The sequence below is a fragment of the Pogoniulus pusillus genome, chromosome 3 (assembly GCF_015220805.1).
Source record: "Pogoniulus pusillus isolate bPogPus1 chromosome 3, bPogPus1.pri, whole genome shotgun sequence".
Lineage (NCBI taxonomy): Eukaryota > Metazoa > Chordata > Aves > Piciformes > Lybiidae > Pogoniulus > Pogoniulus pusillus.
In genome coordinates this window covers 4,896,063-5,017,958 of record NC_087266.1, presented here as the reverse complement: position 1 = coordinate 5,017,958, position 121,896 = coordinate 4,896,063, and the positions used below count along the sequence as shown (strand labels likewise).

The 121,896-nt window shown below is 40.7% G+C and overlaps 1 protein-coding gene across 6 annotated transcripts; it reads right to left on the bottom strand.

The window, feature by feature from the left end:
• Positions 1-4,457: 4,457 nt before the first annotated feature.
• PICALM (phosphatidylinositol binding clathrin assembly protein) lies at positions 4,458-81,681 on the bottom strand. 6 transcript variants are annotated; one of them, XM_064169066.1, is made up of 23 exons: positions 81,375-81,681; positions 48,846-48,988; positions 46,160-46,235; positions 44,846-44,948; positions 42,684-42,777; positions 42,050-42,161; positions 40,590-40,696; positions 39,289-39,330; positions 38,494-38,579; positions 37,209-37,332; positions 36,731-36,867; positions 33,773-33,873; positions 28,843-28,992; positions 26,992-27,072; positions 24,373-24,480; positions 22,179-22,310; positions 22,060-22,090; positions 20,887-20,986; positions 19,313-19,336; positions 17,284-17,343; positions 15,345-15,449; positions 6,900-7,002; positions 4,458-5,960 (listed from the first exon to the last, which is right to left on the bottom strand). In XM_064169066.1, exons 1-22 carry the CDS (start codon positions 81,502-81,504, stop codon positions 6,910-6,912), a joined length of 2,139 nt encoding a protein of 712 aa, XP_064025136.1. In that variant the 5' UTR covers positions 81,505-81,681; the 3' UTR covers positions 4,458-5,960; positions 6,900-6,909. The 6 variants fall into 6 exon arrangements, with proteins under 6 accessions (XP_064025136.1, XP_064025144.1, XP_064025153.1 ...); XM_064169074.1 differs by having other exon boundaries at positions 26,992-27,051; XM_064169083.1 differs by lacking the exon at positions 19,313-19,336.
• Between the last annotated feature and the right edge of the window lie 40,215 nt (positions 81,682-121,896).

Here is a 121,896-nt window from a genome sequence, read left to right as displayed (position 1 = left end):
GGAGACTTGCTCTGCAGCATTTGTTCTTGTTTAGCTGCTTTCTGAGAGAGAAGTTGTTGAACATTCTGCTTCTGTGGGCTAAAAGGAGTTTGCCAGAATAAGGTCAAGGCAGAAACCAATGGACTGAAAAGCTACACTAGAGTGACAAGCAAGGCACAAAGAATCTAATGGTGTTAATGTCTTAAGCCACTGACCGTTTGCAGCAGGGTGTTCCTCTGAAAAAGGCTTCCCTTGGACTTTGTGTCCACTGTAGAAGTAAAGATGTTCCTCTGTAATGCTGCACTTCAGAGTTCATGTTCCAGAGATCGCAACAAACATGGTGTTGTTTTAGGACATGACAGGGTAGCAAAATGCCAACAACTGTTCTCATATGTGGCCCATCAAACATCTCTACTAAGCCATGGAAAATTGGGATTTGACATGATGCTGGAGCTTTTCCTCACTTCTAGCAAATGAAGTGCAGCAAGAGGCTGAAATCCCATCAGCTAAGGGTTTGCTAGAAAAGCACTACCGGGGCAACTGCTGCAGCTAGCATGGAAACGTTGAGCAGTTACCAGAAGGAACTAAGTGGAGATCCATGCTATGAAAATAAACCTGAGATGTCAGCTCTCCTGAGACAGCACAGCTGCCAGACTACCAGAGCAGTAAGCTTGCACCAAATGTGATTTTGGCACATACATTATCAACTCACCCCACTGAACTGCTAAGGAGGATGGCTGTTAAGTTTCCAAGGCTTTTTGATCTTTGCCTCAAGAGATTTCAGCAGCAGAAGCAAGAATAAACCCATACACACAATTTACAAACTGCTTTGTTATCCAGGGCAGCCCATCTCCCAAAGGCGGGGTGGATACAGTATTTACCCAACCTTCAGTGACAAAAAAGTGCCAAGTCGGTAGCAGCAATGTTTCAGCTTGAGGGCAACCTGTTCCAGGTTTGCTCCTCACTCGTTGTCCTGCTGAAGCCAGGACAGAGTGTTCTGATCAGCCAAGTCCCTCCAGTTTGAACATAGAAAACAGCAGTAACTCACAGATTGCTCTGCTTGGGCAAAGTCAGCAGAAGCTGTCAAGTCCATTTCTGCTCTCTCCACAACAGTGCAAGCAAGCTGCAAAGGTCAAGTCAGAAGACTGTCAACAGGCCAAGGAGAAAGCACTTACGCAGCTTACATATGCTCCCATTAATGCTGCTTTTTCTTCTGTATCCAGCACATTTCTTCACTACCCCTCACATTATCTTGTCAATCTTCTGCTCCCAGCAGCACTTCCTATCTTTCCAAGCACTTTTGGCACCCAATCCACTTTTTTCTTGCCACAATCTTTATCTCAAATTATGTCATGGCCTTCAAGTCGCAATTCATTGAGAGCACTACAAAATTGATAGTAGGCTCTGAAAACAGGCACTTTTTGTCTAATAAAAGATGCGAGGTTTCACCCTGTCCATTCTTCTTGCTGAAAGGCTCTTTGGCAGCAGGGAGAACCTGTGACACATTCCAGCAGCTGGTTGAATGGACCCTCTGATGTCATGTGTAGTCATGCAAAGGGTTTTCAAGCGTTTCCTGAGGTGCTGTCAGTGTCAATTTACTGCACAGCACAGTTTGGTTTAGTTTGTAACTCTGAAACAAAGAAGAGAATCACAAAATCATAGAATCAAGTAGGTTGGAAGAGACTTCCAAGCTTATCCAGTCCAACCTAGCACCCAGCCCTAGCCAATCAACCAGACCATGGCACTAAGTGCCTCAGCCAGGCTTTGCTTGAACACCTCCAGGGATGGTGACTCCAACACCTCCCTGGGCAGCCCATTCCAATGCCAATCACTCTCTCTGGGAAGAACTGCCTCCTGACATCCAGCCTAGACCTCCCACGGCACAACTTGAGACTGTGTCCCCTTGTTCTGTTGCTGGTTGCCTGGCAGAAGAGAGCAACCCCCACCTCGCTACAACCTCCCTTCAGGTAGCTGTAGACAGCAATGAGGTCATCCCTGAGTCTCCTCCAGGCTGCACATAGACAGCTCCCCTGCCTCTCCTGACATCTCTCTTGAATTGAGGAGCCCAGAACTGGACACAGTACTTAAGAAGTGGGTTTCCACAACCCACACTCTTGCAGGTGGTCAGTAATTGAAAAGATATGTGTCTATCAGCAACGCTTTTGAAACTGAGCTACAACTGATTGTAATTCCAGCCAAACTGCAGGCAAATGTACTTCTTAAGAACAAAAAGGCACAATAACCCTCAGGGAAATTCTCAAGCCAGTTTATCTCTAAAAGTAAAAAACAAAAGCAAGGTGTATTAGCAAGGCCTCCATCAAGAAAGCTTCACCTGCACAGCAGCTGTGTTGCAGAACGCAGAGCAGCCATGCATGAGCAGTGAGGGACAGCAGCTGAATTCATCATCCCTGCAGAAGAGGTGCTTTTGTCTGTTGTGCTAGTTTGAGCCTAGCTGGGATATTTTGGTGAGAGGGATTAGATTATAGGCTATGAAAAGGAAACAATAGTGATATCTACTTCACTCAAAAGCTTGCTGAGATATATGAAAACAAGACAAACATAGATAACGCAGTTGCTCTGTGGCTTCGGCTGCCTCCCTTCTCTCCCTAACTTGCTGTGTAACTAAACTGTCTGCTTCCTAACCCCCCCGAATGAAAGAATAGATTCATTCTTTAATTTCCAGCCACTGAATCTAGTCTGGTGATTTTCTTAAGTGTAGGGTGGGGTGGGTGACACCCAAATCATCACATCTGTTCAGGGATTTTGTCACCTGCATTGTGACCCCAAGTCCACAGGCCGACAAAGAGGGTCTAAGGGATGAAAAAGATCTAAGAAAGCAGGTCCATCCTCAGGCAATATCCTCAAAAACTGAACTCCCTGTGCAGAGCATCACAGACCTAGAAAGATGGCAAAGGTTATGACTGATTTTATCATAACCCAGCATACTGGGCTGTTGAGGAGGAGGAAGAAGGTGGTCTTACCTTAATCTTTCACACAAGCCCTGGACTGTGCTTCACAAGAATTTGTACCCTGATGGTCACCAGTTTGTGCAGAAGCACACAAAAGCACATCTTTTTTCCAGCTGAGCCCTGTTACAGACAATTCACATTTTTTATATTCTGAGTGCAAGCAAAACACTAAAAAGCATTTGTTCCCTGCTGGCAACAGGCCCACACTGAAAGCCTCATTTGTAGCAAGGTGAAGACTGAAGGAAACTCTGCACTAAACTCCTCAAATGTGGGTAAGTGCACTATATACACTAAAGGTAGCAGCATCAGGGTTGGGATGTTTGTTTGTTTTTATGGATACTTGTAGGAAGAAATTTTGAGTCTCCTGCTCTGTACTGATCATTTTATGATCCTCCATTTTAGTGATTTCAGTGCTGGGTCATAGGTTAGCCTGGATGATCTCTGAGGTCCCTTCCAACTGGATGCTTTCTGTGATCCCTTATGATCCTTCTGGACAAGCCTTAGGCTGTTGAGAAGAGGAAAGTTCCATGTCTGTCATAAAATCATACAGCTGCATAGGTTAGAAAAGACCTTTAAGATCTCCATGTGATGAAAAATAGTGTCTACCTGCAGATATGATGATCTCAAACTCTTCAAAGCTTCTCTGGCATGACCTTCTGTTGGAAGAACAGAAAAGACACCTAAATAGTTTTTGGGGGGGCATATTTATATACCTTGTTCAGTTATGAACAGCACAAGTTTGTTGCCATGAACATTATGAAAAACCAGCTTGTGAAAAGCCAGTGCCATTATGGGGTGTAGTAGAAGGGCTGTGGTTAGTAGGTCAAGAAAGGTTCTCCTCCCCCTCTACCCTGCTGAGGTTGCATTTGGAATATTGTGTCCAGTTCCGGGGCCTCAGTTAAGGAAGGACCTCAAGGAACTGCTTGAGAGAGTCCAGCACAGACTGTCATCATGAAAATGATGGAGTGGAACATCTTCCTTGCAAGGAGAGCCCGAGGGAGCTGGGGCTCTTTAGCATGGAGAGGAGGAGACTGAGGAGTGACCTTATTCATGTTTACAAATATGTAAAGGGTGCCAGGAGGATGGAGCCAGGCTGTGCTCAGTGATGCTCAATGACAGGACAAGGGGCAACGGGTGCACGTTCCATGTAAACATGAGAAAGTTTTTTACCTGTGAGGGTGACAGAACACTGGAACAGGCTGCCTACAGAGGTTGTGGAGTCTCCCTCTCTGGAGGTATTCAAGAACCTGCCTGGATGCATTCCTGTGTGACCTGGTATAGGTGTTCCTGTTCTGCCAGGGGGGGTTGGACTGGACGATCTTTCAAGGTCTCTTCCAGCCCCTAACCTCCTGTGACTCTGTGTGAAATATCTTAAGTAAGGAATCATCCAGCTGCTGTTGGTGAGACAACTCATGATGGTGGGACTAAGGCCGCCTACTACAGCACAGGTCAGGTCATTCAGAGATTGATGGTGCTGCACTCCCTGCAATACACTATGCACATAGGAAATACATTTGGTATTTTATTAAGGAAACAAAGCAATTAATCAGTGCACATTTTAAGCAGAAAAAAAAAAAACAAACCCAACAAAAAAGAAAAGAAGCACCTCAGACGTTCATACCGTAACAAAAGTTCTGTGGAAGCTGCATTTTATTTGAAAATCCACCCATTTTTGCTAACATACATTTTCATATTTTCAACAAAAATAGAATCTGCAGAGACAATGCAGCAAGTATGCTTAATTCATGTACAGAATTGCTTTCATATCACGGACTATCCTTCTGAAGGCCCCACTGCACCCAGAAGTTGTGATGTATTTACACAAAGCACCGATCAACAGTGCTGCTTTAGTTCTCCGATAACTAAACACCCACTAGACACGTGTGAGGAAGCTACTTCCCCTTCTTTTAACAGGTACATGATCGCAAACGTGGCGCTAGCCAAATGAAAAGGCTTTCCCCCCCCAGCACACAACACCTCCTTGGATTTTTTTTGTCTTTTTGTTTGTTTTGTCTTTTATAGAAAAGAAGGAAAGTCTTAAAGTGAAAGCAATTCCTCACATTCATTTTGGAAAGGCCTTATAATGTCAAATGTAAAAATAATGACATGCCAAGCACAAAGCAGTAAAGTTCCTTCCCAATGCACTAATGCTGAATTAAAAATGTAGTGCTTCTTCTAGTCAGTTAACTGTTCCCTTGCAAAACCCTAGGCACAGAATTGACTATAAGGATTAATGCATTTTACAGCTCTTCCCTAATTCCCATATATACTGAGAATTCATTAGATTCAGACCTTTTAAAATATTTAGTGCTCTGTATGTCAGCTGAAAAGCTTTCTGAATCAGATTCATTCTTTGTGGATAAAAATCAGACATACTGTATACACCCAGACTCATTTTTCATAAGGAGGTTTGCCTTTTTTTGATACAATATTAATGTTAAGTTGATAATCATAAATAAATACAAACAATAATACATAAGGAATGTCTACTGCAAACTGAATATATCATTTAAAAAAAAAAGTTAATTTCCATTACTGCTGTGTCTACATTTGTGAGGACTGAAGAAAAGGTAACTGCAGAATTAAGAGTTAGGATTTGACCCTCCCCTGCCCAAAGTCTTGTTTTGAGTTACAGTAAAGGACACATCTCCACTCCAGACAGCACTTCCAAACACCAATCTCAATTCCCACAAAAAAAGGCTTCTTTCTGTTTGCTACCAATTATGGACATTTTCAGAAGCTGAAAGTATTGATGTGTTAGTCACCTGGACAAGAAATAGATCTGTCTCAATTCATGGTAATTCTTGGCTTTGTCTCGTACAGTGACGGTTTCTTACGGAGCTGTCCCGGCTTCCTTCATCGGTCTTCATCATTTCATGGCCTCACTTAATGGAAGAGGAGAGGTTGAGAGACTGAAGTTCATTTTCTCCTGGAAATGGGGGTTCACTTGTGAGCACATCTTTTTGGAAACCTTCCTTTCTCTTCCATTTAATGCAGTTACATAAACTGAATCTGGAAAGATGAGAAAGCCTCATGTTAATGTCCCACAGAAGCAGGGCTTCACTAGAAAGCTGTTTTCTTCAAAAAACTCCCGTTCTTCAAGTGCCTGAGCTACCCCAAGATACGGAGTTTTGAACAGGAATAAAGGTTTGACAAAAATCAGGGCCAGAAAACAATCAAAAGGTCATCAAGATGTTCTTCCTGCTACACCAGCCTCTGGAACAACTCTCTGCATTAAGCTGACTTGTCCAACAATAAGAAAATCCCCAACTCATCTGTGCAACGTTGTCACCAGCGGCAGCACAACACACACCAACATCAAAATGAAGAGAACTCAAGTCATTTTTCATGCTGAACCAGAGGGAGGGCACAAAGAAAAGCAGACACAGTGTGCAGTAAAGCCTACTCCTTACACTCCTTCCTTACAACGTACTCTTGATTTTTTCCATGTTTTCCCTCATTTTAGTATTTAATTCTCACCTGCCCTGACTGGAAAGAAGAGAAGAGCTCCAGTGCACGTGTACCAGAACTAAGCCTTTGCATGCATGAAACCAGTACCTCCTCCTGCATAAAGTGAACTCCTCAGTGCTGTGCTCGTGCAGACTGACAGCAGCAGCCAGGGGTTTGCTGCTGACCACAATCCCTAAACATCTTCCTGCCCAAATGGCAAACACCAGGAAGTACCAGCTCCTTCTCCCTAACTGCAGCAAGCACCACCGGTGCCGATGCTGGCAGGTCAGAAGGCAACTATCAGATGTCACTTCCAGTGACTTGGGCAGGCCTTTAAACCGCAGCAGTTACATATATTGAGTTTCCAACTCACTTCCACAATGCTTCCAACTCAACATGACTTGTTCCTATTTTCTTCATAAGGGTTACTACAACTTGAATTAGAACTTCAATTTTGTGTATCACAACAAAACAGCATCTCCCCAGAGTAACAGACAATACCTAAGTTGTTCTATAAGAAATCCTGGAGAGAGAGCTCTGCAAAGGGATCCTTTCCTGAGGCTCTGTGAGGACTCTGACTGGAAGGGCTGGATGCTGCAGACAGCTAGTAGAAAAGACGACAGAGAAAGGGAAAGAAAAAGAAAAAAAGGTCTCAGAATGACAGAATATGAAAGCTGAACGTGTAATGAAAGGACAAAGAGGCAAACCTGGCAGAAATCAACTATTAGAACAAGGTGTTTGGTCATGTGGAAAACAGAAAGCCTTGTCAATGGTTGGTGTAATGCAGAAACAAGCTGGACATGACTCTCCAAAAAGGAAAGTTCAGCTGGTGTTTGCCCAATCAGCAGATAACTGCATCTTCACTGCAGCTTTCTTCAAAAGAAGATACAAACATTAAGCCTGAGTTCTGTGAAACAGGTTAGCACTCTCCCTGCATTACTGGCAGCCCTATGTACTGGCACACACAAATGAGGGCAGGATCTGGCCAGAGCATGGCAGCTTTCCAGACCTTCTCCAGAAATAACAGCTCTCAGCATCTTTTCCACTCAAAGTAAGATCTGTATAAAATGAGGCTGGAGAGCAGGCAATGGATAGTTGTGAAATTGGGGCCTAAAAGGAGAACAGAATATATTTTGGGGGTAGAAGATTAAAAATAGATGAGTTTGTCAGCTGCTGCCATTTTAGGTGAGAACTGAAGCCTGAGACCACAAGTCTATACTCTCTGTATTAAAAACAATAATCACATCCTGTAGCCAGGTACTTAAAGCACCACAAGACAAATTAATCCACATAAAGCACATCATTTACAAGTAGATAACATTGCTGTTTCAGCTGCTGCTACTGGAAGGGACCAATAACCTGCAGGCTGTAACTGAAGGAGTATTTGCTATTTGTTGATTTTTTTAAAGCCCTTTTCCTTTTTTGTTAGTGCTTTCCCAGTTATAAAAGGTGCTTTATTTACTTCTGTTTGCCTTCCTCCCTCATAGGGCTTGCCGGGTTTTGCTGTTACAATTAACACAACCAGATTTCTCCATTTTGGGTTCCAACACTCCTAAGTTTACTCATAATTGAGTTAATCACCATTGCATCCCTGCACTTCATGCCCATGCCATTTGCATGCCCATTAAGTTTGGAAAGCCTGAATGCCTGCTGACCTCGGCATGACAGAGAACACGCTAATGGGAAATGCTGGCAGATGTGCCTAGAGTATTGCCATTGCACATTCACAGCTTCCAGGTTAATGTCTATCTCAGAAACCATGTGAGGAGATAGATTTTTTTCAGGGTAAATATTCTCTATCTGGGTTGAAATCTTTATCCCCAAGGGACGTTTGGATCCAGTCTCTATAAGCAGATTGTAGAAGAGTCATGAGACAGGATGGGAAGTGCTTGAAAAGCAGTTTCAGGCTGTCAGAAGTTCCCCTTTTAAGTTTGGTTCTTCCCTTTGGAAAGCTGTAGCTGACACCCACCCACATTCTCCAGGATTTGAGCCAGACTAATGATAAAGTACAACAGTCTGAACTTCAGCAAGGCACACCTGCAACTTGGTGCCATGAGACATTCCTCATCTTCATGGTCAAATGGCTGGAAGTCACATATGAAAAGTCCTGTTAAACTGAGTTGGCCAATGTCCAACTGATACCAAGTACAACATAATATCCCAGTTTGAAAGCAGTGTGGAAGCCTGGTAGAGCTCTGCCATTTATGCAGCATCAGCAGGTAACCGTAAATAGAGGTGAATTTGTAGGAAGCCTATTCAGAGTAAATACTGGGAGAAAACCCAATCTGACAATGCTACTTCCTAGACATCACAGCCAAAGAGACCAGACATAGTATCTTACAATAAATACATATTTTAATCAGATGCCTCCAACTAAAAAAAGAGGTCTAAAAGAAAAAAAAAACAACTCTAAGTACACTTTGACAGTTTCCTACTTAGCATCTCTATAGAATACTGGTTATAAATAGATCTGAAAACCTCAACCTACTGCAGCAGTTTCCCAGAAGCAGCATTTGAAACAGCAGCACTGACCACCACTTTCTCTAGTGCTAATATATCTAGAACTGTGATATAGCCTCCTTACTGCCCAGCACTTGTGTGACCCAAAATGCAACATGACCTTATTGCTGTCTACAACTACCTGAAGGGTGGTTGTGGCCAGGAGGAGGTTGCTCTCTTCTCTCAGGTGGCCAGCACCAGAACAAGAGGACACAGCCTCAGGCTGCGCCAGGGGAAATTTAGGCTGGAGGTGAGGAGAAAGTTCTTCACTGAGAGAGTCATTGGACACTGGAATGGGCTGCCCGGGGAGGTGGTGGAGTCACTGTCCCTGGGGCTGTTCAAGGCAGGATTGGACGTGGCACTTGGTGCCATGGCCTAGCCTTGAGCTCTGTGTTAAAGGGTTGGACTTGATGATCTGTGAGGTCTCTTCCAACCCTGATGATACTGTGATCCTGTGCTGGATCAGACACAAGGCTTGTCTGACCTCCAGCAGCACTCATCAGCTCTTGCTGCTTCCAAAGACAAAAGCTCCCCAGTCACAGCAGCACACAAGTCCATCTCCAAGTAAGTGTTGGGCTGATGCTCATCTCTTTCTTATTGAGCAAGTCTGTCAAGCTTCTATAGCATGTATTTTAGGACTGATGTGCCAAAAGGAGTGCACGTAAAGTCTACTTTCTGGCCCAAGTCTGTGCTGACCTCTCTACCCTGTTTGTCCAGTTTGAAAAAAAACCACCAAAACAACTAAGCAAGAAAAAAGCTCAACAAAACTCAACCAAAAAAACAACAACAAAAGCCCACCCAACCCCACAGAACCACCAGGCTTATTTACACATGTATTTATCACCACCAGGCAATCACTCAAAGCACCCTCTGTCCAGTTCAGTGACGTTAGTGACTGCAGGGTTACAATTCACACATATGTGAGCAGTAGGCCATCTGATTTCTTCTTTAATCATAACATTTTCCCTACCCAGTTGCTTCCCCTCCTGAGGCTACCTCGTTTTGGGGGTAAAATCAGATCACAACACTTAAATCCACATTAGTGATTCGCCAGTAGTGTATCATTTTATGTTAGCCAAGATCATAGAATCAACCACAGACTGGTTTGGGCTCAGAAGATTCCAAAAGATCATTTATTTCCAATGCCCCCTGCCATGGGCAGGGACACCCTCCACTACACCAGGTTAATTCAAGGCCTCATTCAAAGATCATCAATTTCCAATGCCCTCTGCCATGGACAGGGACACCTTAGAATGGTTTAGGTTGGAAGAGACCCCAAGGATCATCCAGTTCCAACCCCCTGCCATAGGCAGGGACACCTCCCACTAGAACAGGTTGCTCAAGGCCTCATCCAACCTGGCCTTGAACACCTCTAGGGAGGGAGTAGCCACAACCTTCTTGGGCAACCTGTGCCAGTGTCTCACTACCCTCACTGCACAGAACTTCTAACATCTAGTTTAAATCTGCCCTCTGCCTGTTTAAACTCATTATCCCACATCCTGTCATTACAAGACCTTGTAAATAGTCCCTCCCCAGCCTTCCTGTAGGCCCCCTTCAGATACTGGAAGGTCACTATAAGGTCTTCTCAAAGCTTTCTCTTCTCCAGGCTGAAGAGTCCCAGCCTGTCCTCATAGCAGAGCTGCTGCAGTCCTCTAAGCATCTTCACAGCCCTCCTCTGGACTCACTCTAACAGTTCCATGTCCTCCTTGTACTGGGGGCTTCAGAACTGCACTCAGCATTCCAGGTGGGGCCTGATGAGAGCAGAGTAAAGAGGCAGAATCACCTCTCTTGCCCTGCTGGCTGCTTTCCTCTAGACCAGGTTAATCCAAAGCCTCATCCAATCTAGCCTTGAACACTGTCAGGGAGAGGGCATCCACAACCTTCCTGCCCAGCCTGTTCCTCTGTCTCACCACCCTCACTGTAAAGTATTTCTTTCTAATATCCAATCTAAATGCATTATCTTCGAACCCAGCTTAATTAAGATGTTTCTTTCTGAACTATGACTAGCATCTTCACAAGGATTTTCAAAGCAACTCTTTTATAGTCATTCTCAATTGTTTCAAATTAAGTTGCCAAGAGTACCCAAAGTACTCTTGCTTTTGATAGCAACAATGAGAAATCAAGTTGCACACCTGTAAACACTTGAAAGAGAAACAAAATAGTATGGCTAGAGGCAGGGAAAAATACTAAGACTAACCTTTAAAGAGTATCAAGTCAAGAATACCAGTTCAAATTGCAGAGAAACTGGACAACACTGGGATGTCTATTCTGTTTAACCAGGCTGCACACAAAGCAGGAGGAATTTCCAACATGCTACAATTTGGCAATATAATTTTCTGGCAACAACTTAATATCTGTCATTATGCCTTTAAGTACCTTCAAGTTATTTATTCCAGACAGAAATTAAAATCTATCCACAGACAGAGGTTAAGTGATACAATCTGGTGCTTTAAACATAAGTATTAAAACCTATTTGCTTTTAGTCACCAGGATACCATAGACAAAACATGTATTAGAGTCCCAGCGATTCTAATCCATGTGATCCATGTTGGCCATATGCCTTCCAGAAAACTATTCCTGAGTGAGCTACCCTAGGTGATCCTGCCTTGGCAGGGAGGTTGGACTTGATCTTTGGAGGTTCCTTCCAACCTCTAAAAGTTCTCTAATTCATAGAATCAACCAGGTTGAAAGAGACCTCCAAGATCAGCCAGTCCAACCTAGCACTCAGCCCTAGCCAGTCAACCAGACCATGGCACTAAGTGCCTCAGCCAGGCTTTTCTTCAGCACCTCCAGAGGTACCGATTCCACCACCTCCCTGGGCAGCCCATTCCAATGTCAATCACTGTCTCTGTGAAGAACTTCCTCCTAACATCCAGCCTATACTTTCCCCAGCACAACTTGAGACTGTGTCCCCTTGTTCTGTTGCTAGTTACCTGGGAGAAGAGATCGAACCCCACCTGGCTACAGTCTCCCTTCAGGTAGTTGTAGACAGCAATGAGGGCACCCCTGAGCCTCCTCCAGGCTAAACACCCCCAGCTCCCTCAGCCTCTCCTCACAAGGCTGTGCTCCAGGCCCCTCACCAGCTTCGTCTTCCCTCGATGGACACATTCCAGTATCTCAACATTTCTATTGAATTGAGGAGCCCAGAACTGGACACAGCACTCAAGGTGTGGCCTGACCAGTGCTGAGGACAGGGACAGAATAACCTCCCTTGTCCTACTGGCCACACTGTTCCTGATACAGGCCAGGATGCCATTGGCACTCTTGGCCACCTGGGCACACTGCTGGCTCATCTTCAGCTACTATCTATCAGTAGCCCCAGGTCCCTCTGTGCCTGGCTGCTCTCCAGTCACTCTGTCCCCAGCCTGTAGCACTGCTTGGGGTTGTTGTGGCCAAAGTGTAGAACCCTGCACTTGGCCTTGTTAAATCTCATCTCATTGGCCACTGTCCACCCATCCAGATTGTCAGGGTCCATCTGCAGGGCTCTCCTACCCTCCAACAGATCGAATCTGTGATTCCTTAAGCTTTGTTGGTACTCCAGGAACATACACTTGTTACAGCTTTATTTTCTGCTTCCTGCCACAGCATAAGCATGCACTAGCAAACAGACAGACATGCTCTCAGAACCTCCTCAGGACTAAGCATTAAGTGAAATCAGTGTAACAATACTGTAGTACCCTTCTAAGGCTACACATCAGTAAATGCCACCTCTGCAGATAGGGGGAGAGCATTTCTCACAAGCAGCCTTTGTTTCAGTTTGGTTGCTATACTGGGGTCAGACTTCTGAGACCTCAACACCTGCAAGCAACAGAGACTCTGTCTCAGGGAAAACCCTTCCAATGATGCAATGATCCTTAATGATCCGAAAGGTGTGCTTTCTACCAAATCAATTCTCACAGGAGCCAAATGCCTTGTCAGATAAGCACAATAAATACAGCTCTGCACACCTCACTTGTGACTAATTCCCTCCTTTTCCTGTTATGACAGCCAGCTGGGATTCAACCCAGACCAAGCCCTGCAATGTCAAATGAAGCAGAAAGGCTCAGTCAGCTGTTCACACCTACCTACCTGGCGGGTAGGTAAATTAGGCAGGCAGGCTGTTTTTTTCCACGGGGCCATTTTCAAATGGAAATAGCAGACAACAACTCCTATTCCTGAGGATTCTTTCACTTTCTCTCTATTTAAGAGCTGTCATAAACTTATTTTCCCCTTGAAGTACTATAAAACCCATGTGAAGGATACTGAATCACTTGTCTGATGGGCCTGTGACTGTGCAAAGCAGCTCTCAGAAGTCCAAGAAAAAGTCAGCAGAAAACTCCATTCCTAGCTCAGGTAATCTATCAGCATCCCTTTCAAATAAAGCCTTTCAAAATAATAACAAAAAAATAATCTGCCCACAAGTCTGTGTTTTAAGGAGGACAAGAGACATGCTGTATGCTTACTGGCAGCACACAGCACAGTCACTTGCTAAAGCATCAGCAGTCGGGCACTGGAGATAAGTTTGAGGCTCTTTCCCCTGCAATCTACTGCTGAGTTTTTCTCCCTCCACACATACACCAAAGTGCAGTCACACATGCATGCTTTTCAGCAGTCAGCTACAGAAACAGAGCTCTTCACATAAGATCAACATCAGTCCTGACATACTGCATTTTTCTATCAAGTCGTGATGTACTGTGTGAAGTCTGACAAAAACATGTGACTGCTGAGTAAAGGCACACTTAACACTGGAGTCTCCATCTGCCAGCTAAACTGGGTTCTGTCTCCAGCCACAGTTCAAACACAAAGTCTTCATGACCTCAGTATATTCTGAAAATAGAATCAAGGTGTTCAAGGCTGTCCATCCTTCCTCACCCCTACTTATTTTTCCTACTGCAAAAAAAAAAAAAACATCTTCAGATGGCTGTAGGGTGAGAAAAGTGAATTCAGTGACAGAATTCTGCAAAACAATAAAAAGGTAGGTATTTAAGTCCAGTATTAGTCAAGTCAGTTCTCAATGCTCAGAGCAACCCTTCAACACACTTGCATTCCTGTATGCTAGGTGATGAATCAACACCCAACAGAAGCAGCAGAAGAGCAGGCAATTTAAGGAATGCTCCCTGTAACATCACACTTGTACTTAACAGGGAAAAGTCAGACAGGTTGGAAGAGCTGTTGCCTTCACTATGCTGCAAATCATGTCTTCTGCGAAACAGGGAGGAATGCAGACAAAGTAAGGGTTAAAACTAGATGCATGCAATGACTCCTACAGGGCAGTCAGTTCTAACAGCCAGGTGCTGGGTGGAAGTTCCACCAGGTTTTGATACAATGTACTTTTCCAACCGATCTACAGTATTCATTAATTAAAAGGTTACATACAACCTGTGTGTCCTCTGCAAAACCGTAGAGTGGTTTGGGTTGGAAGGGACCTCTGAAGGTCAACTAGTCCAACCCCACCTGCAGTGAACAGGGAACATCTTTACATCTGGCTGCTTACAGTCCTGTCCAACCTCACACTGAATGCTTCCAGGGCATCTACCACGTCTCTGGGAATCCTGTTCCAGTCTTTCACCACTCTCACAGTAAAAATGTCTTGTTCCCATCTACTTTAAATTTACCCTTGTTTAGTTAAAAACTATTATTCCTTGTTGTGTCAAAACAGGTCCTGCTGAAAAACATGTCCCCATCTTTCTTACAGGCCCCCTTTAAGTTCTGAAAGGGGACAGTGAGGTCTCCCCAGACCCTTTTCTTTTTCAGGCTGAAACACCTCAGCTCTCTCACACCGTCTTCACAGCAAAGGTACTCCAGTCCTCTGACCATTTTCTTAGTCCTTCTCTGGACCTGTTCTAACATGTCCCATCCTTCTTACACTGAGGACCTCAGAGCTGGGCACAGTACTACAGGTGGCATTTCATCACAGCAAAGGAGCAGGAATCACCTCCCTTGACCTGCTGGTCACTCTTTTCTGGTGCAGCACAGAGGTATGCTGGGCTGTAAGAGCTATCACTTATGCTGTCATATAAACACACAGCTTACAATTAGAAGCTTACAACTACAGGCAGACTCTGTTACTTGATAAACTAAGTGTAACAGGTCAAAAACCAGTGCCACATGCACTTAGCAAAAAGCTATGATGGCACAGTCTCACAAAGCCACACTTAGAGGAAAAGCAGCCCAGAACATGAATTTCAAGGAAGAAGCTTGTCTTCATCAAACAGAACTGGTATGAACTATTCCTGTCCTTTCAGCACAGACACAGTGCAAGAAAAACAATGCCTTCAAAATGCTATCCTCTTGCTTCCCTGAAACAAACAATGCTGCCAACATTAGAAGCTACAAAAAGCAATCCTTATATGAACCACTGGGCTTGTGCAACACATTTGCCCAATGCAAGAAAATACCAAAATACTCTTGAAGAAACTGACCCACCTGTAACTGGTCCCCAACACTAAGGATTTTATATGTACCCACCTGTGCTCCCGGTACAGGACCAAAAGGATTTGGTGGTCTCATAACTGGCTGACTGTATATTAAAGTTGGCTGTGTCATTACTGGTATTCCTCCCATCTGTGATGGCTGAAAAAATCCAGACAACATTAAATCACACATAGCACTAACACACTGCAAGTATTTAAGAAGAGAAAAGATGATGGCAAAGAGGTAAAAACTCTTGGTCGTAACTGATAAGAGGCAGTTCTAGAAATTGTTTCCAAAACACTCGGCAAATAAAGGTTAAGAGAAAGGGACATTGGAGCCTTCTCAAGGAATACTCTCTGTAACAACTGAGCCTGTTCAATCTCTTGCTGCAAAGATGTGAGGCACTGAAGTAATGAAGCACAAGCATTTATGCTGGTCATTTTTGTCCCAAAACTGAGGTCTGGCAGCATGTCTGTGCCTGCCTTCAAAAGCATAGGAATGGTTTTTCACAGTCGACAGAGCTCAAGGAAATTTGGAAACTGAGAACTGTATGTAAAGTCATGCTGCAATCTGAATTGTTACTGACACTCCAGCTGAGCCAAACCAAGAATTTAATATCTGTAATAGTCTTACGAGTCAGGTTTTGAGAGTCTGGGGTTTTGGGTTTGTTTTTTTTTACAAGACACCTTTATCTGGGGCTGCTTTTGGCATGTCCCTCAGGCATTAGTTGATGCCCAGCAGTAATCCTAAGTAAAACAATCCCCATTCCAAGCAGTTTTCCCTTGACTAATCCTGATACTCCTCCTGTCATGCCAACCAGCTGTTTGGGCAATCAGATGGTCAACTCGTTTGAAAAAAAGTGACACTGATGAAAGCATCCTACAAAAAAATGTGAATTAAAAGTGACTGCTGGCACAGTAACCTTCAGCCAGGGAATGTAAAGTAGTAACACAACTGCCTGTCTCAGTATGCCCTCACAAAGGGACACAGGTCTGCTACTGGACTGCCACTTTGAAATGGTCACCCTCAGAACTATGGAACCTACAAATTAAATGCATGGGTCAGTGTTTCAGAGACTCCTAGGAGTAAGCATCCTGAGTAATGGGTGAATGAGCCGGGTCAGTGTTCAGGATGTGTGATAAAGACTACTACTGAATCAAAATAACTAAGAAAATGCTTCCAGTACCATCAGTGCAAAGGTGTGCAGATCAAGTCCAAATTAACACTAAAGACAGATCAGCCACAATGATTCTACACAGAATATACTACAGGACTTCATGGATGGGTACCGGGAGCCATGATACTCTCCCAAAAGCCCCTCAAGAACACAGCTGTCCAGTTCTGCAATTCACTTACTAATTGTATGCAGATTACAGATCATTAATGTAATCTGACTGTGATGGGACATTTGTTACATTAGTCAGAGCCAGTAACTGATTTATTGTTCTCTCCCTTTTTGTTCACTACATCAAAACTAGGAGTTAACGCGTATCATTTCAGAAATATTTGATGTAAGAATAAAAATGTTAACAACTTCTCAGAGCAACAAGCAGGAACATCAAGTTTGTGTCAAAAGCCTTCTCATACTGGTGTTCAATTCTCAGCCAACACCACAACATGCCACAGTGCCACAAACTTGCAGGTTGTTGCAGGTACCTTATGCTCAATTTAGGAGCAAATATTTAAGGAACTTTTCACTCCACTGTTGTGAAGGTAGCTGTGCTAACACAATACAATTATTTCTATGATACACCTATTTGTACACCAGTGAAGAGTCCATTAATAATAGACACTGTCTTAATTTTTATAAGTTTAATAAAAATTGAGGTAAGAAAGGGCAATTTCAGACAAATCCCACTTAGTTCAGAATAAACCAACAGGAGCTGAAATTCAACCATCAGTAAAATAGTTCAGAAAATAGGACTGTTACCAAGCTACAGGCAACCAAATAACACAGAGAGTCTGAGTACTGAGTTGCAGGAGTTCCACTCACCATCCCGTAGCCCATCATTCCTGTTGGCGTTGTGGCAGGATATGCCATGACAGGTGGTGCCTGGTGTAAAAAACAGTGGTGAACTTAAGAGGAGAAGAGATCAGCTGCATACTGGTAATACATTGTCTTCTAAGCTTAGGTCAAGTGCAGCACTCAGCTCATTATGAACATAAAGAATAAACAGCATTGGAAGTCTCATGTGTTTCCAAATTATTGCAGGTGGAACGCAACACCTCAGCTAATCTTGGCAAATCTGCAGTTCTGTTTTGAGTTTCAACCTCTCAGGACTCTGGCTGAACAGACTAAACTGCAAGCTGCCATTCTCTCTGCAACCTGTTTAAAGGACACACTATGAGACAGAAGTTTGAGAGAAAATATTCAAGAAGCAGAAGCATTTTTTTTTTTAATTATGTCAAGAATAAACTTCTTTTTCAATATCAGAAGTAATGATGCTCAAGGAGTCTCCAGAGGGACTTTTACAGACTGAAAGAGCAAATTACCATTACTTCTGCTGACATTACAGGATGTGCACGCTATGGAGATTTTCCTACCATGCTTCAGTACAAATTCAACTCTAACACAAACATCTAACCTGTACTCCCTCTCACTCACCCACTTAGTACAGTGAATTTAATCCGGTGAAGTCCTCTTAGTACTCTGCAGCTCTGTTTATATTATCTTTAATCTAAGTTACCTTTCCTCAAGTTACAATAAGATTGCTGTGAACAGATTAAAACCTGGGGTGAAACTACATTTAGTGAACAGTTTGGCAACATATACAGAGAAAACCAGCTGATAACTCTTAGAAAGAGAAGTGTATTTATGACAGCTCTTTATATCCTAACCATATTATTAGTTCTACAGTTCCATTATCCATTCTTAGTATTAAATCTTAGAAGGATAAGAACTTCTTTTTTCAGACTATAAATTGGTGCTTACAAATATTCATACAGATTGCTGTCTGTTCATTCCACCTCCTGCTGGTCACTCTCTCTTTTCATTCAAAAAACAGCCTAATTTTCAGGTTATTACTGTGGAGATTATAATTCATGACAAGACAAAAATCACACAGATCTTAACACAGATTATTGATAGAGGAAAGAGGGAAGTGACGAAGTATTTGTTATTGGATTAAAGCAAATCAATTGTAACATTAATAGGATATCAGTAAAGCTGCTTCTGAATTAATTTCTAAGGTATCAGCTGCCTTTTCATAAGTAATAGCCAGTGTCACTGGCATTTCAGTTGCCAGCAGAACAGATTTCTCCCATTATCTAAGTTGTCCTGCTCATTTTCAGACAAAGCTATCCTGAAAATTACTGTTTTCTTTATGTATACTCACACCCTACACATATATAAATATGCTGACTACATTTAGTTTTGAGTGCTCTAGTATGGATCTACCATCCTTTAGAATTACCCTGCAATAACAACAGAACACAGGGAAAGACCAATATCACTGTTGACATAAGGAAAATAAATCCTTTGAAATGAAAGGCTGCATTCCTCAGACAGCAAGCACAGGTTGTTGCTTGCCCTTTGTAAACTCTCAGCATGAATTCTCTCTTTTTATATGAGCATTAATGACATATTGGTCTCTCCCCACTAGGGAAAAAAAAATTAGAAACAAATAAGATCTACCATAAATGTGAATAAAGTGCCAAGTGTCACAGAAGCCCATGAGGTTTCATGCAGTTATTCAAACACAGACATTTTTTATCTTCATTCAAAATTCACCAAGTGCATTGAAGACAGCACAGACACGCAACCCAGCTCTCTGGCAGCAAATGGTACAGTTTAAAGCAAGGAAAAAACAATCTTGGTATTTCCCATGCCATCATTCGAGTCAAGAGGCTGCAGACCACCTATGAAGTTTGTGTATGCTAAGGAAAGCTCAATTTTTGGCACATCAAAGATTTTTAAAATGAGAAATGTGTAAATAGCAAGAAGGTTATGAGGTTCTGCAAGAGCAGTGGTTAATATCAGCATGCCAGTCGATTGCAAAAAGGCTGTGGGTTGTTTCACTTACGTATGGTGGAAAATGCATGCCATTCTGTATTTCCCAGGGAGAACAATTACATAATGCAATAACACTGGATTAGAAGCAAATACTTACACAACGGAATATACACAGATAGAATTTTAGTTCACAAAAAACATTGCCTGTTTACCCCAACACATTCTTGTAATTCAAGTCATTCACTGAGACAGACACCTGTGATACTGTCATCGTCATTAGGTTTGCAATTGTTTTGCCTGGTCCATTTATTTGGTATATGCCTTTTTTCCAAGGACGAGAAAGCCGTATTTTCAAAAGCATATTTATTTAGCAAGCAGCAGCAACTCCACAATAAATAGACCAGCAGAGGAAGACAAACTATTTCCACCCCCCCTCAATCATTCCTTTAGAGATTTTTTTTTTATGCTAATAGAACAGTTTCACAAGAAGTGTCTCAACAGTACAGTGATAAAAGCTGTTAGATGTAATGACTTATCACAAGAAGATGCATATATACAAGACATGAGTTATTAAACAAATTCAAGCACAAGTAAACCACCAGTCATTAAAGCAGGTGAGTAGTTACAGTTTCTTCAACACAAACACATCCTCTAATAATGTCCACAAACATTTCTCCCTACATACATGTAGTGAGTTGATAAGGGACACCCAGTGGGGAAGAGGTAGTGGATCCAGAGAGACAAGCTTTTTCTTTCCAAATCCACAACACTATTATTCAGCACTCTGGATTCAACCTCCTCACTCAGTTGCAGAGTTAGATGCAGTAAACCCTTGGGAGTGGTTTGTTATCTATTCTGTTCATGTACAGTTTCTCCAGGTACTGGTGAAAGACTGTGTAGGATTCCTGTGCAAAACTCTTACCATTGTGAATGTTACTCATGTAAACTTTTTTGTTGTGCTCTGGAGGTTTGTTTTTGGGTTTGGTTTTGTTTTTTGTTTTTTTTTGGGGGGGGGGGGGGAGTGGCAGCATGCGATTAAGAGCCCTGACTACTACCCCAAAGCCCTTGCCAATTCTACCTGCTACCACAGACACTATGAAATTGATCATTACAACTGACTGACATGTGTTAAAACAATTGCACACACTGGAGCAGGAAAGCAGTAATTAAGTATATTTAGAAAGCTAAAGCTCACACTACTGCACAGACATCTCTGTGGGTGTCAAGAGGTTTAATCTTTCATCCTCTTCTCATCCTCAGAGCAAGCTGAGCTGTCATGTTACACACAGCTGACAAATCAGCCCGAAGAGCTTGTCACGCTTCTGTTTTTCTAGACTGCAAAGAAGACCCCCAATACCATCACTGGCAATATAATTACAGGCTGCTAATTTGCTGTAAGAAAGGCTGGTCAAAAACTAAACTAGTTACCAGAATATTGAAACTACTGAATAAATTGTTCATGTGAACTATTTACTAGAACCACACAGCTAAGAAAAACAAATCCAAGCAGTACACCTCTCAAATTGACCATTTCAACTACCCCTTTCACTGCAACTAAGGCTTAATTCCAGGCCTCTCAGTCACACATTGGCCCATGTATTATTTAAGTTGCAGAGAATTCACTATTTTAAAGTATTTGCTTACCAATGTTGGAGCATTCCATGCAGTTGTAGGTGCAATCTTGGGTTGCCAGTTGGAACCTCCTGTTAGTTTCTTTTCACCTGGCTGAGTCCAGTTTACATCACTTCAAATAAATATTTTAAAGAGTTGTTAGAAAATACTGGATTTTCTTACAAAACTCCATCAGGTAAACACAGTTTCCTCTCAGAAATATTTATTTTCTTAGTGAAGGAATGCATTTAGCAAAGAAGTTGATCAAAGAGCAAAACTAGAAGTGGGTAGATTCAGATTGGATGTTAGGAAGAAGTTCTTCACTATGCGGATGGTGAGACACTGCAACAGGCTGTACAGGGAGATGGGGAAGTTCCATCCTTTGAAGTTTTTAAGGCCAGGCTGGATGTGGCTCTGAGCAACCTGATCTAGTGTGAGGCGTCCCTGCCCATGCAAGGGGAGTTGGAGCTAGGTAAACCTTAAGGTGCCTTCCAGCCCTGACAATTCTATCATCTCAGGAAAGCTCATTTTAGTGAGGAAAAAAGTGAGATAAGATGCTCAACATGAACCACCTCAGCTTTATCTCATCTCAGGTGAGTTCCCCAGTACAGATAAGTCAGTCCAGCTGCCCTTCCTTATGACGGTTTGGTCAGGAACAATCATGTTGATTTCTGAATGGTTTCAGAGTTAGCACAGATGGTCTCAAAAAGCCTAAAATTTGCTAATCATTCCCATCTTTTCTGCTAGAGCAGATGTTCCCTGTTCCAGAACATGTCCTGCTTCAAAATTCACTTGTCTAAAGGTCAGCTACAAGTCAGAGGCTGTAGTTTCACAATCAGCTCAGCCTCACGACATTGAGTCTGTCATGCATGGCAATGCACACCCTCAGATCACACAGAGCATTTAGGAGGCGTGCTGAGATTACCCACAGTGACAAAAACATTTTGGTGAACTCATTCCCAAAATATATACACAAAGACTGAGATGAATCAGACAGGAGGACATCTTGCCTGCTGTTACTACCACTCAGTCTGCTGTCACCTTCCAACAGCTCTCAACAATTCATTATAGCTTGCAGGACAAACAAGTGCATTCCCAAATGTGCTCTGAGGGTTAACATTATGTTGCCACACCTAGGTTTGAACCTGTGCTTCCCTAAAAATTTACTATCAAGAAAATGCTCAACTTTTGATACAGCATACTCACTTTTTAGTAGTTCCATTGCCAATGCCCAAATCTGTCACAAAGTAGAAAAAGATACTATTGAAATTCCGTGGGTTTAAAAGAATTAAACTAAGCATTTACGTTAGTAGTTCAATACTTACTGCCTACGAGATTGGCTAAAGATGAATCCAGATCATCTGACACTAATTTGTTAGGTGGAACTTTGGCAACTGGAAGACTCTGGTTTTGAGAGGCCACTGTTGGTTTTAGGAGACCACCTAGTTCATCAAAGCCTTAGAATGATAAACAAAACGTTATTTGAATCACAGGCCTCCCACAAATGCCATGACAGCCACTATTATTTAACAGACAGCAAGCTCAACACACGGGCTTTAGTACAAAATCTAACTCAGCGATGCTACGCTGCTGAAGGGTAAAACACATCTGACAGAGGATATTTACTACAGAGATTGCATTTTAGTAGTTGAACCTTTATGACATTAGTTTTACAAGGAATGGATTCACAAGGATTGCAATCAAAATGTAAAACAAAATAAAGAATAAACATGTACACTTTGGCTTTTAGTGAGTTTGCCCCAGAGGAATCCAATGTCAAAAGATCAGGAAGTTTGTACTTTTCAGAAGCTCAGGCAGAAAAAGTGCTAACTACGACTACTGCTTGTCCTGGTAGGTCATAAATCCTGCCAGGCCGCTTTAGCCTTTGCTCTCCTCCTGTTGCAGGTCAGGAAGTTGAGTCAGATGAGCAAAGCCTTGAGGGCTAAGGGCTTACCACGATGTGTCAGGTGTCTTGTGCTGCCCCTTAAGGTGCCTGCATGGATCAAAGGAGGCACAAAGCTTTGAATTCATTGCCCAGAACAATGGTGCTAGTGCCTACTGGCCAGCTTGATTTTCAAGTGAAGTATTTAAAGGGGGGTGATTTAGAAACTGCCCTTCTGCATTCAGGCTTTCTACACTAAGCCTCTCTGCCCTTCCTCATTCATGGCTGGTTAACCAGGAATCAAGGCAGCCACGTGTATACAGCTAGCACTGGCAGCTCAGCAGCATCTCCTTCCCTCTTCCTGGAATGTTTTGTATTTTAACCTGGGATCATTATTGCAAGTGTGGAAGTGTCTTTGGTACAGAAAACTTACTCAGGGAGCAAAAGCATCGTGAGTACATATGCTGGAGTGAATGCCAAGACTCCGTAAGTATAGCTTGAATTTTACCTGTTTTCACATGTGCTAGTTTGAGCCTAGCTGGGATATTTTAGTGAGAGGAATTAGATTATAGGCTGTGAAAAGGAAACAATGGTGATGTCTGCTTCACTCATAGGCTTGCTGAGATGTATAAAAACAAGGATACAAACATAGATAAAAGAATTGCTCTCTGGCTGCCTCCCTCTCTCTCTAACCTGATGTATAACCCCCCTGGCCAATTCTCCACACTCACCTTGAATGTAAGGCAAAGTCTGGGATAAGGTAGAGGGCAGGTGGAAGGGTGGTTGGGAGCACCTCCTGGGGACTCTGGTTTCTGAGAGGGCTGTTTTGTTTCTGCAGTACTTTTTAACTTGTATATTTCTGTCTATAGCTGTACACATTGTAAATATCTGCTTGTATATTGTGCTAAGCTGTAAGTATAAAGCTTCATTCTTTGATTTCCAACCAATGAGTCTAGTTCTGGGTGATTTTCTTAAGGGGGGAGGGGGGCAGGTAACACCCAAACCATCACATCACATTACTATTTTCCAAGTTCTGATTGTTTAAACTGTTTAATTCTGTGTAACTACTTCCTGTCGACTGAAAATCCAAAGAATCTCAAGGAATTTTCCCGATATTTAATAGTAATAATTATTATTAATACAGGAATTAATATTCATCATTCATAACTGATTATTAATTTCCAATACACTATCCAACTGAACTGTGGATGCTTTGACAATTTTCTAAAGCCATCTTACCAAAAAAGTAATGTATAGGCAAAGAAGTGCCAAAAATGTGTGGCACACATCTAACGTTGAAATGCAGCCTTACCTCTTCCAACTACACTCTACAAATACAGACTTAATTTCAGCTGACAGCATGGAAAAGGAAAGGCTGTTCACAGCATGGAGTTTTCATGTGCAAAATATTTAAGTGAAGGAAATCAGAGTAAACATTTCAGCAGGGTGCACACAGAAACAATGTGTAAGGAAAAAAAACTGGATGAGGAATGCTGCTACTGACCTCATAAAGTCAGCTTTTCTTCAGCTGGAATGCTGTCACAGCAGTGTACATAAATACAGATTAAGGAGATTTATACCTCAAGAATAAAAAACAGTTAAAGGACATATGTCATCTATTTCAGTAAGTGTCTTACCACCAGAATCTAGGACAACATTAGAAGATTTGTTTCCAAACACAGACTCGAAGTCAACATTAAGGCCAGTTGATGGCTGTGGTTGAGCAACAGGAGACGGAGTGAACCCTGTGGGAGAAGAAGAAAGAATTTGAATGTTTTTATACAGCATTTCCCATGAATCCACCCTCTTTATGCAAGACAAATTAAATAAATATGGAGATTATTTACATACTGCAGAAAGACTAGGAATACATCAAAGGTCCTGATTGTACTCTGACACCGAGAAGCACATAAGAGAAAGAGCTGGAAGCAGTTCATTTGGAGTGACTCCTCCAAAGAAAGGTTTTGTCTCAAAACCTGGACAGACAAGCCATAGAAGATACTTCTCTTACCCCCAGCTGCTAAGTCTCTGGACTAACTATTCACATCTTCCTTATTCTTTTACCAAACACAGTAAAATTGAGGAAACAATCACCATGCTTTAGCAGGAAAAGAGGGTGGCTGGATACAGAATCTGTTCCAAGATTATCTGTCTTGAAGATTGTTCTCACCATGCTTTACATTTGTTTGAACAGTTCTCAGATGCAACGGGAGTAAGATCCGAACCATCCCCATATACCTAGCTAGTAATCTCTTGGCTTAGATGCTTCTCATAGTAACGATTTTTATAGCACCTACTTATGGACACATACTTTGCCTGTTGATCATGCTCTGCAGTAAGTTTCTAGTAACTCAGTCAATGTACAGGGAGTTAAAGCCAAGTTTCATCTCTTCCTCCTATCTGAACTCAGTTCATTTGTCTCCTACGTATCTATACAGGATTGTTCTCCAAATACACCTATTTTTTAACACTGTGAAATTTAATTGCAGCACAAAGCATTGCATATGATGCTCAGCAATATGGAAGTGCTAGGCTGTGTTTCTAAAACTGCATTTTTAAGTGTTATAAATGATCACACACAAGCATGCATCTGCATCACCTTGATATTCTGGCAATCACAGCTAATTATTACTTTCTATGAAAAGCACCAAAACCATGCAATGCCATCTTGAAAACTAGTTCTTCTGGGTTCTAACAGAAACTTTAATGATGCAAAGGAAAAAGAGTAAGTTATCACCAATCCTTCAGTGGCAGAACATCACAATGAGCTGAAATAACTGACCAAGAATACTGCACCACACTTCAATCCTACTGTTTTCCTTAAGTCAGTCATGTTTCAACTAATAACTGTAGGATGTACCCCTTGAACAACAAATACCTGTGAGCTTTGATTACCTGCTCCTTCCTATTTGTCTTAAAGGAAGATGTAACTCGTAACTCAAAATCACTCATCTCGAAGAATTTAAAGCATGTACTTTTCAGTCAAAAGAAATCAAAGAAAACAGCATACAGCAAAACATGGGAAGCAGCAATGTGGGAAAAGCCAGGGAGTAAATAAACAGCAAACCAAAATGAGTATCTTGATGACGTGTGTACTGTCGAGTTGTAACACGCCATTTCAAACACTGTGGACAGGAATTCCTTTGCTGGGATGTCCTACAACTCTTAAAACAGTGCCTGTACTAACAGAAAACTTGACTTAGGATAGCTCCTGTTTTTCTTCAGAAAATAGCCTTAGCTGAAACAAGCTGAGTTTTCTGCTCTCACCTTTTCAGAAGATGCAAGCTGTATGAAGCTAACAAAATGAGACAAGCCAGAAGACAACACAACTCCTTTGATCTAGCCTCTGAAAAAGACTAAATCCTACTTCTGGTATCAACCACTGGCCCAGGGCATTTTGTCTAACATGGATGTTTTGAAAGGTCAGTATTTTTAATGGAGTTCCTTCAGGGAATAAACAGAAAAGACTTGAGAGAAACTCATCATCCCCTTTTTGGATAGGAAACAAAGGAACGGAGTCATACATACTATGTAACCTTTGGTTAAATTACTCTGATTTCTGTTCCAAGACACCAAAGTGTAACTCTACGGTGCTTTTAAGAACTAACTCTTCCACAAACCATTGACTGAAGGTATTCTGACAACCTCCACACTAGCAATGTTAGCACTCCCTGTTCAATCTGGTTTAGACAGTTTATCATCTGTCACAGTCCAGAGCCTGTTGAGTGACTGTCAGGATGGTATTCCAGAGCCAGGATCAGTACTGGGTTTCTATACAGACATCACACACCTGCACAAACAATTGCCCAGTTACTTAACATCGCAGATACCCGTCTCATGTTCCATTGCAATGCTTCGTACTAGTTTAGTGCACTGTTTAAGAGTAATATATCAACAAAAATGCCATAAGCAGCAAGAACATCCCAATGCCTTTATCTTAAAAGCAATGAGGCAGAGTTCAGATGAGAAGGCAGTTATAACATGCAAATCTTGTGTGCTATGTAGTGACACATAAAATAAAAGAGGTCCTGAAGTGGAGAGATACTCATTTCATGGTTAGATTAAATAAGCCTTAGTTTAGCACAAGCTGAAAGAATATGTACCAGTTGTGACAGCATATTTAGCACAAGCACGTGAATACAAGTTGGAGTTGCTGTAACACCACACCTCTGTAGCCAACAACATACCTAGTAGTTCTAGGCACACAACACATTCAGTTTGCTGTGTCTGTGGTATGGCTGTACCCCATTACCTACCTCCAAATAGACCAGCTACAGAAGAAGGCTCATTGCGGAAATGAGAAGCGTTAGGGTAAGCTTGAGGACCACAAAAAGAGTCTGATAAGGCATATGACACAAGAGAGAAAGCCAGAAAAGGAGAAGAGGCAGAGTTACACAGAAAGAGAACCAAAAGACACTGTTCATCTGCTACTCCAAAATTAATTTCAGGTCAGTGGCTAAATCCACACATATAGTCTAACAACATTGAACCAGTGGAAATGAAATCAATACACACTAGACACACAGTAAGAAACAAGTTTACATTATCTATAACACAGAAGGGGAAGGCACAGTTTCAAAGTTACAGCTACACTAGTCTAAGCATTATTTTTATTTCAAGCAAATGCCATGTTTTACACCCTTGGAAGAAATGAGTGTAAAAGTTTCAAGGCATTTTTCTTATACCTGAAGTATAAGGATACAGCCCAATAGCAGATTCATATTTGGTTGCCACAAAGGGATTTAGTGCAGTAAATGGATTGTAATGATCTAAAGAATCAGAAAGAGTTATTTTAAATCCACAGCCACGTTGTTTGTTGTACAGCTAAAATTGCATCTAAGATTTCATGTATCAGTCTGTCAGGAAATCACCCTTTGGTTCTAGGTGCATCTACAGAGCAGGAGACATTGGAAGGGAATGTAATGGACCAATGCCACCCTTCTCCAGCAGCTTTGGGACTGTGATCACAGATCAGCATCTGCCACAAAATTCCACCTGGCTCCTCGGTAACAGCCCTGCACTGGCACAGCGTTTTGTATGACTGCAGAACAAAGTGGAATGAGGAGAGTGATTTGACTGAATTGCAGCCCTACAAAACAACTCTGCATTTCAAATGAGCAGTCTACATTCATATGAACCACATCAATTTCATTTGAAGTGTGGAAAGAGTGATTTAAGGCATAGGCCATGTTATTGCAGAGTTCTCTTCCTGGGACTGTGCAGTTCACAGCGGGAGCTCTTGTGCTTGATCTTGCCTTCTTTCTCTCTCCACTAACCAAAGACAAGCCAAGAAACTACTTAGATAAGGTGACAAAGCATAGGTGAAGTATCTCTGAAGAGATCCCTTCGTTTCATCTCCACAAACCTTCAGAGATACTAAAGACCTCTTTGTTCTGAAAGTCTGGATTCTTCTGGGATCAACTCTAGTGGAGTTCAATGTGCAAAAAGAAAACCCTGGTGGAGCAGCAGAAATTGTCTTTAAGCTCAGCTTTATTTCAGAACAGAACTGACATGCAATTAATTGATTTTTAGTTTATGAAGGCTGAATTCTTCATATTGAAAAGTAATCAAATTACTGTGTAGCTGCACTACCAAAAATATTAGAAATCCTTCTAATGTGACAGTCATGCTTCATCACTTCCAAGATTTCAACAGTTTTAAAAAGCTGAGTCAGTTTACTGCCTAATAGGCAAATAGGTTGAGTAGATCATGAACCAGAATATGCACGGCTTTACCAGTTTTGGTAGTACAAATGGGAAAAAAAGGTATCAACTACAAAAAAATAGTTTAAAAAGAACCAAGGAACCAAGTAGCAGCATTTTGTTTCCATTCTCAGAGGTATCTAATATTTTACCTTATAATTCTCAAGCATAAGAGACTGTGTAAAACTCAGATGCTTCAACTGACTTCTTTTATACCAGGTAGAATCACATCTATGTAGCTAAGCAAGGATTTCAATGCTATCATGATGGCACAATTACTAAATCAAGTTCTACCAGCACAAAATTAGCTCCAAAACAGCAGGTTAAGTTCCTGAAAGGCCCCATAAATAGAAACGGAAATGTTAATTTTAGGAAATAGGAAATTAGTTGAAAATGGTACTTTACCAACAAACATTTCATGTGTGGGTGTCCTACTGGTGAAAGTAGACACATCAGAAGACACAGACAGATGAGCAGCATCGTTAGTTTTTGTAAGGAAAGGATTTAGGTTTGGAATGGCATCATCAACACTATCAACAGTAGCAGAAAAAGGATCTGTCCAATTCCAGGGAGCAAGAGAAAGAAGAAAAGGGAGATGGATTTAGTTACATGCTACTTCCTAGATACAGAAGAGTAAGACTTAAGAAGAGACCAGGAAGTATATTTTTTTCCAGCCATCTCTAAACATGGGATGACCTAACTAACCATTCAATTTTCAAATTGTCCAGGTTTACCTGTTCTCTGCTCAGGAGAAATACTACAGATAATACCTACACAATTGTTTATATACTTATTTATTTAATACTAACTTGGTTTCATAAATTGTGTTACTTCTTGAGTGTGCTTTGCACTGAAAATTAGTATGTTATTCCTCTAACCACAAGCACTTGTTGCTTCACTCATGTCCTGACACTTGGAACAGCACACCAGCAGCTAAGTGAGGATTTAATGCAAGCATCCTGAGGGTTGCTTTAAAAACTGAAAGAACAAAGTTGCACTTCTTCAGCTTGTGCTTATGGATTGTTGCTACTAAGCCTCGTGAAATTTTCAAGAGCTACAAATACACCAAGGAAACATACAAAACTACAGCCTTCTCCTTACAAGCTTGCTGCCATTATCTGCAAGCACGCAAAAATCTGTTCTGCTTTGAGGGACACCTGCCCCTGAGCAATGACAAGGAAAATGTTCCTCATTAAAGTTGCTGGACTGTACTGAGAAATGAAAGAAATACTGATCCATGCAAGTAACTTCTTGAAGCGTATAGGAGTTTCAAGGCTTGAGGTTGGATACAATTCCTTTGCTAAAATACTCCTGTAACTCCTGGATCTAATAGGTACACATGATAGGAAAGGCAGCTACAATGCTTGCTGACAGAAGTAGCTATGGCTTAGCTGTCTGGCTTCAAAGCACATGAATCCTGGGTGGCACATGCAAGAATGGCCAGCTCACCATGAGTTGCATTTAGCGCTACTTGCTTTATCACAGTGCCTAGAACTGCAGGTTACACTTCTAGGCAAAAAGCACTACAGAGAGATAATCTGAATAATAAGAAATCTCTCCCAAGTACTTCAATTTCTGAGATTTTTTTTCTTTCCTCTTCAATCTGGTTAGAGTACAGATTTAGCCACAACTTCTGTAAATGCTACTGTGATGTGAGCAGCAGCTTCAAAGCGTAAGTAATTTTCTCTCCCTGAACCTGACCTCCCTATTCTTAGCTGGACAGCCTCCCACACAGTTGATAACATACAGATTTTGGCCACATGCAAGTCCTGAAGAAAATTAAGACTGTAACTGAATTATTTTTTGCAGGTTTAGTAAATGTTTTGATTTCCTGCAAGCTCAAGGTATCTTATTCAGTAAGATCTGACTTCTCTCCCAGATTGCTTGGCTGTGTTACAAGAATGAGTGAGATACCATAAAAAAAGCCTTTTACTAAATCATTGAATCGATAAAATGACAGTGTCAGGCACTGCATAAGGGATAAGTAGAATAAACTAACACTGTATCTGTAATATGTAACAGCAATATCAAACTGTGGATTGTTTTAGGCACATTTTAGATAGTAACATTGGCATGTCCACAGAAGCGTTAGTAATCAGCCAGTCTGATAAAACCAAGTCCTTGCTTTCAGGTACTGCTTCAAACTGTTGCCTGCTTTGAATGCTATTCAAAAAAGCTGCAGAACAAACAGATCTGACAATAAACTAGGTCAGATTATCCTTTAATCAGCTCCTGCTTCCTTTTTAACCTTGCCACTTCACATTCTTCTGATTCTATTGGTTCTCCTTGTAAGTGGAAAAAAACATCCAAACAGGTCAAACTGATTATTTCCACACTGATACATTTGTTTTTCTTCTGAAGTTTAAGTACAAATTGATAGCTGGCAAACACACCAGACACTGCTAGCAAGGTCTCCAAACAATCCCAATAAACAGCTCAGATAAGAGAGTATGAAAACAGCTGAAAAACATAAAAAGCTTTTAATCGTATTTGCTTGAAACTGCTGTCCACTGGAACTATTTTACATGTTCACACATGTAATCAACAGCAAATTTACTACATACTACTTTCTGGTCCAAAACCACAAGGTTCTGTGTGGTGTTTCATGTGTTTTGACTAGTAAGACAATGCAGTACAGTCTAGCTTGAGCTTTTATGAGAAATGCAATCTGTTCTCAGATTTTCTGCTCACCTCCCTCACACTGATTCTAGCCAGCATGTTCAATCTTGTCCAAGTCTCAAACCTGCCAATGTTGGTGACAAAGGTAACTGAAAATTAATTGGGTTTGGGTCATTTATAGCCTAACATAGTCAGATTTCAAGAACTGCTACCTCTCCTGACAGCAACAACTCAATGTTTCTAACACCCAATTTCATCCCTGAATACACATAGCATCTGTTTGTGTCAATGGAATTACTCTGCACCTTCAAGCTATCACTAGGCATTAATGACTCACGTGCATTTAGAAGATCATTTGAATTTTGCAAACTTCTAGTTGGGTAATTTAGAAGTAGAAGTATTTTACTTGAGAGAACAAAGGGTTTTCAGTGCCATCACTTACAGTTTCAAAAGAAGTAAACTGTAAACATAAAACTACAGAAGCAATTCCCCAGGGGTTTTTAACGTTGTTTGCTTACCATTTTTTGAATAACAAAAGGCAGTAATCTAAATATAATAGGTTTGTAACAAATTATCTTTTTATTACACACTTAAGAGCTGCTGCACAAAATCTGTAACTATAACTGAATTTAGTCCATTGCAACTTTTCTCTGGATGGGTACTCAATGTCACCATATACACCAAATACAAACATCATCGTGTCAAAAAATTACCTAATGGAAGGATGCTGTGCAGTGGTTAGAGTACAGGACTGGAAATAGTTCAGGTTCCATTCTTGGCTCTGTCACTGACTTGCTGTATGATTTCAGACAAGTCAGGGAATTGCTCACATTCCCCCATCTGTAAAATGTGGAAAGCACTTCTTATCTACCTCACCTACGTGAAGTGAGTGTTCACGTCTGTAAAGCCAAAAAGATGTTTGGTTTGGTTTATTTTGGATTAGTTGTTTTTTTCCATGAAAGGTAACAAGAAATGGTGACCTCAGAATTTTAGCCTAAAACTTTAGCAGCCAATCTGAAATCTTCATGGTTAATTAAATCTCAGAAATACATCAACAGTAAGCAGACATACCAATAACTTACTGGAGACTTTCAGCAGGACTAACAAAACACTGAACAAACACAGGCTTTCAGGCTCAATTTCCAGGTTAATAAAGAAATCCTAGATCATGATGTGACCTTGGAGAGGAAAGTAATTTCCTCTTTCATTTCTCACCCATGGAACAAATATGACAAGCTGAAACAGAATACATTTTCCAGTAACTGGAGAAGATGAGCTACAACATTTTCCTCCATTTCCAAACTGTAAGCCTATTAAACACTGAAATCTGTGCATACCTCTGTATGCTCCTCACTGCATCTCTCTCAAAAGATGCTCTGCTCAGCAAAACTAAAGGACAAGTGAACTACTTATTTTTGAAGCTACCACATATATTAGTATTGCACCTATCACTCAAAATTGTGTGTTATTTCCCTGCCAATGAGAAGGCACACAATATGCAAAGTACACATCAGAAGGTAAATAGGAAAGTAGAATATTATACTGCTGATTATGATGATATCCAGGTAACTGGAAAGATGTTTAGGTAAAGCTACAGATCATAAAAAGATACAGTGGAGTAACATTTCACCACAGAATTATTTCAACACCTGCAAACTCCCTGGAGCTGTGAGACTCCCAGTTCTTTACATCATAAAAGCATCTTTGCAATCTCCTTACTGATCAATAAAAAAAAGTAATCAGGAAATAGCCACGTAGTTCAGGAGTTTAATATTCTATGAAGTGTCATTAATGTAGAAAATTAAAAAGAAACATCTTTACAAGAGATTTTTAATCCTTCACCACTATAACCAACAGTGCAAGCAGGCAGCATGTTACATGCATCAGAAGTCATCTGCACCACTCCAAAGCAGCAAAAAGGGAAAACAGCTTTGAGTAAATGACTAAATGCTCTAACACTCACACTCATCTTCCAGTAACATTCATGACTTTCTAAAATGCTCTTACTTGCCTTCTTGGTTTAAGGGCTTGGCTGTATCAATAAGATAATCTAACGTCTCATTTGGTACATCCCAGGAACTGGGCAGGATGACAATTTAAGTGTTCTGAAGTAAATCTCAGAGGGAAGAGTTCCTTATAAATTTTGTCTCTTCATTTAAAGGGACCCTAATGCAACTTTTCGCTCATTTCCCTTTGTAGCTGAGAATATTGTAAGAGCTTCCTTCTGTTTTCAATATTTGACTGACTTCTCCTCCTTTCAGGCCTGATCCAAGTTCTGCTCTATTATCACCTGTAAATTTGATTTAACATTAGACAAAACAAAAACGTCCATTAAAAACACTCTGTATTCAATATCCTGTGTGTGCAGCATGGGCTATCTGGCAGATATCTTCACACAACTTACTTCTCACAGATAAGTTTCTAGAACTTGCTATGTGCCAGTTGAAGACAGCAGTTACAAGGCTGACAGAAGTGGTCAACAACTCAAGTAACTGTTACTAAGAACTCTCAACGCAAAACTCTGTGTAATCACCACGTGCTGCCACATTATTTTAATCCATACCCAGACTTGGTGTTTCCTGTTCCCTTCATCCACTTGTAACCTCTCCTTTCAAGATCTCTCTCTTTAAGGAAGAAACAGTCCACAGTCTAGAGGGTACGTTTACAGGATCACAGCCATAGCAATTTGAATCTTAATCTGATTCAGAATTCTTACCTCCCCAGGTACTTCCTACTTGTGGAGCAGCAGATATAGGATGTACAGACGGATGAAAAGTTGGCTGCAAATCAAGCAGATCATTTGGCAGCTTTGAAGTGCTATAAAGACAAATTAATACAACTGTTTGAACTATGTCACAGTTTTCAATACAAGGCAAGTGCTAGCAACTGTCAACAGTGAAGGCAGGCTTTGTTACAAATATATTCATTGTTACAAAATGGCTGGAACTAAGCCGAAAAATCAGGAAGTTTGGTGAACTTCTCATTTTCAGATCTGCAGAAAAGTGTTAGTTTAGCAAGCTACATTCTGTATCATGCCAAATGACTTTTGTCAAAGCTGTCTAAGCCAGAAAGACAACCAGTCTTCTCATTTTCCTCACAGTTCAACACCAGGGCTAGAGCATGATGTTCAGCCACCTTCACCAACTTCCAGAATAATCTCATGAAAGCCCTACAGTGACAAAAGCAGACTGACAGGATGAACTCTAATGGACTGTACCATCAAAATGTTACAGCTATATTCCATAACTTCTATCTTTCCACTATGACCCACTGCTGAGAAAGTGGCTTATATCTATGAGCTACTAAAGAACTTGGGGGAAAGCAAAATACAAGAAGCCTTGAAAAACTTGATCACAGATCAGGTGTATGGACAAAAACTCAGTTAAGTGCACATTTTAGACTATTTGAAACCAAACTGAGACTCAAGATGGAAATGAGGAGTCTAAAATACAACAGCTGCAATGAATTTCCAGAGCCAAATAGGAACTGTAAAATGCATCCTCTTGCAGAGAGTTCACTTCACACTTGAATTTAGTCATCAAATGATAAAAAAAAAAAATGGTATTCAGTCAGACCTCTGACACAAAAAATGAACAAAAAATTGCATATATGGCTGTTAATATGGAGAGAATCTCAGTCCCTGTGGCATCCAAGCATCCTTCAAAATGAGACTGGTAAAAGAATTCAAAGGCTAGTAACATCTGAGGCCTCTGTATATTCTCTGGCTGAGCCAATAATTTGTATCACTCAGTTTCCACCATTTCATTTCAACAGTGAACTTCAATCACATTTTACCACTACAGCTCCTATTAAAAAGCAGCAGTCTAGCATAGCCCTAAAATCTCAGCAGCAGAACCAAGATAATTATCAAGGTAAAGCTTGTTTGATAGTTTGCTTGGCCATATTGCATCTAATAGCAACCAACTGAACTTATGACCCAACATATCCCCTTTATGGCAGCTCCTGCTGTAAAAATCTGTTCTTTGCTCATAACAGTCATGCTGCCAGCAACTCAATTTAAACGTGAAGACAAACCAGCTTTTTAAGTTTTAGAAGAAAATGTTCATGCTGTCACTCTCTAAGCAGCATTTCTGGCTGTCTGAACAAGCTTTCTCAGATGTTTCTGTGGTCAGAAGCTAGATGAGACATTCAAATTTTAAGTAAAAAGTATACACCAATGTCCAATTTTGACCTCCAAAAAGAAATTAAAAGAAAGAATATTCAAGGAAGTCTTTCAGTTACTAACACTGACAGACTCAAGCTCTTCATGTGTGATTCAGCAATTTTTCACATATTTGATGTCAAGTAATTTCTACAACAGCTTTCTGACAAGCAAAGAAGGCTGTCAAAATGCTGACCACTTTAAAAGAACACTAAATTCTAATGTGCTCTAACAGAACTACCAAGCAATCCTTTAGGTTTAAGATCAGGCTCAAAGCAAACATGCTTTCAGAGAGCTCCTGCCTTCCATACTGATTGTGGTAGTTTGAGCCTAGCTGGGATATTTTAGTGAGAGGAATTAGATTATAGGCTGTGAAAAGGAAACAGTGGTGATGTCTACTTCACTCATAGGCCTGCTGAGATGGATAAAAACAAGGACACAAACACATAAGAGAGATACTCTCTGGCTGCCTCCCTTCTCTCTCTAATCGGCTGTCTAACTAACCGTCTGCTTCCTAACCCTCCATGCCAATTCTCCAAACTCACCTTGAATGTAAGGCAAAGTCTGGGATAAGGTAGAGGGCAGGAGAGGAGGTGGAAGGGTGGTTGGGAGCCCCTCCTGGGGACTCAGGTTTCTGAGAGGGCTGCTGTGTTTCTGCATTATTTTTTAACTTGTGTATTTCTGTCTATAGCTGTATAGATTGTAAATATCTGTTTGCATATTGTGCTAAGCTGTAAATATAAAGCTTTATTCTAATTTCCAGCTCAACTGAGTCTAGTCTGGGTGATTTTCACAAGTGTGTGCGTGTCGGGAGGTGGTGGGGGAGGCGGGTAACGCCCAAACCATCAGACTGATAAAAGCTTCTGCTGATGCTTGATTTGAGAAGTATTTTACAGAACTCACCCCAACAGTTCCTGCTATTAGAAAATCGCATCAGGAGTAGTGTGCAGTGAGTACTCCTGCACTATCTTTACAAGCCCTTGCAGACAGAGATGTTCCAGATAGAACTCGACTGCAAAACCTGCCTCTCTTCTTTCCAGCTCTTTCAGGCTTTCCTTTCTCCTGAACATCTACCAAGAACATTTGTTACCACTCTACTTTTAAAGATCTAAAAATGCAACATGATGTGCAGTATTCATCTTTATGACCTCCCACAGTGAATTCTATTTAGCTTTTTTCAAATTAACTTCTAAGGTTCTTTGGGGACAAAGCACGTGTGTTTTACAACTCCAACCATCTGGCTGACTGACCAAGAACAGCTACAAGGGCTCTCAGCAGTTGGTTTGTATCAGAAACCATTCTGCAAATGGACAATAAAACACACACTTTTTTATGCCATTTACAGCAATGGGCTATTTTCTCATCAACTTCTACTCAAAACACTATTTCTTATCACATTACTAATGCACTCTACACCCACCCAATTATGTGCAATATACATTCTGCAGTGTAATTTTAGAGGAAACCCTAACTGCATTGCACCTCACAGGGAAGCAACACTATTAAGCATACCTGTTTGAAGAGCTAGGGGTAGAAAAAATATCAATGGCTGGTGTAGTCATTACGCTTCCTGCTGCGGTCGACACAGGAGAAGCTGCAGTTGTTAAAGAGGTATGAGGTTTCTTTGCAAGTTCTTTTAGACGTTGCTCCTGTTGGGAAAGTGAGCTGGCATAAGAAATCCAGGAACATCATTTGTGTGTATGACTTGGGCGGTAAGTAAAGCAGAACTTAAGAGCCCTTTTTGTTTACTCCACACAGTAGTGTCAGCCGCTTACAGTTACAGCAGTCAGTAGTGGTACAAATCCTCCAGAAACTATTTTAACAAACCCTCCACAAGTTATACACATATGTGAGATTTTACTGGCAGTGCCCTACCAACAGGGCACATTCAGTATAATCTGGTTTTACCTTTTGCTCCTTTAAGAATTCTAATAAGCTATCCAGAAGAACACAGCAAAAGTGTTTTCAAATACAAATACTGTATGCCTACCTTTAAAGCTTTCAAGCGAGCCTGTTCTTCCTCTAACGCAGCCTGTTTTTCCCTTTCATCAACTTTTGTGAGGGACAGGCCAGTGCTTGCAAGGGAAGAGACTGCATTGGAAAGGGTGGTAGCCCTAAAGTAATTGGACAGGAGAAAAGCCGGCTATTAATAGCTGACACGTGATAGGAACATCTAAAGAACACTTTGCTGGTATCCACCCAGTCTCCTTTTAACATGGTGTTGTACAGTCTAAGATATAATCCAAATTCAAGTAAGATTTGGCACACAAACTGCAAAATTAACACACCTAGAAATTGTGCTACCTACTCTTATACGCTGGATTTTGGATCTTCCTCCTTATGTGTTTCCACTTCAAAATGCATCACAGAAATGCTTGAAGCCTTTGCTCTTTTCCTGACTGCCCAGGAAGGCATTATTTGTAGATAATCCAGGCTCCAAACTGTTGCTAATTTAACAATTTTAATCAAGAAATTATCAATGCAACTAGCACATCCATGGGGAAAGTTTGCAATTTATCATCATGCTTAAGAGTGTGCCAAAAAGATTTAAAACAAATGCTTTGAAAACAAACTAAAGGAGTCTTTTGAAAGAAAACAAATCCAAAATGTAGCTAACAAAATGGTGCTAAACACTAATATTGTCACTACCATAAACAAGAACATATGAAACATAACTGCCTTATTTCTTGAACATGCAATAAAGAAATGTTATTTAATGTTGCAAGTATTTTCCCAATATTATGATAATGAAGTTAGCTTCTTAGAGGATTTCTCTGGACTGTTCTCTGTTTTAACAAGGACTCAAACCCACTGAATGCTTTGTACCATATACATTATGGCTTTAATCCTCAATTAGTTTAACAATCCATTCTTAAGCATCCATTCTGGAAGCATTTCCTTGCTTTTGACAAAAAAAGGAAGTGATTGAGTACTTCAAGGACATTAAAAAATAACTATTGAAGGCCTCACATAAGTCTAATGATTAAACAGAACATTTGCAGGCAGTAAATGAAAAAAAACTTTTCAGAAGTTCAAGATTAGATATTAAAAGTAACTACTACACAAGGAATTCTACAGCAAGTGCCTGCAGCTCCCTAGATTCTAGTTCTGTTGACCTGGAAGAAGTTGAAGTACTCGGCAAAAGTTGATAATTTGCTGTTCTATCACTGCTAATACAGTATCTTCAAGGTAGCCTACACAAGATTTAGTTTATAATGAAATAGAAACTAACATTCAATTTAACAACTGTTTAGAAGGATAAGGGGCATAAGCACCTGCTTGCAGCTGTGGAATCTTTGATTTTCTTCCCTTCTAGAGAAGCTAAATGTTGTTCCAAAGCGTCAAGAAGGCTACTTGGTGCCTGCAAAAAGACATTCAGGAACAGATTTGAAGAATCTAAGGCAAAGCAAATCAGCAGTCAGAAAGACTTTCAGAGAATGCAACGGTAGGGCAACTGGTACAACAGCTCAGAATACTTATACTGCATCTTGTCACCCCATACATATTTCATTACTTGAAATACCAGGTGATATACTCTCCTCACTAAATTTTTCTGTCATAATGACTCGCCAGTGAGTACTGAAATATGTCAAGAGATGTTAAGATTAACAGCTAGGAAACAGCAAGCAGACAATCAAAAGCCGTCAAGAGTATCTTAAGAGAGACTACAATGTAAATTGTAGCTAAAGTCATTTTTATGTGTATGTCTGCAAGCCTTCACTATGACTTCCATAGGCATATGGCCAAAACCAAGCTTGCTAAGAACTGCAGCTTCATTATGTGAACTCACTGATAGAAATTTTGTCAACTATGATAGAAATCAGTGGCCTTAAAACTCAATTAAAATATGACAGAAATGATCTGTAATACTTTACAATAGGATCTGTAATACTTTACAATGCATACACAAGCCAGGCTCTGACAGAGGTTGGATTTAATCACAAACTTGGAAACAACATGGTGACAGTGTATGCAAGAAAGCCTAAGTGAATGCCATAATGCCAGGTTTTTCTGATTAAGCAACCCTCAAACAGACAAGTACTGGCAAACACATAATAGGTTTAATCTACCTGTGAGAGATCTGGTATGTCTCCTCTGTCAATTCCAACTTGCTGTAATAAAACAAATGAGCTTTAGAACCTGTTTGCTTTTGTTAAAGGCAGAGATGATAAAACATTAAGATGAAGTCATGTAAAAAGCACAAACCTCTCCATATACATTTCATATCTCCATAATTCTTCTGTTAAATGTATACACATTTGAAGAAGATGTGTTACAGAAATATTTTAATAGATGCAATGTTAGAAAAAAACACAGTAAGAATCACATTTCAGAATGTTAAGGAGGCTGGAGAGTTTTGCTTATTCCACAGTTTATGGGATAAAATCTCAGACCTACTGGCACAACACATACATTTGCTAAAACAAAACACCTGATAGGGCGATAGGTTGGACTGGATAATCTTCGGAGGTCTCTTCCAACCTGGTTGATTCTATGATTCCATGGAAAAAAAAAAATCGATCACATGTTCATCTACTTGTCTCCATTTCCTCTTTGTGAAGCTGCTGTTTAGCACAGTCTGGGCTTCCCAGCATCAAGAGGGACAGGGATCTCCTTGAGAAAGTCCAACAAAGGGACTGGAGCATTGCCCTGTGAGGAAAGGCTGAGAGAACTGGGGCTTTTTAGTCTGAAGAAGAGAAGACTGAGAGGGGATCTAATAAAGTTATATAAGTATATGAGGGCTGGGTGTCAAGAGGGAAAGGACAGCATCTTCTCACTTACACCCCATGATACAAGAAGGGGCAATGGATGTAAACTACAGCACAGAATGTTCCACCTCAACATGAGGAATTGGTTCTTTACTTTCAGGGTCACAGAGCACTGGAATAGGCTCCCCAGAGAGGTTGTGGAGTCTCCTTATCTGGATGCAGAGAAAGATAAATTCTTTCAAAACCTATCTGGATGCATTCCTGTGCAACTTCCACTAGATCACTACCGTGATCCAAAACTTACAGCAGAATTCTTTGTTTCAAACTAGAACACAGGCAGAATCACAGAAGGTAACAGATCCTCATGAAGTTACTTTGGTAAAGTAGAGCTCTTCAAAAGAAAGCTCAGCATTACCAGGTAACCAGGGAATTATTAACATTCATATTTACATACTCTTCTCCTTAAGTAAAAGATAAACCATTAAACATTCTGTTTGGATGTTTCAACACAGTCCTTAAATGAGCTAATCACCAGGGAAAAGACTAGCAAGATGACCACTGATGGAACTGAATCAGGCTGGAAGAAATATCTCCCTTATGAGAAAATCACCACTTTATAAGCTTGTCAAATAAAGGGCAAAGTTTGAATGACTAAGGTTTACCTCTGCAACTTTAAGGAACTCTGAGATCCGTGTCATTCTTGTGAGGAACTTCTTATATATATCAAGGCCTTCTTTGCATTGGTTCTTTTTCATATCAAAGTATTTTTCTGCAAGCAGTAAGAATATTTGCATTAAATAAGAAAATCAAACATTTGGCAAAGGATATGCAAAATAACAGAATGTAAAACAAGACAAACAGAAAATGCCTGCAGATCTGTTTTATTGTGTTAACTGCAATAATAGCTACACCTCCTAAAGCTCCACTGAACATGAGCTACTGCGTGTGCAATTGCACCTTACCTTGCAGGTACTAGACCTCACAAAAACAAAACTACCCTGAAGAGGACATTCAACTGTAAGGATAACAAAAAAAAGAAAATCATCCTCTCTGGTGCTGGGAAGAGAAGAGATAAGAAAAAAAGGACCATTTTATAATCTGGCAGTACATCTACTCTACTGGCCACAATTCAGGCCAGATTTGGATCTTCTCTGCCAAACTGATGCCTCTTGTTATGGTGTGGTCTACAATGAGATGCAATTGATTACAAAATACCAGTGATGAAAGCAAGAGGGTCCCACCCTCCATCTTGCAATAGTCATTTCAAGGCCTATTTCTACATTAAGTTTCACTCAAAACACAGGTGAAAGCAACTGGAAGCTATTTTTTTGAGGGAAATTAAACGGAGGCCTCCCAATGGGAAACATGACTGTTCTTTGTTGACAAATTCTTGGGGTTTCTCTCCAGTTTGCAAACATGAGGTAATAACAGCACTCAGGCAGCACCATCGTAAAGCAGAACACAACCAAATCAATCAAATCAGATTATCTTCATTTTCCAAATTTAGACTCCCCTGCATCCCCTGTGCTGTGCAATTGAAAGGGCCTAAACATTGAGTTTGTAATTCCAGTTAAAATATGAGACAGTCCAGAAGCAAGTCAACCAACTCAAAATCAAGCAGCATTAAAGTTCCAATACCCAAGCAATCACAGATGCTGTGGACTGTAAGTTTGCAACTGGAATCTTATCCCACTTAAAATGAAACATTATTTGATCTTTTTCATTGGAGAAAAAAAAAAAATCATGGGTTTGCTATACAGATGAATGAAACAGACACACAAACAAACAAGAACAAAGACCCCAAAACAAAAAACACCCCACCACAACCCAAAAAACCAACCACCCCAAAAAATTCCAAAAGCAGGGCAAGAAGAAAATTAAGTGAAAAAAACAAAGTCTTGAACAGGCTTCACTTTCAGAAGTTCACCCACCCCTGTACACAATGGAAAAGTCAGTTGGGTAGGAAAAACCCTGGAAACAAACCTAAATTCAAAGTAACAGTAATATTCTGACTTTCACAGTACAGCTGTATTTTCAAAAAAAATCCCAAAACCACAGTTCTTTGTAATTGTAAACTGGGGAAGGAGCTCAGCAGAAGATTGCACAAAGCAGTTGTATTTACCCAAGAGGTTAATAATCCCTTCGTTATATGCTGCAAACAGTCTAATGGCATCTTTGAAGAGAAGCATGAAGGCAGCATTAATTACACCATTTGTAAGTTCATTGCTATTGACCTAGGAAGATCAGAAACAAAGTTAAATTAAATGAATTGATCTTTTATTGGAGGGCTTCTAGTTGAACTCCAGTGCTCTATCCCAAGGCAAGCTTTCCAGTCATCTCACTGCCCATTAGTGGAAAGTAGCAGCACAGCAAACCAACACACGATCTCTCAGCACAGAACTAAATCAAATCATTTTGGCAGACATTTTTGTTAGCTAATGTTAATTTTAACTAACAGAACTAGAGCACAGACAGCAGAAATAATCAACTCTTACATGAACAAACAACTCTTACACAACGTACACAGTAAACAACACCAATTTAGCACAAAGCATTCTCTCCAGGAAGCTGCATGGCTGGGTTTTCTTCTGTTTTCCTAGGTGTGTATCAATGAGCAAAACTATTTAAGGCTGTTTAAATTTTGCAAATAACATGGATCCAAGCTCAAGACCTTTGATCTTGACCTATTTTACAAGCTTGTGCAGGTTTGAACAAAGTCAATAGTATGCTAGACATGTACATGCTGCTACACTTACATTGAAGTCAAGAAGTGCATCCATTTGATTTTGTATAATTGGTACAGTTTTTAGGAGTTTTTCTGTGTTCATTGTTCTCATAACTCCATCAGCCCTGCACAAAACAAAAGAACATTCTTCACCCAAATTCTGAAGGTGTTAGTAAGAAACATAAACATAGAAAATAAAAGAGGTCAGAGAAAATGTTGAAATTATGGCCATTTGAAGCAGGCATTTTGGTGTTTAGGAATGCTATCTTGCCAATAAAAGCCTAACAACTGTAGTGTAAAAAAGCCACAACCTTTGTTTGGCCAAACTAAAAATCCAAGATGAGTTTTTATTCAGAGGACATGAAACTGATAGTGCTCAGAAATACAACAGTGTTATAATGCACCAAGCAACAAAAAAAATGCTTCTAAGGATATTTCTGTAGCCAATTTTTACCTACTCTTCTTCCAGTCACCTGTTTATTTCATGTCAGTTTGGATTGTCTTTTCAACTAAAATTAGTAGGTAAAGAATAAACAAATATGGCAATGTTTTTTTCAAGCCTTTTCAGAAATTTAGAGACTTCCTCTCAATGGCTGACTACTAATAGTTGGTTGTTTATTAACTGTCCATATTAAAGAGACAAAGATCAAAAATATCCAGGAAAAGCAACAACTGAGGAAGAGATTAGATCACCTCTGTGACAAGAAACAGCTGCTTTCCCTAAGACAAATCAGACAGCCTTGTTGTTCATCAGCATGCACACAGCAAACCAACTGTTTCCTGCAAGTGCAAATCTCACAGTGCATTTGCACAGAACAGGCAGTGGCTGTTCTCCAGGCTGGAAGGCAACAGGGAGCACACTGATGCCAGCTTTCTACTCTTTCTACTTGTGCTGTAAACTCCCTCCTAACAGCAAACAGCAGCCATAGTAAACCTAATGTGACAGAGCCCCTGAAAAAAATATGAAGTATGAAAAAATGTTGATTGTTGCCACCAGAAGTTGCTGCTGCTGGCTCACAGAAGGCGCTGCAGGCACATGCTTTTGGCTAAATAATTCTCCTTGTGAAGTCTAAAATACATGATAGCACAATTGTCTATCTCTGTGTTTCTGCAGTCACCTTGCCACACACTACCTATATGTGCTGTTGGGACTGCAGTCACCTCTAACCAGCAGAAAAGCTCAAGTGTTCCCCTTTACCATCACATTTCAAATCCAAATGTATAGTGTTAGCAAGGAAGCACAAGGGATCTGGACAGTGTTTCCAGGCCAGTTTCAAGTGGAGATGGGAGATATTATCGGACAGCCCACTACTGGAGTCAGCTCATCTAAGAGTTTGAAGTCGATACTTTTGTGGATTAAGAATTTAGTTTTCAGCATCAAGATAAATTACCCTGTATGTGAATGACAAAGGATGCACAAGTGAACAACTAAAACCATTGCTTTAACCTTTAAAAAACACTGCATACAGATGATAGACAAAGATGGAAAGATTTTCAGCCATGACCAGTACAATTTTCTCCAGCCTTCCCAATGGGGAAGATCTCCAGATTAACTCTATTGTTAATTACAACATGGAATTCACCCAACTACTGGTGCTCTGCACTGTTATTTTACATGTAAGCAGGTACCTTGTCTCAAATGACCAATTTCTCTTAAAGGTGCTCACATCCCAGGGAACTTTTTAATTCCTCAAGCATCTACTCCAATGTTTTGTTAAGAGCATGAATTGCACCACTGAAAAGGCAGTAAACTTCATCCAGACATTCTGACACAAAACCAGAGAAACACCAGGAATGACAGCAAGGTGTTTCATAGAACACATGCCATTTAAACATTCCAGAGATTAAGCATCAGTAAATCAGAGTCTCCTACACTACATGCAAGACCACATAACTTCATGATGTATCATGAAAGACTTGTCCAAACATCTGCTTTTTTTGATATATACTTTGATGCATAGCATTATTCACTGCTATTAAACTGTTAATATTTAAAGTAGTAACATTACAACAGCTGAAGTAATGTTTGCAGTGTACATAACCAGGTAGTTGAACCTTTGCAATGGGAGCTACTCGCCTAAGAAAAGCAGATGCTACTCTCGGTAGCTGGAGCCTATGTTGTTACTTTCCCACTTGAATTACAGGACATAAGAAAAAAAACTCACAACAAGCAAACCAAAACAGCATCCTTACCCTCTTTTTACTTTTGTGAAGTCAAAAGCCACTTGTCTATAGGAAACTGCCTTTTCATTCAGATATCTACTATACCGTCTGATAAACGTTGACATGTCATAACCTAAAAAACAAGTTTCAGAACTTTATTACCTAGTCAGTTAAAGATCATGTCTCCAAATCAAGTGTAAGGTGTTAAATACAAGACTGACTCATTATTATTTTTGCCTGATTTTGTACAACTGCTGTTATGAAGAACTATATACATCATTGTATTTACCATGTAAATCAGACAGCAGTCTAAATATCTAGAAGACCTGAACGACATAAAACTTAGTATTTCATTTCCCAAGGAAATGACTTCCAAAAGCAAAGCATTTTTATGAAAGTTCTCTCATACTGTGATAGGAATTACTACCAAAAAAAGTCCATTATGCAATCACCAAGATGTTCACATCAACTTCATACTACATTCTCTCTGTTACAAAATGCATAGGGGAAAAAGGCATTGAGGATAACATTAAGACATGGCAAAAGTTTTCCTATGTTAAGACAGTGGAAATTGGAAACATTTTTATAACTGTCAGTCTAAGGACAGAGACCAACAAAAAGACCTCTTACAATCTGAGATCATGCAAGTTAAGACTCAATAAAATAAGGCAATTTAGTAGACCCATGTTTAACCCCAAGGTTTCTGTGCCAAGGCAGTTACTCAGTGTGTTTGTTTTTATACACTTGTGATAAAAATTATCAGTTACAGAGCAAATAATGCAAAAAGTAAGAAACCATCTAAGGGGGTTAGAAAGCAACCCAAATATGAGAGCTACATGGATGATCAAAACTTCACTGAACTGAAGTCTACTATTTCAGAAGGGTATTTCAGCTGAGAAAATCCAAACCAGAAACAAATTTGCCCATAGAATGAGTTTCCAAAGATGAATGGAATGGTCTTCAGACAATTTACCCATAAATTAATTTTTTTTTAGTCAGTCCTGCCTCTCTGACATACTGCATCTAGATAAACATACGATGCATATTTTTAAATTTAACTTACTAATCAGACCATACCTCTCCAAAAGGACAAATCTTTTCACAAGCAGGGGGAATACAAAGTCAGAAGCATTTATAAGCGAGCCTTTCCTAAAACATCCAACAAATTTTCTCTAATAGACTGTTTCTGCTATACCACAACAGCATTTCAAATTAATTAATGCAGTCTGGGGTAAAACAGACAGAAAATTTATTTCTTAAATGATACAGTCCATTAGAGCAACCAAGATGTATTTACTGTCCCCCCCAGCACACTACTAACTGTTAATGAAAAAGATGCCTTACCTTGCAATCCACTTTTGTCTAGGAAATTGCTCAAATTAAACAATGTGTTTCTGGACGCCAGATACTGGATGAAACGCTAAATGGAAGGAGAAATTGGAATACCATTACTATGTATCAGTGTGCTGGAACTAAGGTACCAAAAGCCTTATCCACTTCATGAAATTCATGTTGTAAGATGATTTCAAATCCAGAAACTCTTATGTACACTTAGATAGCTTCAATTAACAATTTAGCTGCTGTTTTTAAAAGTAAAAATCTGCAAACAAAAGGAAGTCATGAAGATGTTGCATGAAGACCTGACTGAAAGGCCTTTTCATTTTAAGCCAAAATATGGAAGCAGAAACTTCTCAAACAATCACCCCTCAAGTACATTCTCATTTTAGAAGCTCACAATTGTTTTCACTGACTTAAATTTTACATACTCGTTAGATAAGGCACCTTTGCTTAAGCTTAAATATGAAAATAAGATGGTATAAAGTTTAGTTTGCTTCTAAATCAAACATTAAATAGATAAGAATCCATATAAAGCACTGACACAGTATCACACTTGTATGTGTCATTCATTAGTTACACATTCTGAATTACATTACACAAAAGTGAGTGATGCTATTTTCAAGTCATGAAGACACATTTTAGATACTGGCATCTTATCTTCTTCAGTAGGAAATATAATTTTATCTTATGAACCACTATGTAGAGAGCTGCTACAAAAATAAACCAATCATTCACTTGTAATAACATTTTGACAGAGGGAAAAAGAGTTCTGTTTAAGTGTCACATGCACCATTGCATCATTTTCATTAGCATAAATTAGATGGAAAAAAGACTGAAGAAGAGTAAAAGTACTCAGTATATAAATGAATTAAGCTACATTCAGCTATTTATAGCTCAATTCAGCTATAAATGAAGCAAGTCAAAGCTGGAGGACCTAACACTTTTCAGTTTTGTTGCTTTTTTGGGGGGGAGGTTTGGTAGGTTTTTCTGTGGGTTTATTTTTGGGGTGTGGGTTTGTTTTTTAGGGTCTTTCTTTTAGGGTGGTTATTGTTGGGGAGAATCAGTGCTTTTTATGGTTTGTTTTTGTTTTGTTTGTTTTTTTTACAAAGTTACAGATTCTCTATAAGCTTCTGGACATTTTCCTTAGCACTGTATTTCCACATTCATTGTTCAAGTACTACTATCATCTGTGAAAAGCTTCGTCCTGAGTAACAATCTTACCCTCATTCATTACTTCTGCTACACACTTGGTAGTTTCATTCTTAAACAAAAAGTATTTCAGACAGCGGGACCATGAAATAACTTTACTCTGAATTGTATTGGTATCAGTTTAAAATATCTATGACTCCAAGTGCAAGCACAGCAAAAGTATAGACTATTTTGGAAAGCATCAACTGTCCCTGCGACAACGTTTAAAGTCAGCATGAGAAGTTTGCCCTCTTGTGGTTTACTTAGTTTTGAAGTACAGGTTTTCACCAAGATCAGAAACACTGCAGCTGACTTGTAAGAGAAACCATTACGTATGTGTATATTTAAAAACTCTTCACAAGATAATCAGTCAGCCAGAGGAAGCAATTACATACTTTGTGGTTGTTTAGCCTGGAGAAAAGCAGACCTTTACTGCTCTCTACAACTACCTGAAGGGAGGTTGTAACCAGGTGGAGATTGGTCACTTGTCCCCAGAAATCAGTAACAGAACAAGAGGACAAGTCTCAAGCTGTGCCAGGGCAGGTTTAGCTTGAACATTAGGAAGATCACCTTCACAGAAAGAGTGATTGGCCATTGGCATCGGCTGCCCAGGGAGATGGAGTCACCATCCCTAGAGATGTTTAAAAGGAGACTGGATGAGGCACTTAGTGCCATGGCTTTGTTAATGAGAAGGTATTTGGTGATAGGTTGGACTTGATGATCTCAAAGGTCTTTTCCAACATGGTTAATTTTGTGATTCTGTGACCTATAAAGAGCTCTGAATGCAAGCCAAAGTTTTGGTCCTCTTTACAAAAACATGCTCGCAATTTTCTAAAGCTATCCCTCTTAATTGCAGAATTGTTGTATTCTTATGTTATCCTGACAGCTGGCAGTGAAACACAATGTGTACAAACACTTTATAATAAAGTGTAGTTTGGGGGGTTCAAATAAAGGAAACTGAAACTACTGCTATGCTTGGCACTTCAAAAAATAAGCTCCCATAGGAATTCAAGTTGTGAAACAAAAGAAACTTAATACTTTTTGAGTAAACTAAAGTTTTACTTAATCGTTCTACAGTATTTGTTGTCATTGAGTTGTTTACACTCAAACCCAGCTCACAAGCACACATTTGGCTTCACTGTAGAAGGTTAGAGAGTAACAGTGGAAATCAATTCAAAATTGAGTTATGTGGAGACCATCTGCACCAGCTAGACCATGAACCTAAAAAAGCTTCAGGTTTCAGCTTTCAGACCTTTTTTTTAAACTCTTTGTTTTATTATTAGAATAACACTGCAAGAGAAAGTACCTCTAGCATTCAGTATACTTTATTCCAGAATTACAATCTTTCAGGTAGAAACAAATTAAGTAGGCAAACGTCTGTTTATGGAAAGTTAGACACAACAAAGTAAAAACCCTACTTTCTTACAAAAATAATTATTGGAAGAATTTAGCTTATGTTTACAAAGTGCTGTAACTGTTGAAGACACAAAAAATGACATATTACCTCATTGCCATACACCATTAAATGGTGGGTTGTGATAAGGGATTTGAAGACCACTACCCAGCTACTGTTGGTAGTTCTTTCAAACAAACTGTCAGCCAGTTGTGGGATGTTCACATTCATCTCATTTGTGCATTGGATTAAATCTGCAACACAAAAGTTTGTTATTATTAGTTCTGTGAAGGAAGATCAGTAATACAGAAACCCAAAGAAAATCAGTGCCCTCATGTCATATAGTACTATTTTCTTAGAAAACTGAGGGGCTTTCAAATAAAACAAATGGTTTCTTGAAAAACACCATGGCCCTGGTCTACCAAAGCCTTGTAATACAAACTCCACTCTGCTGACTGCCAAGATTTCAGGTCTTCAATTATTTTTGCAGTTGCCTTAGAAGGTCCTGGAATATAAGTACCACAATGACTTCCATGCTCTTTGACTAACAATTCCCAGCTTTCAAACATCTAAAGCAATAAATAGCTAAATAATTCTTACATGCTACCACTTAAATTTTACTGGAAGATTATTAATACAATTAACTGCAGCCTCAGATTTCTGGTCTCTTAAAGGACCAGAAAACTGCTTCTAGACATTGGTTCTATGCGAGTAATACAGGATTCAAATATTGCTTAGTCTTGATACAATGCAATCAACACCCTCAAAAGCATAGAGGAAATGTTAAGTGAGAAAAGGAGCCCCTAGCAACAATGCCTGAAGCTAGCAGATTAATTTAGTTTAAAAAAATAGCTTGATTAACTGAAGAGATGGTTCAAAGCACAGCAAAACCCAAGACTAGGCTAGCTAAAAACTCTGGATGTCCAGTGGACAAGATCTAGCTGCTTAAAAAGTTACTCTGTCTTCTAGATTTGTTCCTGTCACAACTGTATAGCCACAAGGAGCTGTACTTACAATACAACCAACATATGTAAGAATACAGACATTGTCAAGTGCCAATGAAGCAATAACTTTTAATTTGTCACTCTAGCATAGTAAAACAACTTTATTAACATCCAAGTGTGATACAACAATTTGCTAACATTTAAGATGCAGCTTAAACTGAATGCAACACAGTACTGATCATATTTTACTGCTACTGTCAGCAAAAAGTAAGACGGTAACTGTGACTCAAACTTTTCAGTCCTGCCAAAGCCATAGGTCAATAAGGATCAAGACTTGAATAAGCTCTATGCCTGCCTGTGGGATACTGAAACTAACTGCAATCTGAAGGGAAACATTTAACCGTTGAAGACAATTCTGTATCTGGCTATGAACAATCATTCGTCATAAATGACCCCTGAAAGATAGCACCCTTCTTCAGACAGAGGCAGGTAAACTCAGAACTACTATAGTCAGAACTGAAAATGCTCCTATTTACAAGCTTAAATATACAAGGAAGCAACCAGGAAATGATTTCCACATTCAAAATGTAATGAGATGGAAAGATTAGCCATTCCTTTATCTACAAGTAAAACTGTGATGACTACAAGCATTCATGACCTCATTTTTAAATCACGGCTATCTATTATTGGACAGTGATTTGGAGCTGTTAAAACAATGCTAGGATATTACTCAGCAAGAGACATGCTCTGAACTGGATCATTAAAACCAAGCCCTGCAGCTTCTTGATCTTCAGGTCTTCCCACCTCAGTAATAACACAAGCAGTTTTGTGCAAGGCTATCTAGCAGGAAACACACATTAAACCCTAAGGTATATGCACCACAGGATGTCAAGCCATACATTTTGGCACAAAAGGTGCAAATACATGATAGAAAGCAAGAATTTCTATTCTTAAATGCAACATTTGCCAACTAGTCAACAGTAACAAAGAATAAGGTGCTGCTTGAAAATCTACTCTCTAAAACTACTCAAAATAATTATATCCATTCTGAATGATATTTTGTGCTACAGAAACATTTTCTAAAAGGCCACTGAAGTAATGTTTTGGTATCTGTTGCAGCATGTAAAAGAAAACAGGTTCTCTAACTCAGCAGAAAATTATCCCTCCCAGAACTGATGAGGGGGAGCAGGGGAAGAGAAAGAAGACACATTACAAAGGACAACTAGTAGCCAGCTGAGAGAGAACACAGGCAAGAGCAGAAGTACACAGGCAAAACTAGCCTTCGATGCAAGTAAATTCACAAATACAAACAAGGGAAGGAGTCACTCTGACACTCATTACTGCAAATCAGATCAGTAAAACTTCAAGTTTCTTCATAAAATACAGGCTGCACAATGCAGAATCTTAATCATCATAGAATGTTAGGGTTTGGAAGGGACCTCTAGAGATCATTTAGTCTAAATCCCCCTGCCAAAGCAGGATCACCCAGGGCACATGAAAGCATCCAGGTGGGTTTTGAAAGTCTGCAGAGAAGGAAACTCCACAATCTCTCTGGGCAAAGTATTCCAGTGTTTGGCCAACCTCACCATAAGGACATTTTTCGTCATACTAAGTTGGAACCTCCTATGTTCCAACTTGTATCCATTATTCCTTGTCCTGTCACTGGGTACCACCAAAAAGAAACCTTCATCTTGATGTCCACTCCCTCAAATATTTACAGACATTACTCTTGAGAAGGCTGAGGGAGGACCTTTTAAAAGGTCCCAGTTCTCTCAGTCTTTCTTAACAGGAGAGATACTTAAGGCCCCAGATAATCCTCATGGCTCTTTGTCAGACTCTCACCAGTAGATCTCTGTCTTTTTTGAACTAGGGAGCCCAAAGCTGGACACCATTCCAGGTGCGATTTCAACAAGGCAGAATAGAGGAAGAGCACACCCTCCCAGTAGACCTGCTGAAAACACTTTTCCTGATGCCTCTCAGGATGTTACTGGCCCTCTTGGCCACAAGGGCACATTGCTGTCCCATGGAAAACTTGCTATCCATCTGGATTCCAAGGTCTATCTCCACGAAGTTGCCTTCAAGCAGAACAATCCCTAGTCTGTAACAAGTGCCTCTTGTTATTCCTCCTCAGATGGCAGCACTCTACACTTCCGCTTGTTGAACGTCATGAGGTTCACATTCACTCTGCTCTCCAGCCTACCCAGATTATCATTGATGGCAGTACAGCCTGATAGGGTGTCAGCCACCTCCACCCGTTTCTCATCACCAGTGAACTTGCTATGAGTACACTCTATCCCTCATCCAGGTCACTGATGAAGATATTGATCAAATCTGGACCCAGTACTGATCCCTGGGGAACGCTACTGGCCACAGGCATGCAGCTGGTATGTCCTGATAACCCAAAGCTCTTACACCACATACCTCTCAGAAAAGTTACATTTATCTAAAAGCTTCTTCAACAGTATTTGCATGAGTAATGTTAATTAGGTAATGAAACATTTGAGCAGTTAAATCCAAATTAGATCAGTATGTTTTGTGCTAACCATAGCACAAGAAACATATTACAGTCACTGCAGAAGAGAAGACATCCCCCACGGCTGCACTGCCTGCTCAGGAAGACTGTCATGGTGCTTACTTATCCTACTCCTACAGACACTCCTCATTAAGACAAAGAACAAATACGTAATTATTTTCACATCCTACACTTTAGACAACTTGTCTCGCACCCACCTATGAAAATACTAGCTATGTATTTTGAGGCTTAAGAGCCCAAATCAACAACTTGAGACTCTCAATGGGCATAGTGTGAGCAATACAACAGGCTGGCATATAATCTAAGGCCAAGGCATGTAGGGGAATGGATTTAAAGAGCAAAAAAAGAAACAACAACAAAAATATAACCAAGGAAGTAAGAAAGGATAACCCTTGGCCAAAGCATGATGACTGTTTCATCTCTGATGCTCCTGCTACAGAAGAGAAGGAGGACAACTGAAAGCTTATCCTCATTGATACTACAGGTAGTCATGACCTGCATTAATGTCCACAACACCTCACAGCTAAAAAAAACCCCAAGCTTTCCTAGTTGGGAAGAAACCATCTTCCCAACTCTAAAAGCTGGTCCAACTTACATAGCATGACACACAGCATATGGGCCCATGAATATTAAATAATACATATTGATTGCTGTTTCAAAGACGGCAGCAGTCAGCAACAAGGATTTTATGTTAAGCACACAGGTGGCTGGAAGAGCTGTATAAGCAAAGCTTAGACAGCAGTGAATGCATAGTTATATCCATAGAAGTAGCTGGAGACAGACAAGAGAAAGACCATCAGGATAGCCACAGCTTAGAGCATATCACAGAATCATGGAACATTAGGGGTTGGAAGGGACCTCCAAAGATCACTTAGTCCAACCTCACTGCCAGAGCAGGATCACCTAGAGCAGGTCACACAGCAACACATCCAGGCTGGGTTTGAATGTCTCTAGAGAAGGAGACTACACAACCTATCCAGGCATCACACTCCAGTGTTTTGTCATTCTCAAGGTAAAAAGGTTTTGATGCATAAGAAGCAGCTGATGGAGGAAGGCTTATTCCATCTGCAGAACAGAATAATAAAAGCATGGAGAGGGAATAGAAACAGTCAGGTGTTTCTTAGAAGTTCACTGCAAAAGCAGGAGAGGCAGCAGACTTGCTGTAACAAGAGAAATTCTTATTAGATGAAGAAATTAAATATCTTCACAATGAAAGTGGTCAGGTACTAGAGCCCATTGGCAATCAGATATTTTAAAGTTTTACACAGTTTAAGGAGATGGTTGATTCTGACATCCCTCCCAACCTAAAGTAAGCTACCATTTTATGTATTGTCTATGGAGAGAGAATGAGAAAATGGGAGAGAAGTAGAAATTAATTACAAAGTAAGTTCAAATTCAAAAGAGCAGTCCAAAAATACTAGATTTCCAACAGATTCCAATCTATTTGAATAACTGGTAAGACTTATATTTTGAAGAACCCTATTTACTCACATACACTAAATCATACACCAAATTTCAGAGTCAAAACTAGGCTCCTCTGAAAAAAAACACACACAATTCCAGTTTGTTTTCAAACAGAAGAATCTAAAACATTTTTGGTTGCAGCAGTTAACATTTTTACTGTTAAATGACTTCCCCGTTCTTCAGTTGTGTTTGAGTTTCTGTGTTTTTCCAAAGGCATTGCAAGGAATTGTAATCAAGGTCTGGTCTACAGGCATTTTAGGAACACTGAAGATATACAACTGCACCTGTAGAATCATAGAATCAACCAGGTTGGAAGAGACCTCCAAGATCATCCATGTTCAACACATCACCCAGCCCTGGCCAATCTTCTGCTTGCCTGGCAGAAGAGGCCAAACTCCATCCACTACAGCCTCCCTTCAGGTAGCTGTAGACAGCAATGAAGTCACCCTGAGCCTACTCTTCTCCAGGCTAAACACCCCCATCTCCCTCAGCCTCTCCTCACAGGGCTGTGTTCCAGGCCTCTCACCAGCTTTGTGGCCCTTCTCTGGACACGTTCCAATATCTTAGCATCTCTTGAGTTGAGGAGCCCAGAACTGGACACAGCACTCAAGGTGTGGCCTGACCAGCGTTGAGTACAGAGTAAGAATAACCTCCCTTGTCCTACTGGCCACACTGTTCCTGATCCAGGCCAGGAAGCCATTGGCCCACCTGGGCACACTGCTGGCTCATGTTCAGCTACTATCTACCAGTACCCCCAGGTCCCTTTCTTCCTGGCTGCTCTCCAGCCATTCTGTCCCCAGCTTGTAGTGCTGCTTGGAGTTGTTGTGGCCAAACTCTAGAACCCTGCACTTGGCCTTGTTAAATCTGATCCCATTGAAAGCATTGTATTGTATTGCCTAATCCCACTGAAGTTAACTAGTATATGTGCAGTAAAATACTGTATAATACTCTGGGAAATACTTTTTTTTTTCCCCAGTCAATATATCTACAGTCTTTACAAACATTCATCCTTTACCACAAGAAAGAACCAAATGATTCATTGCTTTACACAACTTATAAGAGAAGTATAAAGTTGAATAGTACAGGAAGAGCAAAGCAAGACTCAGAACGCATGTAGATGTGGATTACCCAATCCATAAGCTATCACAAGTCTTGACCCATAGCAAACACAAGGCAGTCAGGCTAGATAGGAATACATGAAAAACATCTGACACAAATTCTCTTCTCTTCTCTCAGGTGGCCAGTGCCAGAATGAGAGGACACAGCCTCAAGCTACTCCAGGGGAAGTTTAGGCTCGAGGTGAGGAGAAAGTTCTTCACTGAGAGAGTCATTGGACACTGGAATGGGCTGCCTGGGGAGGTGGGGGAGTCACCATCCCTGGAGCTGTTCAAGGCAGGATTGGACATGGCACTTGGTGCCATGGTCTAGCCTTGAGCTCTGTGGTAAAGGGTTGGACTTGATGATCTATGAGGTCTCTTCCAACCTTGATGATACTGTGAAATTACCCTAGAGAATGTGTGCTTCCAACATGTCTGTGGCCCAATTCCTTGTGTGAACCTTCCTTTACTAAGCAGATTCCTATGACAAAGCTATGAAAAAATAGTTCACTTGCCCGCAAAAAGAACCACCAGGCAAGCTGATAGTGAATTTCCTTACAAAACATAAAAATGGGCTTCACTACCTCACACTCTATCATTTGCAGGAACTTGAACAGTAAACTGAACTTAAGCCAGTACTAAGTACTTCATGCATGGATTATTTCCAACCATTCAGCCATACAAATAGAAACACTGTTCAAAGTATCAACTTGAAAATATTTACAAGAACCAGGTCTTCCAGACCAGACAGTATGTCCTACACTCTAGTTACTCCAAAATAGGTCAAGAAAATCTGACAGATTATAACCTTGATAACTATTGCTTTTTCACCTATTAAACCAAGGATATTACCTGAAGTGAGAGCTAAATTGGTTACACTCTCCAATATACTGATAGCTTGGGGTTTGTTATAATGCAAGAGAGAGTATACATCCAGCAAGCAGGCAATTGGAATATTGATTGTTCAACATTAGTAGGCACACACAGTGCCAGGAGTTAAACACATGACATTCTTCAGTAAAAAAAACAATCACCAAGTACCAAAGCCATAAAAGAACAGTAAGAGAAATGCATCCCAGTTAGTGAATCCTTTACTCCCTCAGATACAGGTGAAATTCAGATTAAATAATTCCTCAATAGTTTTGGCCAAGCACCAAAGACCTTAAAAATACCAACTACTTTGCCCAGTAAGTCACCCAGGTATTTTCTACATTTTATTGAATCTGAATTCACGTTTGCTAAATCAGCTAAAAACAAAAGGCAATTATGGTATGAGATTTGGCAGCTGAGCTTGTCCGGGACAAACTGCTGGGGAAAAAAAAAAAAAAAAAAAAAGCCCACACTTATGTGGAAATTACTTGGAAATAAAAATTAAGCTAGATTAGATATTGCCCTCACAAATTGGGAAGCTACAGCAGAATGAGTCATCTATGGACCATTATGTCCAGTTAACCATTACAATGAAGGAGATCATTACTCTAGCACTGATGAAAAAAATTAAGTTAAGGTATGGCAATATATAGCTCTTCCAGAGAGATTAAATTTAGTCTACAACTGGACAAAAACAACACCCAAACCACACAAACATGTTCAGAATAAGAACACTTTGCTTTTTACTCACATTTGGGGATATTACAGGTTTATATAGCTGACCAGAGAACATCCAGGAAACAAGTACTGCAATCCTGGGAAGCAGTTCATACAGAGAGTTCATAACAGACCTAAGTGATTTGCCATTGGAACAGACTGCCAGGGAGGTGTTGGAGTTGCTGTCCCTGGAAGTGTTCAAGAAAAGACTGCATGGGACACTTAGTGCCATGGTCTAGTTGATTGGACAGGGCTGGGTGTTAGGTTGGACTGGATGATCTTGGAGGTCTCTTCCAACCTGGTTGATTCTATGATTCTATGCACAATATTCAGACTAAAAACAAGTAGAAAACAAAGTCAGTCATGGGTCCTGCCAGAAACTCAAGAAGTCTGCAGTGGAAGAATTAGTTCAGTTTACTTTTTGTACCTACTTCTTTATAAAAAGAGACATTAAAAAAAAAAATAATCTCAAAACCTCCACAAGACTACTGATCCTGTTTAAAGGATCTAGGTATATTTCTTTAGCTACCCCATGTGAGCAGCTTTGCTTGCACTTTTTTCTTTTAAACCTTCCTAAACATCCTACTGTTAATAACAAATGCAACATCCCCCAAAGCAGCTCCTTACAGCAGTCAGGCCTGTCTCTGGCATCTACCCATAGTCACAAGTACAGCACTGAATCTTAGTGCAAAATTCAACACAAAAAAGGCCATCTGAACAAAAGGGGCAAAAAATGCATTAATGTATATTTTAACTTCAGAAACTCCCACAAATAGTACAAGGCATAATTAATGAAAGGCATGTACACCTTCACCACATTAAACAATTATTTAACTTTTCCCAAGGCAACATTAACTTAGCATACAAAAAGCACTAGGGATAATTAATCAAGTAAACCACATGCTAAAAGCCAGAGCTCATATATTCATATGCACATATTTAGCTCCAGGTCCAACAGGAGTCTCCAATTTATTTTGTGATCTTTCACAAATGCACACTTAACACAGCTAAGCCTGGTAACAAGTCCTATATGTGAACAGTCCTTTGATCATTATTAAAGATTATTAAAGCACTATGCTATTAAATTCAGCTAATAGGTAATTTCACTGTACTATTACCTTTAGGCATATGTGCATGTTGCACATCTCTGTTCTGCCACAAGGTACTGCCAAAGCCTAAAGGTCACTCTGATTACACCATACACTTTTCAGATAAACTCTGCCCAGACAAGAAAAATATGATGAGAGATACATATATCACCACATGCCAATTGCAACTTGCATGAAAATTTGGGAACAGTCAGAAAAGTAAATACTCTACTACCAGAAGGAAAAGTGAAGTTATCTGGAAAACTAGGAAATTGTCTGGAAGTTGACCTTTGCCTTAACACTTCATCCTTTCTTAACAGGAGGAAAACAAACAAACAACAAAAAAAAAATACTGATGGATCCAAAGTGTAAGCAAAATATTTATAAGATCAAGTTTACTTAATCAGTAAATAAATTTATAGCTGAAGGAAAAATGTGCAGTAAAGCCAGGTTTTTTATTATAAAAGGAAATATAAAACATTTATTGAATGAGTTGAATGATAATTCTTGTGAAATTGCATCCATGTAACTAAATTTGATGGAATATGATCCATGGTATGCATTAGCTTTTGAATTGAAGATATAATGTGCTGGTGAATGACATTCTACTTGTGCAAAGGAACACCTGTGGATAATCACTAATGGTGGAACACAGAACGATATCTAACAACTTCAAACAATTGTTTTCAAAGTGTGCATCTGCTTGTGATCACTTTCCCCTTTTCACACTAAAGAGTTTAGTCAGGAACCTGAAATTTAAAAAGCTCTTGACATGGGATTATTTTTTTCCCCTAAGGGAACAGTTTCTCCATAAGACAGGACATTCAAAGTTGAAACACTTTCTTTTATTACACTTCTAAAATTCGTGTACACTGGGGGAAAATTTGGTGTCCCTACTTAACTCAGCAGTTGAAACAAACAAAAAACCCATAAAACCCCATATAGATGTACACTCTGTTAAGACTTAAGAGTTAAGTTCTCTTCTCCAGCTGTCTGGATTTCAACTGCAATCTTAAAACTCTGAAGTCATACCACTTTACCCTAAATTAGGGTCTCCTTACATTAATACTTCTCATTTGAGACAAATATTTGATCAGTGGAACTGAGCTATTCCATGGTTTGCAAGTGCAAGTACGGCATTACCAACGGCTGGATGACAATACCAGCACAGACAACTGTTCCCCACATGATGACACAACGTAGCAGCAGCTAGTGCTGTCAACTGTCTTTAAGGATCAAATGAAACATTTCAAAGAAAAGGACTTCGTAAATCTGTGCCAAACTGAAGTGATGGGGTTTAGACTAATAGGCTTGCCACTAGGCAAGAAATTCCCTCATTTGATTTTCTGTTGGCAATAGTTACATCAAACACTAGTGTTGAGTAAAGTTTAAATTACTATTTCTAAAGAAACTGTATGGGTTCTGAAGTAACTTCCCCCCATACTGCTTGAAACAGCTAATATAATCCACATACACAATGTTGATTTTAAATAGTCCTGTCACAGGCACGTACCTGCCTCAACTATTGCTTCCAGGAGGACGTGGGAAAATGTTATGCAATAGCAAAAAGAGGTGTTATTGAAGAAAACACACACACATGCACACAGAGATGGTCTAGTTAATGGAATATTTGATGGCAAATCTCAAATGGAGCAGAAACTGAATTTAGGCACATATTGCAGCAGCTGCAGTCTTCCATGGTCAGTTTTTATTGTGTCCTTTTCTGAACTAAGTATTTCTTTTTATCCTGGGTGGTTTGTGTGACATTTAACATGAAAAATTAGATTTACCTAATCCCTCTATATGAGATTTTTTTTCCCAGTCACATTGTTTCTTCAAATCTCCATTACTTCCTACATTTTATAGAAGTCAAATCAAGTTAACTTCTTGTCTTCAAATGTCCAATACAAAAGATCAAGGAGAAGCTTTTCCCAACTGGCTGCAGCACAAGTATTTTGGATTATGGTGCTTATTCTTTGGTCATCTTGACAAGCTGATAATGAAGGTAAAAAGCACTTAAGATATTTCTTGTTCTAATTTTATTAAATTTGAAAAATATTTGGTTTAGTTTGTTGTTTTGTTTTTATTTTTTTCCCCCAAAGACACCCCAAACCCTAACATTACTTGAGCTATGTACCAGTTTTCCTTGAAAAGCTCATGAATTCAAGTAAAGTCCTTTGAAAACGTTTATGGAACACCTAACATGTACTCATCTCCAATATTTAAACACAAAAAGATTTAGCTATACTATGGAAGGATTTTGGACACAGACAAGAAATCAGGAATACAAAAATAAGAACAAAATACAGACACTGCTGTAAATTTTAATATTAAATCTAAATTTTACAGATTAATAGATCTCATGACTATGAATGCTGACACCTCCAATGTGGTTCTACACATTCCTACTGCCATTTTAAACACAGATTAGTTAAATATGTGCATATGGTAAGCTTGTAAGTAATTTCCCACCATAGGTGACTGTGCTTATTTAAATATGGAAAATTGGATTAAAAAGTTACTGGAAGTAAATTATGTTTGTTAGCGACCCAAACAATCTGTCTAAAAACATGAATTGAAGAGGTTCTGAACAGGAATTCAAGCATGCAAAATTGACAATATTTTAAAATTGATTTCTTCCTCAAAGAGACACATTTGCTAACTGCAAATGAAGCCTGTGCCAGAACAAAGAAACCCCAAATGGCATACTTCAGTGATTAAAGCCAGAAAGAGTGATGTTACACTTCAGTCTGAGGCAGCAAATGGCATTTAATCTGATTGAAGAATATTATATAACCAGCATGTATCTGAAAACTGAGCAATACTTAAATGTTTTTACAATTACCAGAAAATATCTACATTTGTAGTTTAAAACCAAAATGTGTCATGAACTGTATTTGTTCTAAATCTGGAGAGTTCCTCTCCTGAACAAATCCATTTATACCAAACTGATCTCGTAGAACAAGTATTCTACACAAGACTTTTCAGAGGCTTCACCCAAGTCATCTTCAGAGGGGGGACAAGGAAACATGCACCACAAATTCCTTATAGTTAACAATAAAAATTAGAGCTGAAAATTCTTCCTCTGTACATAACATTATTCTAAGAGGTAGATACACTCATTCAGGAAATACATGGAAGGATTAAAGAAATGTGAGAAGACCCACTCTGTTCAAAGGCTTTCCATGTTTAAAAAGCAATGTGATTTAATCTTATTTGTATTAGATGAGGAGGATAAAAAAAGGCAGAAGGCTAATTTAATATAACTTGTAGAGTAACTTGCTGTACAGTAACTTGCTCCACAGCCAATATTTTATGTTTTATTTGCTCAAGTAGCATCTTGTCTTTTTCTTCCAATTAAAGGGAGACAATAGTTCTCTCTGCTACCTGAAACTCAATTTCTAACAATTCTTAGAAACTATTTTGAAATCTCTAACAATAATCCTGTGAACCCAGAATTATTGCCTCGGGTACCTCTGTCTAGATTTACTCTTAGGGCAACTCTTTGACTAGCTTTACTTCTTATGTTTGTGAACTGTAAAAAATCATTAACATACTTTCTGTGAAAAGCAGAGTAAAAAGTGGTTCAGGTGGACAACTTCTTCAATGAAGACTTCTCTGAGTAGCATTAGGTTGGTGTACCAAACCTCATCAGCAAACAAAGCATCAATAAATCTAACAGAAAAGGATGTTAAAAATAAAGGTAAGCACAATTCAAAACCCAATAAGTAAAAAAATAATCTTGAGTGTGACTTAATTTTTTTATCTCCGTTCCCATGTACAGGTAGGTCTCAAATTGTCATTTTGATCCATCATTCCTAATTATCACACAAAGTTCTTCACAGTTAAACAATGTCAAAATTACAAGTCTGGCTATACTACCATTATGAGACATAGCAGAACATCACTTCCCAAATAATTTAGCTTTAAATTTGCTGGATGCTCACATCATGCTTTGAAGACCAACATTAAAATACTTCTAAATTCTGTCTCAATAGCTCCAGCCATATATTAGAATCAGAACATGGTTTAGGTTGGAAAGGACCTTAAAATTCATCTAGTTCTAAAACGCTTCAGGGACATCTTCAAGAACAGGTTCCTCAAGGTCTCATCCAACCTGGTCTTTTAACAGTTCTAGTTTTGGAGCCTCCACAACTCCACTGGACAACCTTTTCCAGTGTCTCACCACCCTTCATTTTTCTGAATGTCTTATCTAAATCTACATTCCTCCAGTTTGAAGCCATTATCCTTGCATCCTATCACTGCACGCCTTAGTAAAAAAGTCCCTCTTCAGCTGTCTTGTAGGCCCCCTTCAAATGCTGGAAAGCTGCTATAAGGTTTCCCCAGAGGCTTCTCTTCTCCAGTCTGAACAACCCCAACTCTCTCAGCTTGTCTTCATAGGAGAGGTGGTCCAGCCCACATCATCTCTGTGGCCCATCTCCAGACCCACTCCAACAGTCCCACATCCTTCTTGTGTTGGGGAGTCCACAGCTAGAAATAGGAATCAGATGGGAGGCTCATGAGAATGCAGTAGACAGGAACTGACCTGCTGGCCACTCTTGATGCAACCCAGGATAAGGTTTGGTTTCGAATGAGCTCCAAGCACAAATTGCTGGCTCATGCTGAGGCATACTGAGTGTGGTGCAAATACAATACTCTAGTTTCAACTATATTTGTCTCACGATACAGTTACAGACAAAATGACATAAGCAAAAATGTACTATTATGGCACATAAACAAGCTACAGCAGTTAAGAAACTGAATTCATCAACACCATGGTCCTTCCTCTTATCCTTTCAATCACATATATCCTTTCTTGGGAAAAAGAAAATTACCATTTCAAGCTGTTCTGTTCATCCTGCAAGTATCATCACATACTTTTTGACAAGAGAAGTGGATGGTATTCTGATAAGCCAAATTTAAGAAAACCACTTGAATTGACAATTCATCATGTCATAATAAAGAAGGTCTACATACTTAGGATCACCCAGTTATAAAATTATTCAAATTGGGTAAAAATCTCTGGAGGTCATCTACGCTAACCAACATCTTAAACAGGTCCACTTGCACCAACTAGGCTTGATAAGTTCCACACAGCTAATGCAGAGTCTTGACTAAACTTATCCAGGCTCCAGCAACATCTCTCTAAGGAGTAAGCTCTCAAAGATGCCCAACTGTTTAACCATTTTCAGTGACAGTTAGGTTTGTTCAATTTTATGATTCTTTCTACGCAAGGAAAAGTAGTCTATCATGCTCACAACTGAACAGACTTACTGCTAACAGAACCTTTTATTACTTCAAACACCAGCTACTCTATTTTCCAAGCCTCTCATAATTAGGTTCAGCCTATCATATTTCAATCACTATCAAATCACAAAAAAACAATCAAGTTTGGAAAAGACCTCAGTTGACAAGCAAGTCCCCTGCTTCATCTTAAACATTACCCATCTGTGACAGCTCACTGACAAAGTAGGGTGGTCCCTTTCCTACCTCTACCTGCTAATAACCACACACTCACATTGTTTGTTATGCCACCACTGGTGTGCTTCTCTCCAAACTACATCAATTTCTTAGAAAAGGGAAAAAAAACCAGTATCTTCAGTGGTGGTGTGTGGGATGATGGAGGATAACACACAGGAAGACAAAACACAACATAGTTTTCCCACTGTCCTACAAGACAAAAATTGCATCACAGAAAAAACTTGCAAAAGCCACTCCAGAAGACATAAGAAGAGTAAAAAAGGAAGCAGGCAATTTCTCCCACTTCCAGACACAATGAGCCACAATATTACTCAATCATCTACCTACAAGCATCTGCTCTTGTCTGATGTCTGCCTTGGCCTGTAGTGGTTACTCCACATGTCCATATTTCCAAGTTTCCTTAGACTTATCTTACATTCCAAAACCCAAATGTTCTGCTGCAGATTTAAAAATGAACTTCCAATTGTCCTCAGTGGAGAGAAGTATCAATCCTCTGTATAAATGCCATAAACACAATGAAAACAATCTGTTATCTACTCTAAGTACTTTTTTATGTGACCTAACTTTCCAATCTTCATAATTCAGCTGGTATCTGGTTTCTCTACAGTATCACTAATGTTTATTAACTGTATTGCCCTAATCTGGATAATGAAATCTCCCAAGAATCAAATATAATGTGAACATCTGTATCATAACATATCCTTCTACAGATACATGGAATGACACTCGTCTTCCAGGTAGCGTCACTTGGATGGCTTATAAAGAAAATTAAATGAGCCAAAGCCTCTTATAGTGCTCTCACTTTCAGATAATCCTTTTATACTCAACTTTGACACATTCTTTATCCATTTAGAACTCAAGCATTCACCGAGTACTACTCCGATTTATAAGCATAAGTTTTCTAATCTTGGTCTGAAGAGCAGCTGCAAACATTCCCCACACAATGCTACTCCCTGCTAAAACACTGTGTCTTCCAACATACCACTCTGTTATTAATAAAAAGCATCATTTGAATCAGATACAGACATTCTCCACTTTAAATATCCTCCCAGTTTGACGGCACAGTGATGTAAGCAGCTGAAGCAGTTGCCCCATGCACTACTTCAAGTCATGCAGACAAAACCAAATTAAAAATATGGGCTTGTTACCTGAAGCCACCAAGATGATCTGTTCTAACAACAGAACTGTCTTTGATTAAATCTTGTATTGATAATTTATCTAAAAGATATTAGTTATCCTTCCACATATCAATTTTTCAGATCCTCTCCTCTTCCTACAACTTCTTTCTTTTGCCTGCTGTTCTTCTGGATTCACACTGTCAAGATAGCCACACAAACTTCAAGAGATTTAAGCTAGAGTCAGAAATTTCATGTCAAAATATATTTACTGGGCCCTGACAATTTGAATTCAAACAACAGTAAGTAAATATTCCTTAGTACAGTTTTCTGGGTCAAAAAAAAAAAAGAGAACACTCCTTTCCTTTTCTAAAGAAAAACTAGACTAAACATCAAGTCACAATTATCTTAAAGGGAAAAAAAAGCTTGTTAATGTTTGAGTTGTCGCAGCATCTTTTTCTCCCCTTTCAGGTAGGCATAGTTTTAAGATAATTATTATGAAATTAAAGGTTATGGATCTCTGGAGTGAATGCAGCATAGTGACAAAAAGTTCTCTGGATGAATCATGATCAGTGATTCTACATTTTTCTGCAAAAGAACTGTTTTGACACAATGAACTATGTCTCCACAAGGGATTTCTGCTGGTACTGGGGCTTTTTTCAGCACAGAATCCTCAGTATGCTGTTCACAAGAGCGAGTTCTAAACTCTTTTTAGTACAAAAATGTCTTTCTAATGTATTTTTATTAAAAATCTAACAGATATAGTTTTTAAGAACATACATATAGTTACATATTGTGAAGTCACACTCAGTGAATACAGCTAGAATACCTGAAGAGCTGAAGTCCAGAGCTATACAGGGCATAAAATGTGAACAGGATTACCAAATGATGGTCACAACAGTGGAAGTTTCTGTTGACACCAAATACCCCGCAGCTCACTGGAACTGTCTTGGCTGAGAACATGAGAGACAGACTTTGAACCTCGTCACACTTGGAAGTGGTAACATTGCTTTCTGCTATACCATGGTAGTAGTTTGAAAGATCTCTCAATTTGCCACATGCAACATTATTATTAAATTGAAGTATGAACATCAAGTTTAACAAATCTAAACTGGGAGGGAGACCTATCATCATGAATGATTCATGTCACAAAGTTAAAACTTTTTTTTTTGCCAAAGAGCACTGTCAAACTTTTCCTCCTGTACGCTATGTACACATTGTAATCTTCCAAGTTTGTGAAATTCTAATTGCCTGTATTGCATATGTGTAAGATTACTTATACAAGTAAGATTTTTCCCCTTCTCTAATTCAGGTAACACTTCTCATGACAGCTTTTTGGATATCATAGTATTTTTCTTCTGCTAAAATATTATCCTCTTGTGAAGTTCCAAGTTTTATTGATATTGCATTATTCTCAGGAAAAGACAGGCAGTTTTCTTCTAAACCAGACAACAAATCATCTGTTTCAGCACCCTAAAGCTGAGAAATACACAAGATACATTAATTTAAAAAAAATAAAAAATCTACTGAACACTTTTGCTCTACATTCAATTTCTACAGTATCATTTTAGAAGGCATTTTATCACGAAATCTAGTCCAGCCTAAGTATTAGCTCCCACACATAAACCAGCACATTATTCCCACTGAAGAGCATCTGTAAGCTCAGAGCCCTGATCCTAATCTTTACAAACATGCTTAATAATGAGTGTGTGAATCATATTCTAAAGGTGATGCTTTATTCAAAGAGAAGTGGCTGTACTGCCCAACTAACATGACAAATCTTGCATGAGCAGTGTATGTAATTTAATCCATTGGCCTATTTAAACCAGGGAGAAACAAAAACTCTTTTTCACTGATCACATGCTTGATTCAATGCTTTCTTATATAAAATAATGTGTTGGGGTTTTTTTGAAGATTAAGTCAGTATTTTCAGAGCACATAAGTCTGCAAGCCTACCTTGACTTTAGCAAGGCCTTTGATACTGCCTCCCATGACACCCTAGTAAGCAAGCTCAGGAAGTGTGGGATGGAAAAGCAGACAGTGAGGTGGACTAGGAATGGTTACAAGATAGAGTTCAAAAGAGTGGTGATCAATGGTGCCAGGTCCAGCTGAAGAGCTGTAACTAGTGGAATCCCTCAAGGATCAGTGCTGGGTTCAGCGCTGTTCAACTTCTTCATCAATGACACTGATGAGGGGACAGAGTGTTTGCTCAGCACATCTGCTGATGACAACCAACTGGAAGGCATGGCTGATACAGCTGAAGGCTGGGTGACCATCCAGCAGGACTTGGACAGGCTAGAGCTGGGCACAGAGAAACCAAATGAGGTTCAACAAGGACAAGTGCAGAGTCCTGCACCTCAGGAAGAATAATAAACTGCACCAGTACAGGTTGGGAGGTGATTTGCTGGAGAGCAGCCCTGTGGAAAGGGACCTGGGAGTCCTGGTGGACAACAAGCTATCCATGGGACAGAAATGTGCCCTTGTGGCCAAGAAGGCCAACGAGATCATGGGCTGTATTAAGAAAAGTGTGTCCAGCAAACCACGAGAGGTTCTCCTCCCACTCTGCCCTGGTGAGACCTCATCTTGGGTACTGCACTCAGTTTTGTGCTCCCCAGTTTAGGAGGTATAGAGATGTGCTGGAGAGGATCCAGTAGAGAGCTACAAGTATGATTAGGGGGATGGAGCACTGTCAGATGAGGAGGGACTGAGGGACCTGGGACTTTTTAGTGTGGAGAAGACTGAGAGAGGATTTAATAAATTATTATAAATATCTGAGGGCAGGGGATAAGGAAGCAGGGGGATAGGCTCTGCTCACTTGCTCCCTGACAAGGAGCAATGGATCGAAGTTGCAGCCTAAGAGGTTCCACCTCACAATCAATAAGCTCCCCCTTGTGTTACAGGTCACAGAGCACTGGAACAGGCTCCTCAGAGAGGCTGTGGAGTCTCCTTCTCTGAAGACTTTCAAGACCTGTCTGGATGCGTTCCTCTGTGACCTGAGCTAGATTGTATGGTCCTGTTCAGGCAGGGGGGGTTGGACTCAATCTCTTTGGGTCTCTTCCAACCCCTGACATCCTGTAAGGATGCATCCACTTCTTCAGGTTCTGATCAGCTCTAAAGCAAGTACATACCTTAAGCATTCTGTATGAGCAGTGCTGTTTGAGAATACCTTAGGGCAGATGGCCAGGAAAGCTTGGATTGAGTGGTGACCCTCTGATTCAATACTGAAATGAATATTCAAGTTTGTAGTAGTAGAATATATTACTAAATTATATTAATACTAAATATTTAAGTATCCAATATAATATTTATAATATTATATTATATTACAGTGGATGAAAGCACAATGAATTGCATTTGGTGGAACATTTTGATGAACACTAAGTACTTTGAAAATTGTACAGCTTTGACACTACTTTCATCTCCTACTGCAAACATGAAACTATTTCAAGCAAACAAGTCTTCATACATGAAAGCTTATACCATGGTTTTACATTAAAGTGCATAGAGAAGGTTCAGTATGTGCTGTGGAAAATATTGCCTCAGGTCTATCACTATGTATACATAGTATGTTATTATGCTGTTCTGTCTTTCCAAGAAGAATAGTACCCAAGCCATTTGCCTTCACATACTGCACATTTTTTTGGTACTTACAGCCTTTTACTTCCACTCAAGAGGAACTTCGTCTGTAATAACTCCATAGCTATTACATCTCCATAAGATAAAAAAATTGTTCTAATGGACATGTTCTAGAAACAAGTCTTATGAAACACATACACGCTGCAGAACCCTCAATGAGCACAACTCTGCAGTTGTTTTGCTAAAAGGTAACTTCTTTTCCTGAGAAGCTGTCTTTAACATAGAGTTCGCTTCAGTATCTATCCTTCCTCAGTCTTGCAAAGAACTCCTGATCTCTGATAGAGCTAAATGGCCTGTCTTCAAACGTTCTAGTCCCAAAGCTCAACTGGTCCATATGGAGTTCAGCCCATAAAGTATACTCAAAGGCTGCTGAAGTACCTGTGCCACCTCCCAATATCCATGACTCCACTCATCCTGCATTACAGAAAAGCAAACATATTTGACTTTATGCATAGCACATTTTCTCACTCAACACCTCTATCAGTTTCTAAATCTATATGTCTTCTAAACACATATAGTACCCATGAAAGCATAACTCAGGTGCTTCCTACATATTTAACTTCCACATCCCTTTATTTTAAAAAATTGCATCAGAAAGTCACTTTCACTTGACAGAGTAGTGAATCTGAAGCCACCAGTGAGTGTTAACACCAGCCTGACCTCCTGCCACTGCATCTCACAGAAAAGATTTTCAAGCCAAAAAATTCTCCTGATCTTTGTTATTTTAAAACTAATCAAACACATGCAATTCACAGCTTTTTCCTTTGAAGGGCAATGCTGCATCTTTAATTAGTTTAATAGACAAAACCAAAGACAAGAAATAACCAAAGGCATCTGAAGTTCCCATAATTAAATATGTCTTATTTCACTAGCTCAGAACTCTTACTCTGGCAAAGCTGTTTGGAACATCTGTTATTTTCTCCCATTTTGAATAAAGACTTTGGAAATTAGATTTTCTTCTATACAGAATTTAATTCAGAATAAGAATAGTACATTTTTCCTCAATGCCTTTGAGAGTCATCAAGAAACACATATCTGAGTTAAAGGAGTTATGCCCCTCTATTTGCCTACCTCCATTAGTGCTGAAACTGCAGGTGAAGATGTGTATCTCCACCTCCACACAGCAATATTTTCTGGTCAAACTACGGCCTTCTCTATATGAAAGACTTCCCAGTTTCTGGAAAGCACTCGTGCCAAAACACATCTTTTAGCAGAAAACCTCCCAGACTAGGCAATGCCTGCAGCACACAAATTGTCATCAGCAAATCAGAAAATATCTAAGGAGAAAAAAAAAATCAATGTAATTGTAAAAATATTTAGATGTATAATGGGGATTTATTTTCTTGGCAGATAGCATCCCCTGCAGCTTCATCTGCAGTAAAGGGCTGTCCAGTTAATTACTGGCAAAAAAAACACACCCCAGACACATCACTTTGTAGAAGTAGGCTTTCTTCTGTCAAAAGTTCATGCTAGCTTATACAAAAGCAGCTGTATTGTCAAAAGTTTCCACTGATGCAACAGCATCTATTACAGGCCCTTTTGCCCCTGCAGTATATAGGTAAAAAAAAAAATAACACTCCATATTTAACTGTTTTTCCTGTACTTAGAGAAAAATAGGGAGCTTAAGATGAAAAACAGAAAAATCCAGGAAACATTTTCTCCTAAAGTTAAAGTTTAACTTAAAATGGTATGGTTATTAAATCACGCTCTTTCAACATCAAAGATGCAAAAATTTAAGTAACCCAGGTTCATTTTAATATAGGGAGTGTCAAAAGCTCAGTACATAAACTTACTGCAGGTGGTGAATTTTCTGAAGTCCAAAATATTCAGCTTTTTATGGGGGGAGTTTGTTAGTGCTATTTATTACAAACAGGGGTACATGTGTTTCCTTATAAATAGCATGATGCTCACCTGCTTGAGCAAAACTCCTCTGATAGCCTTCAGCCCAGATTCTTGCTATGAGTAAACTTCATACACATCATGCCACAATCCAGTCATGCAACATTTCCTATTATGTGTGGAAAAATCTATGTCTCTTACTTCTCTGCTGATGTCTTAGGAAATACCTACAGTAGTGCCCTATCAGACGATCACTTACTGCTTTAGCTGACTAAACAGCTGAATGGGTCTTAGTTCAACCTGTAGCTTTGATTTAAAAGCTTATGAACCATGACATATGTAGTAGGCCAACACAAATAGAATAAGGAGAAAAGTGGGGAAAATAAGGCCAAGTCAAGAAGATACTGCTAAGAAGCAACAAAACAGAATTCAGATTGCATGTGGAAGTTTTGCTGAGGAATGTATTTTTTCCTGTAGTTTCTGTAAAAGAAGTTGGCTGATTCCAAACCAGCAATGCCCAAGATTTTACTGTAAAAGTTCTGCCTCCACTAATAATGCAGAGGTCATAAAAACACTTGCCCCAAAAGCTCACTGCAAAGCTTTTATAACAGTTTCAGTTATCAGACTAAAAGCAATCAAAGTAATTTTCCTACCACACAATGTATTTTCTTAAAGAACAAAAATTCCTTACAAATGACTCAAATGTGCAAATCAGCAACTTTTCTAGCGTCGAGTATTTATCATTCGAGAGAAACCAAACAACTGCTGTCTCCTGCAAAGTGACTGGCAGGAAAAAAAAAAAGACAGGTTGGCACAGATGTGTACTTGGGCTGGTACCTCAGAGATCCAACAGGATAAGCTATGTGTTCCCTGATGTTGCACAAAACAGTTTGCATACACAGTTTTGCAGAATATATACCGAGATTTACCTTTCTCTGTGCTAAAAAATAAAAATCAAACATTGTAACCAAACACTGAGATGACAGTATTCGAGTCTGAAATCAATTATAAACATGAAATTGTGTTGCTTGCTTTCTACTCTTTGTTCTTCCCTCTAAATCTCACAACTGATTTTGTTATGTAAAGTCCAAGAGCCACTTTCATACGTTTTCTTTTGGCCCACATAGGAACAGATTTTGACATGAACTGTGAGCAGACCAAATAAAACAGAACATCAGAGCTCAAACAGGTGATTTTAAAAAAAAAAATTCAAACATTTTCCCCCTATCTTTCACCTCAGAACACAGGTATCTTCACAAAACTGTTTTGACTGACACTCATGTACTTACATGTGTGCAGCTCTCTCATGAAGGGCGGCAGATAAGTTAAGGAACAGCTAAAATCTTCTAAGCTATTAATAGAAATGTTAAAAAATCCTGCCCAATTTAGCTTTTACTTCCTTCTTCAACTTAGACTAACATTTCCCATGATTATTTGGATCTCTCTGAGCTAACATCCCAGCTCATTCCAAGTGCTGCTTCAATGCACGTGTGAATAACACTCGTTCCTCATATACTGTGCTAAAGATTAGGGTTGGAGCAGAGGTGGTCTTCACTGAATGTAAAGCAAGAAAATGAGGTTGCATTTTACAGCACCACTGATTAAACTTTGCTGAGTTTCAGTAAATCAAAGGAGCTTATAAAGGGCAACATATTCTCTCACAACAACATTGTTATGACTGAGATTCATAAATCCAGATCAGCTCTTCCCCTCGCCTCCTAGTTTTAGATAGTGTTCACGACCATTCTATTAGTGACCATGCGGTTATCAAGTTTCACAAAGTTTCAGAGAATGAAGAACATCAAACCCCTAAGTTTAAAACTGGACCAGTGAAGGAAGCTGCATACAGAAGGAACTCCTCCGTATCATCCCACAGCTTTCAGATAGGAATTTCTTTGTTTACCATGCACAAAGACATGTTACTATCACATACACCCTCTAAGATAAACTAAAGCCAAGAGCAGAAGTAAATATATCATCTGCCTTTTGGTCTTCAGTAAAAGACAGATTACTCCACTCAGATTCAATCTTTAAAATGAAATTGTTTCATAATGAAAATTTAACAATGCAAAATACAGATATTCCATTTGCTTCAAACTGACATTTTGGTCACTGGTTAAAATTTTAAGAGACCTAAAAAGACTATGCAGCTATAGTAAAACTAGGTGTTTTAAACAGCTTCTGTCGGCCCTAGTACATACCAAGAGGCGGGACACATTCCTGTCTACAAAGGCTCCTCATTAACAGCTTAAAATAAAGACAAAAGTATCTCCCCTAATGCACTGTGTTTTACTTACAGATAATTAAGTATCAAGAGAGTTTCCTCATAAAGTAACTGTTTGTAAACAAAAAGTAAACATCAACAAAACAAACCAGCTCCTGGAAATGGAAGTGTTTCAAATTCATAACAACGCTATTCCAAGCATCAGAGGTTGAACTAACTGTGCTGCTCCCTGGGTATCCAAAAACAAATGGAAAAACTTCTCTGGATTTCCATCCACTTAAACACAAAATTAGTAGTAAAAAAAGAAAACCAAAACAAACCACCAGCCCCCCTCCCCCTCAAACCTTCACATATTCCATATTGCTAATGCAAAGTAATCTGCTAGGAAATTCACATAATTTATGGGTTTGCTTTAATTACATTTGATAGGGTAACAATGCTACTGTTGTGGCAAAGCATTTCAACCAAACAGATCTGGAAGAAAGTGTGAACCAGCTCCCTATTAACTACCAAGAAATTAAAAATAAATGTCTGTCTCCAGACCATCATTTCCCCTAAATCCCAACATAGTATGCTAGTCCTCACAGTTCAAACAGGAATTGTGCATCTTGGGCTCTTCCATTAGACAGCTAATCAAATGCAGCAACTTGCTATGCATTTCATATCCTTATTACAAATAACTGCAGCCCAGGAATGCACAAGCATTCATATTTGGTTTCCGTTGACTTTTCCTTCATTCCTGTGATTAAAATCCACTTCACATAGACTTTTGATACTCTAAATTTTATTCTGCCATGGGGTACTGTGGCACTCATGACTGAAATACAAGCGCTCCAGGGAGAAATAACTCCTATTGAATTTAAACCAGGTTATTAATACATTACAGAAAATTCCACTAAAACGATAATAAATTAAAATTCAGTAATTCAAATGAAAACTAGCTAATTAGAGTATGTCTATATCAATGAAAGCAAAGTGGCACAGACCATCACCCTGAGAATTAATTCAAAAAGATCTAAGGATTTCCATAGATTTCTAAAGCAGTAAACAAATCTGATTTCTGAAAAGGAAAAAAAAGAACACAAAGTATTGCCCAGAAGGGCATTTTTTTCTGTTTCTACAGTTCCAAACTGCAAATATTTACTAGTTGTATCTCACAAAAAATAAAAACAGCAAGAAAAACACCTGAATTTTACCCCTAAAACTTACAGACAAAAATCACTTAAGTAATTACTACAGCTAATTACCCCATGTAAGACAGAAGAAAGGATGAAGACATGCCATGAGTAACCTAGATTCAAAGAATCACAGAATCAACCAGTTTGGAAGAGACCTCCAAGATCAGCCAGTCCAACCGAGCACCCAGCCGTAGTCAATCAACTAGACCACGGCATTAAGTGCCTCATCCAGTCTCTGCTTGAACACTTCCAGGGACAGCCACTCCACCACCTCCCTGAGCAGCCCATTCCAATGTCAAATCACTCTCTCTGGCAACAACTTCCTCCTAATATTCAGCTTAGACCTCCCCTAGCACAACTTGAGACTGTGTCCCCTTATGCTGTTTCTGGTTGCCTGGCAGAAGAGACCAACCCCCACTTGGCTACAGCCTCCCTCCAGGTAGTTGAAGACAGCAATGAGATCATCCCTGAGCCTCCTCCATGCTAAACACCCCCAGCCTCTCCTCACAGGGCTTGCGTTCCAGGCCTCTCATCAACTTTGTCACCCTTCTCTAGACACATTCCACTACTTCAACATCTCTCTTGAATTGAGGAGCCCAGAACTGCAGACAAGTAGCTTTAAAAATAATAAAAAAAAAAACAAAACAGAAGTGAAGAACTGCTTTTTGAACAGATGTATGTAGCTGCTGTACATAATTAAGTAAATACTCCTAACAAACTGATTGTAAATGAAAGTTACTTTTAGTGTCATTATAAAAGTATATTTGCTGGCTTACAACAGCAATGGTTTCTAGCAAAACCAGACAGTTACATCTGATCAAACTACACCACTATTCTCAGGCTTAACCATCGCAACAGCTTAAACAACTTGTAACATGTCACAGGAAAAGTAATGCTGGATCAAGAATACGGAGGGGTGGGATTGCAAAAAAAACAAAGTTTTAAACAGTTGGTAATGATGACTGTAATTATTATAGCAGTACTGGATGAGGAGAGTGAGAGGAAGGGGATAAATCAAATTCAAGTGTAACCCAATTTCCTATTAGATATCGACCCATTTGTCAGCAAGAGATGAGATAGCAAACAAACAAGCCAAGTGCAACTGCTAACAAACGTAAGTCAAATGCTGATGTGATTTCTTAACATATGGGGAAAAAAGGAAAGAGGAATACAACCCTACTTAACAAAACTAAACCCAAAACAAAGAGCAAGACTGGTAGAGAAACATTGTCTTATCACATTACAGCTCATTATCCACGCCAGAGGAATCCAAGCATTGCCAACAGCAAAGCAAGTTACATGCAGCCCTTGAGAAAGCCCAAGACCATGAAGACACCTGCTTCTAACTTTTGATAGTCAAAACACCCAACCTTCTGATTTGGCAGAGAGAGCAACAAACCACAGAGCTGCTCCAAGTGCATTTACTGCCAGATTGAAGGATAAAAAAGCCTAAAAAATTTCAAGCATTTGTTTGTAACCCAAGTTTAAATTTCCCTATGTTATCCACTCTGGGTCTAGAAATCCAGTTTACTGTAGTAACTTCAAAAACTTCTAGCTGAGTATCAACAAGTTGGTTTTGCTTTGGAGTTTTTGGGACAAAAATAATCGAAGGATGACACAAGTTTCATTATCACATTTTTCAACAGGTCAAAAAAAATCAGCTTTTACAAGCTCTTGACACAGAAAAAAAATACACTGAATATTTTACTATGAAACAGTGTTACAGATTCATAACTTCTGCTTTAAATTGTATTAAGCTAAGTGTTAAAAACTAACAAAGGCTACAAACAATAGGGATTTTTTTTCATGTCACAGTACACAGCCAGTGGCTCAAATAGCTACATGCTGCTGGAAGTACCATATTTAGAGTAAATACATGAAATACCAGAGCAGTTTCAACATCTGCAAACTTACCACTTCCTACATAAGCAAAAGAATCACTGCTCCTAGAACAGCACTGTAAGAGTGGACAAATGTTGTGATTGAAGAACTGCTTGCTTGGGAGGAAACAAAGAATATTACGATTTCAGAAGTGCTCTTTTCCCTTTAGTCCTGAAAAGGTATTCAGGAGAAAAGGAAAAAGAAGGGGTTGATGTGGAGATCTCTTCCTCAGTAAATTAACATAGATCTGGAGGAAATTATTTAAGAGCTCAGAATGACTAACTACTTTGCTCTAGCAAGGGGGTTTGACTGGATGATCTTCAGAAATCTCTTTGACCCCTACCATTCCATGATTCTGTGTGTGATAAAAATCTACATAGACCATATATATGAATTAAAATGAAAGCACTGGATTTCCTTTCATGTAACCACTCTTCACTAAAGTAAATTTCCGTATACTTCATACTTGAAATTGACCCACAAGTTACTTTTTATGCAAATCTTGTTCTTTTTCACCCTGCCTTGACATAAAACTTCTAAAAGCCTAATTTATTCATGTTTAATATTGCAAATGATCCAGATAAGCATTACTTTAATAAAGCTCCTTTAGCAAAACAGCACAGGAGACATTTAGTCACAATTGGAAAATCCAGCCTATTTGTTAAGTCTTTATAAAATGCTTAACGTCATTTTCACACAGCTAAATACAGCTTAGTTTTCTAATTTTTCAAATCTCAATACCAGATTTGTCACATATTAGTCATAACTTGGATTTGCCATCAGCAGGCTTGAGCCTAGCAAACTGAATTTACTAATATTATTCTGAGATTCAGAAACTACCAGTTAGTGGTAGTTCGTTCAAGTTTAGGAGGATGTATAGTTGATAAAAACATCATCCCCTGCCTGCTCATAGTCACATTCCACAATAGAGAAAACTGCTAGAACAGCAACAAAAATATCAAACCAAATAATTTTATACCTGCATCAGTTTCTTTCCTTTCCACTTGCATTGCAGCTTTTTGGCCTGTTGTTTACTTGTAATCTAGGGCAGATGTAATCACTTATAGACTCTTCTACGTAAGCCTTTGCAAGATAACATTCAGATCCAAATTACAACTACTTTTAGCATTAAGACTTCAACCAGCAGTAACTCTAAACTACTATACATACATACCGATGGACAACAGCAAACAAACAACAAACAGCTCTTTGACAAAACGCGAAGTTTTCATTGCTGCAGCAGCAGAGTTTGCTGAGCTATTCAGAAGTAAAGACACATACTTGAGATCATTGCTTTAAAGGTATTTTATGAACGACTTGGAAATGTTCAATAAACGTCTCAGTACAGGACTTCGAAAAATTATAAACAAGTCATTTACAATACTTAACTGATTTCTTCTGTCATGCTTGAGGAAGATCTACTCACCGATTACAAAATTTAAGTGTGCATATATGTCACACTGTTTCACAAAAACAATGGACATTTGAGAAATTATTAAGTGAGAAGTCTTTAAAGATACTAAAGAAATGAAATTTAAGGAGGTAGTTAAAAACCCACAACCTTCAGAATATAAAAAGCATCTCTGCTGCAGAAAATCTGTTGCATTTTCCAAGGAAAGCAAAATGTCAGTAACATTTTCTAAGAGAACTTTCCCAGTATTCTATCATTGTTAAGTACTTTACTGATCATGTATTTTACATAAGGCAACATACACAAAACGAAAAAGGGAAGCTTTAAATTCCATATTGGATAAGTCATCTCTTTTGTATTATTATGCAAACTAGCATGACTTTGTGAGCCAAGTCACTAGGAACAGCTTTAAACTTCCACATCTAAAGATCAAAAAATGATTTGAGGATGAGAAGCTAAAGACTGAAATAGATCATTAAGTCACAAGCTAAACTGTAAAAGGATCTCTTCTCCAAACATCACTTTAGGAAGACATGGCTACAGCACTTAAGTATTTTTTTTAAAGAAATTCACAACTAGAGCTAAATCCCAAAGTTACATGACACCTGAAAAACCACAACTTACGGGAAACAATGGAAGTACAAGGATTCACAGTAAGTTGATTGCAGGTGTCCCACAGCTTCTCCTCCTTAACTTCCTGCCTCTTACTTCATCCCAAGCAGAATACTGCTTCAGGCTAAGTAAAATAAAACAACAGCTGCAGAACTAAGTGGCTATTCTTTCTGCAAATGAGCAGCTGTGGTAGAAAACTGGCCCTCTGGCAGTCTAGAGGAGTATGATAGTTCTTGTACTTTACTAAAAGGCACAAGCAAATACTCTAAAGGAATTCTAGTAAAAAGTTAAGAAAAGTTGGCAAAGGAAGAAATGATAAAACAATCATGGAAACGCTCAAAGAAAAAGGAATACCTCAAAAGAAAGTTGTAATAAAGCAATTATCTGTATTTGAAATAATTAGTTACACATAACAATTCTAAGCAAAATTAGCGACTGCCTCCAGAAATTAAAGTCAACTATAAAATGGGAAGCAAAGATGCAAGAAACTTCAGGTAATCCTGCCAAAACCAGAAAGAACATATAGAAGTTGTTAAGCACTACAATACTATAAAAGGAACGTGGATAATCTATTTCTACTGGAGAACACAGTAGTATCCAAAAGACCAGGAGTTAACCCACAGTGCCACTGAAATAAAGCAGTTATGCTTCAGTACATTCAAGGCAGGTGAACATTTAAAACACTGGTTTTCCCTGCTTGAGTACAAATCTCTTGTGATATACAGTGGGAAATAAAAGATCCTTGTCCTTCAGTTCTACAAGACATCCTCTGGGTACTGTCTCATCTGTAAGCAGTTGTTCTCTGCACAGAGATAAAGCAAGTCTTCTACTAGACTTTCATTTGTACTAGTAGGGGCCTCTAGACAAAACCAAACTAGCTGACATAAGGTACTTGAGAAGCAAGTTCCCAACATGCTCAGTTAAGATTACTTTCACTTACACAGCTCACAAACATATGACTGACAGAGTGGTGTTCTGCTTTACTGTCTTCCTTAAAAATTCCTTCACAATAAGAAGTCAAGGAAGTCAGAGACTCACATAACTATAGAGAAACTTCCTGTTAAGATCGGGTAATGACAGCATTGCAACTTCCTTCCAAGTCATTCATCCACATTCTCCTTTAAACAGCAATACTCCATTAGCTAAAAGCTGACAGGCTCACTATGCCATCCTTATTCAGAGCCCAACCCTAAAGATGTTTCAGGTTAAAGCTGTTGTAACTGTACAGCATGCAATTGTACACACACATCATTATGCTACTGAGATATCACAACTACAGCTGTTTCACTGAACTGTCCTAGTGAAACATGGTTAAAGCCAACTAGAAGGTATCTCATGGGTTTCCCACTATGAAAGTACACACTCTCATCTGCACCCCCACGCCCATAACAATCACATAAAGAGTGAAACCTCACAAACAACCTGAAACCCTTGTTCTAAGCATCACTATACCAGCACTGAATCCAGCAACAAAAAGCTAAATCTTTGTATACAAGTTAAACCCACAAATCAGTCCTACTACTGCTCAGAGAGGTGTGAAAACTAGGACAAAGTCCTACACAAATGGGTTTTTCTGTGAAAGAAATTTCATTAACTATGCTTTGACAATTTTGAGACTATTAAAACTGTCAGATTCCTGTAAAAGAGGTAATCCATCATTACACAAGCAGCACCTAGGTTACAAAACTGAGAATCCTTATGCCAGCTGGAAGAGCGGACTTTCAAAATGGCAGAAAAACAAATCCTAAGTGCAAACATATGTATGTAATTGGAAGGTGATTATTGATACCTACGATTAGCCATGTCCACTTCTAAATCCTTCTCCTTCAAACCAAGAAAACCAGCAATGTTTTGCAACATTATAGAGGGATCACTCTTTGGAGTAGATTACATTTTTACCAGCATGGGCTACAAATGCCTTTTTTGTATTCTTTAAGGTAAGGGCCACAGTGAAAAAAAGGGAACATACAAACCTAGGATGGGGAGTACTTGAGTTTTGGAACCCCACAAACTGTCGAGATCAAGGTAAGTATAGGAATAATCATGCACAAGTACTTCTGTTGTATTTTGCCCTATTTGTACAAATTCATGTGAGGCTGAGATACTTAAATGTGTCCATCAAGGCTCAAAGAAAAGCTTAAAGAAACAGTTTCAGAAACTGAACAGTCAGATTTTGAGATCTGTACAAGCAACATAAATGTCACATTAACAAGGACACATGTCAGGGTCACAGAAAATACTACAAAACCAAGGCTTCATTCCAGGACACTATTAGAAAACTCATCAACTCGCCTGGGACACCACCTTTAACAAATTAAGTTTAAACTGTCATTATCATAATAAATACTAATTAGAAAAACATTTCAAAAGCATGCTGTCTGTGAGGATTCATATATTGTCATTCACAGTGAGATGTCAGTTCACAGGACTTATTTAGTAGTTCAACTATTTTTTGTAAAAGGAAGATATGTGCAAATAATTCAGAGGTGGGGCTTGAGCTACAGCTTGTGCAAAAAAAACAAATAATTTTTAAACACACAACCATAAACGGCATGAACAAAGAAAATGTTCAAAATACGACACCATGTGTCATTTCCTGATGCCAGGAACAGAGACTCCTAACAAACATAATAGGGACAGCATACAAACCTTATCTGCCCAGGATCTATTTTAACTAGAGAAGTAACAAAATCAAAAATCTCCAACATAGCAAACCAAACAAGTAGTAAAACTCATTAAAAAAAAAAAAAAAAAAAAAAAAGTTGGCTTTTCTCTGATAAAATAACTGGGGAAATGGTGTTCTCATTCAGTGACTAACAGAGCGCTTTCTAAGGAAGTTCAAGCACCTTTCTACAGCAGCATCTTATGGGTCCCAATGATGATGTCCCCTAGCAACCACGTCCAGAACACCAACAGGAATACATATGCCAGTCTAAGGAGCAGTTGTCTGCTTGGCTTGTTGTTCTTTTTCATAAAGCTTATACCATGAAATAGATCAGCTGTTAAATGCCCTATTACCAAAACTGCACTTTTAGCACTAGCCCAAGTTAAACCTGACAATGTATTTTCCAGAAAGCTTCCCTTCTGTTGTGTGAAAACCATTACCACCACAACTTCATATATATGCCATATGTACCAAAAGGTGTCTTGTCCACCTGAAACTCATTTACTTAAAGTCCAAAGATTTTCAGAGCCTTCTGACACCCCAGGACAACTAGGAGTAACAAAGCCACTTACTTTGGCTTCAAGAAAGAGATTAAACTGAAGAGGGAATACCAGAAAGAAACTAAGGTAGCTGTTCTTCGACTATCCCAAAAAAAATTATCCCATGTCTCTCAGGTACTCACAGAACAGTAATTTCTTAAAGTCAGACATGTGTTGGTGGATACAAGAAATAACCATAGTACAAATACTCCTAGTATTACATCTGGTCTTCTCATCTCAATATAGGGCGACTCAAAAGACAAAAATTCAAGACACACGAAGACCTAATCTTCTCAAAGATGTAGGTGGGAGGAAAGGAGAAAGAACACATACAGAAGGCATAGCCACACATCTCTCTTCAGTATACTTCCTTACATACTGCTTGGGTAGAGGAAAAGGGTCCTTAAAAGGCCCAGAATAAATAGATACAAGATAATATGGTATTCAAACCAAGAACATACTCACTCCTGTGACCATACAGCTTAATAGGAGGCAGACAAATATGAACTTCGGTGCTAAGCATTCTCTTGATAATCACCTGGATGGAACACAGTTGATGCAAAACCTTTTAAGCCTTCCCACCTTGGATCTATTTTTAATAGAAGCTGAAAAACGGCCAGTACCTGTATGGGGTGTTAATCTTAGGTACCAGTGGTCTAAAGAAGTCTTCCAGGCCTATCTTCCCGAGTGAAGGAGACAGACGAGAAAGGTAAGACTCAGAAGAACACTCTCAATGAAAGAACTTAGCCCCTCAAACTCTCATTTCTCGTATTATTCTACGTGGAAAAGTTACAAGAGTAACAGAAAGGCTTTTTTTTCTTTTTCTACTAGACTATCTATCAAAGAATTGAGACAATTATGGTTGACTATTCCCATTTGAAACTCCTGCACCTCCTCTGCAGAACAGGGGAGTGATGGCTCCAGCAAAACAAAAACCAGATCAATTAATAAATAAATTACGATCCATTTCTCTGCTTAGCCTCTTCTCTCGCTCCAAGGAAGCAGCATAAGGCAAGTCCGATCCTTCAGGAGCTCGCGTTCTCCAGGGCCCTGTGCACAGGGAAGGGCTAAGAAGGCCCCTTCTGTAGGGCTGATACACTGAACAGCCTCTCCTAAGCTCTCCATCGCCACGTCCCCGATCTTACGTTTCCTCCACTCAAGAGAATGTCCTACGCTGAAATACATAGAGCTTCTCCGCCTGACGAGGCTTTACGTTCCGGCCAGGCCGGTGGCAAAGAGGCAGCCCCACAGTAGTTACTACGCTCCACAGGACCTCGGGGCAGAGGGGAGCCCGGCGGGACGCGCCGGGGAAAGCCCTTCGGCCGCCATCCCCCCGCGGTACTCACAGTCCAGGTGCTTTTTCTTGGGCCCCATGACCTCATGAGTCGTGGCCTTGCAGACGGTTTTGGAGACCGCCGAGCCGGTCACGCTGTGCTGCGCCGCCGTGATGCGGTCGGTGAGGCTTTGGCCGGACATGGCGAGTGGTTGGCGGCGCTGGAACCGAGAGCGGCTCCGCTCCCTCCTCAGGGGCCGGGACGGGAGGACTAGCCGGGCGATGGAGCTGCACGGACTCCTCACCCCGCCGTGCCGCAGGCGGCCCCCGCTCCGCCCTAAGGGACGGACCTGTCACCCGAGGAGGGACCCCTCCTCCTCCTCCCACCCCCCTCCCCCAGCCGCCGTCCCCTCCCCCCTGCGCGCCTTCCGCTCGGCCGGGGCAGGGGACACAGGCTGGGCGCCGCAGGAAAATGGCGGCGGCAGAGCTCCTCCTCGGAGCTTGCCGGGGCCGCCCGCGCCACGTGACCTGCCCAGCGCTCCGCCCCCGTGACACGCCCCGGCGCGCCCCGCGCGAGCCGCTCGGCGCAGCCAGGAGGTGGTGAGGGGAGGGGGGGCCGCGCGGGCGTGTCACGTGGGGCCGCGCGCCCCTGCGCGGGGGTGGCGGGACGGAGCCGGAGCTGCCGCGGCGAGAGCTCTGGGCGGGAACGGGAACGGGGTGCGGACAGCTCCGGCCTCTCCGCGCCCCCGGCCTGTGCAGGGCCGGAGAACCTGCCAAAGCGTGGCGATGCTGGAGCTGAGGGTTCCTCTGGTATCCCTTCCCCGGTGGTGGGTGAATGGGATCGTCTGCGAGCCGCTGCTTGGGTTCAGTAGGGCGGGTTAAATCGCCGTGTAGAAATCCTGTGCATCAAGTGGTAGTAGAGGTCTCCGCCCTGAAGGAAGTCTTTGTATTTCTCAGCTTGGAAAGTTGTGGGAACTCCTTCAGTGCCACCTCAGACAATGGAAGTGTAAAGGAAAATTCAATTGACAGGCAATAAGGAGTTTGGAGCTGAGTTTGTAACGGCTGCGATCGTGCTTCTCCTCAGAGTTATGTTTTTTATTTGAAAACTTGCCAAAAATTTCTCGAATGTACATCACAGCAAGCATAAAATACTGTTTAAAAGGCGGCTCTCAGGTCTGTCGTGATTAACCTCCCGTTGTTTCGCTTCTCAGCTAATGCTTCACAGGGCTCTCGGATTTAGTAGCTCCACCCCTGCCTTGTTGAGATTTTGCACGAAGTTCCTTAGTGTTTCTGTTCAGAGGAGTTAAGTAACTGTTCCTTAACGTGCCTTGTGTAAGCCTGGTACCTGTGTGACCCAGACGTAGTGGTAGAACAAAGAGGAACTGGAGTCATTACCTCCTGCTGTGCATTACCAAGGTGCAGTCACAGTCTCCCAGCTATCTGCGACTTTCATTACTTATTACAAGAGGGATCTTCTCCTCCCTCCTAAAGGTACAGCAGCGAATGATACAGCAAAAGCACAGGATTCCAGCAGACAAACGTTCTTCCTCTCTCAGAAGTGCCTCCTCAAGAGTCGGCTTGAAACTGTCCCTCATCCATGCAACCAGTGTAATATTTATTAGACAACTTAAACAGAAGCAGTATACAAATGCTACTCGTCTCTCTCTGCTTGACAGGACATATAAGTAGGACTATCTGTTTATAATGCGTAAGGAAAATCGGTGCCAGGGGAGGGACATCTGGCCAAAGCTGAACCCAAAGAGTGCCATTGCTTTGTGTGAGGAAGGAACGCTTGTGCATGTAGAACTTGGTTCCTCCATAATGCCAGGCTCTTTGAAGATATGGTCATGGTTGTATTTCCTGGCTCCTGAGTTGCTTCTGGAGTCTCAAATACCCATGCTGGGGAAATAAATCGGAGACATACAGAGCAGTGGACTTTGAGGTCTGACAGCTTTAGTACGAAGCTTCGTGCCACGAAAACACCGAGACTGCTATAGGCTTGTTGATACAGCAGCACATATCACTGTGAAGGTATCTTCTTTTTTTCTTGTTTCCAAATTATACTGTAAATCAGAGGTATACATAATTGTGACATTGCTGACATTTTTTATGCTAACTTCAACTAGGATCAAGATTTCAACACCCCACTGCAAGCTGCCACTTGGAGAAGTTCGTGACATTGGCCGAAGTAATTTAGGCTCTGTCAGTTCTTCTCTGATTATGCCTGTTGCTTTCTCAAGGAACAGTGAAACTGCCCAAACAGGGGAAACTTGTGACTCCAAGAGTTACTTGAGACCAGATTTGGACAAAATATCTTATTCCTAAGGGGACAAAAGGTGACCTCGGTCTTAGAGATCAAAAACCAAAAATAAATTTAGCCTTTTTACAGTGCTTCACATGCACAGAAACCTCACAGTGTTACCCCACAGTTAAAAATTCCTCTTGTTATTTTTGTTCATAAGGAAAAAATGAGAGAGAAGTGGTGGGAAAACAAGTTTTTGTAGTTGTTTGCTGCTTTTTAAATTGCTTGGGAGCCACGATACCATTCCAGTGAGGGAGTTTGAAGTGCCATGATAGATAGTATCTGAGCACCTCCCAAAGATTTGGAAATTGAAATCAAAATATTATCTCTTTTCCTCTCCAAGCTGAAGAAAACAAGTCTGATTAGTTTATAACTCATTTGGTTTTGTTTGTGTGCCTGAGTGTGCTTGGGAGTGAAAAGAGAAAGGACTACATATCTGAAGAGAAGCTAATGCAAGGATAGGAGACCTATATTTAGCAAAGTGGCAAACCTAAACAATGTTCTTTTCTCTTGTGAAAAGTTCTTCAAGAGACTGCATTCAGCTCCTAAAAAACCCTGTATCTTACATTCATAAGCTCCCAAAATGTCAGTGCTTCACTGGCATCCAGCTATCCTGGAAGGACAGACAAGCTGACGGGGCTGTTTCTCCCCCTCTTGTATAGTGCTGAAAACCTTGCCTCAGCATGACCTCTGTAATTTATTATGTATATCACTTCCTTGCAACTGTGTCATTTCTACTCTGCGTGGTGCCTGCCACACTGTAATGCCTCCAATCCGACTGGCTGCTTTGGTGTTCTCACTGCTGCTGGCATCCATGCCCTGCCTCTACCTGATACTATGGCAAACAATTAGGAGAGCTGTGGGGTTTGGGATACTATTATTCAGGCATAACTTCAGAATTAAAACAGGTGTTTGGGCTGAATTTCAGGCATATTAGTAATCATCCCTTCTGGGGCACAAAAGTGGTCAGGCACAAAGCTGAGCACATGCTATAATAAACTAGCTGGCTCATTACCAAGGATTTGAGGGCATATCTGGAAACAGCAAAAAAACAAACCAAAACAACAACAAAGCCAAGTCAAAACCCACAACAAAACAAAACAAAATCCAAACTAACAAAAAACCCCACAAAAAATAACGTGTGTGTGTGTATGTCCCAAAAAAACCAAAACACACACACACACACACAAAACAAACAAACAAACAAACAAACAAACAAAAAAACACAAAAAACCACCACCAAAACACCCCAAAACCTACCAACCAACCAAAACCCAGCAGACATAAGCTGGAAAGGGAAGGAGGCTTGTTGAGGAGAAGTTGCAGAAAGGCAAAACTTTGAAATAGGGCTGGACCAATGAAGCAGAGATGGAATGGCTGAAGGAAATAGTAGGTGAGACAGTGACCAGACAATGGGGAGGAAAATGAGAGGCAGTGAAACCACCAGGATAAGGTTAGGAGCCACTCTTGTGGTCTTTTATAAATGGTTTGGAAACGTGTTACACGCTAGACGTTTCTCTTGACCCATTTCAAGGATCACCGTTGTTTCATTTGCTATTTAGCATTACAATATTTTCCCCAACTTTCAAGGAAAGGTGAATTTGATGTCAGTCCCAGGAATTTATCATGTGAGCTGGGAGACATAAGATATGGACAGACTGCAGGATGAGGGAAACACTACCTGTTTGGCTTCCTAAATGTAGGTCGCTATAACATAAGCCCATGGCCATAGCCTCTTAGGACTATATGGTTCATTTCTCGTGCACTTCTACCAATGCAGAATTCACCAGAGCAGCTGCAGGGCTAGACACTGACTGTATACAGCAATCTAAGGTTATTGATACACTTTTGAGTAGCCCAATTTTACCCAGCCTAGTAGAACCCTGCCCATTTAATTCCAGTATCCTAATTTCTGGTTATTTTCAGAGTTTGGCGAAAAACTAACCAATGTTGCTTCCCTGTGAAAGACATTTCATAGAGTGTAGAACTGTGTCCTGTTGTGGGCCCCATGGTTCAGGAAGGACAGGGAACTGCTTCAGAGGGTACAGCAAAGGGCTAGAAAGATGGAAGGAGGCTGTAGCCAGGTGGGGTTGGTCTCTTCTGCCATGCAACCAGCAACAGAACAAGGGGACACAGTCTCAAGTTGTGCCGGGGAAGGTATAGGCTGGATGTTAGGAGGAAGTTGTTGCCAGAGAGAGTGATTGGCATTGGAATGGGCTGCCCAGGGAGGTGGTGGAGTCGCTGTGCCTGGAGGTGTTGAAGAAAAGCCTGGCTGAGGCATTTAGTGCCATGGTCTAGTTGATTGGACAGGGCTGGGTGCTAGGCTGGACTGGATGATCTTGGAGGTCTCTTCCAACCTGGTTGATTCTATGATTCGATGACTGAGGGACTAGAACATCTCTCTTATGAAGAAAAGGATTTGGGGCTGTTTTTGTACAGAGAAGAGAAGACCAAGGGGGGATCTATTCAATGCTTATAAACACTTCAAGAGTGGGTGTCAGGATGATGGGGCCAGTCTTTTTTCAGTGGTGTCCAGTGACCAGACAAGAGGTAATGGGCACAAACTTGAGCATAGGAAGTTCCATCTAAACATGAGGAAGAACATGTTACTTTGAGGGTAGTGGAGCACTGGAATGGGCTACTCAGAGACGTGGTGAAGTTTTAATCTCTGGAGTCATTCAAAACCTGCCCGCATGCTCTGGCAGGTGGTTTGGACTAGGTTATCTCCAGAGGTCCCTTTCAATCCCTACCATCCTACCATTCAGTGGTTCTGTGATTTAGTCACACTACAGCTTAACTGTAAGAACTATTACTAATTTGCATCCTTATAGCAATTTCATCAAATAATTGTGTGTGCAGTAATTATTTTGCTCTTGTATCACCTGTAAGAAGATAAACATGAAGAAATTTGGGCACAGAAAAGTTATGGTCAAAATAACATCTGGGATAGCGAAATAAAGTAACCCATGCACATACTCATTTATGCTTCCAAAAGGCAGCCAGCAGAGGTGTGCAAAGTGACCAGATCACATGCAGGGGGAGGAGCTGGCATGGCCAGGGAAGACTGATGGAATATAGCAAATTAGCCACAACACACACCAGAACTGGGATAGTTTTTAAATTGATTCCCCTCTCCACTACTCTAGATGTGCATCTTTACACCTCCAACAGTCCTCTTGCTCACATGTAACATGATGACCTACCAGATTTTATTTCTGCTTGTCTTGTATCAAATTTGTATGAAATTGTTTCCAATCCTCCAGATTTTAAGTACTCAGCCCCCTTCCTTTCTGAGTGTCATTCAGATCATGATCAGATTCAGAACAGAACAAGTTCATGAAATATCATATTCAGTTCATTCCTGCTTCAAATACATCATCCTTTTCCATCTAAATTCTTACCTGAAGCCTGTCCAGTATGTTCCTGCTGAAGTTACTTATTGCTCTGCATTCCTCTCACAGCATCTGCTTTTCTTTTAGCTCCTCACTGTCATCACATCTAGTCCAAACCTTGTCCTTGCAGACAAAGCCAACTTCCCGAAGTCCACGGTGAATCAGACATCTCTCTCTTAATTTTTTTTCCTCTTTCTGGAAATGGTAACAGCTTTGATATTCCTTTTGTTCACCTTACATTTCCTCTTTTGTGTCTTTCTGTGTAAGACCAATATCCAGTGTTCTTCCTCATATATGTCCTTCTCAGCTCTGCAGCTTGTGTCACCTTCTCATATAGCTCCAGTTAACAAGTACTTGATGTCCCTTGCTGTTCTGTTCTCCAAAATGAAGCTTTGTCAAGCAATAAAGCAGCTGCCTGAGAGCTAATGTAATTTTGACTTGAGAAAAGCAGGTAGGAAGGGAGAAGAGTGAGTCAATACGATTTCACAGGAGGGGAGCAATTGGAACTAATTTCACTGTATTCACTTAGGAGTAGGGTATCTAGGTAGGAGCTCCCATGTCATATGAGAAAATCTAAGTAGAGGTGGAAAACAAATATGATGCTTCTGAATTTTGTTATGTCTTGTAACACCTTTGCCTCCTTGACCTGACATGAAACTTCTGTGCTGCAAAATCAATCGTGTCATTAATGCTATAAACAAAGACCTTCAAACCTGGGGTTGCTACTCAACTGACAAATGCATGTAACAAATGTCTTTTCCTGTGTGAGGTAGAAAGGAAACAATGTCCTCTACATTTTGTTCACGCTTTCCAGTGTATGTGTCAAACATTGACACCTCTGAAGAGCGAGAGGTATGCTGCCCCTGCGTCTGCCACACATTGCCCACCAGCAAGCATTCCTAATGCACTCCTGCTGGTCTTTCCTAAGGACTTTTTATTACACATCCTTTCTCAGCAGCAGGCACTCTCACAGTAACTCGCTCAGATGCTTCAAGGGAAAAAACAAACCTTGCAACACAGCCCTACCAGCATGATAAGTGCACCAATGTACTTCCCTCAAATTTCTAGAGACCATCTTTTATACAGGAAAAGAAAGTGGCCCAGCTAGTGACCCTGCCTTCATCCTTTCTCCCTAGTTTCATCTCGAAGACATAGGGCTTTGCTGCCAAATACATCTCCCCATCATTTCACGTTGGCACTGTTCATGAGACTTGGCAGGAGACAGCATTTGATAAGAATCCTTCTCTGGGCACTTCTGAGAGAGCACTGTCATTTGTTTCTCTCCCCTGCCATTTCACAAGCACCAAGCCAGCAGGGCTAGTGCAGGAGGAGCTGCATTCCTTTCAGGCTCCTGTAACTCAGAAGCAGCTCCTATCATTTCCCTCAGTCACCTTTGAGCCAAAGGCAATCGTGACACAGTTGAGCCTCAAAGAAGTATTTTTAAGGAAAGTTATAAGTAAATAAAAATGCAGGATATGAATGCAACAGCCACTTCAGCCTGCTGCCAAGCTATAATTGGTACTTATGCTCACACTCTTACACACACATACATGCAGCAGAGCTTAATAGATTCCCTCATTAATGTTGAGGCTCATGTGCTCATGCTCTGTGTCTGGGAAAGCTTTACACCCACATGAATTTTGATGTGGAGCTGAAACAAAAATGTTGATACTGGCAATGCCAACTATAGAGAGTAAATAGCTGGGTCCAGTCTTGCCAACACTGTCTTGAATGGGGCTTCTCACCCAGAAGAAAACCTGTGTGTGAAAAGTATTCTCACGACCGGGTCCATGCAGCAAAAGTAAATCCTGGTTCCCTTCCTCACATGAATACATCCATTTATGCCAATGAGTTGGTTTTGAGTCTTGTATAGCTAGGTCCCACTCTCTGGCCTTTATGTGAGATCTGAATCTTGCCCACTGAAGTGAGTCAGGCTATCAGTGTTTGACTCTCTGCTTCAAGGGTCAGTGACTACATTTATGTGTGGGCAGACTTTGGTGCTGATTAAATCAAACTGCTGCACCAAAGGGATATTAACTAAATGCCTACCAACATTCAGTTGGTGTATAAGCTATTCCAAATCTTAAAACCAGTGGAAGATTTGTCCTAATTCTTTACAAGATACACAAGTATATAAATGAAATTGCTTTCCAGTCAGTGAAATGGAAGAAAATCATAAAAAGATAAATGAACTGAATATTTAAAGTAGGAGGTTCAGGATCTGAAAAGGAAAGAATTACAAGTAATGTTGGAGTCACTATTCTCACCTACGTTGTCATCCTATGTTTCCTGATTTTATTTCTTAGAGCTCAAAAAGAAGAGGATTTGGACTAGATAATCTTTCGAGGTCCTTTCCAACCCCTAAGTTTCTGTGTTTCCGTGATTCTGAGCAGCAATGGTGCAAGCTTGTCTTGATGATGTACTTCAGCCATGACCTTTGTCTAGAAGTGATCACATTATATGTTCTGCTTGTTTCTGCCACTGAGGCCAGGGCCAGATGTGGGTCAGATGTGAATGACAGGGACGCAGCACTCCCTTCACAATCCTATGTCAGGTACCCTCCTTTCTGCTATCTATTTGGCTCAGGGATATTCTACAATGGAGGACCAAACATAGGAGAAGAAATACAGCTCTGCCTCAGATCATGCCTTCTCTCCAACTCCCCACCACTTGCAGATGGGGTTGTGATGCCAAAGAGAGGATGAAGTGATACACTGGGAACAAGTAAATTGCCAGCACTAGAACAGTGGAGTGGGAGAGAGGCTATGATAAGGTTAAAATTCTCTTGGTAGCCTCCTGGTAAATCCATATAAAAGTTTAAAGCTACAAGAGAATCTGGCAACAAACTTCTGTGACTTCAGAGGGCGCCTACTGTGTTGGAAGTTGTGTGATGTGGACATTTCCACTAGTAGCTGGCTGCAAGCCAACAAATGCACTTTCCATGGATCACAAAATTACTGGAATTTTTACTGGTTATTTTTTATCTCAACATAGAAGCTAAGAGTGGCAGAGGATCTGTATCTCATTTCTAATGCATCCATCTATCCAGTTCTCCTCTTTGGACCACGTCTTCTGCATGCTTTTGCTAATCAATTAAGCCCTCCCTTGCCTTTTCATACAGTGTCCCTTTTCATTAGAAAGCCAGACATGTTGGCAGTGCTTGCTACCAGAGGAATAAAGAAGGAATAATGATCCAAAAGAAAGGATTATAGTCTCTCAAATTGCACTGGGATATTCTCAAGTTAAACACTAACCCTGCATGTGTTTGTATTCACTTCTAACATTCACCAAGAGCCTGTTCATTGCTAAAGACTTTGTGCATTGCAAGAGCAGCCAAAACCAAGGAAGAACTACAAAAGCAAGATGCTGACAAACATTTTGTGCACCTGTGCTATTTATTACTCACAGCCCAAAAAACCAGGGAAAGATAATGAGCAAAAATGAATATCAGATGCATTAAACTGATTCAGATTGCATAACCCAGTTGGAGGAAATGGGAGAAGGTAAGTAGTTTGTGCAACAGCTTGTTGACCTGAAAGATCAGATGCCTTAAAGAACATTTAACTAAGAACAGCTGTAAAGAAAACAGCAGTGTAGGCAGGTAAAACCACAGATCAAATACTTTGCAAGTCCATATTTCATCACACACAGCGTGCTTTCAGATGCCAAATTCTGTTCCTATTGAATCTGTGGCAAAGTGCCCACCGACTTCAAACAGAATAAGTTTTGTCCCTGTAAGCTGAGAGTATGGCCAGCAATACCAATGCACTATGGAAATAAATTGTGTAGGTGAGGAGGGAGGGAGTTGGTACTGCAGCTTTAGTGCCTGTCTGGTCTTAAGGCTTTTATTTTCAAACTATCAAAACTCTTTGGGGACATAATATATCTATCCTTCCTTCCTTCTTCTCTTTCTCCCTTTATCTCTCTTTCTCTCTCTTTTTCTCTCTTTCTCTCTCTTTTTTCTTTCTTTTTTTCCCCTTCCTTCCTTCCTTCCTTCCTTCCTTCCTTCCTTCCTTCCTTCCTTCCTTCCTTCCTTCCTTCCTTCCTTCCTTCCTTCCTTCCTTCCTTCCTTCCTTCCTTCCTTCCTTCCTTCCTTCCTTCCTTCCTTTCCTTCCTTCCTTCCTTCCTTCCTTCCTTCCTTCCTTCCTTCCTTCCTTCCTTCCTTCCTTCCTTCCTTCCTTCCTTCCTTCCTTCCTTCCTTCCTTCCTCCCTCTTTCTCTCTCTCTCTTTCTCTCTTCTTTCTTTCTTCCCCTCCCTTCCTCTCTTCCTCTTTCTTTCTTTCTTTCTCAATATTTTCCAGTCTGCTGGCTGGAGTGGTTTATGTTAATAAGCATTGTTTAGTAAAGAGTTTTTTGGGGTTTTGTTTTGTTTTAAACAGTTAACCAAACTGTTCAGGACATTAGAAACTATTCTTTTCAAAACAGAATTTTTTAATACTGTGGCGAGTTTTGATTAGTGTGGGTCTTTAAACCTCGTCACTGCCATTCTCTTCCATTTAATTTCTCCTCAGCTCCAAGACATTGTTTACTGAAGTTTATTCAGATTTATATTCTTAAGCCTTATCCTGCAAGTGGTTTTGATAAATCTTTGTATTTGACATCTCTCAGCACTGTGGCATGTATCTGAGCATGAGTCCCTGCATGGATGTGAAAATGAGTAGCAGGAAACAAACTTTTTTGCGCAGTTAACTAATTCTGCATCAAAACAAGTCAAATTGCCAGCAGTGTATCTGTAGTATTTTAAAATCAGATAAAAATAGGATTCTTTAATTAGCATAGTTGAAAGTTAGCCAAATCGGCTTCAGACACAGCAGGAGACGTACAGTTTGTCCTGATTTTGTGGGGAATGAAAAAATGTAACACTTGGCACATGAGCTAACTACACTAACTGAAAATGTTATTAAAACATTTTCAACTACATCAAATATGGTGGTTTACCTGAGATTAGCCCACATATTTTAACAGAACAGAAAAAGCACAGTTTTAAACTTGTGGACTACTGAAACAAACAAAATGGAGAGAAAGTGAGTGATAATGAAAACCTTGAGGAAAACTACTTTCGTAGTGAAATTAGTAAGTTCCTGTTGCCAAACAGTCTTACTGGCACAGAGTAGCATCATCCCCTACAAATAGTTTTATTGATTTGGGAATGCAGGATTTTATCAGAAAGGAAATTGGAAGATGTTTCAATTTGAGTGAACATTTTCAAATGTTCAGATCTTAAAAGCCACCGTGTTCTATTTTTTGTGTGCCCTGTTGCATAAGATGGGTTTCGATGAGGTTAGAGGTGTTATATTAAGATGGGATAAGTTGTTTATTAAACAGGAACATGTATCAACTGAATAAACATCTTATTGCCACATCTAGCCTAGATGTAGTCCCTGCCTGTGCATGACAGAATTGCTGTATCTTACTAAGTAGGCACTTTTTTGTGCAAATATAAGGGGCAGAATTCTGTCATTCTCAAATGCACATCATTGAGCATAGATGCTGTCATGAGTCATGAAAACCTTTTAAAAAGTCCAATAAGAAAGATCTGATGAAAGATGTGATGAAATCAGATGTGGGCTTCAAACCAGCCCAGTCACAAATAAGTTAGAAATCATTATTTCTTCAGTAGCATGTACTGAATCCAGAGAAATTCTTTGAGGAGGACTATCGCTAGCCTCTCTTCAAAATTTTGCTACTGTAAATTGCAATGTACATTTCTGCAACTGAGGTTATGAAGGATGTTCAACAGATTAATGCATGAGGCAGCTGCTCTCACCATTCACTTCTCCTTAGACAGCCTGCCCAACTCAGTTTGAGAGCAAATATACAGCTACCTACAGCTATTTCTCTCAATTCAGGACAGATGTTGAGATACTGGAATGCATCTAGAGAAGGGCAAAAAAGCTGGTGAGAGGCCTGGAACACAGCCCTGTGAGGAGAGGCTGAGGGAGATGGGGGTGTGCAGCCTGGAGAAGAGGAGGCTCAGGGGAGACCTCATTGCTGTCTACAACTACCTGAAAGGAGGTTGTAGCCAGGTAGTGGTTGCTCTCTTGTCCCAGGCAGTTAGCAACAGAAGAAGGGGACACAGTCTCAAGTTGTGGTGAGAGAGATATAGGCTGGATGTTAGGAGGAAGTTGTTACCAGAGAGAGTGATTGGCATTGGAATGGGCTGCCCAGGCAGGTGGTGGAGTCGCTGTCCCTGGAGGTGTTCAAGAAAGGACTTAATTATGAAGATTGCCACAATCTCAGATGTGACATATCACTGCTTTAGAAGAAGCAGTTACCTGAGGAACTTCTACAAATTGCATCCCAGAACATACCTCTTGGTTTTTCTCTAATGCAGATAATTTTGTTTCCTAGAAAGGACAGCTCATCACTTCATGGGACTGACTTTCCCCTGCACAGATGGTTTGCCCATTATAAAATTATCCTTCAGAAACCACAGTAGAACATGAGCACTCTTAGGCAATAGTTCCCAGATTTGGGTTTCTGACCCTTCATGAGGTTGTAGCAGTCCCGAGGGATGTTGTAATTATAGCCAAAATTAAATGGTGTACATAGTTTTGAGGCTGAGAGCCAGACTGAAGGGGAATGTGCAATCAGAAGAGTTACTCAAAAGCCAGCTGGACCACATCTAAATCTTGTAGCACCTTCTGTCTTTTGATACTTTGATTATGTGATAGTCACAGTGGTTGTAGATTATTATAGGCCATCCATTTAACAGGCAATAAACACCAAGACAGGAAGCATTCTTCCTCAAAGATCCTCAGATGTTTTTTCTTCCCCAAAAAATATCCCATTGGTGGGGTGGAGGTAGCATTGCTCAGTCACCCCAAAACCTCTCTGTCACTTCTCCTTGGTACATACTCTCAAGAAAAGCAGAACACATATTCTTTGATAAGCAAAGGGATGTCTGGGAGCATTTATTCCCTTAGAGACTTACTGCCTGGGGAGGTGGTGGAGTTGTCGTCCCTGGGGCAGTTCAAGGCAAGGTTGGATGTGGCACTTGGTGCCATGGTCTAGCCTTGAGCTCTGTGGTAAAGGGTTGGACTTGATGATCTGTGAGGTCTCTTCCAACCTTGGTGATACTGTGATACTGTGATAAATATCTCATGGGTAAATGGAGCATAGCTGAAAACAAAGACCCAATTTCACTGCTCTTGCAAAAACTTCTGGCCAGTGCTGTCTCTTAAAAAACAGACTGGAGGAATGTAAACATGTGTTTGGCCAGTAAAGGAGTCATTATATAAATGTTAATTATGAAGAGGATTTCCCATGAGTACAGGGCTTTTGACAGAGCTTTGATCCCATGCAAGGCACAAGTCTCAGGAGTCACATGCTTTGCTGTGACTTAGAACTGTGCTGACTCTTCTCCAAGCTCCAAGAAGCTGCAAGGGCATTTGCTGTAACACGAGAACAGAAGATGCTTTGATGATTGAAACCAAAGCTTGAACACCACTACGCTGAAGCAACCCCCTGTTTAATTAGAATGTTCCACTGGTCACAACATGTGAGTATGTAGCTATGATAGCTGGATGGTCCATGCATGACAAAATACAAGGGGGGAAAATTCTGATTAGCCTCCCAACTCTCTCTTGTTCCACGTAAACCAGCTGATACCAGCCATAAAATCCATGTAGCTCATCCACTCACCCAGCTGTTATCATCTTCCCAGGTTTAAACAATTTCTTTGGTGTCCCCTCACCTGCTGCAGTTTCCCAAAGGTCTTTATTTTAATTTGCAAGGCCAATACAATTCAGGCTACACCTGTAGAGCATGCTATAGCAGCCTAACAAGCAAGTAGGTGCAGGAATGAGCTAGAAACTACAGTGTGTAGGGCAAACTCATCTAGTTCATTTCTCAAGTGGAGTAATGTATCTTTGGGTCTTCTGTCTCCTTCCTGGCATTCTTTTCCATCTGGTCCTTGCTTTCTATGTCCTTCCTTCCCTCTACTGCCTTACCTTCTTCCTAAAACTCTTTGTCCCACAGTGTTCTTATGCCCCTAATCCTGATCTACAATTTACTGCTCTCTTCTGGGAACACACTTTTTAAAGTAGGATACATTGAAAGCTGCTTTCCTCTTAATGAACAACAAACGAAATAGGTAATAAGAATTAAACAAGAGTTCTACATTTGGCATTGCTTGGGCTATGGAGTCTTTTCATTTTTGGAGTATGAGATTCTTCTTGCTTTCAGCATTTTGAGCTGTTAGGTTCTGACTTTCATGTTTGGCTTTGGGTTTTGTTTTTGGGGCTTTTTTGTTTGTTTGTTTGTTTGTTTTCCCCACAGCCAGGAGGGATTAAAGTCAAATTGAACTTTCTAGAGGGATGCTTGCATGGGTAGCATGACTCCAGGCTCCAACAAAGATCACAAGAACGGAGGACAACCTTGGGCTTTCTTTGATGTGAATAGTACCATTTAGTGAAGGGAATGACTCATCATGTCCAAAGTGAAGCCTGTGCTTAGACCATCCAAATGAAGTTTAATAATCATGTTGTTGGCATTGCTGGTGGTTTAAGTAGAGAGAGAGTGACACTCCTCTTTCCACTATAGCCATCCACTCCCCAGATGCTGCCCTTATGCATGCAGTATTTGTGCTACTGGGTGATCAATCTGACCTGACCAAAAAGATACTGCTGGCCCTTTTTTGCAGAGTTTGTTTTTCAGTTGGACCATAGTTGCCTGATCCAGTTTGTGACGTGGCTCCAAAGTGTGTCAGCACAGAGGAAAGGCAATGAGAGGTGGAAGCATGCAGGTGAGAGTGGGAGTTCAGGGATTGTGTAAGGGATTGGTCCTTGGCAGTCCAGTGACCGAATACTGAGCCATAGTTTGGGACTGGAACCTTCTGTCTGCCTTGCCTGTTAAACTCTTATTGCATGAGGTGCTCTATAAAAAAATGTCTTTTGAAACTATTGCAAGGCTGTTTTAAGAGAGAAATGCAGTTACTGAATTTCCACTATGATTTCTCTCCCAGCCCCTCTCCTTTCCCAGTCCGCTGTGACTGATCATCTCATTTATGTATTTAGCAAATGTGAAACAGAATACTCCACTGCTTTTCTCCCCATTCATAAATAAAATGGTGAGAATTCAGCCTTTCAAAATGACTACGCAAAGCAACAGGACTCCTGTGCAGGAAGAAAGACAGAGATGTTCATTTGTGGCTTTAGAGAGGTTCAAATAGCAAGAGCTGAGGTGTTTAAAACCCAGAATTCTTAAGTGACCTTTTAATTGAAGGAGTGTTTTATGTATCAGAGTGTCTGCCTGTATTCAGGGAGGTGTATAGGAGTTCTGTATTGGCATCAGAGAGGTCTGTAGTCACAAAGCAAATGTAGGCTATGATTTAGATAGGATATTAATGTTGAAAATAGCATTGTTATTCCAGGCGATAAAATGTGAGTTACAGTTCTGAAGATGACAGAATTTGTAGCGTATTTAGTTGCAGTAAAAATCTGCCTCTGAAGGAGGAAATAATGATTTGTTGATAACATTGATTCCAAAATAAAGAAACTCAGCAGTGTCAGAGGGACAGCTTTTTACAGAGCAAGTGATAAACTACACATCTTTGATCTATGGCTTCTAGCCACGTTACCTTTTCTTCTAGTGATGTAATAATAAGGAGGTCCAGAAGGGAGTCAAAGCTTCAGCTGTATTTAATATTGACTCACAAGCTTTTGTCACGGGTGAACATGATTTTCTGATGCCTGGGACACTCAGGAAAGAAAGATGACTGAGAGGCTATAAATCTTGAAGTCCAGTTTTAGATAGAGCAAAAGAGAAAATTATGACAGCATACCATTTACATGGTCAAAGTACTACAGTTGTAATAACAACCCTGATACCCCTGTAAAACTAAGGAGTAAACACTATTATCTCCATGCAGCAGCTTGCCAAAGGTGATATGCCCTGGGATTTATTTTAAGACTGAATTCTGGAGTTCCTCTCTAGAAACTAATAAGCAGTTACAAAGCAAGCCTGTAGCAGAAGACAGAATAGATCCTGGGACTTGCTGGGTTTCAAGCCCACGCCACCACACAATTGTCAGAATTTCCTGGATAAGAGGTAGCTGGAAGCTATATTAAAAACTGGAGCTTATTGTGGTTTTGCTGCAGAGTGGAACAGTTGTCTGGAATTTGGCTTCTGCAAATTGTCCTTCATTTGGTGTGTCCCTGAAAAGAAGTAATCCTTGTTTCCACTTCTGATGACAAAGCACAAGTTAAAACGAGCAGGTTTTATTCTTGAGTGACAACCAACCTTTATTATACAATTTGTTATCAGATCAAAGTAAACATGACCTTAGCCCTTGGACAGTGCATCATAGCCTTCCTTTAATATGGAAACAGGGAGGAAGGGGGAGGAGAAGGGCAAGGAAGGAGGAGGAGAATACATATCCAACCCTGCTCTCCAGGTATTTTAAAGCATAATTATGGAACTGCCTGAGCTCGTTGGCTTTCAGACTGATTGGGTGTCTCACCTCCTCGGTCTATTTCTGGGTGCTGTAAATATTGCTGTTCATGCAGAAGGAAAGCACCTGAGCCACAGCCTTGCTGGCTAATAACTCAAAAATGTGAGGACAGATAGAAGCCATACCTATTTCTGAAGTAGCTTGCTCAGCAAATCAGTAGAAATCTATGCAGCCTTTATACCTTAGCAATAGTCCTTCCTGCACAAAGGTGATTTCACACTTGAGGGATCATGTTGTGACAGGTGTCCTTCCCTTAACCTGCCCCTTTCTATGCTGTAGGAGCATGGTTATGTGAGGAATTCAGCTTTTGTTTATTTCTTTGGAATGTTTTTAGTGTTTAAATTTGCAAAAAAGTGAATTAAATATCCAGGACTCAGAAGTTAGAAGGAAGAGGGACTAATCTCTCTCCCCAATTGCTACCTATAGGAAATGTAGGGATTTAAAAGCAAATTTCATGGTAATGAAATCTGAGTCATGATGCTTTAAGATGAGGGCTGCTGACAATGCCTCTTTCATTGTCCTTTGCATAGTCCCACAGACTCAGTCACATCTGGTCACAGACCAAACACACAGCTTACGCTGTGTAATAGCAGTACAACAGGTTTCCTGATACCTGCTTACACATCAGAAGTCACAGCAAGTGCACACTCTTTGCACCTCCACAACTAGTTATTTTCCTTCTGAGCAAAGTAAGAGCTCTAGGCCAATGTGGATGACACTTTTCATGGATGGTGGCTTTTCTCCACTGTCACCAATACAATGTTTTCACCAGAATTAAGAATGAGCTCAGTATACAGCACAGTTGTTCTTCAAATGGCTCTTTCTGTGAGGCTTCTGCTCAGCATCACTTGAGCTTTGAAGGTGATCTCTTTCTCACTTGCCACTCATGCTTTTCATTACAACATTTTAGGCAATTACAGAACACTTTAGAGGCATTAACTAATTTATCCTTTACAACACCTCCCAGAGGTGTGCAAATGTATTTTATTGTCCTTCTTTTACTGATGAGGAAAGCAAGATGTGGAGATTAAAGGCGATATTGTCTCGTGTGTTTCTGTCCTTGGAAAAGAGCCAAATTCTAGCTGAAACAGGGAGAGGAAAGTTTGGACATGGGGGCAGGTTAGTGGCAAACTCCTATGATTACTTGAGGCCTGCTAAAAGCAGCTCTGTCACAGCCTTTGAAGGTCAAGTCCCTGTGAGGTCCTGGGGATGACAAAAGGAGGTAAGAGGGAGTTTTGTGATGGTATAAATTTTCCATCAGTCTGAATTGATGCTTGCAGTTTGTCCCTTCAGGGACAGGAAACAGCTAGCAAGTGACACAGAGGAGGAGCCTGTATTTACAGGGACAGCGAGGTGGCCATAAGTGACCAAACTTCTTGCAAAATTCACTGAATTGAAGTGGACCTCGAGAAGAAGAGCTGCTGGTTAAAGGGTGTGGAACAAATGGGAACAGTGGCATAGTGGAAAGTTTGCTGTGACACCAGTGAGCCCTCCCTTTTCTCACTGCAGCTGAAGCATTTCTGGCTCACAGAGGGAAAGACCAATCCACTAGGAAAGAGAAAATTAGACTGATTATATCAAGCAGAATTCTGAATGCTTTGCAAAGACTGTAGCTCCCAGTGAGCAAGGTATGTAATCTAAGTACAAACCAGACTGTATCCTAGTGGGCCATGCAATGTATCTTCCTCTCGCCCTTAGGACAAGACATTCCTTGTGGGAACTGGTTAGAATTCCCCAAGAGAATTATTAATTCTATGTAAGATGAAGATACCTCCTATACTTAAAAGTAATCCAAATGAGTCTCTAAACCAGATGGTACCTGGCAAAGAATCTGTGTTTTGGCACTTGAATTTATGCCACAAACATGTTTTCCTCTGTCCAGCTGTCTGTTGCAGTAATGACTCCAATTTCCAGAGAAGGAAGGAGATGGCTCTGTCTATCATCTGTTTGAGACTCAGTTCACCTACCATTGTCAATGCAGAGGAGCAGAGGGAAATATGTGTTGCCTCTGAACTCTGTAATTCTGTAATTTTGTTTGGGGTTTAGAAAACAAGGTGATGGATGGTTTCTAAATGTCACAGGTAAGACAGATAGGTGGTCCTTTCTTAACCTACCATTTTCTTTTAAAGTCTCCTCATCTGCTTATTTTCTCTTCTTGCTTCTTGCATTCGTTGTGGATGTGAGATCTAAGGCCTGCTGGCATATGCAACACTTGCAGCCCTTTGGCCAGGATCCCTGCCTTTTAAGGACAGCTGTACTTGTAACAGCACCAAGCTCTCTTTGAAAACACATCCCAAGAGAATCCACTCATCTTTCACATAACTCAGTGCCTTCACTTTCTTTTATCCAGGGGAATTTACCCAGGATGTTCTGTATTGAGAGTGATATTTCTTCTTTTCGTGTGTTCTAGTTTGCTGATGATCTTTATTAGTCTGGTATTCAGTCCCCAGTTTATGTGCTGATTTATTCCCTCTGATTCCTATGCACATAATCCAGAATATTCCCAATCAAGCACTGAAAAATTTTATAAGGCTGGTGAGGTGTTGGGACAAGGTCCAAAGAGAACTTGTGGATGCTTCATTCCTGAAAGTGTTCAGGCTGGATGGGGGTTTGAGCAACCTTCTATACTGAAAGATATTACTGTTCATGGCAGGTGGACTAAGTGATTCTTTAAAAAGCCCTTCCAACCAAATCCTCCTATGATTCTATGGTTATGACACAATTATATTCATAGAGTAGCCTAAGACTTATGCCTTTTTTCGCAAGTTGAGTCCTAGCACACATTTAGATCAAGTTTGCTAGGCTGTGTTCCCTCTTTTTGCTGCCTTAGAATCTCTTTCTGAGGCTGTGCTTTTTTCCTCACCTTTTTATTTACACTTGTTCCACCTAAGACCTCACCACACTTTGGGACCTTTTCACTTAACCTCCTTCTGGTCTTGGCCAAACCAGACAGTTGTGTTAACAGGAGGATTAGGCTTAACTGGTTCCCAAGACTCTGAGACTTGTTTCTATTCATCTTCCTGCTCCTGGACAGAATAGCATCACTGTCGCAGCAGTTTACCACAGTGGTGCTGCTCTTGGGATTTTTTTGCTCTTTGTCCTTCTCTAGCTTCTTACTCTTAAACTTTTAAACCTTTGTTGTCATCTCTCTCTTTATTTTCAGCCACTCTTCCCTGTAGTTATTTGGCTTCTCTTTTTATCTGCCTTTTCTCTTTCTTCATCCCTCCTTAGTTTCTGAGAGAGGTCTTTGAAGTTATTTCAGAGTAATCCTCATCCCTAAAACAGAGACAAAAGGGACAGTGTCTAAAGGGCAGAATGAAGAGATGTGTCCTTTTGTTTGTTCCACACCTAGCTTCTGCTAGCTTCACCTGATGGCTTCATGCTTTTGCACTGGAAGATACAGTGGAGAGTGGCCTTCAGAGCTTGTCTGTTCAGTGTCCCACAGGAACTGTATGAAGGCTTTGAGGTGTTCTCAGTCCTTGGGTGATTTAGGCTGCATATTCACTGTAGAACAGTTCTCTTCTCGAGAGCACAATGATACAAAGTTTTTGTGGGATGCATGAAGGAGGATAAAGACAAAGCTCAAATAAAAGCCAGAGATGGAGGTGACATTTTCTTCATAATTTTCTTCTTCCCAGTCTTGTCCCTCTCTCCTTTGCCTCTCCAGGCCAAATTGCCTGTCCAGTGCAGTGGGAAGCTCCTGCTGACACAAGTGGAATGGCAGTGATATCGCAGGTTTGAAGCTTCAAACTCCTTACAGAACTCTGTGTCAGATGCTTTCTCTGCAGATTTAAATGCACAGCTTTTAAACTGAGCTACAGTCTGTCTTCACATTCCTGACGTGTATGTGCACCCTCTTTTCCTGAGCCAGATTTACCAGCATGTTCTTGCTATCACACAGGGCATCCCAGTAGATTCGTAGCTGCTGCACATCACTGGAACAGGGCAGCCCACATGCACTGGGGCACTTGTGCAGCTGAGGGAAAAGAGAACTTTTCTGGGATTACTTTGTATGGCCAGTGCTCCTTGTGAAGTAGCTACATGTTTGTAATGGACCAGTCTTATGCCGTTTAAACAAAAGCTCCTCAAACCTAAACCCATTTCATTCTGGCTGCTATTACATTTGATCTCCACCTTCGGTCTCTGTTGGAAACCTATCCCTTTTACAGTGACTGCTAATGACTGATGAGGTGCCCAAGCCGAGCGACTCCCCGGGTCATATAACCCACACACTGCTACTGATCTTGTTAACATAGGATATTGGTGAGTGCAGCTGAAAATGCTGCCTCGAGAGCTCCAAGATGCAGCTTTTAACAGATGCTAATCCTGAGCTACCAGAAAACCCACAGGTACAGGAAAGGCAGATCATGTTCTGTAAATCGGACACCGGGATCTGGCCAAGTACAAATGAAACTAAACAAAAGTCGCAGCCAGGCCTTGGAAAGTAAAACTCTGTGAAATATTTGTTGCTGTTAAAAATACTCTGACTTTTTTTTTTTTTTTTTTTTTTTTTTTTTTTTTTTTGGTGGTGGTTGGTTGTTGGTTGAGTTTTTTTTGTCTGTCAGTCTTCTTGCAAAATCATTTGCCTCTGTGGTCTTTTCTCCCCAAGTTTACACACAGAATGCATGCTCTGGGTGGCTGCCAAAATGGTGAGACAGCTTCTCTTAGGTCACTTAAAGAGGACACCTGAGCAATACTGGTTGGATTTGGTCAGACAGTGAGAGGAATATAAGGTTTTTCTGCTTTGCTGATGGTACAGCCTTTTGCAGTACTTCAAGCAAGCCATGTTCTCATTGCTTTCATCCAAAGAGGCTGCACTATGAGCTTTCCTGAAAAGTAAAGCCAAGCTGGTCATCTCATGCAGCTTGCAATGTTATTAAGAAGCTGGCTCCCTTGTGGCTAAGACATCCACTCTTTGACTGATCTGAATGCACCAATATCTTTAATATCTGAGTGGCCTCCTTTGAAATGTCTCAGGAAACTTGTTCATGGAGAAACTGTGCTACTCAGCTGTGATACTGAGCCTTTGTCAGTTGTCACAGTATAAATTGGTAGTGCAAATCATCACAGACACTTTTGAAAATCTTGGCAACTTAAACTTTGACCTTGTAGTTATTTTTTTAAGACCCTGCAAGCTTATTTGTTTTATTAGAATCCTCCATCATTAATCTGGAACCCTTCTCAGACCTGCCTTATTAAGATACAAGTTTAAACAAGCAAGTAAGAGCCAATGCTAGCTTTAGCCTGTTTTCTGAGGCAGGCATGAGTAGTATCTTCCCTCTCCCATTAGCTTCATTAGCTTCCTAGCTCCTCACTAAAAGACTGTAGAGAATTAGATTCTCCTCTGTTACCAATGTGAACAGGAAACATTTAGGGCCAGTGAATAATAAGTATTTTCCATATGCAAATTTGCTTATTTGCTGCCCCTAACTTCTTGTTAAGGGAAGGGGTCATTTATTTTGCTTAAAGCTTTCCCTGAAAGCTATTCAAACTAATGAGATGTTAAGTGTTTTACTGAGGAGGGTCTTTAATTTCCTCAGCTGGTACAGCTGGAAAATCCACATTTATGTGTTCTCTGCCAGAAACTACGGGGACAAAGACATGCATTTGCTATGTAAAATATATTGATAGTTTCTCAGCATGTGTCATCATGCTGGGTCAGAGTTAAGGAGGTTAATGAAATGTTTAAAGTAAATTTTAACATAGAATTTCTCTTGTATTGTAATGGATAAATCACAAAGCCAAGGGCATGTTTATGTAGAGTATCTAAGCAGTTGTTTTCATCCTGTATAATGCATAGAGGCTGTTATTGAGAGGTTCTTGTGCCACTTGGATAAGATTGTGGTCTTTATGAACACTATTACAAATGTGAAGTTTGCTTGTAAGATTGTATTGCTGGAGTGATAGACAGTAGAGTTCATATTACCTTAGGTTTGCTTAAAATTATGCTAGAGGTAAGACTGGATGTAGTTACTCTCGGGGCTGAGATTTTTTAGAGGAAGCACATCTGCATCACTACTGTTAGTCCAGCAGGGTGGGTAGGGTGTCCCTGCCCATGGCAGGGGGGTTGGAACTAGATGATCCTTGCAGTCCCTTCCAACCCTGACTGATTCTATGATTCTAGCATCAGTGGAGCTCAAGGAGTCTGAGTCCATGATAAAGGCAGTGTCTCTGGCTAGCTTCTCTGGTCCAAGATATCCAGACCAAGGCATTATGTAGTGGTGATTTGGTCTCCTTGTGTTTCTCTGCAAAACTCCTCGAGCAATGGAAATTCTTGAATGTCATCAAAAGAAGTCACACCCAGATATGGACTGTTCCTGCTTGAGATGTTGAAAATGAAACCAGCTTTCTGTAGCTTCCCCTGTTGCAGCAAGAGAAGGATTAAAACCAAAGTGTTTTGGTTACCATCAAATTTTCCCCCAGATGAATTAGCAGCTTTCTTCACAAGGACATTTTCCAATTAATCAAATAAAACTGTCACCACTTTCACATAGTGGGGCTTGAAAGGAACGTGCCAAGATCAAATAGCAGCTGGAATTGAAACAATCTGATGTGCATCATTTGCTGCTCAACAAATGAGAAGCTTGATTGATAAAAATGCTCTTAAGCCTTTCTAGCTTTAGATCCAAGATTGCTCCCAAGCGGCTTTAGAGGAGCAGAGTGTACTGGTGGAGCATGGTGATCATTTGACTTTTTTCTAACCAGTGGGTTTGGTATCTTCTGAACATACAGACTCATAGAATGGTTGGAGTTGGAAGACAGCTTGAAAGGTATCTAGTCCAACCTCCCACTGCAGTAAGCAGAGCATCTTCAACTAGATCAGGTTGCTCAGAGCCCTGTCCAAATTGACCTTGAATGTTTCTAATGATGCAACATCTACAACCTCTCTGGGCTACTTGTTCCAGTGTTTCACCACCCTCACTCTGAAGAATTTGTTCCTTACACTTAGTCTCAATGTCTTCTTTTTTTAGTTCAGAACTACTACCCCTTATCCTGGCATGACAAGCCCTGCTAAAGAGACTGCTCTCCTTTAAGTGCTGAAGGACCACAATAAGGTCTTCCTAGAGCCTTCTCTTCTCCAGTGTGGACAACACTTACCCTCTTATCTTTTCCTCATAGCAGAGGTGTTCCAGATCTGTGATTATCTTTGTGGTCCTCCTCTAGACCCACTTGAACAGCTTCATGTCTCTCCTGTGCTGAGGACTCTTGAGCAGGACACAGTACTCCAGGTGAGGTCTTGTTGCAGCTACCTGTCAGCTGCTGTGGGAACGTGGCCAGAGCTTACACAGAGATCAGTGTGATCCAAAGCAATGCCACATGGACTCCAGACCAATTCAGTGTGAATTATGCCAGACACTCTTTATTGATTGTTTGGCTCTCTTTATATAGTCTTGAGCACTAGAGCACACACCTACAGGTTATCATAATTAGGCAAGGACAATGAAGTCTTCTGCATAAACCACGCCTTGTTTTCCATTATCCATCCTTTCTGAGATAAAGTAGCCAGCAGCTGTTGGGAACCAAGGCCACCACTCATTTGTTATCAGTCTTCTCACTTTCTATTCCAACAGGGTCTCACCAGAGTGGAGTACAGACATGAAGACCAGCACCGCAAACCAAAAACATAGTTGGAAAAAAACTTGGGAAGCTAGACAGATGTTTTATTTCCATCTTGCAGTTAGAGGCAGAAGCTGTTGTCTTCAGTGAATTTGTCATGAGCATGGATGAAAGGCTGAGGGTGCTGGGATTGTTTAGCCTGGAGAAGAGATGGCTCAGGGGAGACCTCATTGCTGTCTACAACTACCTGAAGGGAGGCTGTAGCCAGGTGGGGGGTCAGTCTCTCCTCCCAGGCAACCAGCAACAGAATAAGAGGACACAGTCTCAAGTTGTGCCAGGGGAGGTCTAGGCTGGATGTTAGGAGGAAGTTCTTCCCAGAGAGAGTGATTGGCATTGGAATGGGCTGCGCAGGGAGGTGGTGGAGTCACCATCCCTGGATGTGTTCAGGAAAAGACTGGATGGGGCACTTAGTGCCATGGTCTAGTTGATTGACTAGGGCTGGGTGATAGTTTGGACTGGATAATCTTAGAGGTCTCTTCCAACGATCTTGGAGGTCTCTTCCAACCTAGTCGATTCTATGATTTTATGATTCTATACTATGGGGCAAGTCTCTGACCCCATTTCTGCTACTGCAAAGCTGAAGTTAATTCTGACTGCAGGGATGCTTTTCCATGGCTGAGAACTTTTAGGCATTTAACTGTTTATTTAGTCCTTTCAGTAGAATCATTGATATCATCAGCAGCCATGCATGACCCTGTTGGCCAGTTACTAGACAAAGAAGACGAGGTTGCAGTTTCAGGGGAATTTAACACACAGACAGAGCACCACTGATCTTCTCACAGTGGTATGGTGCAGAAAGATAAGCTGCCCTGATTTTAACAATACAGTTCCAGGCGTCTGAGACAGAAGTGGCTTCACTTGTGCATTTTAAAAGCCATCACTATCCATTTGTTTGGGAGTTTGTTTAGTTACTGTTTAGCTTTTTCAAATCTGGAAATCACCTTTTTCCTTTGTTTCAGCAAAGAATTTTTCAGCAGTTTCAGATAAATGAATGTATGGCAGAACAGGATCTTGAACAGAGATGGTTTACTTCAGGGTATGTGCCAGAGTCAATAGTAGCAACAACAGAAATAAATTAAAATTCTATGCTTTAAACAGAGGATAAAATACTTCATCCTGTTAAGATTCTTTCTTTTTTTTTTGCTTACTTTATATAAGAGTTTTGCCAGTTCTCCAATCTCTTTGCCAGGACAAATGCAAAACAGACAGCCATACACTGTCATCATAAAGAAAGCAAGAATGACACCAGGCTTTAAAATATCCAGGTGACCTAGATTATCAAGTGAGCATTATGTTGCTAGGCCCAAAAATTTGGACAGGAAATTTGCGAATTCAGGTAATTTGTACTTGTAAATAAGCCAGCCCATGCTAGCCAGAACACTCCATGTTTTTCAACATTATCAGTGGGTATGTGCACCAAGTCAGTGCGTGCCTCACCAAAACTGCATGACAGGAATCCACCGGTTTGAAAGGAGGATTGCATTGCACCCAAAAGGAGGAAACCTGTTCAAGTAAATGGTTTCATTTGTATCTAACAGTAAATTAAATTCCTTCAAAGTCTCCTCAAAAGAGTGTGGCATCATGAAGCCTTTCATCAGGGGCCCCAGACTGGGCTCTGCTTTGCACTTCTTCAGAAGAACAGAACAAACATCCTCCTTCCACTGAGCCGGATGTTTTCTGAAGGTAGAACAAGGTATCCACTGTAGCTCAAGGGGAGGAAGGATCACATAGCACCAGGCATAAATGTGGAGTTACCACTTTTCATAGGCTTTTTTATTATTGCTCCTTTTTCAAACCAGAAAGCTTTTCCACACCCACACCAGTGATGAAGGTCTTTGGGTTTCCTCTGCTTGGGATGTACTGACATTCAAATCCCAGGCTCTCAAACACAGTCATTATGTGCCAGGGGGCTTAGCAGGGAGAGTGGCTGGTAAAGCATTTCAGTCTCATAACAGCCTCATCACAAATACAGAAATGGTGTACATGGAAAAAGAAAATATTTATCTGAAAGCATCTGATGCATTTTTAGGTTCTTCTTTAAATCAATTTAGTGGCTACAAATCAAGGGAGAGTGGAGCAAGTTCCCTGCAGTAGTTTCCCTGTAGACTTCAGCTTTGGAACCTAGTACTTATCAGCTACAGCTAAACTTGCTGAGATCTGTCAGGAGTTCAGGTCAGGATTGAAGTACCTTTCTTACATCATCACACATCAGGACTGAATGGGGCACTTAGTGCTATGGTCTAGTTGATTGGCTAGGGCTGTGTGCTAGGTTGGACTGGATGATCTTGGAGGTCTCTTCCAACCTGGTTGATTCCATGATTAATACACTGGTGGAATATTGGCTCCTCTGTTGAGATGCTGCTCTGTCCTTAAACAACAATAATAATGGCACCTGTCTGCTAGGAATAAGACAAATTCTTTTTGTGCAAGCTGAAAATTACTAAGTAAGTGCCTACTTAGCATTCTGAATTATTTTCCCAGAGGCAAGCACTTGTCTCTTAACATATAATGAGTATTGTAGCTTCAGAATGTCTTTCTAGACCACAGCCACAATCTGGAGACACTGAAGCCAATATGAATCTTGAGTTTAGTGGGTGTTAGACTGCAAGAAAATTGTGAAGTTCATCATTTTGTCTTTGGGAGAGTAACCAGGTGGAACAGTAGGTGAGTGAAAGAGAGGGTGAGTGGAAGAATAATCAATAACAGAGATTTTTAGCGGTTGAACTGGGCAATATTTTCAGAAGATGATTATCAAGGTTCCTATGCATGCACAAGACACAGGCTGCAGCAACAAAATGAAGCTACAGAAACAATAAGAAGTGATGTCCTGAACCAAATTAGAGCAGTTTTCCAAGCAGTCCCAACCATGAGCTTGAAGTGCTGTGCAGAACTGGCATGAAAATGATAGAACAGACTAAGAAGCACTGATAAAGAACAGACTCTTGGCTCGGCCAGCTTCAGGAGATAATCACAAGCTTTCTGGAAGCCAATTTAAGTGCCTTGCCAGAGCACAGTCTAATTTCTCTGTTAATCTCTTTGCCAGGAAATAAACTATTTCATTCAAGAGGTTATTGCATTAAGCAAAAATGACTAGGACTGAGATTCTGAGATCCAGTTCAATGCTGAATGTCACCTCACTTGACAAGCAGACCTTAAATAACAAGGCAGGCATTCAAGAAGTGATCTTTTAATTCAGTTATATTTTTAGCTGGGTCTCCTGCTTACCTCTGCATATCTTGTTTTTTATCAGAATGAGCTAAAGCTTCATGGAGCATAAGATGGAGACAAGCTGAGCTGCTGTGGTGCATAACTTTATTTACTTAGTAGAAACAAATTGGAGAGACACTGGTGATGCTGGATGGCAAACAGGATTCCCTTGCCTGCACAGAGCAATGCCCCAAGTGTGGCAGTATGCAGAAGCTATCGGAAAACACAAAATTCCAACTCTGTTCGCTAGTATTTTCATGAGTTTGTTTTACTCTGGCTTCTGCAATCAGGATTATTTGCAACTAGTTGGATGACAACCAATTTTGATTTTTAATTAATTTTTTTGTTGTTCAGAAGAATGTCATTTCATTGTTCTGCTTTACAAGTTTCCGTCAGTCAATTAGGGAGCCGAAACAATGTCTTGGACAAAAAATGACATGCTCGCTGCAAAGCAAATGAAAAACAAACACAAGCCCAGTGGTTTTTTTCCATTAAAATAGCTGTCCTTCTCCAGCTGGCTATCTCAGTATAAATCCTCATGGAAGCAAGGCACCGTGGTTTCTGTCTCTGTAAACTCAAGGAAAAATGCAGCTGTAGGAAACAAAGCTGATGTGGCTTAGAATCACAGAATCACAGAATAGTTTGGGTTGGAAGGGACCTTAAAGATCATCTAGATCTAACCCCCTGCCATAGGCAGAGACACCTACTACTAAACTAGGTTACTCAAGGTCCCATTCAGCCTGGCTTTGAGTATTTCCAGTGTTGCCTCCACAACTTGTCAGGGCAACCTGTTCTAGTGCCTCACTACCTTCATGGTGAGGAATTTCTTCCTAATGTCTAATCTAACTTCTTCAATTTTGAAGTTATTAGCCCTTATCCTGTCACCACATGACCTCGTAAAAAGTCCCTCTCCAGTTATCCTGTAGGCCCTCTTCAAATGCTGGAGCCTTTTCTTCTCCAGGCTGAACAACCCCAACTTTCCTGTCTTCACAGGAGACATGCTCCAGCCTTCTGATCATCTTCATGGCATCCGGTAAGGTTAAGAGATAGCATACAGAAAAGCATAACCAAAGTTGTATCTCGAGATGCTGTCAATGGCATCCTAGCCTGTATCAGGAACAGTGTGGCCAGTAGGAAAAGAGAGGTTATTTTCACCCTGTACTCAACACTGATCAGGCCACACTTTGAGTACTGCATCCAGTTCTGGGCCCTAAATTCAACAGAGATGTTGAGATACTGGAACATGTCCAGAGAATGGCAACGAGGGGCCTGGAACACAGCCCTGTAAGGAGAGGCTGAGGAAGCTGGGGCTGTGCAGCCTGGAGAAAAGGAGGCTCAGGGGTGACCTCATTGCTTTCTACAACTACCTGAAGGGAGGCTGGAGCCAGGTGGGGTTGGTCTCTTCTCCCAGGCAACCAGCAATAGAACAAGTGAAGAACAGATCCCTTTTGCAGTGAGGATGAAGCCTTAAGTGCTTGGCTACATGAGATGAGTAATGGACAGTACAGTATGCAAACAAATGATTCACAAATAAGCCATAGGCTGAGAATTATTAGCTGATTTACTCACTGGATTCTGACACACACCACATTGTGAAAGATTTCCTAACCAAAAAAGGTATCCTATTTTTTGCACATTTTACCCAGAACTTCAGTGTGCCTAGAAAGAACTACACTGCTCTGAGTTTTGATTTTTTTTTAATAATGGAAATTAAATTGAAAAACCTTCCTTTGGATGAAACATGAGGCCTCAACCACTTTTTCTGTCCTGACAGCTAAGGCACTTTCCACAGAAGTAGGGTGTTAACCTCTGAGACATGGCTATGTTCCAACTCAGATGGTTTTCTTTTTTCCTGACTTTTCTCTGTAGTTTCAGTTGGATGACGTATTCCTCACTTCCCTTCCTTTGTGTAATCCTGCTGGTACAGAATGGGAAAGGCTGCTGTGTTTCCCACCACAGAGATTGCCTGCTACTGAAATTCAACTACAGAGGGTTATCTGCACAAAGAGAACCACATTCATACTCTTCAATGCATCCAAGAGAAGCTGCATATTTAAGAAGCAGACTCTGTACACAGTTTATTAAGCACCCTGGTATGGCATCAGATATAACAAAACACAAACCCTACGAGGAGAGGCTGAGGGAGCTGAGGTTGTTTAGCCTGGAGAAAAGGAGGCTCAGGGGGAACCTCATTGCTGTCTACAACTACTTGAAAGGGAGGTTGTAGCCAGGTGAGGGTTGGTCTCATCTGTCAGGCAACCAGAAACAGAACAAGGGGGGACAGTCTCAAGTTGTGGTGGGGGAGGTCTAGGCTGGATGTTAGGAGGAAGTTGTTGCCAGAGAGAGTGATTGGCATTGGAATGGGCTGCCCAGGGACGTGGTAGAGTCGCTGTCCCTGGAGGTGTTCATGAAAAGCCTGGATGAGGCATTTAGTGCCATGGTCTGGTTGACTGGATAGGGCTGGGTGCTAGGTTGGACTGGCTGATCTTGGAGGTCTCTTTCAACCTGGTTGATTCTATGATTCTATGATTATAGCAGCACAGAACTGGAGAGTGATGTTATCCTGTGGACTGGTAGTCATCCACTTGTCGTCCAGGAAACAAACATTCTCTTCATTCAGCATAGAAAGTGACAGACAGGACAAAAAATAACTGATGAGCTCTTAAACTCCAAATTAAAAATAATTTAAAAAGGCAATTGTGCAGCACAACAAAGGACAAGACTTCCAGAGGAACAGACAACTTAGGAGTGGTTGATCTTTAGATGCACAGAAGAAACTGCAAAGAATTCAAAAGGAGTGAACTGTTGTGTCTCACCCTCTTTTTTTTTTTTTTCACATGAAACCTTCTGCTTATGCTTGATTATGCAAACCTTAAACATCTTTTCCCTACCATCATGTTGTATCAATAAGTGGTGCCTTTTGCAAGCAGAGACAGATCTCTCACATATTCTCACAGCATTGTTCTAATGTGGAAGACTAATTCTCTTCTTTATAAGCAGGAATCGGAGATGGATCTTTCCAAAAGGTCTCTGAAAGGTCTGGGCTGACATTTTTCCACTGCACCACAATCTCCCTCCTAACAAAGCTATGTATCTGGGCCTGGAAGGAGTTTGGTTGATATTTTGCAGTCCTCAACTTAGAAGTAAAGGATGAAGAAGCATTTAAGATATTTTCCAGAGCCTAAGAAACCTTTCTATAAAACCAGGGCAAAGTCAGTCTTGATATTACCAACATTTCATAGAAATCCATCTCATCACAAGATCTTATTTTTGTAACCTTCCAGGATTTCTCTGTACGCTATAAAGAGAGGCACAGTCATAATTCTTTGAGGATAACTTCTAAATCTGCTTCAAAGACTTACTGGGGCCATATCCCGGGATCTAAGTGCTTCAAACTTTTGAACAACCCAGGCCTGACATTTGTGGCTTAGGCCCATCTCTGCTCTGAAGGTTAGGAAGCTCTTTCCATCCCACCGGTGTGATTTTAGTTTCCACAGCAGCTCTCCTGGCAGGCTGCTCTGCCCTCAGCCCATTACGTAAACTATTGACATATGACGACCAGTCGAGGCCATTTGCTCGGTTAAATGCAAACCTTGTTTTAGAGGTGCAGTTTTAACATGTTGTTCTTTCTGAAAGATTCCACAATACGTGCTTTCACATTTGGTTATATAACATTACATTCCTTTTGCAATAAGAAAGCTGAGTGTATTTTGGAATTGTTCACAGACTGAAGCAGTTTAGCAAATGGGACACATCCAGATGTGAAAACGTTCTGCGGCTTGGCTAGACACATTGCTAAACCTTTGACTCAGACACCCAAATGATGCTCAGGATGAATTTAGATTTTCTTTCTGAAAGGGACCTAGTGCCATCCTAGCATGCACAGGGAGAACCAGGGGTTCCTGCTTCTGGTGCTGGCCTTCTGCAGTTTAACATAATTTAGCATAAGTTTAACTAAATGTTAATTCAGTAAGATGTTTAAACTGCTCATGTGCTCTGAGGTGACCTTATTGTGGCCTTTCAGTATCTGAAAGGGGCCTAGAAAAACCTGGGGAGGGACTTTTTAGGCTATCAGGGAGTGACAGGACTAGGGGGAATGGAGCAAAGCTGGAGGTGGGGAGCTTCAGACCAGATGTGAGGAGGAAGTTGTTGAGCATGAGAGTGATGAGAGCCTGGAATGGGTTGCCCAAAGAGGTGGTTGAGGCCACATCCCTGGAGGTGTTTAAGGCCATGCTGGATGAGTCTCTGGCCAGCCTGATCTCAGGTAGGGTGTCCCTGCCCACGGCAGGGAGATTGGAAATGGATGATCCTTGTGGTTTCTTCCAACCCTGACTGATTCTATGATTATATGATTCATTTAGGTATTTAATGTAGTGTGCTAATGGCCTTGATCCAGCAGGGTACATCATTAAATAATAATCCTGTATTGAATCTGATGCCTTCAAGCTTCAGACAAGGAGCAGAGAGGACTGGTAACAATAATGTGAAAGAAATCTCTGCTTGATAGTTCTTCATGTATGGGCAATGGATATAACTCCTCCAAATTCATAGGTGGGTATTAAAACATAAACAAGGAAATCTGACATTCTAGCAGAATGAATAGAATAATTTTCTAAGTACGTGGAGTTTTTCTGTTTCAAGAAGCTCATGGAGGGATTTGATGTAGGCAAGGGTCCTGCCATACACCATCCGTTTTGGTGGACATGGCCAACCAATGTGCTGCCACAGAAGATTTTGCCAAGGGACACCTCTTTCCTATGTGGGTGTTTTCATGGCTCTGTGGAACAGAAGGCAACTCAGGCCAAAGCTGTGGTCTGCATCTCCAAACAGACATTTGAGAGTATTTACACAGCTCTGCCAAGGGTGTGACATCATTGACATGAGTCTTGGCACAGAGGATCTTTTGCCCAGATACTATCCATTGTCTCCTTCTGCATTATCATGTGTTGCAATCCCTACTGGAGCTACATGACCTGCACACTCAATTGCTATAGCACACTGCTTTATCCTGGCTCTCTACTGTCCTCTGCACACATTGAGGTTTGTGACCTGACAGCATGGATTCCACCTGACTTTAATATATATCTAGATAGATAGATAGATAGATATACACCCATATATATATATATAAACACACATAGAAAATCATACAATCATAGAATGATTTAGGTTGAAAAGGACCTCAAAGCTCGTCCAGTTCCAAGCCCCCACAATAGGCAGGGACACCTCCCACTAGAACAGGTTGCGTAAGGCCTCAAGGGAGGACAGGCTGCCCTGGTAGTCCAGATAGCTTTTTAGTATCTTAAGGGATAGAAACTCCACCACTTCTCTGGACAACCTGTGCCAGTGCTCAGTCACTTGCAGTGACAAAGTGTTTTCCTGGGTTCAGACAGACCCCCCTGTATTGCAGTTTGTGCCTATTGCCTCTGGTCTTGACAGAGTGCACCGCTAGAAAGAGCTTGACTCCATCTTCTTTGCTCTCTCTGTTGTATTGTCTCTGCAGAAGTTGAAATTTGATGGACTCAAAGAATTCCATTACATCCTATGCATACCACTCATTTCTCTGGTCCTTCAGTATATCAGCCACCTGGTACATGATTTATCTATAGCCTGATGAAGTTATAGGACTAAAAAGTCTCCGCTAAGATCAAATGATCTGCTTCAGTTGCCTTATTCCAATTTCAGATTCTGATCTGAATCAGTCAGAACTTGTACCATTTCCATAGGTGTGAAACAATGGATCTGTGTCTGGTCTAGCTTAACATCACCTTGACATCAAAGCAGTCATCATGTCATCAGCCCATAGAAACACAGTGGTGGTTCTTCCTCAATTGTTATTTAAAATCTGCCTTTTTAATTTTTGTCTCCTTTTTTCCTAAGATGTCTTTGATGGAAAACTCATTATCCAAATACTTTCTAGCCACAGGAATTACTTCAGCTGCAAAATCTCCTTTTTATATTTCTCCCTTTCCTTCATCACTTGTAAATCTTTATTTCTTTGTAGATTCCAACAGTCACAAAGAGTTTTCATCCTTTCCCTGCTTATAGGCACAATACAGTGATTTACCTTGAATCTTAGAATCAACGAATCAACCAGGTTGGAAGAGACCTCCAAGATCCAGTCCAACCTAGCACCCAGCCCTGTCCAGTCAACTAAGTGCCTCAGCCAGGCTTTTCTTGAACACCTCCAGGCACAGCAACTCCACCACCTCCCTGGGCAGCCCATTCCAATGCCAATCACTCTCTCTGGCAAGAACTTCCTCCTAACATCCAGCCTAGACCTCCCTTGGCATAAACTTGAGACTGTGTCCCCTTGTCCTGTTGCTTGTTGCCTGGGAGAAGAGACCAACCTCCACAACCAATTACTTTAGATTTATTATCTCACAGCATTTATTGCTTTATTAATCCATACAAGTCTTACTTACCTGTTCAAAGGATTCATTCCAACACAACTCAGTTTCAGTGGTGAGATTCTAATTTGTTGAGCTTTTGCTTTCTTTATCGAAGTTCCTGTTTGAAAACCACACTTATCTCCAAACTCCCTTCATTCACAGCTGTGAGATATCTGGTGGGAAAAAAGAGACAACTTAAAATTGCAAGCCAAATCTACTTTATTTGCAGATGTGCCATGCACACAGAATGGCCACCTGTCCTTGCCAGCAGGAAAAGAGATAGATGTTAACCACTGCACTTAGCTTGGCAATGACAAAAGCTCAAGGAAAAACAACTGTGGATGTTTCATGCACTAATATGGTATTTTGTAGCCCTAGTACTTCAGAGCCAGAGGAAATGTACATGTCCAAGAGAGTTTTCTGGATCCACAGACAGTATTCTTGGAACTAGGCTTAACTGTAGTCTTCAGGGAAATCACTTAGTTGCTTTCCTTATGCTAGCATAGCCAACGTGCAATGCAGTGTGAGCCTCCATCCAGAGCAGAAACTTTTCCATTCTTCCTAAAAGCAACAATTTTGTACACAATAGACTGATGAGCAGAACATACAAAAACATAGACTCCTGTTCTCTTTGCACTTTATTTCTGGGGAACCTCACACTCATACAGACATTAATCTACTAGGACTATTCTGGAGACTTCCAGCTCTGCTCCAGATCTCCCTTAAGGGTTGAGAATCACCTTACCTCTAAGAAATTGTAGCATAGATGCCTACAACTAAACTAGGCATCTGAAGTGTCTTGCAGTTAGTGGAGAGAAACAGGCATTAGCAGGGACAGAGGTCAGAGACCTGTTCACTCTGAATCACAGAATCAACCAGGTTGGAAGAGACCTCCAAGGTCATCCAGTCCAACCTACTGCCCAGCTCTGTCCAATCAACTAGACCATGGCACTAAGTGCCTCAGCCAGGCTTTTCATGAACACCTCCAGGGAGGGTGACTCCAACACCTCCCTGGGCAGCCCACTCCAATGCCAATCACTCTCTCTGGGAAGAACTTCCTCTTAACATCCAGCCTAGACCTCTCCTAGCACAACTTGAGACTGTGTCCCCTTGTTCTATTGCTGATTGCCTGGCAGAAGAGACCAACCCCCACCTGGCTCCAGCCTCCCCTCAGGTAGTTGTAGACAGAAATGAGGTCCCCCCTGAGCCTCCTCTTCTTCAGGCTGCACAACCCCAGCTCCCTCAGCCTCTCCTCACAGGGCTGTGCTCCAGGTCCTTCATCAGCTTTGTTGCCCTTCTGTGGACACGTTCCAGCACCTCAACATCTCTCTTGAATTGAGGGGCCCAGAACTGGACACAGCACTCAATGTGTGGCCTGACCAGTGTTGAGTACAGGGGAAGAATAACCTCCCTTGTCCTACTGGCCACACTGTTCCTGATCCAGGCCAGGATGCCATTGGCTCTCTCGGCCACCTGGGCACACTGCTGGCTCATCTTCAGCTACTATCTACCAGTACCCCCAGGTCCCTCTCTGCCTGGCTGCTCTCCAGCCACTCTGTCCCCAGCCTGTAGTGCTGCTTGGGGTTGTTGTGGCCTAAGTGCAGAACCCTGCACTTAGCCTTTTTAAATCTCATCCCATTGGCCTCTGCCCACCCATCCAGCCTGTCAGGGTCCATCTGCAGGGCACTCCTACCCTCCAACAGATCCACACCTGCTCCTACCTTGGTGTTATCTGCAAACATACTGATGCTGGACTCAATCTCCTGTCCCAGATCATCAATAAAGATATTGACCTGGCCTAGCACTGATCCCTGGGGGACAGCACTAGTGACAGCTGCCAAGTGGATATGGCACCATTCACCACCACTCTCTGGGCCCAGCCCTTCAGCCAGTTTTTGACCCATATCAGAGTGAATATGTCCAAACCATGAGCTGCCAGCTTTTCCAGGAGCTTGTTGTGGCAGATGGTGTCAAAGGCTTTGCTGACGTCCAGGTAGACTACATCCACAGCCTGCCTCACATTCACCAGGCAAGTAACCTGATCATAAAAGGAGATCAGGTTGGTCAGGCAGGACCTGCCCTTCCTAAACCCATGCTGGCTGGGCCTGATCCCTTGGCCATTCTGTAGGTGCTTTGTGATGGCACAGAAGTGGTCAATGTTAGATATTTAGCCTGAAAGGAATAGATTTAATCCTAAAATCCACTTAAAAGATTTAATAAATAAAATCAATATATATTAAATCTATAAAGGAAGCTTAGGTGGTTGGCTCAGATGTAGACATGTGTATTATAGTGACATCTGAGCCCTACACCTTCTGTCCAAAGTAAAATCTCGTTCAGGTTTGGCATCTTCTGTGGATATGTAGTGGGTTTATACTCTGAGAGAGACATTTCAGCCTTTGCTACCAAAACCTGTTTATCACTTTCACAGTCACAGTGTACTGTACTATGATCTTGTCTGTCAGTCAGACCCATGTGCTGGGTATCAGTTTTGACTTCTTTGACACCTTTTGAATTAATTTAAATACTTAAGTTACTTTAAATACTTAAAGCCTTCTGCATGCATTTCACAGGTGAAAATTCGTCATGAGCAAGCTGTAGAAACTGTCTTACAATCAAACCAGTTAAGAGTATGAAACTCATGCATGACCTTACCCAGAATGTGGGTGACTCTATGCAGTTATTATGTGTAATCTGTATGTTATACTCACAGCCACAATCTGTGTGTTTTTACAGGCTTCACCTTCTACCTTCATCAAACCTCACCTCTATCTCTTCACCTTCACTGAGGTCCACAGTTTTTCTTGTCTGTTTCCATCATTCATATTGAGACAGCAGCTGCTGTTTCTGCTTCATATTTGCCATGCTTCCAGAAAAAACAATCAACCCTGTTCCCATTAAATATCTATCAGCCCTCTCCATTGTTCTCCTCAGATTCCTCCTTGTAGCTCTCCTTGGCCCCGATGCCTAGAAAATACTTGGCAGCACATTGCTGTCTTGCTGATGAATGCAGTTGCATCGTTTCCTCGCTCTCCAACAGAGGACTATTGTCTTTGAGTTAGGTTTTAAATCTATTTGTGCATCTATATGCTGTGCTGAGCAAAACTGCCCCTGGGTCACCACACAGTACCATGAATAAATAATAACAATCAGGTAAACCAAGTCTGAAAAATGAGGCATAAGTAACTTTTCAACAAAAAACTTCCCTATGGAGATTTCCACTGTCCTCTTTCACAAGCACTGTGCTCCCTTTGTTACAAATTTTTCATTCTTCTGGTTTTGATTCTGGTTGAAAAACTTCAGCTAGATCCTGAAGCCTGCACACTGTTGCAAGGATATGCTTTCTTGGTAAAATTCATTTGTTTGTATGACTGTAAATTACCACATTGCAGGAAAAAAAATCACTACCTTTTTGAATATGCTCAAAAGAGGCAGAAAACTCTCAAGCTACAGCAGGTTTCTATCATCTGTTGCTTAGACATAAAGAGTTACACTTCAGCTGGGTATTGGTGAGACAAGGTTTATTGGTAACCTCTTTTATTAAACCAGCTGGTATGGCTTGAAAAATTAGAACACTTTAGTCTGGAGAAGAGGAGGCTCAGGGCAGACCTCATTGCTGTCTACAAATACCTGAAGGGAGGCTGTAGCTAGGTGGGGGTTGGTCTCTTCTGCCAGGCACCCAGAAACAGAACAAGGGGACACAGTCTCAAGTTGTGCCAGGACAGGTCTAGGCTGGACGTTAGGAGAAAGTTCTTCCCAGAGAGAGTGATTGGCATTGGAATGGGCTGCCCAGGGAGGTGGTGGAGTCGCTGTGCCTGGAGGTGTTCAAGAAAAGCCTGGCTGAGGCACTTAGTGCCATGGTCTAGATGGCTGGATAGGGCTGTGGGATAGGTTGGACTGGATGATCTTGGAGTTCTCTTCCAACCTGGTTGATTCATTGATTCTATGATTCTATGGTCTAGTTGATTGGACAGAACTGGGTGCTAGGTTAGACTGGATGATCTTGGAGGTCTCTTCCAACCTGGTTGATTCTGTGATTCTATGAAATGTAAGCCCTTCTTATGTCCCAAATATGTCCAAAATATAATGTATGCTAAATGATCCAACATATCATGCCATAGAAACAAGAAACATACAAAACACACCAGGAAAGGTGTAATATAAAGCCAAGCCCCAGAATTAGCCTGGAGAAGAGAAGGCTCAGGGGGCATCTTATTGCTGTCTACAACTACCTGAAAGGAGGGTGTGGCCATGTGAGGCTTGGTCTCTTCTCCCAGGCAATCAATTACAGAACAATCTCAAGCTGTGCTGGGGAAGGTTTAGACTGGATGTTGGGAAGAAGTGTTTCACAGAAAGAGTGATTGGCCATTGGAATGGGCTGCCCAGGAAGGTGATGGAGCCACCATCCCTAGAAGTGTTTAAAAAGAGATGAGATGTGGCAGTTGGTGCCATGGTTTAGTTGCTTAGATAATGTCGGGTAATAGGTTGGACTGGATGATCTCAAAGGTCTTTTCCAACCTGCTTGATTCTGTGACTCTGTGATAGCACTGCATTTGGCATCAACATTGTTGCATCAATGATGTAAGGGTTAGTTTTTGCTACTCTACTTAATAGATGGAGTTTTGAAATAGGTATGTAAACACCTTATAAGGGATTACTTAGAACAGGATGAAAACCTTCATTGATTATATGGAGCAGCTAACAAGTGCCATCCTAGCCTGAAACCCTCAAAGAGTGGTTATGGCTGTGAATACAGTCTTATGAGATAAACATCCTAGTTCAAAAAAGTCTCTCTAGACCACGTTGCTCTCTACAACTCCCTGAAAGGAGGGTGTAGTGAGGTAGGGGTCAATCTCTTCTCTTCAGCATCAGGTGATAGGATGAAAAGAAATGGCCTCAAATTGTGACAGGTTTAGATTGGATGTTAGGAAACATTTCCTTAAGGAAAAATTGGTGAGGCACTAGAAGAGACTACCCAGGGAGGTGGTGGAGTCACCATCCCTGGAGGTGTTCAAGAAACCTGTGTTTGTGGCATTTTGGAACATGGTTTAATGGCCATGGTGGTCTTAGGTTGATGGCTGGACTTCATGATCTTAGAGATCTTTTCCAATCAAAACAATTTTATGATTCTATGATTCTATCCTGTCCTAAATACCTGTTTGAAACCAGGGCTGCAATTTCTTCAGGTATTTTATCCTGTGTGGTGTCTCATTTCTCTTTTCCCTCGAGTGAAATCTAGGTAAGGAAAGAATAGGTGGAAGAATTAAACTGCTGTGTGGCAGTCATTTTTAATGCAAATATACCTGAGAAGTCAGAACTGTGTGTTCACTGAACTTATTTTTCTCAAATGTATGAAAACTGAGCACTGTCAGTGGGGGAAAACAGCTGATCAGGGAACTAGCTCAGGTGCCTGTCACCATCCAACATCTATCTGTCCCTGCCCCAGGGCTGAAGTGCTTGGTGCAGATTGTGGCTGAATGGAGCTGTTCAGAAATGGATGTAGGCAGCTATAGGGATCTCATCAACAATGGAAATCCTTACAGTGCAATCAGCCAGCATTCTCTCTGAACTCTGCCAAGCCTTTTGTAGGCACCTCAACAGCTTTGCCTTGTCTTGTGTGCCCTGTTCCTCTGGGTAGCTGTTTTCTGCTCTTTGCAAAACATGCCTTACTTTGTGGGAAATGCTGTAGATCTGGCATGATGCCTGAAAGCTTCAGCAGATGGGCAAAAATGTTTTATTCTGATAAAGAAAGGGCTCCAGATGCAAGAATATCAACTCTCAAGAAAAAAGGAGAGTACCTGGTAGAATGGAAATAACCCTCCTTTCTCAAGGACAATAGATGTGCTTAATAGTTTTTCTAACTCCCTTTTGTGTTCAGCACCAGCTTGTGCTCTAGTCATTATTTTGTCTTTGGAGGAGGATCTAATCTTCTCGGTGTTTTAGGAAAGGCAGTGAACTTCTCTGATGTTAGTCATTTAACTGCAGTGATTGCTGCTGCTGCTGCTTGAAATCTGTTGATCTTGACATTCTGGTGACATCTGCACATGACTTTCTCTATTACAGTTCCAGGCACTGTCACTTTCCTTCTCTTCACCAATGTCTTGGTCTGATGCAGTGTCTGTGCAGCACTATTTGACATTAGCCACCTTAATGTAATGCAGCCTTGTTTTAGAGAGCAGATCTTCTTCAATTTGCACTTGAAATTTTCCAACTTTAGTTAGTAGGATTCACTTAACAGGGGCTTGTTCACATCAGGAACAAATGTGGTCTGAAAGTACAAAAATTGCCCCATCCTGAAGTAAATGTCTAAAAGAGAGTAAATGAGTGGTGCTGCCTCCTCCACTGACTGCATGTGGGCCCCAAGGTGATTAGCTGAGACAGACCTACCTGTGCTATGGACATAGGGCACTAGGAAAATGAATCCCACCTAAAATGCCCGAAAATACCTGAGAATACTCCAGCAGAGACTGTATGCTGACAGTTGCTATGAGACAACTACCTCTTTGTCCTGCCAATGACCATAGTTTGTCCCTATAACTCAAGCAGCCTGAGCAGTCAAGCAGATGGATTCATGATGGTTCTAGATGTGCAATATCTGTTTCTTTCTTTATCCCTGAACACCTAAGGAATACGAGTAACAGTTGTTCAACTATAGCATAGATGTTAGGATCACATCTTTATTTATATAATCAGATGCTATTGTGTGCCACAGAAAAGGTTATAGAAAGACTTCACAGGAGGAAGGAATTAGGACAACCTTCCATATGGCATCTGCTCAGCTTTCCAAACTATATGCATGACGTTTTGCATGGGATATATAGGAAATATAAGAGAAAGTCGCCTGTGAATCCTGCTCACGGTGAAGTCAGGGAGTGAGGGGAGTGATAAAGGATGAGAAGACAGTGCAGAGAAATGAGGTTATTTTCCATCATCCATTTTCTTCACAAAGTGTCGTGAACTTTAAAGACAGCCAACAGAAATCAAACCCTCAAATGAAACTGGAGAAAAAATACAGAATTATATTTGGAGAGAGGTACAGAGAAAGACATTATTAAAGCAATTACCACATTCCTGCCAAACCCCCTTTAAGTTTCCCCCAACCTAAAAAAACCTAAATCTACACTTCCCAGTGCTCCAATCCTCCCCACCCCCTCCAATGCCTCTGCCATCCAAGAGGCCTAAAGAAGCCTCTGGAGGCCCCCAAAAGAGGCCTACTGCTTACATGTTCTTCCT

Bases quoted from the DNA above. Each gene is read 5' to 3' on its own strand.
- PICALM (XM_064169066.1), bottom strand. From the start codon at position 81,504: ATGTCCGGCCAAAGCCTCACCGACCGCATCACGGCGGCGCAGCACAGC. The intron at 39,331-40,589 runs GTAAACCTTAGT...GTTTTATTACAG, and splicing joins AGTTCCTTAAAGTTGCAGAG to CAAGTTGGAATTGACAGAGG. The intron at 19,337-20,886 runs GTAAGCAAATAC...TGGGAAATACAG, and splicing joins CATGGAATGCTCCAACATTG to AATGGCATGCATTTTCCACC.